Source organism: Mesoplodon densirostris, chromosome 6 (assembly GCF_025265405.1).
Source record: "Mesoplodon densirostris isolate mMesDen1 chromosome 6, mMesDen1 primary haplotype, whole genome shotgun sequence".
Lineage (NCBI taxonomy): Eukaryota > Metazoa > Chordata > Mammalia > Artiodactyla > Ziphiidae > Mesoplodon > Mesoplodon densirostris.
Genome location: NC_082666.1, coordinates 38941159 through 39053770, shown reverse-complemented (window position 1 = coordinate 39053770; position 112612 = coordinate 38941159). Strand labels below are relative to the sequence as shown.

The 112612-nt window shown below is 39.4% G+C and overlaps 2 protein-coding genes across 3 annotated transcripts; both read right to left on the bottom strand.

Moving 5' to 3' along the window:
• Positions 1 to 24474: 24474 nt before the first annotated feature.
• SLC35D2 (solute carrier family 35 member D2) lies at positions 24475 to 76663 on the bottom strand. 2 transcript variants are annotated; one of them, XM_060100733.1, is made up of 12 exons: positions 76459 to 76663; positions 60447 to 60480; positions 58412 to 58498; positions 51720 to 51787; positions 47014 to 47085; positions 45734 to 45802; positions 41244 to 41346; positions 39854 to 39946; positions 34453 to 34520; positions 26880 to 26958; positions 25824 to 25906; positions 24475 to 25097 (listed from the first exon to the last, which is right to left on the bottom strand). In XM_060100733.1, the coding sequence occupies exons 1-12, from the start codon at positions 76608 to 76610 to the stop codon at positions 24995 to 24997; spliced, it is 1011 nt and encodes a 336-aa protein (XP_059956716.1). In that variant the 5' UTR covers positions 76611 to 76663; the 3' UTR covers positions 24475 to 24994. The 2 variants fall into 2 exon arrangements, with proteins under 2 accessions (XP_059956716.1, XP_059956718.1); XM_060100735.1 differs by lacking the exon at positions 47014 to 47085.
• A 2517-nt stretch (positions 76664 to 79180) lies between these two features.
• On the bottom strand, positions 79181 to 107446 carry ZNF367 (zinc finger protein 367). Its single transcript, XM_060102238.1, has 5 exons — positions 106656 to 107446; positions 88766 to 88916; positions 85613 to 85732; positions 84150 to 84288; positions 79181 to 81414 (listed from the first exon to the last, which is right to left on the bottom strand). Exons 1-5 carry the CDS (start codon positions 107064 to 107066, stop codon positions 81192 to 81194), a joined length of 1044 nt encoding a protein of 347 aa, XP_059958221.1. The 5' UTR covers positions 107067 to 107446; the 3' UTR covers positions 79181 to 81191.
• Between the last annotated feature and the right edge of the window lie 5166 nt (positions 107447 to 112612).

Below are 112612 nucleotides of genomic sequence, written 5' to 3'. Positions count from 1 at the left end.
GAATACTCAAAGGCTGAAAAAGAGTATTTAGGAAACAAATGAACTTGGAAGGGAATTCCTGGAGCCAAGGCTGGGATTCAGACCTCACTGGAGAGAGTGTGGTTGCAGCCAACTGGTTGGTGATGAAGTTCTCTGGGTTGCCCAAGACAGAGCTGTTCACAGTCAGGAGGATAAGTCTGGTTAGCAGGGAACTGCTGCTTGGGACCAAAAATCCCCACTGGGAAGCTGACAAAACTTGCTGGAAAGCTATTGGGGGGTGGGGGTGGGGGTGGTTGCTGTTGAATTCCCTGGGGTGAGCCCTACTGGGGCTCAACTGGGAAAAACTGACTTTTATTTTTACCATATTGAGTCTTTCAACCTACAAACTAGCATATCTCTCCTTTTAGGTCTTCTTAATGTCTCTCAATAACTTTTATAATTTCCTTAAAAATTCTTGCTCTTATAGAAATTTATAATAAGAAAAATATCAAAAATATGCAAAAGTAGAGAGACTAATTTAATGAACCCTCACTTACCCATCGGTATAGGTAACTATGATGACAGTTAATAACAAAATTAACTATTATTTCTTGTCCATTTTTACTTTGTATATACCCATTTTCCCTACTCCCAAACCCCTATAATGGGAAGGACTCTTTAAAAGAATAACATAGGGGCTTCCCTGGTGGCACAGTGGTTGAGAATCTGCCTGCCAATGCAGGGGACATGGGTTCGAGCCCCGGTCTGGGAAGATCCCACATGCCGCGGAGCAACTAGGCCCGTGAGCCACAATTACTGAGCCTGTGCGTCTGGAGCCCGTGCTCCGCAACAAGAGAGGCTGCAATAGTGAGAGGCCCGCGCACCGCGATGAGGAGTGGCCCCCACTTGCCGCAACTAGAGAAAGCCCTCGCACAGAAACGAAGAGCCAACACAGTCATAAATAAATAAATAAAATTAAAAAAAAAGAATAACATAAAAATAATGCTGTTATTACAAACTAACAATTAGTAGTAATTCCATCAAATATACAGTCAGTATTTAAATTTCCCTGATTGTTACATACATATTTTTAAGTTGACTTTTGAATCATTTTTTTCTGAAAGGACTACACATTGCATTAAATTCATATGTCTCATAAGTGGTATAGGTTTTCTCTCCCACCCTTTAAAAAATGTTTACTATCATTTATTTGTTTAAGAAATTAAGTTGTTAATCTTATAGAATTTTCCACATTTTGAATTTGCTGATTGCATCTCCACGGTGTTGCTTAACATGTTCTTTTGTCCCCTATATTTCTTCTAAACTATTTAGATCTAGAGCAGAGGTCAGCAAACTTTCACTTTAAAGGGCCAGATAGTAAAGATTTTATTTTAGTCTTAGTGGGACATACGGTCTCTGTTGCAAAACAGACCCTGGCCATTGTAGTACAAAAGCAGCCATAAGTACTTAAATGACAACTCTACGGATAGGATGGACCTCAAGGGCATTAAGCTAAGTGAAGTAAGCCAGAGAAGAAAGATAAATACTATATGATCTCTCTTATATGTGGAGTCCTTTAAAAATGTGTGTGTGTGTGTGTGTATATGTGTATATATATATTCCACACACTAGGAAGCCGCTTCACTGGTGGAGATGGGGGTGGGCTGGAGGGAAGCTTCAGAGCCAAGGAGGACAGACAGCACAGCAACAGGGGTGCAGAGGGCAAAGCAGAGAGATTCCCGCACAGAGGATCAGTGCCGACCAGCACTCAGCAGCCTGAGAGGCTTGTCTGCTCATCCGCAGGGGTGGGTGGGGGCTGGGAGCTGAGGCTCGGGCTTCAGAGGTCAGATCCCAGGGAGAGGACTGGGGTTGGCTGCATGAACACAGCCTGAAGGGGGCTAGTGCACCACAGCTAGCTGGGAGGGAGCCTGGGAAAAATTCTGGACCTGCTGGAGAGGAAAGAGACCATTGTCTTGGGGTGCACGAAGAGAGGGGATTCCTACTCTGTGTGCCCACAGATGGCAGAGCACTGCCTAAGCGAGATCCAGAGATGGGTGCAAGCCGCAGCCACCATCTCAGACCACAGAGAAGGACATGGACCGTTAACACTGCTGTTGCTGCCACCAAGAATGCTGTGTGCAAGCGCAGGTCACTACCCACACCTCCCTGGGAAACTGTGCAGCCCGCCACTGCCAGGGTCCCATGATCCAGGGACAACTTCCCCAGGAGAAGTTGCACCTCAGGCTGTTGCAATGTCATGCTGGCCTCTGCCACCACAGGCTCCCCTGCATTCCAATTGTGACTACGGTACCCCTCCCTCTCCCCGGCCTGAGTGAGCAAAAGAGCCCTAATCAGCCACTGTTTTAACCCCCTCCTGTCTGGGTGGGGAACAGATGCCTGGGGGTGGCCTACATGCAGAGGTGAGGCCCAAACCAAAGCGGAACCATAGGAGCTGTGCGAACAAAGAAGAGAAAGGGAAAATTCTCCATGCAGCCTCGGGAGCAGTGGATTAAATCCTCGCAATCAACTTGATAAACCCTGTATCTATGGAATACCTGAAGAGACAACAGATGTTCCTAAAATTGAGGCAGTGGACTTTGGGAGCAACTGTAGACTTGCAATTTGCTTTCTGCGTCTGATATATTTTTGGTTTTATATTTATCTTAGTTTAGTTTTTAGTGCTTGTTATCATTGGTGGATTTGTTTATTGGTATGGTTGCTATTTTCCCATTAAAAAATTTTTTTTATTATTGTTATTCCTTTTTTCTCTTTTTTGAGTGTGTGTGTGTGTGTGTTTCTTAGTGTGATTTTTTCTGTTTAGGTTTGCTTTTACCATTTGTCCTAGGGTTCTGTCTGTTTGGGTTTTTTTCTTTGTTTAGTTTCTGTTATTGTTGTTTTTGTTTGATTTTCTTTTTATGAGTGTGTGTGTGTTTTTCTTTGTGTGATTTTGTCTGTTTAGTTTTGCTTTTACTATTTGTTTTGGGCTTCTATCTGTTCATTTTTTTTTCTTTTCTTCCTTTTCTTCCGAGCTGTGTGGCTGGCAAGGCCTTGGTGCTCCAGCCATGTGTCGGGCCTGCGCCTCTGAGGTGGGAGAGCCAAGTCCAGGACATTGGACCACCAGAAACCTCAGAGCCCCACGTAATATCACTTGGCGAGAGTCCTCCCAGAGATCTCCGTCTCAACACTAACACCCAGCTCCACACAATGGCCAGCAAGCTCCTGTGCTGGATGCCCCATGCCAAACAACTAGCAAGACAGGAACACAACCCCACCCATTAGCAGAGAGGCTGCTTAAAGTCATACTAAGTTCACAGACACCCCAAAACACACTACCGGATGCAGCCCTGCTGACCAACAGGACAAGAAACAGCCCCACCCCTCAGACCACAGGCACCAATCCCCTCCACCAGAAAGCCTACACAAGCCACTGAACCAACTTCACCCACTGCGAGCAGACACCATAAATAACGGGAACTACCAAGTTGCAGCCTATGAAAAGGAGAGCCCAAACACAATAAGTTACACAAAATGAGAAGACAGAGAAATATGCAGCAGATAAAGGAGCAAGGTACAAACCTAACAGACCAAAAAAATGAAGAGGAAAGAGGCAGTCTACCTGAAAAAGAATTCAGAGTAATGATAGTAAAGATGACCCAAATCTCAGAAATAGAACGGAGAAAATACAAGAACTGTTTAACAAGTACCTAGAAGACCTAAAGAGCAAACAAACAATGATGAGCAACACAATAAATGAAATTAAAAACACAATAGAAGGAATCAATAGCAGAATAACTGAGGCAGAAGAAAAGATAAGTGACCTGGAAGATAAAATAGTGTAAATAACTACCACAGAGCAGAATAAAGAAAAAAGAAAGAAAAGAATTGAGGACAGTCTCAGAGACCTCTGGGACGACATTAAATGCACCAACATTCGAATTATAGGGGTCCCAGAAGAAGAAGAGAAAGAGAAACAGCCTGAGAAAATATTTGAAGAGATTATAGTCAAAAACTTCTCTAACATGGGAAAGGAAATAACCACCCGAGTCCAGGAAGCACAAAGAGTCCCATACAGGATAAATCCAAGGAGAAACATGCCAGACACATATTACTCAAACTATCAAAAATTAATTAAAAAGAAAAACTATTAAAAGCAACAAGGGAAAAGCAACAAATAACATACAAGGGAATCCCCATAAAGTTAACAGCTGATCTTTCAGCAGAAACTCTGCAAGTCTCCTCTATTGACAATAGCCAGGACATGGAAGCAACCTAAGTGTCCATTGACAGATGAATGGATAAAGAAGATGTGACACATATATACAATGGAATATTACTCAGCCATAAAAAGGAACGAAATTGAGTTATTTGTAGTGAGGTGGATGGACCTAGTCTGTCATACAGAGTGAAGTAAGTCAGAAAGAGAAAAACAAATACCGTATGCTAACACATATAAATGGAATCAAAAAAAAAAGGTTCTGAAGAAACTAGGGGCAGGAAAAATAAATAAAGACATAGAATTAGAGAATGGACATGAGGACATGGGGAGGGGGAATGATAAGCTGGGACAAAGTGCGAAAGTGGCATAGACTTATATATACTACCAAGTGTGAAATAGATAGCTAGTGGGAAGCAGTCACAGAGCACAGGGAGATCAGCTCAGTGCTTTGTGACCAACTAGAGGGATGGATAGGGAGGGGGGGAGGGAGATGCAAGAGGGAGGACATATGGAGATATATGTATATGTACAGCTGATTCGATTTGTTATAAAGCAGAAACTAACACACCATTGCAAAGCAATTATACTCCAATAAAGATGTTAACAACAACAACAAAAGAGAAATTCTGCAAGCCTAAAGGGGGTGGCAGGACATAATTAAAGTGATGAAAGGGAATAAACTTCAACCAAGATTACTCTACCAAGCAAGGATCTCAATCAGATGTCACGGAGAAATTAAAATCTTTACAGACAAGCAAAAGTTAAGAGAATTCAGCACCAGCAAACCAGCTTTACAACAAATGCTAAAGGACCTTCTCTAGTCAGGAAACACAAGAGAAGTAAAAGACCTACAAAAACAAACCCAAAATAATTAAGAAAATGGTAAAAGGAACATACATATTGATAAGTGATAAATGTAAATGGATTAAATGCTCCAACCAAAAGACACAGACTGGCTTAATGGATACAAAAACAAGACCCATATATATGCTGTCTATAAGAGACCCACTTTAGACCTAGGGATACATACAGACTGCAAGTGAGGAGATGGAAAATGATACTCCATGCAAATGGAAATCAAAAGAAACTTGGAGTAGCAATAGTCATATCAGACAAAATAGACTTGAAAATAAAGACTATTACAAGAGACTAAGAAGGACACTACATAAGGATCAAGGGATCAATCCAAGAAGAAAATATAACAATTGTAAATATTTATGCACCAAATATAGGAGCACCTCAATACATAAGGCAAAGGCTAACAGCCATAAAAGGGGAAATCGACAGTAACACAATAATAGTAGGGGACTTTAACACCACACTTGCACCAATGGACAGATCATCCAAAATAAAAATAAATAAAGAAACACAAGCTTTAAATAACACATTAGACCAGATGGACTTAATTGACATTTATAGGACAGTCCATCCAAAAACAACAGAATACACTTTCTTCTCAAGTGCACATGGAACATTCTCCAGGATAGATCATATATTGGGTCACATATCAAGCCTCGGTAAATTTTAAAAAATTGAAATCATATCAAGTATCTTATCTGACCACAATGCTACGAGACTACATATCAATTACAGGAAAAAAAAAACCTGTACAAAACACAAACACATGGAAGCTAAACAAAATGCTACTAAATAACCAAGAGATCACTGAGGAAATCAAAGAGGAAATCAAAAAATACCTAGAAACAAATGACGATGAAAACCCGACGACCCAAAACCTATGGGATGCAGCAAAAGCAGTTCTAAGAGGGAAGGTTATAAAAATACAATCCTACCTCAAGAAACAAGAAAAATCTCAAATAATCAACCTAAACTTACAACTAAAGCAATTAGAGAAAGAAGAACAAAACAAACCCGAAGTTAGCAGAACAAATCATAAAGATCAGATGAGAAATAAATGAAAAAGAAGTGAAGGAAACAATAGCAAAGATCAATAAAACTAAAAGCCGGTTCTTTGAGAAGATAAACAAAATGGATAAACCATTAGCCAGACGCATCAAGAAAAAAAGGGAAAAGACTCAAATCAACAGAATTAGAAATGAAAAAGGAGAAGTAACAACTGACACTGCAGAAATACAAAGGATCATGAGAGATTACTACAAGCAAGTATATGCCAACAAAATAGACAACCTGGAAGAAATGGACACATTCTTAGAAAAGTACAACCTTCCAAGACTGAACCAGGAAGGAATAGAAAATATAAACAGACCAAGCACAAGCACTGAAATTGAAACTGTGATTAAAAATCTTCCAACAAACAAAAGCCCAGGACCGGATGGCTTCACAGGTGAATTCTATCAAACATTTAGAGAAGAGCTAACACCTCTTCTTATCAAACTCTTCCAAAATATAGCACAGGGGGGAACACTCCCAAACTCATTCTACGAGGCCACCATCACCCAATACCAAAACCAGACAAAGATGTCACAAAAAAAGAAACGTACAGGCCAATATCACTGATGAACATAGATGTAAAAATCCTCAACAAAATACTAGCAAACAGAATCCAACAGGACATTAAAAGGATCATACACTATGATCAATTTGGGTTTATCCCAGGAATGCAAGGATTCTTCAATATATGCAAAACAAGCAATGTGATACACCATATTAACAAACTGAAAGATAAAAACCATATGATGATCTCAACAGATGCAGAGAAAGCTTTCAACAAACTTCAACACCCATTTATGATAAAAACTCTCCAGGAAATGTGCATAGACGGAACCCACCTCAGCATAATAAAAGCCATATACGACAAACCCACAGCCAACATCATTCTCAATGGTGAAAAACTGAAAACATTTCCTCTAAGACCAGGAACAAGAAAAGGTTACCCACTCTCACCACTATTATTCAACATAGTTTTGGCAGTTTTAGCCATGGCAATCAGAGAAGAAAAAGAAATAAAAGGAATCCAAATCGGAAAAGAAGAAGTAAAGCTGTTACTGTTTGCAGATGACATGATACTATACATAGAGAATCCTAAAGATGCTACCAGAAAACTACTAGAGCTAATCAATGAATTTGGTAAAGTAGCAGGATACAAAATTAATGCACAGAAATCTCTTGCATTCGTACACACTAACTGCAAAAATCTGAAAGAGAAATTAAGGAAACACTCCCATTTACCATTGCAACAAAAAGAATAAAATATGTAGGAATAAACCTACCTAAGGAGACAAAAAACCTGTATGCAGAAAACTATAAGACCCTGGTAAAAGAAATTTAAAATGATACAAACAGATGGAGACATATACCATGTTCTTGGACTGGAAGAATGAACATTGACTATACTACCTAAAGCAATCTACAGATTCAATGCAATCCTTATCAAACTATCAATGGGATTTTTCACAGAACTAGAACAAAAAATTTCACAATTTGTATGGAAATACAAAAGACCCCAAATAGCCAAAGCAATCTTGAGAAAGAAAAATGGAGCTGGAGGCATCAGGCTCCCTGACTTCAGACTATACTGCAAAGCTACAGTAATCAAGGTGGTATGGTACTGGCACAAAAACAGAAATACAGATCAATGGAACAGGATAGAAATCCCAGAGATAAACCCACACACATATGGTCACCTTATTTTTGATAAAGGAGGCAAGAAGATACAATGCAGAAAAGACAGCCTCTTCAATAAGTGGTGCTGTGAAAACTGGACAGCTACATGTAAAAGAATGAAATTAGAACACTGCCTAACACTATACACAAAAATAAACTCAAAATGGTAAAAGACCTAAATGTAAGGCTATCAAACTCTTAGAGGAAAACAAAGGAAGAACACTCGATGACAAAATTCACAGTAAGATCCTTTTCGACCCACCTCCTAGAGAAATGGAAATAAAAACAAAAATAAACCAGTGGGAACTAATGAAACTTAAAAGCTTTTGCACAGCAAAGGAAACCATAAACAAGATGAAAAGGCAACCCTCAGAATGGGAGAAAATATTTGTAAATGAAGCAACTGACAAAGGATTAATCTCCAAAATTTACAAGCAGCTCATGCAGCTCAATATCAAAAAACAAATAACCCAATCCAAAAATGGGGAGAAGACCTAAATAGACATTTCTGTAAAGAAGATATACAGATTGCCAACAAACACATGAAAGGATGTTCAACATCACTAATCATTAGAGAGATGCAAATCAAAACTACAATGAGGTATCACCTCACACCGGTCAGAATGCCCATCATCAAAAAATCTACCAATAAATGCTGGAGAGGGTATGGAGAAAAAGGAACCATCCTGCACTGTTGGTGGGAATGTAAATTGATACAGGCACTATGGAGAACAGTATGGAGGTTCCTTAAAAAACTAAAAATAGAACTACCATAGGACCCAGCAATCCCACTGCTGGGCATATACCCTGAGAAAACCATAATTCAAAAAGAGACATATATCACAATGTTCATTGCAGCACTACTTACAATAGCCAGGACATGGAAGCAACCTAAGTAAGTGTCCATCAACAGATGAATGGATGAAGGAGATGTCACACATATATACAATGGAATATTACTCAGTCATAAAAAGAAATGAAATTGAGTTATTTGTAGTGAGGTGGATGGACCTAGAGTCTGTTCTACAGAGTGAAGTCAGAAAGAGAAAAACAAATACCATATGCTAACACATATATATGGAATCAAAGAAAATGGTTCTGATGAACCTAGGGTCAGGACAGGAATAAAGACACAGACGTAGAGAATGGAGTTGAGGACATGGGGGGCAGGGAGGGTAAGCTGGGACGAAGTGAGAGAGTAGCATTGACATATATACACTACCAAATGTAAAACAGATAGCTAGTGGGAAGTTGCTGCATAGCACAGGGAGATCAGCTCTGTGCTTTGTGACCACCTAGAGGGGTGGGATGGGGTGGTGGGATAGGGAGGGTGGGAGGGAGGAGCAAGAGGGAGGGGATATGGGGATATATGTATATGTATAGCTGATTCACTTTGTTATACAGCAGCAACAAACACAACATTGTAAAGCAATTATACTCCAATAAAGGTGTTAAATAAATAAATATTAATTAATTTTTGAAATGCAGATGACTAAACAGCATGGTCCCAATTGTTCTTTTAGATGTGATGAATAGAAGAAAAATGTTTATAAGAATGTGCACCAAAATGTTAATAATGTTTTTATACTGAGGTGGTGGGATTTATGAGCTCATTTTTTTTAAACTTGCATCTTTGTGCTTTTCTATATTTTTAAAATTTCCACAATGAACATGTATTACTTTTGTAACTGAAAATCATATATATGAATTAAAGTCCACCAAAACTTGAAGAACGGGTTAGATGATACCACTTTTATTAAAACTTTCCAGATCTTCCCATTGGCTGAATCAAGGCTCAGCTAGCAAAGATGCATTCCAAGCTCACTCACATGTTTGTTGCCAGATTAATTCCATCCCCACCATACACACACACACACACACAGCTGTTCCTTGACATGTGGGCCTCTTAATAAAACAGCTCAGAAAATGGCAGCTTGCTTCATCAGATCAAGCAAATGAGAAGAGTCAGAGAGATAGAGAAGCCACACTCTCTTGTAACCTAATCTTAGAAGGAACCACCCATTACTTTTGCTGTACTCTATACATGAGAAGCTAGCTCACATTCTAGGTGCAGCCCAAATTCAAAGGGAGGAGATTATACAAGGAAGTGAATATAAAGAGGCAGGCATTGTGATCCATTTCAGAAGCTACCCACCACATGTACATACTATATGATGCCATTTAGAGGCAAACCCAATCTTCAGTAAAATAAATCAGAACACTGGTTTCTTGGTAGATGTGCAGTGATTGATTGGTTAGGGTCATAAGGAACTTTTCCATGGGATGAGGATGTTCTATATTTTGATATGTGTGTTCATGGGAGTACAACTTTATCAAAGCTCATGTACAGTACACTTAAGGTCTGTGTAATTTATTGAATGTAAATTGTACCTCAGTTTAAACAAATTTTATCCTACAGTTTTTTTTTTAAAGGGTGGATAACTTAGCCTTCCATATTACCAGAAATGGAAGTATGTAGTAGTTCACTTGTGTGCTTGCTTTTAAACCAAAGTTCCCACCTTTTTTTGTGTGTGTGTGTGCTGTGCTGGGCCAGATCTTAGTTCCCCAACCAGGGATGGAACCCGTGCCCCTTGAAGTGGAAGTACAGAGTCCTAACCACTGGACCTCCAGGGAATTCCCCTACCTTTACTTTTCAACATCAAAAAATGTATTCAACTCCACTTAATAGATTGAGAAATTACCTGTCAATATCTGACTATGAATTCAGAAAAGATTTAAAATAAATTCATATTTCACTATTCACAAGAGTACCTCAATGTATTTGAAAATTAAATTCTTCAGTGTGGAGACCTGTTATTTTTTCCAGTCTGTTAGCTGTTTTCTTCCCACTGAAGAAATGCAACTGAATGTGTTATGTTATTATAGCAATAAACATTAACTTCAATGTAAAGCTTTTAAATACTTTTTTTGTCTTTTAAAATTTTTATAACACTTTTTATATTTTAAAAACAACTGTATAAGCTGGAAAGCCATCATAAATATACTTACGTCAGCAAATTTTTTTAATGTTTGATTTTTTTATTGAGGTATAATTGACATATAACATTATATTAGTTTCAGGTATACAACATAATGATTCAGTATTTGTACACATTGCAAAATAATCTATCACCATACATAAGTTACAAAATTTTCAAAAATTTTTTTCTTATGGTGAGATCTAGTCTCTTAGCAACTTTCAAATATGCAGTGCAGTATTATTAACTATAATCACCATGCTGTGCATTACATTTCCATAACTTATTTATTTTATAACTGGATGTTTTTATACCTTTTGATCCCGTTTCACCCACCCCCACCCCACCACCTTGACAACCACCAATATGTTGGCTGTAAATACATTATTTTTATAGTTCAATAAATGGTAACAAAAATTTTTTCTTGCCATACATGTCTAGCAACTCTACATAGTATGGAGATAAAACAGTTTGAGAACTAGCCCTCTAGAACTGGAATAAAAAACTCAAATGCCTACAGTCAAGGCAGAGAAGTAACAAATTAATGAAGTAGGCCAGACACCTTAATTCTTAATTCTTTCAACACAGGCACAGAGTAGGTATAATTTCTATTTCCACAAGTACAAACCTTGGCTCTCTTGATTCAGCTATCATTTTCCTCCTATCCTCTCAACTCTGTTTTAAGGAAACACACTACAAGCACACTGATGGAAGGCCAACATAGCCACACCGCTGGCGACACAGAGAATGGTGGAGAACATGGCAAAATTAAAACTGCCCCCTCGACCTCAGTGCCAGCTGAGTGTTGTCCTGTGGAAATTCTGGCCCAGCTGGCAAGTTGTGATTTCTTTCAACTGATGCTAGAAATCCAGTTTCTAATGTGAAATTTCTCAATTTTTATAAAAAATTTTACTTAAACAAACTCAAAAAATATTTTAACACTGCATAGACCTAAATAAAACATATCTCTAATCTCTAATTGCCCTTAGGACAATTTCCAGACACCTTAAACGGTTTTTATAGTTTTTTCTACTTTCTCTTGTCTCACCGGAGAGTGGGCCCACAGAGCATCTCATGCTGCTGTCCCACCTTTCCATAGACTTAACATCACGCTTCAGGTAAGCAGACTTTGAAGAACAAGGTTGAGTACTGTGACACAATTGATGAGGCACATCTCTGTTCTGAACTTTGAATGAAGAGGATGTGGCAGTGAAGTCTAGCTATCCTGTCCCATTGTCTCTCCCTTCCCTCCCTTTTCCTCCCTTTCCCCTCCCCTCTCCTCCCCTTCCTTTCCCTCTCCCTCTTTCTCCCTCTAGCTGCAGACAGTTGACCACACTGACTGGAGGATGATGCCTTCCCACCAGGTAGCAGATGTAAAAATTTCCCCAGGCTTACCTATACCCATCTAGGAGCAAGCCTCCGCTGGTACTAAGGCCAAAAATGGAACAACTTCTTGAGGAAACATATTAATCTGGAATTTTTTCTTTCTCTCTAAGGCAGGGGTCCTTACTTTTTTCAGTGCCATGAACTACAACAGCAGTCTAGGGATGGCTACAGCCTCCTTCTCCAAATAATGTTTTTAAATACATGAAATAAAATACATAAAATTGGGCTTCCCTGGTGGCACAGTGGTTGAGAGTCCGCCTGCAAATGCAGGGGACACGGGTTCGTGCCCCAGTCCGGGAAGATCCCACATGCTGCGGAGCGGCTAGGCCCATGAGCCATGGCCACTGAGCCTGCACGTCTGGAACCTGTGCTCCGCAACGGGAGAGGCCACAACAGTGAGAGGCCTGCGTACCGCAAAAAAAAAAAACAAAAAAAACCAAAAAAACCCATAAAATTATAAAGAAAACCAGTTACCATAAAAAGTTATTGCAATATTTTCTAAATATGATATACTAAAAATATTCTTCTTTATGAACATATTAAATAACAAGAACTAGTGGAGGCACTAATAACTACCAGAATACTGAGCAGCACATAAATGATTTTCTACAAAAACTATAAAGTGATATGAAAGTATTTCAATTTCTATTGATAACAAAGTCACACACACAGCCAGTATTACTGTGGTCTTGCCTACATTCAAATGAAAAGAAATGCTAAATTTTGGTTTGGGAAAATCAATATGTATTCTTTCCCCATCCAAGTTCACCAGCCCACTAAATTCTGTGAACCCCAGGTTATGAACCCTTGGTACTAAAAATATGGTCTGGGCCAAAAGTCTGGGGTAGTGCTTCTCAAATCACCTGGGTTAAAATGCAGATTCCTATTCAGTGTGTGCACCCTGATATTCTGCATTTGTAACAAGCCCCAGGTAATGTGATGTTCTGGTCCAGGTCACAATGCAGAGAAAAGGTTCTGAGACTTATCATGGGAGACCTCAACCTGGAGTGGAGGTGAGAGTCAGAGGCACACAGATGGTATTCCCTGACCGTGGGAGTCCCCAGAAATAGCTTGGGGTTTCTGGTTTCATCCTAAAGAGGCATGCTTTGTTTTACCATGTGCTTCAGTATTTAATGACAGAAAGAGAACTTGGACATTCTGAGTGCTGGATGCCCTCAGTTTCCCAAAACTACCACGGAGTAGCAGCTACTGGTCAGCTAAATCGCTGACCCTTGGCAAGTCCCAGCACTCAAAATGTATGCACAGGTACACATACCCATTCACAGAAAACAGAAATTACTCACAAGTCATAAAAATGACTCACCGAGACTGAAAAGTTGACGCGATGATGCAAAAGGAAAAATGTCACTAAAGTCTCTGAAAGTATTGACATATGTACCTTTGCCATTTTCCTGAGAGCACAGAAAATATATATAAATTAAAATAATATGTAATATATAAATATACAATAATAACAATATATAAAATATATAACTCTTCTCTAAACTAGGTTTCATTCTTTAGGCAAACTCAGCTGTCACAAAACTCCAGTGCCCCTGTACTTGTACTTATATATCTAATATATAGAAAAATATTAAAATAGCAAGAAAAAGTCCAAGTTAACAAATGTCACTGTTTTTAGCAATAAAATAGCCAGACGTAAGCAAAATATCAAGCACATTAAACTAAGTTTCTTTGCTCCATCCAGAATAGTTTCTATTTTTTTTTTTTGGTTTTTTTTTTTTTTTTTTGCGGTACGCGGGCCTCTCACTGTTGTGGCCTCTCCCTTGTGGAGCACAGGCTCCGGACGCGCAGGCTCAGCGGCCATGGCTCACGGGCCCAGCCGCTCCGCGGCATGTGGGATATTCCCGGACCGGGGCACAAACCCGCGTCCCCTGCATCGGCAAGGCGGACTCTCAACCACTGCACCACCAGGGAAGCCCATGTTTGTTTGTTTTTTTAAAGAAATCCAGAGACCTGGGGCACTGGGCTACATTTCTTCTTTAGCCTCCTTGGAACTCATGGATCCCTTTCGCACCACCTCTCTGCATCCAGCATTCTCAGCTAACCTTAATTCAAAAGCCAGATTGGCACTACCATCAACCTCCCACCATGGGAATCTGGTTCTGTAGAGGAAGAGCAGAAACTGCAAGTTTCAACCCAGCTGCAAGGACTGCTGGGCTGTTCTTAGGGTGCCCTCTGCTGGTCACATATGGAAGCAGAAGTCTTTCCACACTGGTAAAAAGAAAGGGTCATTTAAGGCCAAGTATTTGAGGTGACTGCAAAAGAAAAACATTTAAATAAGAACCCTATTCCAAGGCATTCTGGCTATTAAAACAAGACTGACCATATTAAGACTTTAGAAAAACACAAAAGCATCTTCCTTTAAGAATTCTAACAATGAAAATTAGAAAAAAAATTTTTGCAAGAAAGCAAGTCTTGTTTTTTTAATTTATTTATTTATTTATTTATTTATTTATTTATTTATTTATTTATTTTGCTGTGCTGGGTCTTAGCTGCGGCACGCGGGATCTTCGCTGAGGCATGAGGGGTCTTTAGTTGGGCACGCGGGTTCTAGTCCCTTGACCAGGGAATGAACCCGGGCCCCCTGCATTTGGAGTGTGGAGTCTTAACCACTGGACCACCAGGGAAGTCCCTGTTTTTGTTTTGTCACTGAAAAAAGTGAGTTGATGTTTACATTTTTCAAGTCTTACCACTTTTGGTCCCTGGGTTTCAGAAATGATGTTGATGATGCAAGAGAAGGTGGTTACACAGTTTGGGAGCCCCAAGGTAATACTCTAGAAACCTTTAAAAAGTAAACTGAGGGCTTCCCTGGTGGTTCAGTGGTTGAGAGTCTGCCTGCCGATGCAGGGGACACGGGTTTGTGCCCGGGTCCGGGAATATCCCACATGCCGTGGAGCGGCTGGGCCCGTGAGCCATGGCCGCTGAGCCTGCGCGTCCAGAGCCTGTGCTCCACAACAGAGAGGCCACAACAGTTAGAGGCCCGCGTACTGCAAAAACAAACAAACAAACAAAAAGTAAACTGAAACAGGGGGCAGAGTCAAGATGGCAGAGTAGGAGGACATGGAGTTTGTATCCCCTCACAGGCAGCCTTCTGAGGGAGCACCTACTGGGCACTTGTGGGATACTTCGGACACCTAAAGGGACGGGAGGAATCCCCACACAACCAGGTAGGACGTGGAAGGGAAGGAAGGGGGGGTAAGAAGGGTGGAGGCAGGATTGGACCAGTACCCCTGACAGGGGGACTGCGGGAGAAGAGATATTCCCACACTCAGAGAGGCCCACTCACAGTGATCAGCGGGGATGGAGAGGGACCTTTGAGGGATCATGGGATCAGAGGGGAAAGTGGCCAGGATCTCCCCTGCCTTCTTAGGCCCCAGCAAGCCTGCTGGGGTCCCAGGCCTGGGTGTCCCCAAAGCCCACTCCAGCCACATGGGTCCTGGGCCTGAGCCCCCCTTAAAGACCCCTCTGGCAGCACAGGTCCCAGGCCTGAGCCACATCCCCACCAAGGCCTCCTCTGGCTCTACAGGTCCAGGAGGGCCAAGCACTGCCCTCCTTCCAAGGCTCCTCCTGCTGTGCTGGCCCCTGCGGTCATGCCTGTGGAGGTCTGCACCCCAGCTGGCCCGCGCAGGCACATGTGCTCCAGGCCAGCTTCAGGAGCAGACGCTGGTGAAAGGTATGCGCACAGAGGTGGGGTTGACATGCCGGGTCCAGAGGCCTAACTAGGGGTCTTTGAGGGCCTACTGGGGTGGCGGGGGTTGGCTGTGCCTCACTGTAGGGGCAAGGACACTGAGAGCAGAGGTACCAGGGAATGTTTTTTTTCTTATTTTTTTATTCTTATCTTTTAAGTTTTTATTTTATTTTATATTTTGCTGTTGTGGTTCTGTTTTGCCTTATTGTTGTTATTTCATTTTCATTTCTATTTTTTCTAATATATTTTTTATTATTCTAACTTCATTTTTTATTCTTTGTTATCATTCTGCTCTTTTTTGTTTGTTGTTTTGTTGTTGTTGTTGTTTTTTGCTGTGCCACGCAGCTGGCAGGGTCTTGGCTCCCAGGCTGAGGGTTGGGCCTGAGCTCCTGTGGTGGGAGTACTGAGTCCAAGCCACTGGACTAACAGCTAATTTAAGGCCCCAGGGAATATTAATCAGTGTGAGGTCTCCCGGAGGTCCTCATCTCAGCACCAAGACCCAGCTCAACCCAACTGCCTGCAAATTCCAGTGCTGGACATCTCAGGCCAAACAACCAGCAAGACAGGAACACGGCCCCACTCATCAAAAAAAATGAAATGACAAAAAAAAAAGATGTTCTAGATGAAGGAGCAAGGTAAAAATCTACAAGACCAAATAAATGAAGAGGAAATAGGCAATCTACCTGAAAAAGAATTCAGAGTAATGATACTAAAGATGATCCAGAATCTCGGAAATAGAATGGAGGCACAGATCGAGAAGATACAAGAAATGTTTAACAAGGACCTAGAAGAACTAAAGAACAAACAATCAGTGATGAACAACACAATAACTGAAATGAAAAATACAATAGAAGGAATCAACAGCAGAATAACTGAGGCAGAAGAACGAATAACTGAGCTGGAAGATAGAATGGTGGAAATAACTGCCAAGGAGCAGAATAAAGAAAAAAGAATGAAAAGAAATGAGGAAGGTCTAAGAAACCTCTGGGACAATACTGAATGCACCAACATTCGAATTATAGGGGTCCCAGAAAAAGAAGAGAAAGAGAAAGGGTCTGAGAAAATATTTGAAAAGATTATAGTTGAAAACTTCCCTAACATGGGAAAGGAAATAACCACCCGAGTCCAGGGAGCACAAAGAGTCCCATACAGGTTAAACCAAAAGAGACACACACTGAGACACATATTAACCAAACTAACAAAAATTAAACTCTAAACTCAGAGAAAAAATATTAAAAGCAGCAAGGGAAAAGCAAAAAATAACATACAAGGGAATCCCCATAAGATAATGAGCTGACTTTTCAGCAGAAACTCTGCAGGCAAGGAGGGAGTGGCAGGATATATTTAGAGTGTTGAAAGGAAAAAACCTATAACCAAGATTACTCTACCCAGCAAGGATCTCATTCAGATTCGATGGAGAAATTAAAACCTTTACAGACAAGCAAAAGTTAAGAGAATTCAGCACCACCAAACCAGCTTTACAACAAATGCTAAAAGAACTTCTCTAGGTGGAAACACAAGAGAAGGAAAAGATCTACAAGAACAAACACAAAACAATTAAGAAAATGGTAATGGGAAAACACACATTGATAATTACCTTAAATGTGAACAGATTAAACACTCCAACCAAAAGGCACAGACTGGCTGAATGGATACAAAAACAAGATCCACATATATGCTGTCTACAAAAGACCGACCTCAGACCTAGGGACACATACAGACTGAAAGTGAGGGGATGGAAAAAGATATTCCATGCAAATGGAAATCAAAAGAACGGTGAAGTAGCAATACTCATATTAGATAAAATAGACTTTAAAATAAAGACTGTTACAAGACACAAGGAAGGACACTACATAATGATCAAGGGATCATTCCAAGAAGAAGATATAAGAATTATAAATATATATGCACCCAATACAGGAGCACCTCAATACATAAGGCAAATGCTAACAGCCATAAAAGGGAAAATCAACAGTAACACAATAATAGTAGGGGACTTTAACACCCCACTTTCACCAATGGACAGATTATTCAGACAGGAAATTAATAAGGAAACACAAGCTTTAAATGACACAATAGACCAGATAGACTTAACTGATACTTATAGGACATCCAAAAGCAGGAGAATGTACTTTCTTCTAAAGCACACATGGAACATTCTCTAGGATAGATCACATCTTGGGTCAAAACTCAAGCCTTGGTAAATTTAAGAATATTGAAATCATATCAAGCATCTTGTCCAACCACAACACTATGAGATTAGAAATCAATGACAGGTGTGGACCTCCCTGGTGGCGCAGTGGTTAAGAATCCACCTGCCAATGCAGGAGACATGGGTTCTATCCCTGGTCTGGGAAGATCCCACATGTCGCAGAGCAACTAAGCCCATGTGCCACAACTACTGAGCCTGTGCTCTAGAGTCTGCGAGCCACAACTACTGAGCCTGCAAGCCACAACTACTGAAGCCTGTGTGCCCTAGAGCCCATGCTCCACAACAAGAGAAGCTATCACAATGAGAAGCCCACGCACCACATCGAAGAGTAGCCCCAACTTGCCGCAACTAGAGAAGGCCTGCATGCAGCAGCAAAGATGCAACACACCAAAAATAAAAAATAAATAACTAAAAAAAAAGAGGAAAAAAACTGTAAAAAATACAAACACATAGAGGCTAAACAATACACTACTAAAAAACCAAGAGATCACTGAAGAAATCAAAAAGGAAATCAAAAATTACCTAGAAACAAATGACAATGAAAACACGAAGACCCAAAACCTATGGCATGCAGCAAAAGCAGTTTTAAGAGGGAAGTTTATAGCAATACAAGCCTATCTCAAGAAACAAGAAAAATCTCAAATAAACAATCTAACCTTACACCCAAAGGAATTAGAGAAAGAAGAACACACAAAACCCAGAGTTAGTGGAAGGAAAGTAATCATAAAGATCAGAGCAGAAATAAATGTAATAGAAACAAACAATAGCAAAGATCAATAAAACTAAAAGCTGGTTCTTTGAGAAGATAAACAAAATCGATAACCCATTAGCCAGATGCATCAGGAAAAAGAGGGAGAGGACTCAAATCAATAAAATTAGAAATGAAAAAGGAGAAGTTACAACAGACACCGCAGAAATACAAAGCATCCTAAGAGACTACTACAAGCAACTCTATGCCAATAAAATGGATAACCTGGAAGAAATGGACAAATTCTTAGAAAGGTATAACCTTCCAACACTGAACCAGGAAGAAATAGAAAATATGAACATACCAATCACAAGTAATGAAATTGAAACTGTGATGAAAAATCTTCCAACAAACAAAAGTCCAGGTCTAGATGGCTTCACAGGCAAATTCTATCAAACATTTAGAGAAGAGCTAACACCCATTCTTCTCAAACACTTCCAAAAAAGTGCATAGGAAGGAACACTCCCAACCTCATTCTACATGGCCACCATCACCCTGATAGCAAAACCAGAAAAAGATATCACAAAAAAAGAGAAAATTACAGACCAATATCACTGATGAACATACACAGAAAAATACTAGCAAACAGAATCCAACAACATGTTAAAAAGATCATACACCATGATCAGCTGGGATTCATCCCTGGGATGCAAGGATTCTTCAATACACGTGAATCAATCAGTGTGATACACCATATTAATAAGTTGAAGAGTAAAAACCATGTGATCCTCTCAATAGATGCAGAAAAAGCTTTTGACAAAATTCAACACCATTTATGATAAAAACTCTCCAGAAAGTAGGCATAGAGGGAAACTACCTCAACATAATAAAGGCCATATATGACAAACCACAGCAAACATCATTCTCAATGGTGAAAACCTGAAAGCATTTCCACTAAGGTCAGGAGCAAGACAAGGATGTCCACTCTCGCCAATATTTTTCAACATAGTTTTGGAAGTCCTAGCCATGGTAATCAGAGAAGAAAAATAAATAAAAGGAATCCAAATTGGAAAAGAAGCAAAACTGTCACTGTTCTCAGATGACATGATACTCTACATAGGAAATCCTAAGGATGCTACCAGAAAACTACTAGAGCTAATCAATGAATTTGGTAAAGTTGCAGGATACAAAGTTAATGCACAGAAATCTCTTGCATTCCTATACACTAACAACAAAAGATCAGAAAGAGAAATTAAGGACACAATTCCATTAACCATTGCAACAAAAAGAATAAAATACCTAGGAATAAAGCTACCTAAGGAAGCAAAAGACCTGTACTCAGAAAACTACAAAATACTGATGAAAGAAATCAAAGATGACACAAACAGATGGAGAGATATACCATGTTCTTGGATTGGAAGTATCAATTTTGTGAAAATGAGTACCCTACCCAAAGCAGTCTACAGATTCAGTGCAATCCCTATCAAATTACCAATGGCATTTTTCACAGAATTAGAACAAAAAATTTTACCATTTGTATGGAAACGCAAAAGATCCCAAACAGTCAAAGCTACCTTGAGAAAGAAAAACAGAGCTGGAGGAATATCAGGCTCTCTGACTTCAGACTATACTACAAAGCTACAGTGATCAAAATCCCTACAGTGGTAGTGACTTCCCTGGTGGCATAGGTTGAGAATCTTCCTGCCAATGCAGGGGACACGGGTGATCCCTGGTCCAGGAAGATCCCACATGCCATGGAGCAACTAAGCCCGTGCGCCACAACTACTGAGCCCGAGTGGTCATAACTATTGAAGCCTGTGTGTCTAGAGCCCATGCTCCACAACAAGAGAAGCTACCACAATGAGAAGCCCGTGCACCACAACAAAGAGTAACCCCCACTTGCTGCAACTAGAGAAAGCCCCCATGCAGCAACAAAGACCCAATTCAGCCAAAAATAAATAAATAAATAAATTTATAAAAAAAGAAAAGACAGTATGGTACTGGCACAAGAAGTATAGATCAATGGAACAGGATAGAAAGCCCAGAGATAAACCCACGTACCTATGGTCACCTAATCTATGACAAAGGAGGCAAGAAAATACAATGGAGAAAAGACAGCCTCTTCAATAAGTGGTGCTGGGAAAACTGGATAGCTACATGTAAAAGAATGAAATTAGAACACTACCTAACACCATACACAAAAATAAACTCAAAATGGATTTGAGGCCTAAATGTAAGACTGGACACTATATAAAACTCTTAGAGGAAAACACAGGAAGAACACTCAGTGACACAAATCACAGCAAGATCTTTTTTGACCCACCTACTAGAGTAATGAAAATAAAAACCAAAATAAACAAATGAGACCTAATGAAACTGAAAAGCTTTCACACAGCAAAGGAAACCATAAACAAGAGGAAAAGACAATACTCAGAATGGGAGAAAATATTTGCAAATGAAGCAACTGACAAGGGATTAATCTCCAGAATATACAAACAGCTCATGCAGCTCAATATGAAAAAAACAAACAACCCAATCAAGAAATGGGCAGAAGACCTAAATAGACATTTCACCAAAGAAGACACACAGTTGGCCAAGAGGCACATGAAAAGATGCTCAACGTCACTAATTATTAGAGAGATGCAAATCAAAACTATAATGAGGTATCTCCTCATACCAGTCAGAGTGGCCATCATCAAAAAATCTACAAACAGTAAATGCCGGAGAGGGTGTGGAGAAAAGGGAACCCTCTTGCACTGCTGGTGGGAATGTAAATTGATACAGACAGTATGGAGAACAGTAGGGAGGTTCCTTAAAAAACTAAAAATAGAACTACCATATGACCCAGCAATCCCCCTACTGGGTATATACCCTAAGAAAACCATAATTCAAGAAGACATATGCATCCCAATGTTCACTGGAGCACTATTTACAACAGCCAGGACTTGGAAGCAAGTGAAATATCCATCAACAGATGAATGGATAAAGAAGATATGTTACATATATACAATGGAATATTACTCAGCCATAAAAAGGAATGAAATTGGGTCATTTGTAGAGATGTGTATGGATCTAGAGACTGTCATACAGAGTGAAATAAGTCAGAAAGAAAAAACAAATATTGTATATTAATGCATATATGTGAAATCTAGAAAAATGGTACAGATGAACATATCAGCAAAGCAGAAATAGAGACACAGACGTAGAGAATAAACGTATAGATACCAAGGGGGGAAAGGAGGAGTGGGATGAATTGGGAGATTGGGAGTGACATATATACACTACTATGTATAAACTAGATAACTAATGAGAACCTGCTGTACAGCACAGGGAAATCTACTCAGTGCTCTGTGGTGACCTAATGGGAAGGAAATCCAAAAAAGAGGGGATATATGTATACATATGGCTGATTTACTTTGCTGTACAACAGAAACTAACACAACATTGTAAAGCAATTATACCCCAATTTAAAAATAAACTGAAAAAATAAAGAACTCCTACAACTCAACAACAAAAGAACAAACAACCCAATTCAAAAATGGGCAAAGGAGGGCTTCCCTGATGGCGCAGTGGTTGGGGGTCCGCCTGCCGGTGCGGGGGACGCAGGTTCGCGCCCCGGTCTGGGAGGATCCCGCGTGCCGCGGAGCGGCTGGGCCCGTGAGCCATGGCCGCTGGGCCTGCGCGTCCAGAGCCTGTGCTCCGTGGCGGGAGAGGCCGCAGGGGTGAGAGGCCCGCGTACCGCAAAAAAAAAAAAAAAAAAAAAAAAAAAAAAAAGGCAAAGGATTTGAATAGACATTTCTCCAAAGAATATGGACAAATGGCCAACAAGCACATGAGAAGATGCTCAACATCACTAACCATCAGTGAAATGTAAATCAAAACTATGACGAGATATCACTTCATACCCATTAGCACACCTACTACTACTACTACTACTACTACTACCAAAAAAAAAAGAAACAACAAGTGGTGAGGATGTGGAGAAATTGAAATCCCTGTGCACTGTTGGTGGGAATATAAAATGGTGTGGCTGTGGTTCATGTGTTATCGTGAAAAACAAACGATGGGGTTTGGAGAGCTTCCAGTTGATGAACACATTGATGTGCTGGGAGTGGGGCACACCTGGAGGAGTTGTGAAAGCTCCAAACCATTTCCCACATACCTTGTCCTATGCATTTCTTCCCTTTGGCTGTTCCTGAGTTGTATGCTTCATAATAAACAGGCAATAGAGAGTAAAGCACTTCCCCGAGTTCTGTGAGCCATTCTAGCAAATTATTAAACCCGAGGAAGGGGGTGTGGAGACCCCAGATTGATGGTCAGTTGGTCAGAAGCACCAGTCACAACCTGGGACTTGTGTTTGGCATCTGAAGTAGGGAGCAGTCTTGGGGAACTAAGCGCTTAACCTGCGGGGTCTGTGCTAACTCCGGGTAGAGTCTGCATTTAATTGTAGGACCCCTAGTTGGTGTCCAAAGAGTTGGAGAATTGCTTAATGTGAGGGAAAGATCCCACACATTTGGCATCAGAAGTGCTCTGTGTATAGAGGAAACAAGTTTCCTTCAACTATCCGAAAGAACTGAAAGCAGGGTCTCAAAGACATATTTGTGCACCCACGTTCATAGCAGGATTATACACAAACAGCCAAGAGGTAGAAGCAATCCAAATGTCCACTGACAGACGAATGGATAAACAAAATGTGGTATATCCATATGATGGAATATTATTTAGTCTTAAAAAGGCAAGAAATTTGGACACATGCTGCAACATGGATGAAACTTGATGATATTATCCTAAGCGAAATAAGCCAGCTACTGAAAGATAAATATTGTGTGATTCTACTTTTATGAGGTACCTACAGTAGTCACATTCATAGAGAAAGAAAGTAGAATGGTGGTTGCCAGGAGCTGGGGAAAGGGAGGAATGGGGAGTTATTGTTTAATGGGTATAGAGTTTCAGTTTTGCAACATGAAAAAGTTGTAGAGGTTGGCTACACAACAGTGTGCATATACTTAACACTACTGAACTGTACACTTAGAAATGGTTAGGATGGTAAATTTTATGTTATGTGTATTTTACAATTAAATTTTTTTTTAATTTTAAAGTAAATTGAAGCATGTCAACACAATCATTCCTTCATTTGCTGCCCTGTCCATCTGGCTCAGCTTCTCTAAACTTAGAAAGTCAGAGCTGGCAGGGATTTGGAGACATAGTTCCATTTTAAAGATTAAAAAATGGAGGCAACATTGGCAAGATGACCTGTGAAGGTCTTGGTAGGTTAGCAGTGAAGACAAGACTAGAAAGAAGAGCTCCTGACTGGCCACCTCCAGACTGGGGCCCTACCCTGCACCACGACCCCGATGGGGACAGTCCATTTCTTGGTGGAAATGATAATAACTCTCATCCAAACCGGGGATCCTTCCCACACACCACTGGTCTGGGGGGTCTGGCAAGCCCAGGAAAAAAATGTACCTTGGTTAAAGTCCATATGATCTGAATTTCAAAGCCCCTGAACAAACCTGGAAGCAGAAGAGGAGAGAAATATGACCAACTTAAATGTTGACAGGGCACACTGAGTATTGTTTTTTCCATTGAGTTATTTTGTAATTTTTCCCAACATGAGCCTTAAAAGGAATATTACCCTTCAAGGCAGACTGAATAAATGACCTACTGTTTTTCTGCCTGTCTACAATAATATCACAGTATGAGGTATGCATATAAATTATTTTTATTTTATTTTGATGACTGGGAAAAGATACCAACATATAAGATCAAATCAAAGCTAACAAATAACTCTACTGGCAGTTAAGTGGCTGATTTTATTCAAATAAAGACATGTCTGTTTAAACCAAAAAAATGTTCCCACTGGCACTTTGCTTTGGCTGGGACCTTTGAAATTAAGGCCAAGGTGCTGATAAGCACCCTCACAGCATCGGCCTTTTACCTCCTTTGAAGCACTCCCAGTACCTGGAACAGCACACAGATGTGTGGTCCACGCAAGTGCCTTGGAAACAATCCCTTTCACCAGTGGTTTATTTTGAGAAGATTCACTTTCAGCTGGTAAGGCTTTGCCCGGATACATTTCTCAGGGCTGATGATGGCTCCTCATGCAGCACATGATGTAGATTCTCTTTGCATTTTGCAGACATTCCTGTTGTGCCTTAACCAGGGGGGAGTGCCACAACCAAAACAGCTGGGAATATTCCCTCGTTCCCCCCAGTCTGCAAGCCAGTCTGCAAGCCAGTCTGCAATTCTGCCCCAGGTTCTAGCCCTTCAAATCTTGAGGGATGTTTTCTTCATCCGCAGGTTGTTTAGGTTTTAACTGGCTGTTTAAAGTTAAAAAGGAGTATCTCAAGCCCCCTGCCATGCTGAAAGGAGAATAAAAGAGAGTGAAAATAAATTCCATAGATGGTACAACCAACAGTTACTGACATCTTTATAAATACAGTCAACTTAATTTTTTTGATAACTTGGATGTTTGTTTCTTTTTCTTTATTTTATTGAAGTATAGGTGATTTACCATGCAGTCAGCTTAACTTGAAGGGAATTATTGAGCCCTCTGTTTTACTTCCTCAAATTTGTGTATTAATCGATGAGAATTAACCCTCTTATTTACAAATCTTTGGGGGCAGAAAAAGAGCAGATCAAGTTTAATAGAGAAACTTGGAGAAAAAATAAGCACTTGGTTATTACTTGAATAAACTATACATTATCCTAAAATGGTGTCCCATCTCTGAGACCCCAAAATGCCTTTCAAAAGTATCTTAGTCACTCCTCCCAATATCCTTAGCACATGGCACTTCAATGGAGCACAGATTTAGTGAGGCCCATGTACAAAAGGAAGACACACAACTTAAGGGCTTTTCTGAGAGGAGGAAATAGAAAATTAGATCTCAACCCTTTGAATTTTCATTACATGTCCCCATGGTCCACATGAAAGTGTATGTCATAAAAAGAGATGAACTGAATGATTTAAGTAAATTTTATCCTAGAAATTGTAAAGTCAAAACACCTCCTGCTCTTTCACTTATATTAATCAGGCTTTTAAAAATTCATATTTTACTAAAATGAGTTCATTTAAAAATCCCACTTACCAAATATTTAACCCTACAAAGTTTAATACAGAGAAAATGTAGTCTCCACCTACTAACATTCCAATGTAGGCAACGGATACGTTCTGCAGAAAAAGAGACGATTAATGATTTTAAAAGTAAAGGCTTTAGGGGGAAAACTCATATATATATATGACACCTGAAACTAAATATTTTAGTTACTTTTCAAAGAGACTCGCATATAGTAGGGGTTCATGGAATATTGAATAAGTGGATAAAAACCATTACATATGGCTTTATAAAGAAAATGAAATAAACTACAGCACCATAACCACAGAAACTGCATTATCCATACCCTCTTCCAGTTAATACATAGGAAAAAGATGTAAGAGTTGGGTTGTAATCAGCTTTCCAGATTTCATCTCTTTACCATCACTGGGTAGTGAATTTTAATCATATTAGTCCTAAACTTGAACAAACTAAGACATCTGATAAATTACAAGCAGTACTCTGTCCAGTGTATTCTCAGAGGCCCTTGGGCAGCCAACAGAGAAGTCTACTGTTGAAGCACTCACTCACGGTAGGAGTTCACATGAACAGAAACACAAAGCAACTGCAGAACAGAATTTAGAACACCTCCACCCTCCTATTCATTAGTGTGTGTTCAAATGCATGTACACACACGCAGCATACACACCAATCCCAGAGTTAATCACCTTATAATTGAGTATAGATCTAGACTGAAAACAGTTCTTCACAAGAATTCTTAGTCAGCAAGGTTCTCCCAGAAAACCAAACTGTAGATCACAAGGTATCTTAGCACAGAAATTTGGAATTTTTTCCAGCTATTTCACTTGGTTTTCCCAGACCATCCCTTCCCACCATTCTCAATTTAAGTCATAATTTGTCTCTTCCTTTTAAATTAGCAAGTCTTCCCTCTGTTTTGTGGATTAGACTAGAAGACGTAGGAGGGATTACCCAGGCACAGCTGAAAATATCACAAGCCTCCACTCTTACTACAGCACGGTAATAACAACAATAAAATCAAACAGTCAATTCCCCAATTTGGTTGTGCGTTTCAAGGCTTCAACCACTTACCTTGATGGCTCCAACCACTGCCGTCGTCAGGGCTGAATTGTAATAGCTGCACAAAAGTGTGGAGTACATCAACAGAAACCTGGGGCAAGGAAGAAAACACTTGAGTGTGCCTTACTGGTCTGGGTAATAAGCAGATTAAGAAGAGCCAGTAAGTGACCCACACAGGTATTTTAAACAAATAAAGAAAAACACACCATAAAGATTTAAAAATACCTACATCTTAAAACATCTCAATAATTCGACATTTTCAGGAAAATGGTCCAGTCGTGCATTAGCCAAACTTTCTACCTTAGATGTCCTTTTCATTTTGTCTGTGCATTTTCCATCAGTGTTTCCACAAAAAGGGGATAAGGACAATGAGATTTTTTAAATGATCTGAAATCTTTCCTTTAACAGATGTTACAACAGTGGGTTTCAATCCTCTCTGTGTATCAGAATCACCTGGTGCACTTTTAACACCATGATGCCCTGCAGAGGGTCTCCAACTGGTTTGAGGTGGGGACCCAGCCATATGCCATATCAAAGCTCTATGGATGATTCTAATGTGCAGCCTGTTCTGAGAACCACTGGTGTAAGCAGGGAAAACCAGCTGAATGATTGCTAGCTTTGGACAAAGAAGATTTAAATAATGGATTCCACATGCCAGTGGTACTCCTGTACCTTATTACTAAAGTTAATTTGACAGGCATTCAACACTGACCAGTATGTTGACACTTGTCAACAAAATGACTACAGAATCATGACCAAACACCAGATAAGAAAATATACATATACACAGGAATGTAGAATTCAATCAGAGGTAAAGAAATATATTCATTTCACTCAAGTAGTAATGAAAATTAGCTGTAACCTAGGTGGGGTGCAAAATTTCATCCACTGGAATCAGGTGATTAAATGTTGAAAGAGGTTACAATAAAAACTGGTTGAGAATGAAACTGGAAAGATACTGAGAGAGCATAACATGTTAGAAGGCATGAGCTTGGGAATTGTACTCTAAGAAAGGGCTCAGCCCCTAAGCATTAGGGAGACTCCCCCGGGGCAATTTAGCACCCAGTCGCAGGTCCAGGACCAAACTTCTGATTGTTAATAACAGAATCTAGATCACAAACACAGTAACCGTTTTTGTCCTGAGTATGTTCATTACCAGGGATGATAGAGAAAAATATTAGAGATAACGTACATCAAGCTTTTACATTAAGTTGAGGAATAAACTCAATTACAAACAAATTCTGTAATCTTCAAAATAATGTATGTCTTTGTTATTAAGGTAATTACAATAATTTGGCAAGTTAGAGAATCCAACATCTTGGTCTTTGTGGCTTGTATTTAAAATGTGCAATTGATATTAAATTTGCAATTTTCACTTGAATGGAATAAGAAAATCTAAGTCTGTACACAGTATTCAGATGTTTAAAAGAAGCTGATTTACCACATTGCCAAGTTTGGTTTATTAGATTTCAAAGAGTTGCTAGGCTTGTAAAGCAACCTGGCCCATCAGCTTCTCTAGGGCCTTATTAAGGCTTGGAATTGCTGGAAAAATCAGGTAAATTACATTTGTAAATCACATTTTAAATGTTTAATTTTTTTAATTCACTAAGTTGTAAACAAGACTGATTTACAGTAAATTATTTAGGAGATTTCAATCAGTTAAACTTGGGTTAACAAACCACTAATCGAATAATGAAAGTAAATATTCTTATGTTAATATAAAAATTACTAGCTTTATAAATAGAGCAAGAATATTTATAAATTGGCTTAAGAAAATCTAAGTTTTTAAAAAATTTTTACAATTTTAATAAATTCAACATTAATTTAGAGTCCCAGGGAACTATAAATAATCCAACTTATGCATAAAGTGAAAAGATTAAAAAACTCAACCTGGTGTTACTTGGTGCCTGCTCTGCTGGGCCTGGGTAGTAAGAGTATATAACCCACAGCATCTGCCCTGGAGGAGCTAAGAGTCTAATAAAATAACAGAGATCACAACTCCCAGGAGGGGCCCAACCCAATTTCCAGGACACAGAAAAGCTTCCTGCAGGCTTCCTAAACTGGAGTGCAGCCTTAAACCCAGGACAGTCATGAATGTCCTTTATGTCCTATTTTTGCTTAAAATTTCCTACTCCAGGGTTTCAATCATGCAATGTTTTCTTCATTCCACATTTTAGTGAAACCACCTTGGCCAATATCCATCTAGCATGAGTGTGGGCCACTAGGACACTCACCCACCAGCTGGGTTGAGCGAGGGGAGGAGTCCCTGTCTCCAGCCTCCTAGGGGAGTCTGAATTAGCGGCAGTCCTCCTAAGTGACAGATGGCATCTGATACAGGAACAGCCACTTTCTGCAGACAGAAAGGCTGCACTTCTTAGTATACCACCTGGGTGTCCCCAGAGAGGGTAACTATAAAATGACGAGGATCAAAGGAGTGTATTAAAACTTTTTCTAAGAAACATGATTTATTTCTATATGTAAATATGTACCTACACAGTCCTTTGGCTAAGACCAAGGTTCTGAATTAAAAGACCCTCCATTAACTCAGTGCAAAGGAAACCACTTTTAACACCAAAAATGTCAACCTCCACATGACAGTTTTGATTTTAGCATCTGTGAATTAATAAAATGTAAAGATATTTAAAAGCACTGCTCAGTAGATTTCTGCCATTACGTACTTATAAAATCGTACTTATCATCTGTGTACATTTGAAAAATAATGGCACATACAAAAGATACACATTTATTCAGACAACAGATACCAGCTGGTGTTTTGGCTTATAGGGCCCCAAGGGATGGAGGTGCCCATGTGAAAACCCCTGAACCAGAACCCTTGCTCAAAGGTTTCTTCCTGTTTCTGAAAAATAACACAAAAAATAACTGATTAACCCAAAGTTGGACGGCACACTCGTGGGAGTCACAAGCAGAACTCAAATGGCCTTGTTTACAACTTGTTGCTGGTTACCATTCCATGTACAAGCATACATAGAAATCCAACACGAATGTTCAAATAATAAAATGCTACTTTTACACTCCTTCCACCAACCACGATTGTACCCAAGCACATTACTCTCTTATTTCAGATTTCAAAGGAGTTCAAGTAATCTCATCTTGCCCATCTCTGGTAAAAACTCGCTCCTACCCCAGACCTCAGTAGTGTGCCAGGGAAGCCAAAGTCATGGGATAAGTATGATCTATTTTCCTGGAGCATCGATTTTACACTACAATTTGGTCTGTTGGGAAATGGTAGAAATATCTGCACTCTTTGAAGGTTCTGTCACTCCTGTGCCCAAGCAATCAGCAGAATCCTATTTTGTCTTGGACCCTACATCTTGGCAGGATCAGTGAATGTTCAAAGAATAGAACATTTTTTATGCTGTGAGTAGGGAAAATTGATACATTTGTGTTTCTATTAAGGAATATATTACTGCTTCAGTGAGATCAAAGAGGCTGCTACTAGGGCAGAAACAGATTAGGATAATTGCCTCCAGGGCTTAGGGGCTGGTGCCAGATGCTGGTGTGAATGAACCAGAACCTGTCACTTCTCGGCAAGATTAAAAAGAACAGCAGAGCTAGCTTTTTAAAATCTAGTTTGTCAACTTAAATTTCAGTCTTATTTTACCTCTACCTGCATTAAATTATCATGGCTCCCACAATCCAGTTTACCTGCCTGATGCAATTTCACTTCATCATATGATTTATTTACAAACTCTTGATTACAAATAGCATTTCTTAAAGCTGAATCATTCACCATAACTCAGAAGAAAAGTCTGCTCTTCTCACCATTCCACTGGCTTCTTAACATACAGTTTTAAAGTGTTATAATTTTTAAATTATATTTTCAACTCCGGATAGAGGGTTGGTGGTCAGAGAAAGCAAGTTTGAAATGCAAACTTGAAAGCAGTGAAAATAAGAAAGAAGCTGAGAGAGAGTTCTCTGGAGTCAAGGGTTGGAACGCGCACATGTTAGTCCTGAGGCTCCTTGAGCATGAACCGAAGAGAAGGGACGGCCAGTTCCAGTTGTTCTGAAAAGCAAGGATATGCTCAGAAGCTTACAATGGTTTCTATTACTGCAAAGAAGCAAGTGATCTGATCATAGTGTCCTCTGAGTGAGAAACTGTAAGAAAGCAGGATTCTGAAAAATGCACCATGCCAAAATGGAAGTTTCCTTCTAGAGCAGTTTCAGAATTAAAACTTGGTGGTTGAAGATGAAGTAGACGTAACAGAAGAAAAACTATTGAAGTCATGGGCTATAGGCAGAACCAAATCTGTCTGGGGTGAAAAAGGACAGCCAAACTGAACAGGCTGGACTCACGAAATAGAAATATTAACAACAACATAGTTAACACTTACTGAACATTTTCTATATGTCTACACTAAGTGTTCTTTACTCATTCAATCCACATAACCTTATAAATTAGCTACATTACCTCATTGTTCCCATTTTAAAGATAAGGAAATTGAGGCTCAGAGAGGGTAAATAACTTATCCAAGGACCCAGAGCTAAAAAGTGGCAAAGCCAGGATTCAAATCTAGGCCATCTGATTCCAGAGTACAGGCACCTTTTAGAATGATGCCATGATTTTAGTGTCCTCAAAAGACCCACTTAAAAAATTGAGACCTACCTAGTTTTTACCCTTAAAGTTGTAGAATCTGAAATATTAATGTTTTCATCATTTACTGATTTATTTTTAATTACTATGCCTTTATGACATTTTTACATGCAAAATGACTACTGATAAAATACTGATTAAGAACGTTTATAAAGAGAGTATTTGTTTTCTAGGAAGCACGTTATTAATTGGGAAAAAAAGGCATGTAGTTGTAGATAAATAGGGTCAAGATTCTGACAAAGAAGCCCCAGAAGTGCCAGCTCAGGCACTGCCCACCCCACCACTCACTGCAGACAGCTGACGTCAAAGGGTTTATTTCTTGGGACTTCCCTGGTGGCACAGTAGTTAAGAATCCGCCTGCCAATGCAGGGGGCATGGGTTCGAGCCCTGGTCCAGGAAGATCGCACATGCTGTGGAGCAACTAAGCCCATGCACCACAACTACTGAGCCTGCGTGCCACAACTACTGAGGCCCGCGCGCTCTAGAGCCTGCGTGCTGCAACTACTGAAACCCACATGCCTAGAGCCCGTGCTCTGCAACAAGAGAAGCTACCACAATGAGAAGCCCACACACCACAATGAAGAGTAGCTCCCACTCACCACAACTAGAGAAAGCCCACACACAGCAAAGAAGACCCAACGCAGCCAAAAATAAAAATTTTTTAAATTAAAAAAAAAAAAAAGGTTTACTTCTGGATTTCCTTCATGGAATGGCTAAATAGTAAAGTGCAAGTGAAAAAAAAAGACAAAACAAAACAAAAATATTATCAAGTTTATAATGACATGAGATAAAACTAAAACTTGGCTCTGCTGTTCACAGGTGAACATGGGCTTAGGCAAGGAAACGTGCTGGTCTGAGTTTGTGTGATATGGGTTGACTTTTTTTTAATTGTAATGGGGGGAAAAGGATGATTTCACAAAGGGTAACTCACAAACACAGCTTAGTAGATTTTTTTCAAAGTTATATGTTCTCAGTCAACAACTGGGAAAACTACAAATATCCTACTACACTTAGGCATCCAACAATGGCTGCCTAAGTACTGAGAGCACTCAGTCCTCACCCATTGCCAAACAACCAATGCCTGAAAGAACACATTATTTGAGAGACTGTTGGTTTTGAAAGAGGCACAAGAGCTTGCCTAATATCCCCCCTTTGGAAAAGGGAGAAACTGGGTACAGAGAGATAAGGGGATTTGAGCCAGGCAGGCATCAGAGCAGCAGACAATAGGTACAGGATCAGGGTGCTTCAGGGCAGAGGCCATTGCAAAACAGCACTGTCTGTAAACTGAGCCCTGGGTCAAACCCCAAGTGAGAAGGGACACTAGCCCACTGAGGCCAGACCCTCAAAAAGGCCAGAGTGGTCCAAGTCAGGGGCACACCTGGCTACCAACTAGACTAAAAACAATTTGTCCCTTCAGGAAAGTTTCTCAAGTTCCTATTTTCAGTCCACAGGACTGATTAAGATTAAATAATATGCTCACAAATCACAGGTCACCAAATACACAAGAAAGCAAACCATAATGACACTCACAAACTACATATTTAGTCAACCAACTACATATTTAGATTCTCAAGAACTGCAGATATTAGAATCATCAGATGCAGAATACAGAATAGTTACGTGTGTAATATTTAAAGAAATAAAAGGTACAGTCTCAAAGATGACCAACAAAAGAATGTTAAGAATGAACAGATAAGTTTGAAAACAAACTGTGGAACTTTTACAAATAAAGTATAAAATCGTTAAAATCAAAAACTCCAGCAGGGAGGGGCAAGATAGGGTAGGGGATTAAGAGGTACAAAGTATTATGTATAAAATAAGTAAGGTACAAGGATATACAGTACAACACAGGGAATATAACCAATATTTTATAATAACTCTAAATGGAATATAACCTTTAAAAACTGTGAATCATTATGTGGTATACCTGAAACACATAATAATGTACATCAGCTATACCTCAATAAAAAATAAATTTAAAAAAAACCTCCAAAAAACAGGTTAAACATTAAATCAGACACAGCTAAAGAGAGAATTACTGAACTTGAGGATATACATAAATATTTTTACTGATGTGATTACATTAACTGCAACTAAGATCAAGTTTAAGAATTGAAGAGTGTTGATCAAAGACTCATGAATTGTCTTAGTTCATTTACACACAATGAAAATTACAGTACTAGTAATGTAAAAAAATAAGGGGGAATTCATCTTTCTTCACAGGAAAAATCTTTTGACAAATAATTCCAAGACAGTCACTCAAAGACCCTTTCTTATGGGATAAGACACAGGTGCTTGTGTATACATGGAGCCCAGTCCAGGAAGGATACTCCAAAGACTTCAAAGCAGCAGTTGCTTCTGGAGAGGAAAACTGCAGTGCCACAAGGCAGAGAAGAAGGGAAGGTGGCTTATGTTCCCTATGCATCCTTTTGCAGCTTTTGGATTATTTACTAGTTGTATGTATTATCTATTCATGAAAAGGACTTTTCAAGTTTGGGGAACATATAAAAAGACAAACTGCATGGCCACTCAACAGGAAGCTATACCTAAGGAAAATTTTAAGAACAAAAGCCTAAAATTATTGGGCAATATAATGGCCTGGGCACCTCTCCTCAGAAAACACCCTGAATATAACAGGTACAACACTACAGAAAACGGTTATTTCCAAATATTTATGTGAGGTGAGAATCTTGGGAAACTTGGGACATTGTGACAAAGACAAAAAACACATTTGAATTTGATAGGGCAGCTGATTTTACTTCAAACTAACTTTCAGAAATCAATATGCAACATCATATTTTGGAGGTCACATTTAGCATGGGTCCCAATCCACTCCTCTTCTGCAGTGCTACTTTTCAGTAGAAGTTGGAGAAGCAAAAAGGGATTTTGACAGAGTAGACAGAATATATATTTTGATTTGACTTGTTAAGAGATACCATAGACCAAAGCTTCTTCTTATCTATGGCTTCTTACCCCAAAAAACAGGAAAGAAGAAACTGTATGATAAATAGAACATTCTTCCATTGGTTGAATTCAGTAGCCTATTATCAAAAAGAAAGAAAACTAATGGTTAGATTAATAATATTGGTTTTACCAGTGTGTACACTCTAGTACAAATTCCAGTTTCACAAACAGAAAATACAGTTTCAAAAATCCTGGGTAATACCAGCTGTGTGACATTGGGCTAATTATTTTTCCTCCCTGAAACCTCAGGCTCATTTTACAAATGGGGATTATTTTTTTTAAAAACTTCCTCAAAAGGTCAATGTGAGGATTTAATGAAATTGTTTAGAAACTTACAGGTGGCAAGAACAAAATGACAGCTATTATTGCTGTGGCTATCATTAAATCTTTACTAATTTGTAGTCATAAAATCAGCGTGGTGTTTTTAATAAATAATATTAAAAGAAAGTTTATTATAAATTTAATAATGTTGGCAAGACTAAGAAAACTTAAAGTTCATAAACTGTTTTCAAGAATTTGCACAAGAGGAAAAAAAAAAGGGAATTCCCTGGCGGTCCAGTGGTTAGGACACGGAGCTTTCACTTCCAGGGCCCGGTTCCATCCCTGGTTGGGGAACTAAGAGCAGCCAAAAAAAAAAAAAAAAGAATTTGCAAATGCTTAGGGAGTATCATGAACAAATAAACTATTGTTTGCTATTTACAAAGCAATCAAGTAATTGGGGTGGAGGAGCTGGTAGACAGAGAAGTTTAAGACAGCTTCTGCTCTTAGGTGAGAAAATAAAATTAACCCTTTTGAAAAGACAGGTAACAATAAAAAGGAGTATTTTATTCATGATTTGTCCCTTGCCTGCATCCAAAAATGACTTTATGGTGACTCAAGACTATATGTAAGTACATGCTGTATAACATGATTAAATATAAGTTCTATTCACTTTCTATTAAGCAATACTTTGTTAGCCAAGTTTTAGTAACTTTGTAGATTTAAAACTATTTAAATCTTTCTTAAGTTTATCGTTCAAATTTTTAAACCAATTAAAATGGAATTCTCTTCTCTGATTAGTACAACCTTGTTACACTTTACTGTCACTGTTTCATTAGTAACACTTTGACCACCTCTTATGAAAAAATACACATTAAATGTTGATAACTGCCAAACCTGGTTGATGGGTACATGGGATTTGTTATACTATTCTCTTTCCTTCTGAACAGGTTTGAAAGTTTTCATAATAAAACTTTTCTTTTTAACACTTACTTGTGAAATAAAAAATATAATAAATATAAATCTGTCTTACTGGCAAGCCCCAAGCTGATCAAAGGGTCATAAAACATCCAGGACAGTTTATACCAAGACAGTCAAAGATCAAAACCAAACAGAAACTTATGGAAAACATTCTGTGTCTGAAAAATTAAATAAGATTGTGAATAAGAGAAAAGCATATGCCCCAAACTTCAAACCAAAGGTAGGAAAACACTTATTTACTCAAAGAACTGGGAGTATTTATGAAAACAGTATACAAAAACTATATATTCTTGATACCACATAAACCACTGAGAGCTATGTAGTAATTTTCATAAAAATACTTGGATTCATTGCCAACCTAAATTTTGATAGATTTTAGTTTTATTTTGTTTCTTTAATAATGATGAGGCTGTGCTGGTGACATTTTAAAAAGTCATGTGGCATGACATTTATTTGAAAACACAGAAAATAATTAAAGATGAGTAACAATATTAAGTACTTTCTCATTTAGACTCACTATTGTTATGAAAATATGTTGCAGTGTGAGTCTTTTTCATTTTTCATTAATGTGTTTTTTAATCAGAAAAAAGTCCTATTATTTATCCCTATTCATCAACTGCAACACACTAAATGTACCTTGAACTTATTGCAATGATTCAAATAACTAAAGAAAGTTCACCCACTATTTTCCAGGGGCCTAATTTGTTAACAAGAGGAGCTGGCATTATTGACTTTGTCAATCACAGATAGAATCAAGGTGCTATTACCAGATCTGCTGACTGAGTTAAGTCGCTGACTGTGTAAGTCCAAGGTCCAAGAGTGAACCCCCAGTACAGTGAGTCACACACACGAGTCTTAACACAATCTCTGACCCCCTACAGTCAACCGGGAAAAATGACTCATCAAAGTACTCCATTAACAAGAGAAGTTAACCTTTCACTCGAATTCCTCAATTAACCTTCAATACAATCAAACCAAACTTGGCAAATAAAATGCAATTTTATATTGCAGACTAACACACCTAATTATGTAAGTTCACTACTTTTTTGTATTTGGTTCACAGTCTAAAATGGATTCAGCCATGGTTAAAAGTGACCAACTGGAAGAAATTCATAGTGATTCAATGAACACAGAGCAAAACAACATTAGTAGTGAAAATCTTACTACTTTTTCCTAAAGAGTTTTTTAAATTACTGATTACAGTGTTATCTCTTTTGGCATCTCTTATCATATAATAATTTTAAATTAGAGCCAAATTTTTAACTTTATGACTTTCGTATCTTTGTCATCTTATAGAAGGCCTTTTCTTACAGTCTCTTACAGAAAAAAAATATTTTTTTCTGATTATAATTTTTCTTATAAACTTTAAAATTAAATCTATATATTTAGCTCTGATCCATCTGGAATTTCAGTGAACAGTTATCATTGCTGGGGCTCTAAGGTAACTATAGTAACTTCTGTTTGAAATCTTAAGAGACTGATCAAATAGAAGAGGCTAGATGGGTAAATACTGAGATATTCCAGCATCGAAAGCCAGAATAGGAGCATAATATTCTCCTAGAACACCAGGATTGAATAAGTTAAGGTAAATGTTAGGCCTCTTATACTTTCTAAGCTATAAGTGATAGGTTATAGTTTTTATCATATGTGAAGGAAAGAAACAAACACTTTTCATATACTGATACAAATTTAAAAATTGAGGGGCTTCCCTGGTGGTGCAGTGGTTGGGAATCTGCCTGCCAGTGCAGGGGACACGGGTTCAAGCCCTGGTCCGGGAAGATCTCATATGCCGCGGAGCAACTAAGCCCGTGCACCACAACTACTGAGCCTGTGCTCTGCAGCCTGTAAGCCACAACTACTGAAGCCTGCGTACCACAGCTACTGAAGCCCATGAGCCAAAAGCCAGTGCTCCGCAACAAGAGAAGCCACAGCAATGAGAAGCCTGCACACTGCAAGGAAGAATAGCCCCCGCTCACTGCAACTAGAGAAAGCCTGTGCGCAGCAACGAAGACCCAACGCAGCCAAAAATAAATAAATAAATTTTTTTTTTTTAAATTGAGATTACAGTAGATGATGTGTTTCTAGAGCCAGACAGCCTCCTGGATCTATCACTAACTGTCCTTGGAAAGTTTTTTAAACACTGTGCCCTAGATTCCTTGTCTATAAAATGGAGATAATAATAGTACCTTCTCCTCAAGCTACTGTGGGAATGCAACGAGACAGTTCATGTAGAATCCTTCAAACAATGTCTGATAGAATAATTCCTCAATAATTATTAGCTATTTTTACTATTACTTGAGAAAGTGTAATAATTCTGCATGGTAATCATTACAAGCAGGTGGCAACTTCTGAAAGCACCATGCTATAAGTTTGTAAGTCAACGATTTAAATGTGGAAATACATATTCCTATTGAAATGCTGTTATAAATTATTAACATAATACACGTAGTCTATTTTCAAAAGGTACCTAAATTCAGTTTCTGGTCACTATGCCATTTATAACACTGTTCCCATAGGGAAATGTGCTTTTAGTTTCAATCAGGTGTTCTAAGAGTTCCTAGAAGTTTCTAGATTTCTATTTCTAGAAATAAATATATATATCTGAAAGGCTATAAAGTACCAGAACCTCAGAACAGATAAACTCCAGAGACTCAAAAGAAAAACTCATTTTTATGATAATGAAAAGAGACAAGCCGGTAGGACATTGAGGGCTCATAATTTCACCTTGTTTATGTAATGCTGCTGACACTAAATTGGTTTAATTGATGGTAGCTGAAAAATAAATAACGTGTTTTTTAGATATTCTGCCCTGTTCATCATTGCTAGAGGTATATGGGGTGCTTACCTTAACTTCCAATATTCTGAACTAACAGTGAGGCCCAGGTTCACACACTGAGACCCCTTTAATCAAAACTGGGGTTTCTTGGTAGTTTTCAATATAAACATATGGAAATGGATGTTTACCCCTGGGGACATTGCTGCTAAGCCGGTCAACCTTTCTCTTGTTCTGAGAAAGGAACTGTACAAGGGAGAAAGTATAGTTCTGAGAAAGAACAACAAGCCCTGACATTCACCCCAGGAGTCCCCGGAATCTGAAACCTTCTAAAGTCATTCAAACCCCTAAAAGGTGACAAATGGGATTGAGGCTCAACCTGTGTGCACCACACAACCATGCTGACTGTTCAATACAGAAATGCCGTCAACGTCTGCCGCTGGGGTGGGGGCAAAGGTGGGGGACTGTGAACCCCACCCCCAGCCCAGCAACAACAGGGTTCATGAAGGTTAATGACCAGCCCATGGTGTGGAGGGGGACGTCTGTGGGAGAGGCCAGAGGCCACACTAGACCAGGATTTTGCCCAGCACACATTGTTTCTCACATGAACTTAAAGTGGTTTGTCTGGCAACTTTCTGAGCCCGCACATTTCAAAGTAGCCATGCGGATGTTATGGGGTGAACATTCACTCTTCCTAAGAGATACCCACCCCACAACTGGGCCTCCCATCCTTATACTAATTTATCATTTTATTTGTCTCTGACAGGTGTACAGCAGATAAGGTGAACAGGGCAAATACCAAAAGAACAAAACCTTCTCAAAATTCAAACGTAGATCCTGGAATATTTAGAAGCAAATGCCATGATGTCTGGGATTTACTTTAAAATATTCCGGGGGGAAAAAAGTGAGAGCAGGTGAGGATAGATGAAATAAGAATGGTGAAATGCCAAAAAGTGTTGAAGCTGTGTGATAGGTACATGAGAGTTCATTAAATTATTCTCTCTATTTTGTGTGTATTTTTCCAAATGTCCATAACAAGGGTAATAAATAGGTAAATCCATTTTTTAAACTATCAAAATCCCCTTCAACGTTAACTAGCTTTCCCAGGATCCCCATGCCAACAAAGGGGAAAGTGAGACTCAAACTCAGATTTTTGTTGTTGTTTTGCAAAAAGCTTCAAGACCAGAGTTTTTTTGACTACTTCCTGCTACTCCCCACAGTTCTAAAGATAAATGCCAAAAAAGGGAAAGTGCCAAAGGTATTACTGGGGGTACCAAACATCTTGCTTTCCGAAATCCTAGTTACCTTTATACACTTTTTATTTCAGTAAGTACCACAGGTTAAATATTAAAATTTTAAACACTGCTAAGTAAGAATGAATGACTGTCATCAGCTCACCTGGCGAAGGTCTCCAGTAGAGACACTAATGATAAGAGTTGGGATAATCATGAAGCAGGCATTGTAGAAAAGCACTCCATATTTCCCTAACTCCTGCAAAAACCAAGAAAACTCCACTCAATTTTAGAAATATGAAGCATCAGATTTCCTGGAGCCATTTATTTTATTTTATTTTCCCCTGAAGCTAATTATACAACCATGTACTTATGCAGAGTTAGAACATGCATTCTGACCAGCTCTGTATTGGAATATTTTCAGCAAATTTCTGATGTAAAATGCTTCATTTCAAGTGTACTGTGATTTCCAAAAAAAAATTTGTTTTATCCAAAAAATGACAGATAAAATGGATGGAGATGGATGGACTCCGAGGTTCCATCCATCTCTAACATTCTAATTGTTCTTTTTTTAAAAGCATGTTATTCAAAATGGGAAATCTGGAACAAAGTAAACAGCATTAACAATATTAATATAAACAGAACCCCTTAAACACATCTGCTCTTTTTATTAAGGAACAGCAGGGTTAAAACACCAGGTATCTTGTTTTCTAATCTTGCATAAATTTAATTTTCTTTAGAGGCTACATCCACCACTTTCCATACAGGGTGACATACTGTGATTCTCAAAAGACAGCAAAACCAGTTTTGTAAAACTGCCACCATTAAAAAACAAATGGTAGTGCAGAAAAATACAGCGCAGATAAAAAAAACAGCTCATAGGAATACGCCTGTCCATCAGAGAGAACACCCTCACTCAACACAAAGAACTTGGAACAAAGAAACATATGCCTGGCCCATCCTCCAGAGCTTCCTGCATAGCTGGGGTGGGGGTGAGGGCTGGGAGCTCTGACCTAAGGGCAGCCACACCGAAGGAAAGCTCATCTGCCTACCCGCCCGTGACAGGACCTTATAAATTATCCATTCCAATCATCTCATTCCACAGATGAGGAAACTGAGGTTTGGAGAAGTGAAGGTTCCAGGTCACAATAACCAGTCAGCAGCAAAACTTGTATCTGTAACCCACATCTCCAGACTCTCAAACTACAGCTGCTTTCAGAATACTCCTGACTTCACATTGGTCACTGATGATGATGGTAAAAAAATCTTCTTCTAATTTTAATTTGCCTTTCAAAACAATCCCCTTTCTATATAGTATCCTGACTTTGCATCTAAAATAGTGCCCATTTTTCCCTTCCTACCTAATTTTCACCGAAACTTGGCAAGACAAGGAGTAACAAGAACCTATGCAGACAAGATAATTAAAAAGAAATTAGTCATCTGTAGATCATAACGTATAAATTAAATTACATGTCAGCTTTACAAGTTCATTTTTTCATGTAATTTCAGTGGCCAGATGACAAAGCCTAAAAGCTAAAGGAGTGAAGATCTGGTACCTTTGGGTCCATTTTCTGTTTGGTATAAACACCATTCGCTGCTGTGAAGATATCATTCAGGAATACAAATATATAGCCTTCCAAGTTAAAAGCAAGGTCAGAACTGGGAGGGAGAACACAGAGGAGTATGATTATTCAGAAACTCACAACTTGGCCTCAGACACTCTCTGTTTCATCTTTCCTAATCAAATCCATTTGTGATGCTAGCAACTACCTTTTCTCTGGCATATTTTCCCCCTGTATGGGGATGAATGGTTAATTCTTCTGCCCTGTTCCCAGACAAAAACAAAACCAGGCCTTCCGGAGGCTTAAACTTAATCACAACCGCTTAAAACCAGAGGGACATTAACCATCTTCCTTTGACTGCAAAGCCATTCTTTTGCTAACTGATAAATCGGCACGAGCCCTGCTTTTCTAAGAGGAGTGATTTGTTCAACCCACCTGTGGCTTTTCTTATTGTAGTAAATAGGGCCTTCCCCAGAGTACAGCCCTCTGGGGACAGCTGAGCAGTGACAGGGTAAAGGGGTCAAATGAGGAACTGACACCTCCATCTGGTCCCCAAACAGTCACATCATCCACTAGCACCCCCACTATCCTGCCCATCAAAAAGGCAAGGCAGGGATCCATTCCTTCTCTGCAACTCCTCTAAGGCCCCTTTCTTCCCATTCTTTGAAGCATCTTCTCTTCAATTTCCATTTTAAATAAATAACACTAGTATAAAAATGTTCGGGGGGAATATGGCAAAGGGAGGAGAGAGTGAACAACAGCTAATCCCAGATGTGATGCGTTCACCTGCACTTGACCTTGCAAACAGTACCACACCTATGTCCAAACTCTTAAGTATATATTGTCAAGAAGGTTTCCTTTACCCTCTTTGGGTCAGTTTCTGGGGGCCTGCGAATTTAACTGACAACAGACAGAATAACGGGGAAAAATATACAAACTGTTTTAAATATTTTACATGCACAGGAGTTCACAGAAAAGAAATGAAAATCAAAGAAGTGGTCAGACTCTGGGGCTTAGATAGATACCATTTTAACAAAAAAGAGGGTTTGGGTGTTAAGGAACAAATAAATTGTGGGAAAGGGACTAGGAAATATATAGGGGAAACTAGTGGAAGATAAGGGTTATTTTAATAAGGTTTGTTTATGCAGATTCATCTTGATGCTTACTCTCTGTCTCTGGTGATAAGAACTGCTTTTCTATTTCAAGTACAGGACCAAGGGACACCTTCACAAAGGCAAATTTATGGTCTACTTTTAGGCAGAAAAGGGAGGGCAGAGAACTCTTCCCACATCTGTTGATTCTAAATTGCCTTCAACTCAAAATAATGCTTATGCCAAAGTGGCATATATTGGAGTGGCATATCCTTATCCCCTTCAGTATCAAAATAAGATTATTTCTAACCAAAAAGAAGGAAATAGGCAAAAACTGCATCAAAATCTGAATGCAAATTAAACCAGATTTTGCTTGAGGCTTCCACTGGCATTATTTACCTACAAATATATTTGTGAGAATATAAATTAATTTTAGATCATCATAAATCATAATTATCTGGCTCAATCACAATAGAACCTCTGAAAATAAGGGTTTTCCAGATCTTTCCTACCCACATTCAGCTCAGTGTTAAGAAGAGTCTGCCATTCCCTAAGATGGCAAAGAGATGAATGAGCAAAAAAGTGAGGATTCCAGAGGAATGGAAAGGAAGTGTTACTCACTTCCTCAGAGAGCCTAAGGGGAATTCTTGGAGTTTTCAGGTCTCCTACTTGAGGGGGCCAGGAATTCCCAACATCATTTGTTTAGGTCAGTAGTGAAAGCACAGAAGTTTGATAAGAATTTACTTGTGTTATAAATGGGAGCAGATTCATGGTTAAGCCATGTGATTGTCATTTAGGGCTGTTCACAGACATTATATTTCAACTTTTGCTGGTCATGTGACTTGCTTTGGCAAATACAATGTAAGAAGAAGTAACACATCACCTCTGGGGAAAAGCTTGGAGAGCCAGCAGACAATTCCCCACATGCCTTCTTCTCTTCTGGATGAGCAAGGAAACCCCCTTTAAGGCAGAGGTTCCATCACCCTGGGTCCCTAAGTAGCTACAATGGGCAGAGTGCTCCCACAGCATTCACTGATGTTAGTATGTATCTGGAGTGTGAGTAGAATATATCTGGTATGTTAAACAACCACGATGTAGGGGCTATTTGTTACAGCTGCCTAAACTGGCTCAACTGTTACCTGCATCTGATGAGTTAATTTGAGTGAGAGCAGAGAAGGGTGCGGTTACAGCTGGGCTGCAGCTAAGAACTGTGCTTGTTACCCACAGGGATATTATCCATTCTGTGGGTGCTGAGGAAGGGGAAAGCCGAGAATTACTATTCCAAGCTGGCTCTTGGGTAAAAGTTAGATGTTTTGGGAAACACTATTTACCCTTTCAGCTCACTAGAGTATCACCTATGAGCTGAATTCCTACTAACTGCTTCTGGAGATGTGCTTTCATACACACAGAGTCTGAAGTTCCATTCCTCATCAAAGACTTACATTTTTATAAACCAATTTTTGTAAATGTCTTCAACTGGCTCTAAGTTAGTGGTTTTCACACTGAGCTCCAAGAAACCTAGAAGAGAGAGGAGGCCCAGGGGAGACCTCAGCCCTGTGGGAGGAAGGCACTTTCAACAGAGCACCTCCCTTTTTTAGCTACTTCACGCATATGTTTTGTTTGAACAAAAGTCCTCATGACCAAAACAGGCTCTAAGTGTGGCTGCTTAATGTCTGTACCAGCACCATATCAGGCATGAAACACAGCACTGAAACCAAACAGGCCAGCTTTAAGGGGGCTGAGCTCAGCCACAGCTAGAATTGGAGAAGAGGAAGTTACAGATAAAAATGCAAATAATAAACCCTGGTCTAGGCAAGGGACTAAATACATTTATAACAATAATAAACATCATTATTATTGCTAATATCTATCACCAGCTGGCATGCTATATTTTTAATCAATTTCTTTTGCTTATTATCTGTTTCCACCAACCTGAATGAAAGCTCCATGAAGGCAAGGATTGTTCTCGGTCTTGTTAACTGCTGGATTCCTCAGCACATAGAATGATGCCTGGCATATAGTAAATGCTTCAACATGTTTTTGTTGAATTTGGCCACGAACTAGTGTAAATCTTGGTTTATTATTATCTCATTTAATTCTCATAGTGATGCTATTAGGTGGATGATATTCTAATCTGCACTTCATAGTCAAAATAACTGGGGCACAGAGGTTAAATAGCTTGTTCTTGGTTATATAGCCAGTAAGTGAGGAGACTAGAATAAGGTTCTAGACATCCTGGCTCTGTAGCCCACACCTTATTTAATTTGCAATTAATGATCCAGAACTCTTTGTTTCTAAATGAGTTAATGAAACTAGTTTAACTGAAATCCCTCCAACTTTTTCTTTCTTCCTTTCATTCACATAGGTTTTTCTTTTCTATTACAGTCGTCCCTCCATATGCACGGGGGACTGGTTCCAGTACGCCACACTCCCACGCCCTCCACATGCAGGTACCCAAATCTACGGATGCTCAAGACCCTTATATAAAATGATGTGCAGCGTCTGCATATAACCTACATACAACCTCCCATATACTTTAAATCATCTCTAGATTACTTATAACACCTAATACAATGTAAATGCTATGTAAATAGTTGCCAGTGCACAGCAAATCCAAGTTTTCCTTTAGGGAATCTTCTGGAATTTAAAAAAAATATTTTTGATCCATGGTTGGTTGAATCCACAGATGCAGAAGCCTTGGACACACAGGGCCAAATGTAACATTTATACCTTATAAATGAGGAAACTGAGGCACAGAGAGGCTAAGAAATAGCTGACAGAAGTTAAGTTTCAAACCAAGGAAGGTAACTGCACACATGCTTTAACCACTATGCTATAAAAGGAGTCCGAGTGCCTGCTTTCAAATGTAAACTTGGAGTCCTATTCCTGGTCAGGTATATTAATGAATAAGATAGTAGTCATGCACTGGTATTGGCTCATGTCCCAAACATTTAATGAGCGTATTCCACCCTTGGAAATATTGACCAATAAGGCATCACAGGATGATAAAACAAATCAGCTTACAAGGGCTTTATAAATCTGTTATTCTTCTTAGTCAAATGCCTAAGAACTTTTCAAAATTCTTTGTAAAATTTTTATATTGAAGACAAACATTCAGTAATAAAAGTATACAGTTTACTCCTTTTTATGAAGAAAAGATGTATTAATACCTTATAATGCTCACTCTATATATTTCTCAGAAATGTTCTGGCCAACTTGGAACCCAGTTTGACTTTCACAGGAACACATGGGGATTCCACTAACGTCAACAGATTTGTCTCTTGGCTGCTCAATTCAACTGCAGCCAGATGGAAAATGAAAAATGAGGAGGGGGCCAGGCCTATTGTCAAAGGCACAAAGGAGTTATTGAGCAGAAATAGTCCAAAGTCTTACCCAGCTGCTATGAAAGCTCCAAGAATGATGGCAAAGACACTGACAATGATGTTCAAGGAATACTGTTTCCTGTAATAAATAAATAGCAGATGGATGGATAGGTAGGCAGACAGATGGATAGATGGATGGATAAGGAAAGGAGGAGGAGAGGAAAAAATATAGATTATATTTTTAAAATAAACTGCAGGGCTTCCCTGGTGGCGCAGTGGTTGAGAATCCGCCTGCCGATGCAGGGGACATGGGTTCGTGCCCCAGTCTGGGAAGATCCCACATGCCGCAGAGCGGCTAGGCCCGTGAGCCATGGCCACTGTGCGTCCGGAGCCTGTGCGTCCGGAGCCTGTGCTCCGCAACGGGAGAGGCCACAACAGTGAGAGGCCCGCGTACCGCAAAAAATGAATAAATAATTAAATAATTAAATAATTAAATAAATAAACTGCAAACAGACATTGTTAACAGTTTTATAGCTAATATCTAATGGACAATGCTTTATGTAAAAAGAGTACTAAAGGTAACTTAAATGGATTAGGAAATCAGACCAAATTTACTTTATTTCTTAAGTAGTTGTCTTAATCTAATTACAGATGTATTTCTCTGTTCTCACTAGAAAGACGCTGGGACAAAATGCAGAAGAGCTCCTGCTGGTGGGTCTAGTTGGTATATACTTTTATCAAGCATCCAAAGATTAAGATAAAATTCAATAGTAAAACTTAAAACAGTGGGCCATCATCCAAATTTCATCCTTAAATAATCTGCACAGCAAAATCAAGAATCACCTTTTTAGATGTCAGCCTGAGTATCTTTATGAGAAATTTTTAAACCAACATTATAAAAATTTATTTATTCTGATGTTACATCATAATTACTGCATCAGAATGAATTTCCCTGATTTTCTGCACTCTTATTCTATACTATATACGTGGACAACTTTTCCTCTACATTCCAAAATCAGCGTATATTCCATCTGGCTCAGGAAACAGATTTACATCTGTTTTGGGGTTCTTTGTCTTTTTTTTTTTTTAATAATTTTTGACCACACACACATTTTATTTATCTAATGTAAAATTATAATTGTTTTTAAAAAACACTCATTACATTCTTAGGGAATCATGGAAATAGGAGACTGCTTTTAAGTGAACAAACCATTTGCCCTTAAGTTGTTGCTACTAGCACTTCAAATCAACTATTTGAAAAGATGACTAGATGTTGAGAATTTGCTAGGTAAAAATAATGTGGAGTGTGGGGAGAGGACACCAGAGGAAAAGAAGAAAAACAAAAATCACCCGAGTATGATGGTTTCCAGGAGTAAAGTAAGTGGAATGGTAAATTTCCTGAGCACGGTGAACATCGGCAAGCTGTCAGGAAAAGATTCAAGTATAATATCATCAGACACCAAGTATTTTTTTAATGCCTTACATTTTTAATTAAGCCCATTAATTTTCCAAATTAAATATAAGGAATTAACCTTAATTATCACATATGTTACTAATAAATCATATTAAATAATAAAAAGAAATGAAGATTTAATAATTTCATGCCACTTTTACTTACTAAAAATTCAAAACATCATACTATCCAACTACTACAAAGTTTGTGCTAAAAGATTATATGCAATGTGAACCAATACAGCCTCTGACAAATCAAGTTGGGACTATGTATGGACAGTCATTAAAGGATCCTAACCTAGGACCTAATTACTTCTTTTTTTTTTTTTTAATTTATTTTTATTTATTTATTTTTGGCTGCGTTGGGTCCCCGCTGCTGCGCACAGGCTCTCTCTAGTTGTGGTGCATGAGCTTCTCATTGTGGTGGCTTCTCTCGTTGCGGAGCACAGGCTCTAGGCGTGCAGGCTTCAGTAGTTGTGGCACATGGGCTCAGTAGTTGTGGCCTACGGGCTCTAGAGTGCAGGCTCAGCAGTTGTGGCGCACGGGCTTACCCGCTCCACGGCATGTGGGATCTTCCCGGACCAGGGCTCGAACCCGTGTCCCCTGCATTGGCAGGCGGACTCCCAACCACTGCACCACCAGGGAAGCCCAGACCTAATTACTTCTTGCTGGGAAACTTACCCTAAGATAATAACCCAAAGGAAAGAAAAAAAAATCATGTGCACAAACATGTTCATTACAGTAATGTCTTTGGGAAAAACATCAGAAACAACCTGAATATCAAACAAGGCAATGATTAAATAAATTATGATAAATCCACTTGGGGGAACATTATACATTAATTCTATAATATAAAACTTTACCACTCTTGAAAAACGAATGTTAAATAAATCAAGGAGGTGACAAAACTATGTAGAGTCTACAACTGTAATAAAATACATTCTGTATATGGAAAAAGACTGAAAGTGAGTATTTAAAATAGTATGTTAGAGGATAAAATTATGGGTAATTTTTCTCTAAAACTTTATGTAATGAGGCCACATTCACTGCCTTTCAAAAATACTTATGAATCTTTCACCCACTCTCAAAACCCAGAGATTCCAGGACACAGCTCAATGCACAGCCACAGACTGCCAGGGCTGGAAAAACACACCTCCATCTGCTTCCAATGTGACCCTGAGAAGATGGTGACCAAAGAAAGGAAAGTCAGAACCACAGCGTTTAGGGGGTGGGGTGGGCAGCTCCTCCTGACCAGACCTTAGGAGGGGTTTCACACTACAACCAGAGAGCAGTGCAGAAAGAATTTTCAGGAACTTCACTTAAAAATGTCTTATGAGGGGCTTCCCTGGTGGCGCAGTGGTTGAGAGTCCGCCTGCCGATGCAGGGGACATGGGTTCATGCCCGGTCCGGGAAGATCCTACATGCCGTGGAGCGGCTGGTCCCATGAGCCATGGCCGCTGAGCCTGCGTGTCCGGAGCCTGTTCTCCGCAACGGGAGAGGCCACAACAGTGAGAGGCCCGCGTACCGCAAAAAAGAAAAAAAGAAAAAAGATGGTCAATATCATTAATCATCAGGGAAATGCAAATCAGAACCACAATAAGATACGACATCACAACCACTACGATAGCTATAATCAAAAAGATAGACAATAACAAATGTGGCAAGAATGTACAGAAATTGTAACCCTCGTACACTGCTGGTGGGAAAGTAAAATGGCACAGCCACTTTGGAAAACAGCTTGGCAGTTCCTCAAAATGTTAAACACAGAATGGCCATACCCCAGCAATCCTACTCCTAGGTATAGACCTAATCAATAGCAATTCTGTTCTTCCATTTCATCAGGCCAAAAACCATGAAGGCATCTTGGTCTTTCTTTTTCTCATACCCTACATATTATTCATCAGGATACTGTGTTAGCCCTTCCTTCTAAATATATCCAGCACCCAGACTATGGCCTCAACCTCACACTAAAAATAACCAGGGGATCCTTGGAGAAATGGTAGGAAAAGTCCAAATAAATCTGGGACATCATGTGCCAGGAAGCAAGGAAGTAATCAAAGACTACTGGGGCCCTAGAACATAGGAGTCAACTCAAAGAGGTTCCCACTGACCTGAGATGATATAATTTGAGCATCAAAAGAAGTATTTATATAATGAATTAAAACATTAAGTAAATGAAACAAATAGAATAATGGAACAGAATAGAGAATCCCGGAAATATACCCACACAAATATATTCAACTAATCTTTGACAAAGGAGCAAATACAATTCAATGGAGATAGACTAGCCTTTTCAACAAATGGTGCTCAAACAACTGGACATCTACACGTAAAAAAACCTGAATCTAGACACAGACCTTAAACCTTTCACAAAAATTAACTTCAAAATGGATCATACACCTAAATGTAAAACATAAACTTCTGGAAGATAATGTAGGAGAAAATCTAGATGGCCTTGGGTTTGGCAATGAGTTTTTAGATACAACACCAAAAGCACAATCTGTGAAAGAAAAAAATGATGGTGGAGCTTCATTAAAATTAAAACTTCTGCTCTGAAAGACAGTGTTAAGAGAATGAAAAGACAAGCCATAGACTGAGAGAAAATATTTGCAAAATGCATATCTCATGAGGGACTTGTTTCAAATAAATGAAAATGCATGAGTTAATAATGATGGTAAAAAACAAAACAAACAAAAAACAACAACTCACTATTGAAGGTGACAGGACACTAATTTATTACTCTGAACATTTATAAATAAAGCTTTATCCTGCCTTTCCTGTATGATATGGTGAATGAAAGTTTGTATTTATTGAGGAAGTTTAGACAATTAATGTAGAAGGGGTGATATAGTTAGAAAATCATCATTTTTCAATTTGAAATGAAATAATGGATCTAGACAATGATCATCAATAGAGGCTAAAACCATTAGATGAAAAATTGATGGGAAACATTCTAATGAAGGGACCAGACTGACCCCTTAAAATCATTAAAAGTGGAACTGATCAATTAAATATCATTAAAGGTGAGATAAAACATTATGTGTCCCATGAGGTGATGCAGTAGAAGGAACCCAACATCACCAATAAACCTATGTTGCCTGAAAAATTGAATCTGAATCTGATCAAGCCTCTAGGACCAACTACCAGTTTATGGAAAATAGGGGAGACAGAGAAACATACTACATAACACCACGTATAAGCAATCTTCCTTCCTTCCTCCTCAGTCTCACTTGCTGAAAGCCCCCACAGCACCCATGAAGCCTTCATCTTACCTCTTCTGTTATGCATGTAGAGAAATGTTGAAGAACACTTGTAATAAAGATGTTTGTAAGATCACTAAAACAAGAAGTCCTCATCTGTGAGGCAGAGACCCCCAGTGCAGCTGGGCAGCTATGAGGGTAACTGAAGGCATCCCCACACTGCAGGTGGGCTCAGAGACAGGGCAAGAGGATATGTGGCAACACAGCAATAGCACCTACCACAGGGAGTTTTAATACAAATTTAAGACAATTAAGGAAAATTGACTGTCCTAATCCCAGAAGGAAACAACAAAACAACTAAAATACGTAACTAAAAACAGTATTGGACATTTTGTTTTTCACAACAACCACAATCTGTCCTTTCCAAACAAGAGTGAAAGGCAACAGGCCTAATTTCACATTTCTCAGTTTTATACATACTTTCTCCTTCTGGTCTACCTCCTACCTGCCATTTTTCTTTTCTCCCTATACAAACAGGTTTCCTTCCATTACTGTCACCCTTTGGTCAGACTTTATTTTCCCATTATTCACATCTTTTTCATAAGGTTTGTCACCCTAATGTGTGTTCATTAGTCTACATATTTCACACCACGCTTTCCAATTTATAGGATGACTTGGTCTTTGTACATTTCTATTTTCATTTTTGCAGTGACTTTTAACAGAGTAGTCAAAGGACCATAAAATAAATGCAAATGCAGATTTCAGAAGTATATATCACATACTTGAAAATAACGTCTGTCATTTATTTCTCCTTGTACCAAGCCTGACCTACACCAAATCTGACAGAATATTCCTGCTTTTATAAAACTGTGATGAAACCAAAAGTTACACAGAACCATGTTCGTATAAATGAATCTTCCTGAATAAATCATACCTTCTCTAGCTTGATTTCTATAGATCTCACATTCTATCTTCAGACTTGAACATAAAGAAAAATATATCAGCTTTTTAACATTTCTAAAGCATTATCAAATTAAATTCAAAACTCTACCTTATTTTCTTTTTTTTTTTTTTTTTTGCGGTATGCGGGCCTCTCACTGTTGTGGCCTCTCCCGTTGCGGAGCACAGGCTCCGGATGCGCAGGCCCAGCGGCCATGGCTCACGGGCCCAGCTGCTCCGCGGCATATGGGATCCTCCCAGACCGGGGCACGAACCCGTATCCCCTGCATCGGCAGGCGGACTCTTAACCACTGCGCCACCAGGGAGGCCCTATTTTCTTAAAATATGGAATATTATTGTCTTCTATATGTAGCCCAAGCAATATCTTGAAAAATCAAAGCTGGTCTTTGTGACACTAAAAGCAAACAAATGAAGACTCCGATAAACCATTATCCTGCACTCTACCTTAATTTACTTGTGCTTGATAATCCACTTATGTGGTTTCCAACGTAGAGGAGAGGCAGAGGAAACAGCTTCAATAAAAAAAGAAAGAATATTTGGTTAGTACTCTAATAACATTTTCTTTCATATATAAAAATGGTGACATTCACTCCCCATCAGTAAGCAAATCATTCTGAGTTCCTTTCCTTGCAATGACTAAATTTTCCAGAATCCAGAACACATCATGAGTTTCTCCATGTGATCAAAAAATAGGTAGGAAGTGATATCCATAATCATGGTGGTGGTGTGGAGGCTGGATAGAAATGGAATTCTTGACCTTGCCCACATTAGTAGACTATTTCCCTAAAAGAAAGCTCTAAACAAGCACCTATCTTAGGTGGAGACCCCTAGCCAGGTTGGTGAGTTGAGGATGGGTGTTTATCGCTGATAAACTATATAAATATAGTTTATGAATGAGATTCAGAAGGCCATTGAAAAAGTATGCAAACTTCTGTTATCTATGCATATATGCACTTTTCTGGACAAAGGCAAAGGTCTATATCCCATTGATGTGTCACACAGTTGGTGACACTTTCAAAAAGTTGTGTATATGGGGCTTCCCTGGTAGTGCAGTGGTTGAGAGTCCGCCTGTTGATGCAGGGGACACGGGTTCATGCCCTGGTCCAGGAGGATCCCACGTGCCACAGAGCGGCTGGGCCCATGAGCCATGGCTGCTGGGCCTGCGCGTCTGGAGCCTGTGCTCCGCAAAGGGAGAGGCCACAATAGTGAGAGGCCCGTGTACCGCAAAAAAAAAAAAAAAAAAAAAAAAAAAAGTTGTGTATACTGGCCACATTACTTTGGAGTTACTTTATTTGTTTTAAAGGCCTAGAATAATTAAATATCTACCAAGGTTAAACAATGTAGCTTGTACTTGAATTAGGTTTACTGAGCTCTGAGCTCCTGAATTATTTTCTGATTGTTAAGAGAAATATTATTCAGAACACACTGAAAAAGAGACAAAATGTAACACCTAGTCTTCCATAAATAAAAAAAAATCCCTTCATAAGCTCATACGATAACTTTTAAGAACTTTTTAACTAATATAATACTCCATAGCTATCAAGATGACTCCAACATTTCTTTTTCCACTAAAAAGACACTAAGCGTGCAACTCAGATATCTTTTGAAAGATTTTTAAATACTATGTGTCATCTGCAAAAAAGTTACAGAATTTCTTTATTAGGAAATTTGCTCAAGAAACATAAGCAAGAAAATAGATCCAGGACCTTCCCTTTTATTCATCAACATTGTAAATGAAAATTGTTTGGGCCTGCCATATCAGTAAACAAAGGATGTTGCAGCCTGATGGCTTGATAGCCACTACAGCCCCCCTGAAAGTGAGCCCTGAGGGAACTCAGGATGGAGACAAACAGGCTGCCCACTGCCAACCCCTCAGTCACTGCAGTCACCCCCATGGTGCACCCTGAGGAGACTCAGGATGGAAAGGAAGAGGATACTGGTCCCAGATAGCTAAGGTCACATCAAAGGAATAATTTCAATGAGCCCAGACTCTTGCATCTTCCCATACATAGAAAAGCACTAAATTCATTAGCTTGAGATACTATCTGGCTTTCTTTAACTAACAATAATCTTTTGAAGTTCCAGCTACCTGGTCTTTTTTGCAAAAACTCCTGTATATGCTGGCCCTTCCCTCACCTCTTGGGAGCAGTCCCTCAGAGCCACCTGAGCTATCTGAGAGACTGCCTCCTGGGCTTAAGTCCTCATTTTGTCCACAAAATAAAACATAATTCTCAACTTTTACGTTGCACATTTTTTTTCAGTCAACAACATTCTGGTTAACAGTGTACAACTGACTCAACAATCACACAGCTGGTGATATTACAACTTTAGAGGTTCTTAGGTGTTGAAGAGAATCACTTGTCCCTATTTCCATATACAATTCAAAATAAAGACAGTACTGACTTCTAGTTTCTGCTAACCATGGGCTAAATTATTTGTGCTAATTCCCCTGCTGACTAATTAATGCATTAATTAATCAACTTTATAATTTGATAAGTTAGAGATGCCTGTTTTGAATTCCAGGGGAACACTAAAAGAACTGAAACAGAGGAGTTCCACTGTGCACAATTAAACACTTTAATTCACCAGTAAGATTTAACTAATTTAAATTTTAGGCACCTATGGGAATTCCCTGGCGGTCCAATGGTTAGGGCTCTGCACTTCCACTGCAAGGGGCATGGGTTCTATCTCTGGTCAAGAAACTAAGATCCCGAATGCCGCGAGGTGCAATCAAAAAAAAAAAAAATTTAGGCAGCTAATCATACAGCCTCAAAATACATAAAACAAAACAAAAAACCTGGCAGAAATGCCAAGAGAAATAGACAAATCCATAATCAGACACAATGGCTGTAGCAATATCTCTCTTCTCACATACTCTTAAAATGTGACTTTGACACTCCCTTCCATCCAGAGGTAGTGTCTATGTCCCTACAGCAAAAGGCAACTGGAACACAGAAAAAAGGCATCTCAAAAAAACCTACAGCAAACAATACACTTAATGGCAAAATATTAAAAGTTTCCCCTTTGAGATCAGACAAAAATGCCCAGTATTTCCATTTCTATCAACACTGCACTGTAGGTCCTGTGCTATACAGTAAGGCAAGTAAAAGAAATGAAAGTTAGAATGTTGCAGATACAAAGACAATATACAAAAGAAAGATAAAAATATGTAGCTGAGAAGTGGAATATGTCCTGCCATACCAGCAAACAGAGGATGTCACAGTCACCAGCCATTGCAGCCACACCTTTGCAGCCACAGCCTATGGTGAGCTGGTGAGCCCTGAGGAACTCAGGATATGAAAACACAGGATACTGGTCCCAGATAGCTGAGCTGCATATCAAAGGAATGATTTCAGTGAGCCCAGACTCTTGCATCTTCCCACATATAGAAAAGCTCTAAATTCCTTAAGTTGACATATCCGGTTTTCTTTAATTAACAATAATCCTTTGACGTTCAGACCACCTGCCCTTTGTTGCAAAACTCCTATATGTCCTGGGTCCTCACCTCACCTCCTCTGAGCAGTTCTCTCACAGTTACTTGAAATGCTGCCTCCCAGGCTTGAAGTACTAAAAAATTCCCGCCAAATAAAATATAACTCTCAACTTTTACATTGTGAATAATTTTTTAGTGGATATACTTCTAACTTTCCAAATAATCTGGGGGTTTTTTGGCCGTGCCACGCAGCATGCGGGATCTTAGTTCCCTGACCAGGGATCAAACCTGTGCCCCCTGCAATGGAAGTGTGGAGTCCTAACCGCTGGACTGCCAGGGAATTCCCCTGTTTTTAAAAGATACACGCAATAGCAAAAAAAAAAAAAAAAAAAAAAAGATGTACCTCAGAACAAATCTAATAAAAACTGTTAGAATTCTATAGAGAAAATTATAAAACTTTACTGAGGGCAGTTAAAGAAGGGGTATGTATACCATGTACATGGATTGAAAGATTCAATACTTTAAAGATGTCAATTCATTCCAAATTGCGTTAGAGCTTCAATGCAATTCCAGTCAAAATCCCAAAAGGTTATTTTTCATGAAACTTGACAACCTGCTTCTAATATTCACATAAAAATGTGAAGAACCAAGAACTTAGGAGGAAAGACTTGCTCTACCAGATAGCAAGACTTTGCATAAAGCAATAGTAATTACGACTGTGAGGTAATGGTGCAGAAACACAAATAGACAAATGAAAAAGCATGGAGAGCTTAGAAACATATGTGAACAATAGTACCATGATATAAGTGGCACAATATTAAGGATAAACTTTTCAGCTGAGTCTGTGACAAATGAAAAAATAAATGAAATTGTACACCATTACCTCACACCATGCACAAAAATCAACTCCAAGCAGATTAAAAACCTAACTCTGAAAAACAATATATCTTTTATCTAGAAAAATATCTTCATAACCTCAGAGTAGGGAAGAATTTCCTAAATAAGAAAAATAGTGATTAATTATTAAGGAAAAGACTGATAAAATTTAACTATTTTAAAAGTAAGATTCCTTTTCATGATAAGGAATACGTGATAAAGGAATACAAGATAAATACATAATAAAGAAAATAAAAAGATATGAAACAGAGCGGGGAAATATATTTGTAATGCTGTGTATGACTAAGAAGAGGACTATCATTAATATATTTTTTAAAACTCCTACACAAATCAGTAAGAAAAAGACACCAACCCAACAGAAAAATGGGCAAAAGTCTTGAACAAGTATTTCACAAAAGAGGATATCAAAATGGGCACTAAAAAATGAAAAGGCACTCAACCTCATTAATAAATAGGGAAATGCAAATAAAAGTCAAGAAGATGTCATTATGCACCCACCAGATCAGCACAATTTAAAATGACTGGTATACCAAGGATTGGCAAGAATGAGGAGCAATAGGGACCTTCATGCACTTTCGTCAGGAGTGGGAACTGGTACAACCACTTGGGGGAACAGTTTGCCATTATCTACTCAAGTTGACAATATGCTCACCCTAGGAGTCAGCAGTTTCACTTCTTGATAAGCTTCCCAAAAAACTCACGCACATGTGCTGTTTTGGACTGAACTGTATCTGCTCAAAATTCACATTTTGAACCCCTAGCCCCCAGGTGACTGCATGCGAAGATAGGGCCTTTAAGGCGGTAATTAAGGTTAAATGAGGTAATAAATGTGGGGTCCTAATCCAATAGGACTTGTGTCCTTATAAGAAGAGGAAGGGACACCAGGAGTGCATAGGCACAGAGTAAAGGCCACATGAGGTCACAGTGAGAAGGCAGCTGTCTATATGCCAAGGAGAGAACTCTCATCAGAAACCAACCCTGTTGGCACCTTGATCTTGGACTTCCAGCCTCCGGAAGTGTGAGAAAATAAATTTCTGTTAAGCCACCTAGTCTGTGGTATTTTGTTATGGGAGCCTTAGGTGACTAATACTTGTGCATCAAGATCCAACTATCAGTATGTTCAGAACAGTACTTTTTATTTTTCTAGGGCCCAAACTAGAAACAACCCCAATTACCGTAAACAGTAAAACAGATAAATAAATTGTAATATATTTATACAATGAAAATAAAATACAGCTACACACAACAATGTGGATGACTCTTACCAACATAATATTAAGTGAAAGAAGCAAGATACAAAAGAATATATAGAGTTTAATTCCCTTTATATAACATCCCCAAATAGGCAAACCTAAACTACAGAATTCAAGGATACATACAAATTTAGAAAACTTACAAAGAAAGCAAGAAAATTGTTACTACAAAAGTCAGAATAGTGGGTAAAGAAGGATTGTGTGATCCCATCTCATGACGTAGGTAATGATTACAAGGGTAATTATTCATTCAACTACACAGTCATGTATGATGCCTTTTTTCCTATGTCTAGATCATATTTCACAATTGTTCAAAGTATTTAAAAATTATATCATAAGCTAAGTGTAAGCAACCCCAACAATATTCTGATTTTTCTTTTGATGATTGGGTTAATATCTTTCCTATACTTCAATATTTTGTTTTTCTCTTTTTGTGGATGTCCCTGATTATTGATGCAGTAAGTATGTGCTTAGTCGACCTGATGAATAATCCAGAGCTAGATGCCAGTGTTTTTCCAGGCCTGAGAGACATGGCAGTGAACAAACCATGTGAGGTCCTCACTCTCAAGGAACTGCAGTCTGATTTAACCTCCCTAAATCCAAAAATGTCACCATGATCGATTTAATACCACCTGTCGTATGGGATTGCTCTAGGAATTAAATGTCTGGCCTCATGCATGTCACTCAGCAACTGTACAATAAAAGTTAGTTCCGGGGCTTCCCTGGTGGCGCAGTGGTTGAGAGTCTGCCTGCCGATGCAGGGGACACGGGTTCGTGCCCCGGTCCGGGAAGATCCCACATGCCGTGGAGCGGCTGGGCCCGTGAGCCATGGCCGCTGAGCCTGTGCGTCCGGAGCCTGTACTCCACAATGGGAGAGGCCACAACAGTGAGAGGCCCGCGTACCGCAAAAAAAATAAATAAATAAAAAAGTTAGTTCCATTCCACATTCCCAGGAAGGAATGGCAGGTCTCATGTTTCTAGTTCCACCGTGGAAAAAAAACTACGTATATCAAAATGTGTTTATTCATCATTCTACTCACAACTGTTATCAATCCAAGCTAAAAATGAAAATTTAAAACAGGGATCAACAAATTGGGAGGGCCCAAGAGATAAATCTAACCCATCTTTTATTTATGCAAATAAAGTTTTATTAGAACACAACTACACCGATTCATTTATATACGTATCATCTACAGCTGTTTTCATAGTACAGAGCTGAATAGCTGCAGCAGAGATGGTCTGGCCCACAAAGCCTAATTATTTGCTATCTGGTCGTTTACCAGATAAGCCTGCCAATTCCTGTTAGAAAGCTTTGCCATTTCAGAAGACACGTAGTATTTATTTAATATCCATTGCTAAGCACATACTTTTACTATTATTATGTTACATTAGTGGACCACTGAATGATATGAAATCTTTACTAAGAAGTTTCTACCCATTGCCAGCAGGAAGCACATGTGTACAGAAGCGGACCTGTACTCTTAAGATCAATTTGTAATTCTATAGCATTTCTACATCTTCCATCATAGCTATATGTACTTTCCATCACATACCTTAATAGGAATTTTCTTGTCAAAATCAGGGAAGTGAATTACTTTATTTAGCTTGGACACATATAGTATCATTATGGTAACTGCCATCTAAAGAAAAGGGGAGAGAAAAACTTCAGCAAAATATCTGGAAAGACTATTTGAGGTACAAACACATCATCAAAAGAAAAGAGATTCACCAAAAATATATATATATCTGAAAAGTCCATTTTCTAGGTTCCAAAAAAATTATCATTCCTTGAAATATTAAAATTGTTTTTCTTGCCACCATATAGATTGCACCAGAACTATAGGCAAAAAGTATAACATCAAATATAACATATATACGACATCTCAAGGGGATCAAGGAACAACAGTGGGAAAAAGGAACGGTGTCCCCAAAACTGACCAGAGTGACCACAGGCGGTGAGGCTGCTTGTTGATCCTGGACCATCCTTCCTATGTACTAAGCATATGGTCACCTTACCCCAGAAAGTAAGTGTGGGGATGAAAGGAAGGGGTAAGGGAGGCAAACTCCACACATAAACATATTTTGTAAAGTTTAATATTTCTATAACACAAAAGTCAAATTAAGAGCAAAACAAACTTTAAAAGGGATTTATTTTTCTCTCCAATCTAGCCGGTGTTGCAAAAACATCTCATTCAAATGCTATTAATCTGGATTACACCAGGTATATCAGAAATACTCCAGATTATTATTATAAAATAAAAAGTTTTAATATCATCTTTCTACACAAATTTTAGAACTTACTTTTCTCCACATTAGGATGCAAAAATTTAAGGTCTCCTTCAAAATGATTATCATGGATGCAAAAATTTAAGGTCTCCTTCAAAATGATTATCATCCTAAACCTTGAGCCTGAGTGTACAAACTTAATACTTATAATAGATTTATATAACTCAAGCCCACCCTGAATTATAATTGTAGTTTGTATATATGACTTACTTTATAATTCTTACAGAAATATACCAACACTTATTTAAAATATTCTACAATTCAGACTTTCTAAATTTGGTCTGCTGGCTTCTTCCCCCACAAACTGCAAATCATAAACGTTTTTACCTTAATTGAGTACAATCCAGTGAATTTATTTGCCTTGGGCATTACAAAGGGCACATTACCACATATTATTGATCTATTAAAGTACTTTTTAACATATTTTCACTCTGAACCATAAAGATATAAATTTTTTGACCTTAAGGAAAGATATTGTTTCCTCATGATTTTTTTCTCCCTAAAACGATGTGCAAAGAGTACCTTATTAGCAAAACATTTAACTAGAATAATGTTTAATCATATAAATTCCAGATTCACAATTTAAAATTTAGTTAACAGATACAATTTTTATAATTTTAAGTTTTTCTCCTTATAAACTAAAGGAAAATGAAAACAAAAAAACTTTGGTGCCTGTTACCATGTGCCTACTAGAAATCATCAGCATATGACCAAAAAAGTAAAAAAGCCACAAATTAATATTAATGGAAAATTTCAGAAACAGCCAAATGGGGTAAGTTTGAAAGTTTATCCAAGTTTATCCTTACACTTGAGAACAAACATCACAAACTTCAGGAAGGAAACTGTTTTGTTCGGCCCGTAGAGAGTTTTATGAAAATATGAATCTGCTGCCACCATTTACAAATTAGGGGGTTTGATGTAAAAATTAGATTTCCCTGATCCCTAGTGGGCCTCACCTCATCTCCCTAACCCTTTTCTTCTCAGGCACAGTGGCTTAAACTGTGCACACTCATCTGTTACCCAGCAGACCTTGGAGGCTTTCAGTCTGATGCCCCCTTGCTTTAGAGTAATTAAATTCTATTAAGGAAGTTAAAATTAGTTGTTTTTTCCTACAAATACAACTGTTCTTAAATTGTAAAATGAAATAAGATGTGTGTCAATACTTCATGTTGTTTCACCAAAAGTACCATGGTCCTCTGCCAGCTGAACAAATTCGTAAACCACAGTCTTAAACAAAAGCACTTAAAATTTCATCATGTGTACTGACAACTAATTAAGAGGGTAATTTTTTTTTTCACTTACCTGTCCAATTCCAAGAACAATTGGTGATGGGAAACTACAAAGAACATAGAATAACAAATAATATTAGCAACTGATAAAAAAAGTTGAAGACAATATACAACACATAATGATAGGAGTTATTAAAAAGTCTTAGACTTTTTTTTCAGTCTTAGTGAAATTGTCAAATTTGTTCACTTTTCATTTGTTCATTTCTTTTCCATTTTTTAAACTGATCATTGCTAAACTTGGCAACTTCTATTGCCCCTTGAGGCAGACTGTCATATTAACAAACAACACAATTGTATATGTAGAAAGCTAAAGTAATCTGGGGATAAATTACTAGAAATAATAAATAACTTTAGCAAGGTTACTGGATACAAGATGAACACACAAAAAAAATCATTTCTATGTCTATATATCATAAAAACACAAAGAACATAAAATTTTAAAGGTATTCATTTACAATAGCACCCAAAAAACATCAAATAACACTAACTGGATATTTTATGGTAGTAAGGAATCATTTTTACTTTTTTAGGCATGAAATAATATTGGGGTGGTAGTTTTTTTTTTTTAAACACATAAGTCCCTCTTATCTTTCAGAAATTCATATTGAAATGCATATGACATTTTAATACATTTAATACATTTTTAATTTGCTTCAAAATAATCTTGGGGGAGAGGTTGGGATTGAGAGGAGGAGTGATATAAATTTAACAAGGTTGTTGAAACTGGATGATGGCTACATGGAGATTCATTATACGGTTTTCCTTTTTTCAAAATAATATACCCAGGTACAAATCTAATAAAAGATTTCTAAGAAATGCCTCTACATAGAAAACTATAAATCAATATTTAAAAAATTAAAGAAGCCCTAAATAAATTTCATGGATTAGAATCAATATTGCAGTGAACCATTATCCACAAACTGACCTCTAAAATCAAATCTCTCTGTAAAAACACGAGCAGGTATTTTGTGGAAACTGACAAACTGATCCTAAGACTGAATGCAAAGGCAAAAAGCAAACATGATCCAAGATAATCCTGAAGAAAAACAAAGTTGGAAGAATGACTCTACGTGATGCCAGGATTCTTTTTTTTTTTTTTTTGGCTGCACCACACTGCATGCAGGGATCCTAGTTTCCTGAACAGGGACTGAACCTATGCCCCGCAGTGGAAGCACGGAGCCCTAACCACTGGACCACCAGGGAAGTCCCCAGGATTCATTTTAAAGTTACAATAAATGAGAGAGTGCGGTATTTGCACAATGATAGTCTAACAGGACAAAGCAAGAGAACACAGATGGGGACAGATACATAGCTTTATGGAAACCTGATTCATGACAAAGATGACCATGCAAGCAGTAGGGAAAAGATGGTCTTTTAACAAATGGCCCTAGGTAACTGGAATCAGAATCTTAACCCCTACCTCATACCATACTTAACAAGGTAGCCCATCACTTCACCGGGCTCACTCACTTTCCAGCCCTTCACTGGCTCCCAGTCATTCTCTCAGTCCACTAAAAAAGGGGGAATATCACCTAAAAAACCACCACCACCACCACCAACAACAACAACACCTCAGCCCTCAATCTGTATGTCAAAGGGAAACATACTTATTTCAGATAGGGTAAGAAAAGAATAAAGAACCAACCTACCTTATCAGAGAAAACTGAATGACTGGACAGCACCACTGTGAGAATAAAATGAACTCTAATGGATGCCAGATGTGCCACCCAGACACCCTCTTCTGGACTGAAGCACTCATGCCCCAGTTGCTCAAGAGCAACTTCAGCTGAAGAAAGCTGCCTTGCCAATAGCACCCCCACTCCCTGAGAGCAGCCTGTGTTCCAAGCCTGTGTGTCTATGCAGGGGTATAAAAGCCAGGGGCTTTCACCCCAATTCAAGACAACTCTGTAGAGCCCTTCCAGCTCCAGAGGGCCTGGGATCAGGCTTTGTTGTGATAAAGCACAGCCCAGCTTCTCGCTCTACCTAATCCTGCTTCCCTTATTCCCCAACAGGAGTGGGTCCCAAGAGCTCTGCCCAGTATACTTCCCCTGTATCTGAGAGTCTCCTTGCTTAGGAATACAACCTGCAACATGAAGCAAAATAATAAAACCACAACATAAACAAACAACAAAACAACAACAACAAAAGGCTTACAGAAGGAAGACAAAGAGATCAGCCTAGAAGAGAATATAACACAGAGAGAGAAGGCACCCTTTATAATTGCTTCCAGCTACGGAACACCTTAATAAGAAGATATCAATAAAACAAGAGCTCAAAATTGAGATAACAAAGCAATCAAGTGAGATGAAAAGGGAACCTACTGATCTAAGGAAAGCAACTGAGGATCAAAACAACATAACTGGGGGAGGACCTTCAAGATGGTGGAGGAATAAGACGTGGAGATCACCTTCCTCCCCACAAATACATCAAAAAATACATCTACATGTGGAACAACTCCTACAGAACACCTACTGAACACTGGCAGAAGACCTCAGACTTCCCAAAAGGCAAGAAAATCCCCACGCACCTGGGTAGGGCAAAAGAAAAAACAGAGACAAAAGAATAGGGACAGGACCTGCACCTCTGGAACGGAGCTGTGAAGGAGGAAAAGTTTCCACACACTAGGAAGCCCCTTCACTGGTGGGGACGGGAGGTGGCAGGGGGAAGCTTCGCAGCCACAGAGGAAAGTGCAGCAACAGGGATGCAGAGGGCAAAGAGGAGAGATTCCTGCACAGAGGATCATTGCCAACCAGCACTCACCAGCCTGAGAGGCTTGTCTGCTCACCTGCAGGGGCAGGTGGGGGCTGAGAGCTGAGGCTCAGGATTCAGAGGTCAGATCCCAGGTAGAGGACTGGGGTTGGCTGCGTGAACAAAACCTGAAGGGGGCCAGTGCACCACAGCTAGCCAGGAGGGAGTCAGGAAAAAGTCTGGACTTGCCTAAGAGACAAGAGACCATTGTTTCAGGGTATGGGAGGAGAGGGGATTCCTTCCCTGTCTGCCCACAGAGGGCAGAGCACGGCCTAAACAAGCTCCAGAGAAAGGCGCAAGCCACAGCTATCATTGTGGACACCTGAGACGGGCACGAAATGCTAACGCTGCTACTGCAGCCACCAAGAAGCCTGTGTGCAAGCACAGGTCACTATCCACACCTCCCCTCCCGGGAGCCTGTGCAGCCCGCCACTGCCAGAGTAGTTACAATGTCACGCTGTTACAATGTCAAGCCAGCCTCTGCCGCTGCAGGCTCACCCCACGTTCCGTACCCCTCCCTTCCCCCAACCTGAGTGAGCCAGAGGCCCCTAATCAGCCTCTCCTTTAACCCCCTCCTGTCTGAGAGAAGAAAAGACACCCTCAGATGACCTATATGCAGAGGCGGGGCCAAATCCAAAGCTGAACCCCAGGAGCTGTGAGAACAAAGAAGAGAAAGGGAAATCTCTCTCAGCAGCCTCAGGAGCAGCAGATTAAATCTCCATAATCGACTTGATGTACCCAGCATCTCTGGAATACCTGAATAGACAACGAATCATCCCAAAATTGAGGTGGTAGACTTTAGGAGCAACTGTACACTTGGGGTTTGCTGTATGTGAATGACTAATTTTTGATTTTTATGATTATCTTAATTTAGTTTTTAGTGCTTGTCATAATTGGTGGATTTGTTTATTGGTTTGGTTGCTCTCTTTCTTTTTTTATTACCTTTTTAATTTTAATAACTTTATTAATTTTATTTATTTTTTTCTTGCTTGCTTGCTTTTTTTTTTCTCCCTTTTCTTCTGAGCCATGTGGCTGACACTTGGTACTCCAGCCAGGTGTCAGGCCTGAGCCTCTGAGGTGGGAGAGCCAAGTTTAGGACATTGACCCACCAGAGATCTCCTGGCCCCACATAATATCAATGGGCGAGAGCTCTCCCAGAGATCTCCGTCTCAACGCAAAGACCCAGTTCCACTCAACAACTAGCAAGCTCCAGTGCTGGACACCCCATGCCAAACAACTAGCAAGACATGAACACAACCCCACCCATTAGCAGACAGGCTGCCTAAAATCATACTAAGTTCACAGATGCTCCAAAACACACCACTGGACGTGGTACTGCCCACCAGAAAGACAAGATCCAGCCTCATCCACCAGAACACAGGCACCAGTCCCCTCCACCAGGAAGCCTCAACAAGCCACTGAACCAACCTTACGCACTGGGGGCAGATGCCAAAAACTACAGGAACTATGAAACTGCAGGCTGCAAAAAGGAGACACCAAACGCAGTAAGTTAAGCAAAATGAGAAGACAGAGAAATACGCAGCAGATGAAGGACCGAAGTAAAAATCCACCAGACCAAACAAAGGAAGAGGAAATAGGCAATGTACCTGAAAAAGAATTCAGAGTAATGATAGTAAAGATGATCCAAAATCTTGGAAATAGAATGGGGAAAATACAAGACACGTTTAACAAGGACCTAGAAGAAGTAAAGAGCAAACAAACAATAATGAACAACACAATAAATGAAATTTAAAATACTCTAAAAGGAATCAATAGCACAATAAGTGAGGCAGAAGAACGGATAAGTGACCTGGAAGATAAAACAGTGGAAATAACTACCACAGAGCAGAATAAAGAAAAAAGAATGAAAAGAATTGAGGACAGTCTCAGAGACCACGGGGACAACATTAAACGCACCAACATTCAAATTATAGGGGTCCCAGAAGAAGAAGAGAGAAAGAAAGGGACTGAGAAAATACTTTGAAGAGATTATAGTTGAAAACTTCCCTAATATGGGAAAGGAAATAGTTAATCAAGTCCAGGAAGTTCAGAGTCCCATACAGGACAAATCCAAGGAGAAACATGCTAAGACACATATTAATCAAACTATCAAAAAATTAAATACAAAGAAAAATATTAAAATCAGCAAGGGCAAAGCAACAAACAACATACAAGGGAATCCCCAGAATGTTAACAGCTGATCTTTCAGCAGAAACTCTGCAAGCCAGAAGGGAGTGGCAGGACATATTTAAAGTGATGAAAGGGAAAAACCAACAATCAAGAGTACTCTACCCAGCAAGGATCTCATTCAGATTTAATGGAGAAATTAAAACCTTTACAGACAAGCAAAACCTAAGAGAATTCAGCACCACCAAACCAGGTCTACAACAAATGCTAAAGGAACTTCTCTAGGCAGGAAACACAAGAGAAGGAAAAGACCTACAAAAACAATTAAGAAAATGGTAATAGGAATATATATACTGATAATTACCTTAAATGTAAATGGATTAAATGCTCCAACCAAAAGACAAAGACCAGCTGAACGGATACAAAAACAAGATCCATATATATGCTGTCTACAAGAGACCCACTTCAGACCTAGGGACACATACAGACTGAAAGTGAGGGGATATAAAAAGATATTCCATGCAAATGGAAATCAGAAGAAAGCTGGAGTAGCAATTCTCACATCACACAAAATAGACTTTATAATAAAGACTGTTACAAGACACAATGAAGGACACTACATAATGATCAAGGGGTCAATCCAAGAGAAGAAATAACAATTGTAAATATTTATGCACCCAACATAGGAGCACCTCAATACATAAGGCAAATGCTAACAGCCATAAAAGGGGGAATCAACAGTAACACAATAATAGTAGGCGACTTTAACACCCCACTCTCACCAATGGACAGATCAACCAAAATGAAAATAAAAACGGAAACACAAGCTTTAAATGACACATTGGACCATATGGACTTAATTGATATTTATAGGACATTCCATCCAAAAACAACAGAATACACTTTCTTCTCAAGAGCACATGGAACATTCTCCAGGATAGATCATATCTTGGCTCACAAATCAAGTCTTGTTAAATTTAGGAAAATTGAAATCGTATCTAGTATCCTTTCCGACCACAACGCTGTGAGACTACATATCAATTACAGGAAAAAATCTGTAAAATATAAAAACACATGGAGGCTAACAATACACTACTAAATAACCAGGAGATCACTGAAGAAATCAAAGAGGAAATCAAAAAATACCTAGAAACAAGTGACAATGAAAACACGGTGACACAAAACCTATGGGATGCTGCAAAAGCAGTTCTAAGAGGGGAGTATATAGCAATACAATCCTACCTCAAGAGACAAGAAACATCTCAAATAAACAACCTAATCTTACACCTAAAGCAATTACAGAAAGAAGAACAAAAAAACCCCTAGGTTAGCAAAAGGAAAGAAAATGTAAAGATCAGATCAGAAATTAATGAAAAAGAAATGAAGGAAACAAGAGCAAAGATCAATGAAACTACAAGCTGGTTCTTCGAGAAGATAAAGAAAATTGATAAACCATTAGCCAGATTCATCAAGAACAAAAGGGAGAAGACTCAAATCAATAGAATTAGAAATGAAATAGGAGAAGTAACAACTGACACTGCAGAAATACAAAGGATCATGAGAGATTACTACAAGAAACTATATGCCAATAAAATGGAAAACCTGGAAGAAATGGACAAATTCTTAGAAAAGCATAACCTTCTGAGACTGAACCAGGAAGAAATAGTAAATATAAACAGACCAATCACAAGGATTGAAATTGAAACTGTGATTAAAAATCTTCCAACAAAAAAAAGCCCAGGACCAGAAGTCTTCAAAGGCAAATTCTATCAAACATTTAGAGAAGAGCTAACACCTATCCTTCTCAAACTCTTTCAAAATATAGCAGAGGGAGGAACACTCCCAAACTCATTCTACGAGGCCACCATTACGTTGATACCACAACCAGACAAAGATGTCACAAAGAAAGGAAACTACAGGCCAATATCACTGATGAACATGGATGCAAAAGTCCTCAACAAAATACTAGCAAACAGAATCCAACAGCACATTAAAAGGATGATCAAGTGGGGTTTATCCCAGGAATGCAAGGATTCTTCAACATACACAAATCAATCAATGTGATACATACCATAGTAACAAACTGAAGGTAAAAACCACATGATAATCTGAATAGATGCAGAAAAAGCTTTCGGCAAAATTCAGCACTGATTTATGATAAAAACCCTCCAGAAAGTAGGCATAGAGGGAACTTACCTCAACATAATAAAGGCCATATATGACAAACCCACAGCCAACATCATTCTCAATGGTGAAAAAGTGAAACCATTTCCTCTAAGATCAGGAACAAGACACGATTGCCCACTCTCACCACTCTTATTCAACATAGTTTTGGAAGTTTCAGCCACAGCAATCAGAGAAGAAAAAGAAATGAAAGGAATCCAAGTCAGAAAACAGGAAGCAAAGCTGTCACTGTTTGCAGATGACATGATATTATACGTAGAGAATCCTAAAGATGCTACCAGAAAACTACCTGAGCTAATCAATGAGCTTGGTAAAGTAGCAGGATACAAAATTAATGCACAGAAATCTCTTGCCTTCCTATACACTAATGATGAAAAATCTGAAAGAGAAATTAAGGAAACACTCCCATTCACCATTGCAACAAAAAGAATAAAATACCTAGGAATAAACCTACCTAGGGAGACAAAAGACCTGTATGCAGAAAACAGTAAGACACTGATGAAAGAAATTAAAGATGATACAAACAGATGGAGAGATATACCATGTTCTTGGATTGGAAGAATCAATATTGTGAAAATGACTATACTTCCAAAAGCAATCTACAGATTCAATGCAATCCCTATCAAACTACCAATGGCATTTTGCACAGAACTAGAACAAAAAACTTCATAATTTGTATGGAAACACAAAAGACCCCAAATAGCCTAAGTAATCTTGAGAAAGAAAAATGGAGATGGAGGAATCAGGCTCCTGGACCTCAGACTATACTATGAAGCTACAGTAATCAAGACAGTATGATACTGGCACAAAAAGAGAAATGTAGATCAGTGGAACAGGATAGAAAGCCCAGAGATAAACCAATGCACATATGGTCACCTTATCTTTGATAAAGGAGGCAAGACTATACAATGGAGAAAAGGCAGCCTCTTCAATAAGTGGTGCTGGGAAAACTGGACAGCTACTTATAAAAGAATGAAATTAGAACGCTCCCTAACACCCTACACAAGAATAAACTCAAAATGGATTAAAGACCTAAATGTAAGGCCAGACGCTATCAAACTCTTAGAGGAAAACATAGGCAGAACACTCTATGACATAAATCACAGCAAGATCCTATTTGACCCACCTCCTAGAGAAATGTAAATAAAAACAAAAATAAATGAATGGGACCTAATGAAACTTCAAAGCTTTTGCACAGCAATGAAACCATAAACAAGACAAAAAGACAACCCTCAGAATGGGAGAAAATATTTGCAAATGAAGCAACTGACAAAGGATTAGTCTTCAAAATATACAAGAAGCTCATTCAGCTCGATATAAAAAAAAAAAAAAAACCCAATCCATAAATGGGCAGAAGACATAAATAGACATTTCTCCAAAGAAGATATACAGATTGCCAACAAACACATGAAAGGATGCTCAACATCAGTAATCATTAGAGAAATGCAAATCAAAACTACAATGAGGTATCACCTCACACCAGTCAGAATGGCCATCATCAAAAAATCTACAAATAAATGCTGGAGCAGGTGTGGAGAAAAAGGAGTCCTCTTTCACTGTTGGTAGGAATGTAAATTCATACAGCCACTATGGAGAACAGTATGGAGGGTCCTTAAAAAACTAAAAATAGAACTACCATATGACCCAGCAATCCCACTACTGGACCTGTACCCCGAGAATTCCATAATTCAAAAAGAGTCATGTACCACAATGTTCATTGCAGCAGTATTTATTATAGCCAGGACATAGAAGCAACCTAAGTGTCCATCAACAGATGAATGGATAAAGAAGATGTGGCTCATATATACAATGGAATATTACTCAGCCATAAGAAGAAACGAAATTGAGTTATTTGTAGTGAGGTGGATGGACCTAGAGACTGTCATACAGAGTGCAGTAAGTCAGAAAGAGAAAAACGAATACTGTATGCTAACACATATATATGGAATCTTAAAAAAAAAAAAAGGTTCTGAAGCACCTAGGGGCAGGACAGGAATAAAGACGCAGATGTAGAGAATGGACTTGAGGACATGGGGAGGGGGATGGTTAAGCTAGGGCGAAGTGAGAGAGTGGCATGGACATATATACACTACGAAATGTAAAATAGATAGCTAGTGGGAAGCAGCTGCATAGCACAGGGAGATCAGGTCAGTGCTTTATGCCCACCTAGATGGGTGGGATAGGGAGCATGGGAGGGAGACACAAGAGGGAGGGGATATGGGGATATATGTATACATATAGCTGATTCACTTTTTTATACAGCAAAAACTAACATAACATTGTAAGGCAATTATACTCCAATAAAGATATAAAAAAACCCCACATAACTGCCACATGAACCATTTAGAAACAACACAGAACTAAATGGCCACTGCTTTAAACTGAATTACCAAGATGACGTAATCACAGTGAATGAGTAGGGAAAAGACCAACTCTCAAACATAAACAGATATAGAAGATAGATACCACCAGAGAGGGCTAATTGCTGTGCTGTTCTCTCAATAAAGAGAGAAAACGATTAAAAGATAAAAGGCAAATTTGTTTCCTTGACATGGGGAGAATAAGTAAACTCTCCAGATCTAAAAGCACACTTGTTGCAGAAAAAGCTGTTAAGAATATTCAACACGATTAATACAGCAGCCATGAACTCTCCATAAAAATACTACCATACAACAGAATCAACCAATTAGGAGTCAAATCAAAATAATGAACTCTGGAATGGAGACACTGTGATAAAAGGGTGCTGACTACTGTATCCATTTAATATAGAACAGATTCAAACTACTATGGGATTATAATTACACAACAGGATGCTACACTGTAAAAGAAGACATGGAGGGGAGGAAAGATGGGGAGAAGTATGCAAATGTCATCATTTATAGCAGAGAAGCCATATATACCATCAGAAATTGAAAAAATATATATTTGAAAGTCAACAATTCTTTTTGTTGAACTCTAATTTCTCTTTTCTCCATTCAATTCAGTTAAACTACATTTTATATGTACATGCAACTTCCAGTCCCCACCTTAAGTAAGCCTTCAAACACAGCCAGCATGACTAATGGTAGCACAATCCCTCATATGATGCAAGCTGAAGTTTACCGGGTCAGCTATAAAGTGGTCTTGCCAAAAAATGTTTAATCTGAATGTAATCAAGCCTTTAGATCTAACTTTCAGTTTAAAAAAGAGAGTAAGTTAAGTGAGACTTCAAAAAATAAACCAGACAGCCCATAGTATGGGACACTTTACAACACACCTGGCCCAGGCTTTTCAAATTCAGTATCAGGGGAAAGAGGTGGAACGGGGGACTTTTCTAGATTAAAATAAACTACAAAGATGTAACTGTATGTGTTGCATGAATTTTGATTGGATCTTGAGTCAAATGTTTAAAACAACCATAAAAAACATCTTGGGGATAATTGGAATGATTATAGACTTGGTATTAGATTATTTTAGGAAATTACTGTTAAATTTGTTAAGAACAAAAATGATACTATGTAGGAGAATATCCATATTTCAGGAGAGGCATGTTGAAATATCTGAGTGTAGTGTCATAATGTATGCAGCTTATATTCAATGGTTCAGGGGAAAATGCAAACATAGCAAAATGTTAATTACTGAACCTCAGTGGTATGTGTATAGGTATTCATTGTACTTTGCTTTCCACTTTTCTGTGTGCTTGAAACTTTTCATAATAAAAAGTGGTGGAGGGACTTGGGTGCTCCTCAAAAAATTAAATAATTAAATGAAACCCCCCCCCCTCCATTTCCCACTCCTTTTTGGATTAAAGAAAACAATTTATAAAGAAATGAGTAAACTAGTAGCATCTATAATATATACTTTATATAAAAAGTAATTCAGTCTATGAATCTTTCTCCAATCCATCCATCTATCTAAAAAGATGTCTGAAGTTATTGCCTGTCAATTATAGTAATTTTTAAAATTTTACTGTAATATTTTTCTTTTGTTTGAATTCTTTATAATGATCACACAGAATGACTTTTCTTTAAAAAAAATATTTCAAGGGCTTCCCTGGTGGCGCAGTGGTGGAGAGTCTGCCTGCCGGTGCAGGGGACGCGGGTTCGTGTCCCGGTCCGGGGGGATCCCGCATGCCACAGAGCAGCTAGGCCCGTGAGCCATGGCCGCTGAGCCTGCGCATCCGGGGCCTGTGCTCCGCAACGGGAGAGGCCACAGCAGTGAGAGGCCTGCGTACAGGGAAAAAAAAAAAAAAAATATATATATATATATATATATATATATTTCAAAATATTGATTCTAGGTAGTGGGAATATGCAATATTATTACTGTCTTCTTTGTACATTTCTGTATTTAAGTAACTCCCAATTTTAACGGAATTATTTTAGGACTGAATGCAAGGAAGTAAAGACAGTATGTGTGCAAAACTCTTTGAAGAGTCTGACTCTGAAAGGAACAGAGAAATGAGCAACCATATGAATCAAGGGAGGGTTATTTTTGCTTGAGAAACCTAAACATGTTTTAAGCCGGTAGAGAGAGGTTGCTGACGCAGAATAGAGGAGGATAATGAAAGGAGCCGGGAGAAGGGGACATCCAGAAGTGGGGAGCTGGACCTTCCACAGGAACAAGATGCTCCCTCCATCATAGCAGAAAGGGGACATCATCTGACAGTTTAAATTTCCTCAATGAAGTATCAGAGGAGAGTGGAGGATGGGGGTGTGGGAGGTTTCAGGGTAAAAGAGAAAGTGGGAAGGAGTCATTTCTGTGACAAGGAAAGCAATCCCCCAGAAGAAACTAGCAGGTGGTACTAGAGCCGGTTGAGGCTTGTGATCATCAATTCAACGTCAACCCAGCCAGCCCAAAAGTGTTTTTTCTCCCAAGACAGTCAGAGCTGCTCCATGCTGAAGGAAGGATGCAGAAGGTAGGCTGTGCAGGACAAGTACCAGCCAAGGCAGGAGCTGGAAAGGAGTCTCGTGGCTTCCAGCGCAGGGGCCTTCCTGCTGGACCAGGAGGGAAGAGATGCCTGAAGGGCAATGTGGCAGAAATGAGCTGGGTTGCAGCGCAGAGCGTGGACATCCTGCACAGGGACTGGAGTGGCTGGCAGGGTCACACTGAGCACACGGCCCTAGGAGTGACCACGGGATGTGGGACAAGGCAGGCTGTGATGGTTCAGCGTGTGTATCCCAAAGTCCTGAAGGCTTATGCAAGTCTGGGTGGAAAGGAATACCAGGACTCCCCTAAATGAGCCACAGAAGCTCAGGAGCCTCTTACAGAGAGGACAGAAAGTGAGTGCTGAGTCTGGACTCTCCACAGAGCAGGGGCAGTGGGAAGCTACGAGGACTCAACTCCACCTCCTGGCCACACCTAGGGTGTGACCAGGATCCAGCTCCTTTCCAGCGGCCAAATGGAACAGCATCTTTGGGAGAGAGCCGGTTTTCATCAGAGTAAGAGAAAATTAGGAGTTGTTTTTGTTCTTTAATATAGACTTCCAGCACCCACCACTGGAGACTTGGATTCAATAGCTTTAAAAAAAAAAAAAAAAAAAAACTCTCCAAGTGATTCACATTACCAAGCAAGTTTGGAAACCACTGTGTTAAATGATCCTAAAGACTTCGATTGCATAAAAGTAGACACACAGCAAATATGGAGCAAGTACTTGTTGAACTGAATACAACTAAGTTTATATTTTTTACTAAGCATCATTAGTAAATCTTCGCATGTCATAGAGAATAGTATTAAAATAGCAACACCAAAAAGCCACTCCAGGCTGCTGCACAACCCTCGTGAATGTGATTCCGAAGAACCGCTAGTGTCACCAAGTGGCCACAGATTCGTGCTTCTCCCTCTCACCCCAACAGGGTCTGACAGTCCAAGTCCTTCAAAGGCTCTCTCTGTCCAACCAGGTAAATTTAGCATCTCGACGACCTAAAACTAACAAATAACTAAGACCACCCACCAGTCTTGTACCCCAACCAGACACAATCTACTCAAACTGTAAGAGAAAAAAAATCCCCTGAGCTACATTCCCGTAATCCTGCAAATTAGGTGACTACCTACACAAAGGTCCTTCCTTCTATGCTACAACACAACATTCTGTCCTCAAACAGCTAATGTTTGGATCAGATTTCTATGGTTTATTGTTATAACCAAATCACCCCAACCCTCTTCCCCTCAAAAACGTGCTCCTAAACTATTTTGAGATGAGAGAATAAACAATGTTTTTTGAACAGGGCCCTCCAACTGAATATTACATTATGGAAACGTGAAATATTTGCTTATAAGGTTATAAGGGGCTTTGCTTTGCTGAGACAAAAACTCAATTTCCTCCTTCAATCATGGAACTCAAAATTTTAAAGATGAAAAGGCTAGAGCATGAGATGTCTCATATAAATTCTTTCTGCTCGGACACTATCCTTCACCTTCCAAGCACTTAACCAGTGTTTATTGGTCCTGCTTCCAACAAGAAGACACATGTTTTTGGAGGCACCGACTGCCGTGGTCAGTGAGCACACTACTTAGTCAAGAGCAGAAAACAGAGACTTATCTTCAAACTTCAACTGACATAACCGTCAACACTCCCCAAAAGCCTATAATAGCATTCTCTTGTTTTTTACGGTAGGTGTTTAAGTTTTCTTTTTCTTTCATTTGCTTGCATTGTATACTAAATGATCCATGTTTATGTATCTATTCATTCTAATTTCTTTGAGGGAGGGTTTCTGTTCCCCATGGACACCAGCAAGCATGCTGCAACACACTAATAGACCTTGTAAAGAATATCAATAGCCCTAGGAACACCAGAAAATATCCCAAATCCATCCCTTCCCTCCATATCCACTGCTACCCTCCACCCCAGTCCAAGCCACCACTTAAAATTAGCTAGAATATTACAATCGATTCCTGGCTCCAATACCATCAGTTTTTCACCCACCCAAGAGCCAAAGAAATCTTGTTAATCATACAAATGATGCCATGTCACTACCCATTCTAAAACCTTCCAAGGGACTTCCAATTGCATTTAGACTAAATTTAACTATTTATCATGGTCTCTCTACCTCCACCCTGGTCCCCCAAAATCTGCTCTCAACATAGCAGCTAGAGGGAGTTAGATCATGTTACTCCTTTGCTTGACACCTTCCAGAAGCTCCCTCAGAGCTTCCGCAGTGGCCACAAAGGCCCTACACAATCTAGAAATCCGTTACACTGGGACCCTATCTAGTACCATTCCCACCTAAACTCCTTACTCTTCCATGCTGGAATGTTCTTCCCCCATCTCCCTCACATTATTCATGCCTTGGCTCAACTGTCACCTCCTTAATGAGGCTTCACTGATCACGCTGAGACTGAAAACTCTTCCCCATGCCCACAGTCCCTAACTCCCTTTCCTTATTTTTTTTTCTCCTGACCACACAGCTGCATCTGACTTAATATAAATTCTACCAGTTTATTTACTGATCCACTAGAAGGCTCCGGGTATGCTCCAGGAATATGGATGGATGCTTCACGACGTATGGAATTTTGATCTGCTTTGTTCACTCTGTATCGCAAATGCCTAGAACAGTGCCCGGCATATAACAGGGGCTTAGTGAATATTATTGAATGAATGAATGAACTGATTCTGCCTTCCCCGCCTACCTTCTCCCACTTGCTCATTCTAGCCAGAATGACATTCTCTCTGTTCCTCCAGCAGGCGAAGCTCATGCCCACTTCAGCACATTTTCTTCTGTGTGTAATGCTGTAGCCCCAACCATTCCACCCCAGGCACTCTCATAGCATACCTGAAATCACCTTGCTTATTCATGAGCCCACCTGTTTATTTTCTGTCTCTAGAGCTGATATGGAATCTCCACAGCAGGAGCTTTGCGTTTTTCACAGCTGCTTCCCTGGTGCCAGTGATGGGCTTGGCACATAGTAGGTGCTTGGTAAATAACTGTTAGAGGTGGAACCAGCCAAGCTCATGTAGGTCTCAGCTTTTGCAAGTATAAAATAAAAAGAAGATACTCTGACGCTCTCTTTGGGCTGAAGATACTCTAAGGTCTCTTTGGGCTCTTTATAAAATTCTGATTTTTCATTCTTGCAGCACAGTATAGTTTACAAGGAGCCCTCACTTCTGACAGCTCGCACAGAGATCTGGGAGGTAATTCACAGAGTTGTAATTATCCAGCTTTTGCATCTGAAAAAACTGCCAACTCTGAGGCTGGCCCAAGAGGCACAGCTATTAAATGGTGGAGCTGGGTCTAAATTCACAACTCTTTCAATGCCAATACAACGAATGCAAAATTAAACAGGATTTTCTAGTCTTTACAAATAGGTTCAAGGAACTACAAATTTGCTGGTTTACTGCACATTCATCCAAAAAAGTATAGAATATGAATTTTTAATTGTTTTCCTCATTTTTCCATGAACATGCTGATAATCTGAGAATGAATGGTCAAACAATGCGAATAAACTTATCCATTCAGGACTTTTCTGATGGTTGAACATCTTGATTTGTATAAAGAACAGTCACATTTGAAGAACACACTCAGATCACTTGTTCCAGCTCACCGGTACTTGTGAAAGCACTGGGAGGTAGCTCTACAAGCACAGCTGCGAGGAAGGTCCTACAGCAGTAAGTGGCGGTGAGGTGTGCCCGCACTCACTGACAGTAGAATGACTTTGCTAGATTGTGGTTTGGTTTTCAGAACACTCTGAAGGTCCCGACCCTGTGAAAACGTGGTCCTTGTACCGAGCACACAGCCGCCCACACTGGCACGGGAGTCAGCAGTGAGGCTCCCCGCTCGCTGTTCCCGCCCGCCCGTTGACCAGGGCGCGGCCAAGGTGCACCGAGGGCAGAGGCAGCCCCGCCGCTCTCCCCCACCCGGGGACCTCGGGGGTCGGGGCAGCTCCCGCCGGACAGCGCGGCGCCGGAACGGGAAGGTCCCGGGGCAGGTCGCCGCGGAGCAGCCGGGGGCCCCCGCGGACCCCGCCCGGACCTCTGGCGCCCGCCTCACCGGTAGGTGGTCAGCAGCGCCTTGTTAACCAGCACGAGGAGGAAGGAGCAGGTCCCGTAGAAGAGTGCCGACAGTAGCTTGGCCACCCGGGAGGGCAGACGCGCGGAGGCGTGGTCCGTACCCGCGCCCTCGGCCTGGCGGCCTGCCGTCATGTCCCGCAGCCGCCAGTCTCGGCCGCACTCCGGCCCGCGCTGCCCCAGTTCCGTCCCCGCCCCCGGCCGGCGCGGGAGAGGGCGCGGCCGAAACAGGAAGGGCCACGGCGGGAACCCTGCAAGCCCGAGAGCCCTGCCGGGCGCCCCACGCTGCCGGCGCGGGAGGAGCGGGTTCGGCTGGAGTTCGTCCTCAAAAGCACCACTCTCAGTGTCTTAAAAGGAGAACAGAGACGGGTTTGGGAGAGTTTAAAGACCCTACTTTATACTCCAAACTGCTGCCTTGGTGAGAAACGTTAAGACTTAGGGTTTGTTTTGCTTTCTTTTTTCCCCAATATTTTTAACTGACAATTTACATACAATGAAATGCAGATTTTACGAGTCCACAGTCGATGTTTTGACAAATGTACACAACCGTGTAACCACCCAAGTCAAAACATAGAACATTTACATCACCCCAAAAAGTGCCCTTTGTGTCCCATTGGTCGACCCCCCCCCATTTCATTCTGTTTCCTATTACCCTAGGTTTGATTTGCCTTTTCGGAAAATTCATATAAATGAGCATTTACTCTTTCAAGGCTCTTTTCGCTTTTATTATTTTTGTGACTCACCCATGTTCGAGTCTTTTCATTGTTGAGTAGTACCACAATTTGTTTATCCATTCACTAGGTAGGTGGTGGGCATGTCTTGTTGTTTCCAGTTTAGGGCTATTACCAAAAAAATGCTTCCATGAACATTCGTGTACAAGATTTTGTGTGAACGTATATTTTCACTCATCTTCGGGAAATACGTAGGAGTGGAATGGCTAGGGGTATAGTGGGTGCAAAGTCTCCAGGCTTTTCTTGCCTCTGGGTGCTTTAAGGCAGGTTCTCCCCCTACCCATTTCTTTTCTACATGGGTGCATCTAAACATCGGGTTGTTGTTCATGTTAACTGAAGGAGGGCCTCCCAGAACTGCCTACTCTGACCAGTCTACCTGCTTTAGCATTTTTTCAATTAAATGTCCCATATTTTCATTCTAAATAATTAATTTTAAAAATCTGAAATTTCAACTTCTTAGAAAAGCTAAAGATTTCAAGTTAAATAGATATTTGAGCCTAATTATATCGATGCCATGCAATGGTTTTCTTTTGGAGTCACTGAACAACCAAAAACATTTTCAGTACTGATAAGAACTAAAGCAGAACTTCTGACAAATAACTAGCACTAAAAGAGCCAGAAAGGAAGAGTCTACATTACCCAAAACAGGAAAGGAACAAACACACATAAGACTGTTTAAAATAGAAAATAAATTCATATTCAAGTTGAACCCAAAAATCTGAACTTGGAAGTCATTTTGGTTAATTTCCTCAAAAAGATCAACTGTGTTTCCAGTGAGTCTCCAAATAAGTTTTGGCTGCAAAACAGTCACGCTCCCCCCCCCTACCCCACCCCACCCCACCCCACACACACATGCTGCACAGCATGCAGGATCTTAGCTCCCAGACCAGGGATCAACCAGAGCCCCCTGCATTGGAAGCTCAGAGTCTTAACCACTGGACCACCAGGGAAGTCTAAGACTATTTTAAAGTCACTTTTAAAGACAGCCTTAATCATATTTGCATTTAATTTGCTTCTATATACATACTTCCAGGAACTTAAGTCACTGTCAAAATCTCATCCTTACTTTGTTTAAACCACAACTCACACAAAAGAGTTGCTTGTGAAATTCTTTTGCACAAAGCCTGGACAGGCTGAACCTTGCCATTGCAAGTAAACAACTAAAGATCTACCAAAAATAACTAATAAAAAAATTAAATTTGCTTGACTCAGAGAAGTAATCAGGCCCTGAGTGGATTCTATGGATTTGACCCCAGATTCAACACATCCTGGATACAAGTGAAATGAAATCCCAGTTGCTGATTACCCTAATATAAAGCCTGGGATAGAGCTGGCAATAGTTTAATACTTTTTTACACCAGTATTTTTAACACTGTAATAATGAAACAGATGAGGAAGTTAAATGAATATCTATATTCTAAAAGGCCATAACTTTAAAGTAAGAAAAAGGAATCCACATGATGGTTCCAACTATGCTAAAATGATGCCTGGAATGAGACTGGAATGAAATATAAAATGCACCAAAATAATGATGGGAGAATGTATGGCTATAGTTGACATTTCTTTCCATCTTTAGATTTTTATATTATGGCTATTATATTTTTAAAAAGAAAAACAAATTATAAAGGGTTTAAGAATGAACATGTACTTTAAACTGTAAATTAAAATAAGTTTTTATTCAAAGCATCTTTTAAAATTACAGCATGTTTATTCTTATGCTGTTAACTCTGCCAAACTACAACTTAGCCATATGAAGCATAAAACACTTCAAAAATCTGAATGTAAACCACATTTTTAAAACAAAAAGCAGTGTTAACACACCTCAAATTTTAGATGCCAATGTATTTTGTCCAAGTATACAGCTTATATCAAAAAAGAACATTTTAAATATTTCTATAGTAAATAGTTGTAATAATTTCTTAAAACTTCCAATTATACAAATAAAAAGTTTGTGAATATAACTATTATAGTTGGCAAAAGCTGACAGGATAAACAAACAAAAACTCTTACTTTTGAAGGCCTTAAATTTTATTATCTGTGAACTGGCAAGTATTTGTATTTTTTAAATTCTTACTGCACTTCCTTCTTTAGGTAAATTCACCAAATTTTAAATTTCCCAAGACTGACGACGCTTTTTAAATTCACTTAAGTCATATTTGAGAGGAAAAATTCTAGAGAAAAATGTTGAAACCTAACCCAAGAAAATTCAGATACTATAGTCTCTCTTACTTGCTCATTAAGTGCTCCAAGTTAAAGTTCTATATACCGGATTACAAACAAAATTCTTAAACCATTACAAATATAAATTCTCTTATTACAAAAAAAAACAACACAATCCCTCAAGATTTGTAATTTACTGTACAGAGGAATTACATTTTTAAAGTATGTCCTCATCATACACATTATTTGTTACTATCATCTTTCATACTTTTGCTCCATTTCAAGACATTTACATACCTCCCCTTCCCCATGGCTACATATTTTAAACTATCTGTGTACTGCAACACGTTGGGATTTTGAGATAAAGAAGCCTACATTTTAGATAATGTTTAAACTACATCTGTAGGCTACTACTTCAATACAAAACAGAAACAAAAGGCGCTGAAGAGCCCATATTTCCCTCTCTTATTCTGAAGTTTACTCCAGTTAAGCAATCTATGAAATTACCATGCTATGATGTTATTTAGTTTCTGCTTAAAACAAGTTAAAATGGTGGAGGCTTATGCCTACATAAAGGAGGTGAACTACTCAGCTCTTGATTTTTCTATTCATGCTTCAGTACATAAAGTGGTGTTTAAAAACTTCATCTATTTTGGAAAAAATGATTTAAAACCACCACACAAGTTAACACACTTGCAGTTAAAACTATTCCAGAAGCCTACTTATTTGAGTCGCTAATATTTTCCGCAGTGTTTAACTGATAGCTAAATTTAGTGAACACAAAATAGCTTGGCATGTTATTCTGAAGTAAAGCAAGAAGGTGGCTTTATGCACTGAAAATATAAATAGGAGGCTTCCATTTGCTAATAATTCTAAACAAGCAGTACATTTAAATTTAGTGTTTGCTAACAAAGGATCTAAAACAGTTCACTACAAAACAACCCTGTAGATGTCCCTTTTATTAAAAAAATCCAACTGCCAAATCTCATGACAGGGCCCATAATATTTTTTAAAAAATACCAATTACCAAGTTACCTAGACTTTGCAAGATTAATCATTCAATTTCAGCAAATGAGAAACATGAAATGTGCAAAAGGTCCCAAGTTAACAAGCTAAGGGTGCCGAGTGCTTTCAAACCTAAATATCACAGTGAGTTGTAAAGCCTCAGAAAGATAGAATAAGACTGATTTTACTCCAATTTTGAAAATTCTGAACTGTTCATCTTACCAAGATCTTCAAATACCTATTTTCTTCCAAAGTCGGTAAGTTAGAAAGTCTTCCGAAATAGTCAGTTTTCCATTTCTCTAGTCTTATTAGGCACACTATTTTGCAATTTAAAAATATATATCTTACACACATCTTATACTTTCTTGCTTGTTTCAGTGTTTACAGTATTGTTAAACATACTAATATACATTGTTAAAAATGATCTTATAAATAATCTATTTAAACCTTCTTTGGCTACATGTACCATTCTTTTTTTTTTTTTCATACAAGTGTCTTATTCAGAAAGTGCTTCCTGTGAGAACTGCTTCCAATGAATGCATTAAACTTGCAAAATCTAGCTTCCCACAATATGTAGTTTTCTACCCTGTACTAGACGTCCCATATTTACAATATGTTAAACTTTACAAGGAATCCAATACCATATAAAAAAAGTGCAATTCTCTCTCACCCCATATTCTGGGGCAATGACATTCTTCATAAATTTCTACAGAATAGCAGCCTATGATAAGCAAATAAGGTGCTTAGCTTACGCCCAAGGATCTACTTTTTAAGTACGCTGGGCAGTACTTTTGTACAGTGGAAAGAGTCAGTGTTCTGGCTACTGGCGGAGCGGCGCTCCCGTCAAGTTTGCGAGCTCGATGAGAGCGAGGGCTCCGTGCAGGCGCTCCCGCTGCTCCTGCAGACGCCGCTGGGCACCGCTCTTCTCATCGTCCTCCTCGTCAGACTGAAGGTACTCCAGAGGGTCCTGCTGCTCCTGATCTGCCTTCTGAACCAGCTTTCCTTTCAAGGTGGGAGTACGCTGCTCTCGTGTTTCCCAGTACCTATATGAAATGCATCCGTATTACTTATACAGTATATATAACATTCTCAAATGTTCACTTTTCTTTAAAGAAAAAAAAAGGGGAGGTCTTTCCTACAGTATTATTTTGTGTTTCAGTTTATAAAGTTATAAAGGGATTTCACATACATTACATGTTTTTCCATAACAGAGGAAAAAATTCAAGTTCAAGAAGTTGAAGGACTTGCTCAGAATAACAAAATCAACAAGTGGCAGTTCTGGGTCTTATACTCAACTCTCTAGTCACGTGTTTTTGTCATTAAACTATAGCTGCCTTAAAGATCATATGTGAAATGGACTAGAATAAAATATAGAAACAGTAGAATAATCATTAGAAACCCATTTATTCTATCCACAGAGGAATGATGGCTGCTGACAGAGTTAACTATGAGAAAGTTTAAACCCACAAAATAGGACAAATGGATTAATATGTGTAACACATAGAGCTTACTCAAAAATTTAAGAGCACCATCATTTTCTATTATGTAGCCAACTGATAATTCACAAGAGAAAATACAAATGTTCCACCTTTTTTGATAACCAAAGAAAGGCATATTTAAATGACAGTACCATTACCTACAAAAATGTCCATTCAAAGACTTGTATATTCATGTTCATAGCAGCTTTATTTGTAATAGCCAAAAACAACATAAAGGCCCATCAAGAGGTGAATTAATAAATAAATGGAGGTGCATCCATATAACAGATTACTGCACAGCAATGAAAAGATATACTCAACAACATGATGACTCTCAAAATAATTATGCTGGTTGAAAGAAGCCAGACGAACAAGTACATACTATATGACTCCATTTGTATAAAACTCTAGAAAATGTGAACTAACTATAGTGACAGAAAGCAGATCAGTCAGTGTCCTTTGGGGTGGAGGAGGGCAGGGAGATGCAGGGACAACGGATTACAAAGAGACATGAGGAAGCCTGTGAAAGTGATGGGTAAGTTCACTATCTTGATTTTGGTGATGGTTTCACAGGTGTCTACATATGTCAAAACGCATCAGATTATACACTTTAAATATGTACAATTTATTGTGTGCCAATTATACCTCAATAAAGCTGTTTTTAAAATTACATACCAAAAAAAATACAATTACCAGATTTCAGGAAATCCAGACTACTCAAACTAGAAAAGTTTTGGAAATACTCAGAAGTATAAAAAGACAAATGCAGGGCTTCCCTGGTGGCGCAGTGGTTGAGAGTCCGCCTGCCGATGCAGGGGACGCAGGCTCGTGCCCCGGTCTGGGAGGATCCCACATGCCGCGGAGCGGCTGGGCCCGTGAGCCATGGCCGCTGAGCCTGCGCGTCCGGAGCCTGTGCTCCGCAACGGGAGAGGCCACAACAGTGAGAGGCCCGCGTACCGCAAAAAAAAAAAAAAAAAAAAAGACAAATGCAAACAGTTCAGTATGACTTGAAGGACAACTAAAAAAGGAAAATAGCAAAATAGCAAAATACCTTAGCAAGGTCAGCAAGGACTGGGTAATGAAGGGCTTTGAATGCTATAATAAAGGACTTAGACTTAATATTGAGCATCATATTAGCATTTTAGAAAGACTCCTCTGGCAGCAGCATGGAGAATGGATTGAGAAGACTGAAGTGGCTGAATTTGATAATTGTTAAGGAAGTAGAATCCATAGGTTGGTCACTGAGTAGATGGGAGAAAAAGAAGATAAACACAAGGATGACTAATAAGTTTCTGGCTTGGGCAAAATTAGATATAATGGGGCAGTGGGGGCCAGGCAGGAGGAAGAGGGAGGAAGGAAGTGATGCAGTACTCGGGACAAACATATTCCCTGCCCTTGTGGAGCTTACGATCCAGCAGGGAAGATAGCCACTGAACAAGTAAATGTGTGAAGGAGGTTTTGAGAGGGAAAATACAATGTGTTTTAAAAGCATCTATTAAGTGGATTTAACCTTGTTTGTTTTGGGGGTTAGTGGGCAGGTTAGGGAAGAACTTCCTGAAGTGGTGTTTAACCTGAGTAAGAAATGAAGAACGAGCAGAGTGGCTAAATGAAGAGGGAAGTGAGCACAAAGGCCTGGAAACAACAGCAATAGTGCTGTTGAGAGACAAGGAGCCCGGGTGGCTGGAGACAGCTGTGTTGCTAGAGGGAGGCAGAGCCACAGCAACACAATTAGGGATTCTAGACTTTATCCTCAGTACAGAGGAAGCCAGTGAAGCTGGGGAGCGGCAGTCAGCTGCTGCTGGTGTGTATGTGATAGATGACTCCTTAAATCAAAATATCCTTAGAGAAATGTTTTTATACTGGTCCCCTTGTTGCCATTAGAAAAAATTAAACTGGGTGCTTTTTGGAATTTTACTTTAGAATAACATCTAGTCTCTATCCCTCTAATAATCAACACGTAGCTAAAACCAATGTAAAGAAAATGAAGAGGGACTGCATTAATGACAAATGAAATAGAATACATAAAAAACATTCTTTTCAAATGGGGTAAACTCTTGCTTTTAAAATAAATTGTGGTCTGAGCACTCAGACTAATTAATATCATATAGTAGTTTTCTATCACACAGATCCAAATAAAACTCCTAACAATTCTGTGGTTTCAGGAAACAAAGTGCCATTTCAAGTTATTTTATAAAATGTGTAGAAAAGCAACTTATTTAAACTGAAAGAACTGTCAAAGTCCCCAACTTCAACCCCCACACTGGGCAGTGTTCTGCAGTAGACTCCAGAGAGAGCCTTACTTTGCCAACCACTCGGCGGCAGCCTGGTTGTCCACAGCCTGGGGCTTACTGAGAGCATCTGTGGGCTCCTCTCGCTTCAGCCTGGCATAAGGGTGCTTCGGACAGTGGCGGTTTGCATGGGTGAATCTGCTTAGGCAGCCTTCAAAACACAGAAGGAAACAGTTATCAGAATCTGGACATCCAGCGGACATGGAAAATGTTCAGTTTCTCTTGTATCCGAGAAAAATAAGTTAAGATGATGAAATTTATCATTCTATAACTTGAGGAGAAAAAAAAAATAACCCTAAGCTGATATTATCAATGCCACTGAGAGGAATGTGAAGACGGTTCTTTCACCTTGGTCATCACAATGTAAATGCATTCAACCCCACTGGAAAGTGATTTATTAGCACAAGTCATAAAAATGTTCAAAATCTCTGACCCAGGAATTTTATTCTTGGACTCTATCATAAAAAAACATCCCAAAGGTAAAAAAAAGTTTAAGTAGGAAAACATGCCCCTCATGTTTGTTGGTAACAAGCAAATTTAAAAAACAAATTAAATATTTAATAACTAACATTGAGGCAATCGTTCATATGCTAATGCATATATATGGAATCGAAAAAAAAAATGGTACTGATGAACTTAGTTGCAGGGCAGGAATAAAGATGTAGACATAAAGAATGGACTTGAGGACACGGGATGGGAGGGGAAAGCTGGGACGAAGTGAGAGTAGCATCAACATATGTATACTACTGAATGTAAAATAGTTAGCTAGTGGGAAGCAGCAGCATTGCACAGGGAGATCAGCTCAGTGCTTTGCGATGACCTAGAGGGGTGGGATAGGGAGGGTGGGAGGCAGGTTCAAGAGGGAGGGGATATGGGGCCATATGTTTACATATGGCTGATTCACTTTGGTGTACAACAGAAACTAACACAGTATTGTGAAGCAATTATACTCCAGTAAAGATCTATTTAAAAAAAAGAAAACCATGGAGCAACAGAACAAAACTGTACTGGATTTCAAATGTAACTGTGTAAAAATGTACATAAGAAAAACAGCTTAAGAAACTATGAAATTACCAACAGCAGCAGTGTTGAGCTGGTAAAATCCACCCCACCCCCGCTCCTCCTGTACTGAAAATTTCGACAATAATGTGCTTCTTTCAGTTTAACAGTTAAAAAGTTTAAAACCAAAGTAAAAGCCTACTCTAAAGGCTGTATTTACTTGTATAGATTTTTCTACAGCATACAACTGGATATAGCATTTTTAATTGCCCTTTAAGATTTTCACCTAAAAAGAATATTTAAAAATCAGTCATTTCCTGGAAATCGAGCATGGATCACAATTAACAAGGAAGGAAACTTATGAGGTTTGATTAAATCTTTATCAAAAATCTCACTTCCCCAAAATTCAAGCAAAAGATATTCTAACTTTTAACTCCCAACTAGCTATTCCATAAACTTAACTCCTAACACCATACCATTTTCTGAACAAACAAAAGGTTTTTCTCCGGTGTGAAGACGCTGATGGGTTTTGAGCTGTCCACTTTGAACGAAGGCTTTTCCACAGTCTGGATAGTCACACAGATAGGGTCTCTCACCTTAGTAGACAGATGGTATATATTATTTCTGAGACAATAAGGTGAGAAGGGGAAGGGGCAGGGAGAGAGAATCAACCTTTATATAAGTTACGACTGCAAACAACAATAAAACATGTCACAGCCTCTGCAGAGCTGCAAGTGGAAGTGCTAAGGGAACATTTAGATGATATGAAGCCATCTATCCACTTGGAAGCCCAATATTTTCTTTAGGCGTTGAGCTTTTAGGTACCCAGGTTCAAATCCTTAAAGTTATCATCTTCAACTTATTCCACATTTTCACCCCACAATCCAAATCACTAGCTCTTGCTGATTCTTTAACATGTCTGCCACTCCTGCCTTCCCACTGCCACCTCCCCTGGCCAGACTGGTAGCCCCTCCCACCTAGAATGAACCCTGGCAGGCCTCTAGTCTCTGACCTGCACAGCACTTCCAGAATAGCTGCCATGCAACTACCCTCTAAAATTACCCCAAACCCTACTATACTCCTTGAACAACTGAAAATTATCTGCTGACTTTTAAATGGTCCTCTAATACCTGCACTATAGCTACTAGGTTAGGGAGTGGGGTTTATCTTTACTTCCCTCTTGGAGATTCATTCCAGCCATGAGGCAGTTCCCCATCTTCTACTCCTTGAAATCCCTATCTTTTCTGCCCATTCAAATCTTCCCAATCCTGTAGTCTCAGTAAAACTCCTCCCTACCCCCCAACCCCCACCTCCAAATATTAAGCTACATATCCCTTCACTAACTTAGTGTCCTATGTTGTTTATGTATCATGGTACCCTCCTTATACAAAGATGCGTAACACCTTGTACTCCATTTCAATTCCTATATACAACACAGTGCTAGGCTAAAGAAGGTACTCAAAAAGGTTGTTTTTCAATCATAATTAAACTTATTATTCCTCGAATAAACATTCTTTGGTTAACAGTTATATACTGGTTCTTCCCATATGACTCAAAGAACAGTAATGAGTCTTCCCTAAATTTCTCATTATTTACAAATGTACTAAACGAATGTGACAGTTGGACACAAGTTAATAAACATAGGATAAAGTAAGACAAAAGCTTTTTACAAAGCATATACTATTAGAGCTTAACTACAGCATGGAGATCTTTGGCTCAGTTCCCTGGCATACAGTGTAGTAAGCCTGGAAGTACTGGGTGACACACAATGGGTTAGTGGTAGATCGGACTGGGACTCAGGCACCTTCTTATTATGCCACATGGTCTTGAATCTTGGCAACTGATTTCACACTAGCAACATGTACTCTACAGCTGTGTACCAGTTATTTGGGGTTATTTCAGACTAAGTAGATTGAAAAAATACAAAAATTCTCAAAATCAGATATTCATTCAGTAATAGTTTTACTGAATAATCTAAAGTCAAAACATCTTGGCCACTTAGTTTATAATGATTCAAAATTAAAATTTTACCCTTTTTCAGGGATTTAGCTAAGAAAACTGTATTCTAGCATACCATTAAAATATATCTTTTCGGGCTTCCCTGGTGGTGCAGTGGTTGAGAGTCCGCCTGCCGATGCAGGGGACACGGGTTTGTGCCCCGGTCCGGGAGGATCCCACATGCCGCGGAGCAGCTAGGCCCGTGAGCCATGGCCGCTGAGCCTGCACGTCCGGAGCCTGTGCTCCGCAACAGAAGAGGCCACAACGGTGAGAGGCCCGCGTACGGAAAAAAAAAAAAAAAAAAAAAAAAAAAAAAAAAAAAATATATATATATATATATATATATCTTTTCAAAAACAGAAAGAAAAAAGAAACAGGTGATGACCATAAACATAGTGGAACAAACAGGGGACTAAGGGTTAAAAGCCCAAGTTCTAGACCCATACTGACCAACAGAAATAGAATGAGAACCACTTATGGTAGCCACATTAACAAAGTAAAAAGAAACAGGTGAAATTAATTGATAATATACTTCATTTAATCCAATATATCTAAAATTCTATCATTTCAATTTGTAATCATTATCAAAAATTATTAAAGATATCATTTACTCTCTTTTTTTCATACTAAGTGTATTTTAAACATCCTGCTCATCTCAATTTAGACTAGCCACATTTCAAGTGCTCAACAGCCACATGTGCTACTATACTGGCCAGTGTAGTTCTAGACTTAAGGGTATGAGAAGCTGTAAGTCAGTGGTAATTGGGTGTTTTTGTGCCTCAGTTTCCTCATCTGTAAATTATTTGATATCACTATTAGAACCATATGGCTCCTTCTGGGTGGGACCAACTTTATCTATGGAAAGAACAAGGCCCTCTTTATATTATCTTTTTGCTCTCTATATGGTTTTTTTTTTTTTTGCGGTACGCGGGCCTCTCACTGTTGTAGCCTCTCCCGTTGCAGAGCACAGGCTCCGGACGCACAGGCTCAGCGGCCATGGCTCACGGGCCCAGCCGCTCCGCGGCATGTAGGATCTTCCCGGACCCGCGTCCCCTGCATCGGCAGGCGGACTCTCAACCACTGCGCCACCAGGGAAGCCCTCTATATGGTATTTTTATGGTATTTTAAATGCAAATATAACTTCTCTACACAAAAAAAGATGTATGATAGTCTTGGGATAGCTACCTACAATACACTTAATTCTGAAAAATTATACTTCACCTTAGATTTAATAGTTAGGTCAAATACCCTGAGGACTCTAGAAATTCTATTAAAAATTTGACTATAACTGATACAGGATTTGGCCTACAAATCAGTTTTAGCAATTATACAGACAACTTCAGGGCATATCAAGTAAAATTCGGGTGCATAGAAGGATAGAACCAAATTTAGTAATAACATTTCTGTGTCAACTACATTAATTACCATGATAACTTTGGAAATCACACGGTATCAATGTTCAGAAAACTATCCCTCCCCACCAAAAGAGAAGCTGACTACACAGTGCCTGTTTTTAAAACTTTACAATAAGGAAATGTAAGGTAACTAAAAATTAATTTATAGGCCCAAACATCAAATCAGCTTTCAGTTAAGTATCACTTTTGGCATTCTCTAAAATTTGCTCAACTTACCTGTATGAGTCCGTTTGTGAGCCTGGAGCGATTTCTCCCGTGGAAACACCCTATTACAGATGTTACAACGTATTCTGCTGGACGAATGCTCTCCTTCATTTATTAAATCCCGTACAGTATCTGCTCTGGGTCTACCACGTCGGATTCCATCCTGTTAACAATGTGCATAAACATTAAAATAATTTCTTGGACTCCACTCATTAAAACAAAATATCATAACACAGGCATACCTTACTTATTACGCTTCACTTATTTTTTCAATTTTTGAATTTTATTTATTTTTTTATACAGCAGGTCCTTATTAGTCATCAATTTTATACACATCAGTGTATACATGTTAATCCCAATCGCCCAATTCACCACACCACAAACCCACACCCCCCACCACTTTCCCCCATTGGTGTTCATACATTTGTTCTCTACATCTGTGTCTCAATTTCTGCGCTGCAAACCGGTTCATCTGTACCATTTTTCTAGGTTCCATATATAGGCATTAATATATGATATTTGTTTTTCTCTTTCTGACTTACTTCACTCTGTATGACAGTCTCTAGATCCATCCACATCTCTACAAATGACCCAATTTCGTTCCTTTTTATGGCTGAGTTATATTCCATTGTATATATGTACCACATCTTCTTTATCCATTCGTTTGTCAATGGGCATTTAGGTTGCTTCCATGATCTGGCTATTGTAAACAGTGCTGCAATGAACACTGGCATGCAAGTGTCTTTTTGAGTTATGTTTTTCTCTGGGTATATGCCCAGTAGTGGGATTACTGGATCATATGGTAATTCTGTTTTTAGTTTTTTAGGGAACGTCTATACTGTTCTCCATAGTGGCTGTATCAATTTACATTCCCAACAACAGTGCAAGAGGGTTCCCTTTTCTCCACATCCTCGCCAGCATTTGTTTGTAGATTTTCTGATGATGCCCATTCTAACTGGTGTGAGGTGATACCTCATTGTAGTTTTGATTTGCATTTCTCTAATAATTAGTGATGTTGTGCAGCTTTTCATGTGCTTCATGGCCATCTGTATGTCTTCTTTGGAGAAAGATCTATTTAGGTCTTCTGCCCATTTTCGGATTGGGTTGTTTGTTTTTTAATATTGAGCTGCATGAGCTGTTTATATATTTTGGAGATTAATCCTTTGTCCGTTGATACGTTTGCAAATATTTTCTCCCATTCTGAGGGTTGTCTTTTCGTCTTGTTTATGGTTTCCTTTGCTGTGCAAAAGCTTTGAAGTTTCATTAGGTCCCATTTGTTTATTTATTTATTTTTTTATTTCCATTACTCTAGGAGGTGGATCAAAAAAGATCTTGCTGTGGTTTATGTCAAAGAGTGTTCTTCCTATGTTTTTCTCTAAGAGTTTTATAGTGTCCGGTCTTATATTTAGGTCTCAAATCCATTTTGATTTATTTTTGTGTATGGTGTTAGGGAGTTTTCTAATTTTATTCTTTTAAATATAGCTGTCCAGTTTTCCCAGCACCACTTATTGAAGAGACTGTCTTTTCTCCATTGTATATTCTTGCTTCCTTTGTCATATATTAGTTGACCATAGGTGCGTGGGTTTATCTCTGGGCTTTCTATCTTGTTCCACTGATCTGTGTTTCTGGTTTTGTGCCAGTACCATATTGTCTTGATTACTGTAGCCTTCTACTATAGTCTGAAGTCAGGGAGTCTGATTCCTCCAGCTCCGTTATTTTCCCTCAAGACTACTTTGGCTATTTAGGGTCTTTTGTGTCTCCATACAAATTTTAAGATTTTTTGCTCTACTTCCAAAAAACATGTCATTGGTAATTTGATAGGGATTGCATTGAATCTGTACATTCCTTTGGGTAGTGTAGTCATTTTCACAATATTGATTCTTCCAATCCAAGAACATGGTATATCTCTCCATCTCTTGGTATCATCTTTAATTGCTTTCATCAATGTCTTATAGTTTTCTGCATACAGGTCTTTTGTCTCCCTAGGTAGGTCTATTCCTAGGTATTTTATTCTTTTTATTGCAGTGGTAAATGGGAGTGTTTCCTTAATTTCTCTTTCAGATTTTTCCTCATTAGTGTATAGGAATGCAAGAGATTTCAGTGCATTAATTTTGTATCCTGCAACTTTGCCAAATTCATTGATTAGCTCTAGTAGTTTTCTGGTGGCATCTTTAGGATTCTCTATGTATAGTATCATGTCATCGGCAAACAGTGACAGTTTTACTTCTTTTCCGATTTGTATTCCTTTTATTTCTTTTTCTTCTCTGATTTCCGTGGCTAGGAATTCCAAAACTATGTTGAATAATAGTGGTGAGAGTGGACATCCTTGTCTTCTTCCTGATCTTAGAGGAAATGCTTTCAGTTTTTCACCATTTAGAATGATGTTGGCTGTGGGTTTGTCATATATGGCCTTTATTATGTTGAGGTAGGTTCCCTCTATGCCCACTTTCTGGAGAGTTTTTACCATAAATGGGGCTCGAATTTTGTCAAAAGCTTTTTCTGGATCTATTGAGATGGTCATATGATTTTTCTTCTTCAATTTGTTAATATGGTGTATAACATTGATTGATTTACTTATATTGAAGAATCCTTGCATCCCTGGGATAAATTCCACTTGAACATGGTGTATGATCCTTTTAATGTGCTGTTGGATTCTGTTTGCTAGTATTTTGTTGAGGATTTTTGCATCTATGTTCATCAGTGATATTGGTCTGCAATTTTCTTTTTTTGTAGTATCTTTGTCTGATTTTGGTATCAGGGTGATGGTGGCCTCATAGAATGAGTTTGGATGTGTTCCTCCCTCTGCTATATTTTGGAAGAGTTTGAGAAGGATAGGTGTTAGCTCTTCTCTAAATGTTTGATAGAATTCACCTGTGAAGCCATCTGGTCCTGGACTTTTGTTTGTTGGAAGATTTTTCATCACAGTTTCAATTTCATTACTTGTGATTGGTATATTCATATTTTCTATTTCTTCCAGGTTCAGTCTTGGAAGGTTAAACCTTTCTAAGAATTTGTCCATTTCTCCCAGGGTGTCCATTTTATTGGCATAGAGTTGCTTGTAGTAGTCTCTTAGGATGCTTTGTATTTCGGCAGTGTCTGTTGTAACTTCTCCTTTTTCATTTCTAATTTTATTGACTTGAGTCCTCTCCTTCTTTTTCTTGATGAGTCTGGCTAATGGTTTATCAATTTTGTTTATCTTCTCAAAGTACCAGCTTTTAGTTTTATTGATCTTTGCTATTGTTTTCTTTGTTTCTATTTCATTTATTTCTGCTCTGATCTTTATGATTTCTTTCCTTCTGCTAACTTTGGGTTTTGTTTGTTCTTCTTTCTCTAGTTCCTTTAGGTGCAAGGTTAGATTGTTTATTTGAGATTTTTCTTGTTTCTTGAGGTAGGCTTGTATAGCTATAAACTTCCCTCTTAGAACTGCTTTTGCTGCATCCCATAGGTTTTGGATCATCGTGTTTTCATTGTCATTTGTCTCTAGGTATTTTTTGATTTCCTCTTTGATTTCTTCAGTGATCTCTTGGTTATTTAGTAACATATTGTTTAGCCTCCATATGTTTGTGTTTTTTACGTTTTTTTCCCTGTAATTGATTTCTAATCTCATAGCGCTCTGGTCAGAAAAGATGCTTGATATGCTTTCATTTTTCTTAAATTTACTGTGGCTTGATTTGTGACCCAAGATGTGATCTATCCTGTAGAATGTTCCATGCGCACTTGAGAAGAAAGTGTAATCTGCTGTTTTTGGATGGAATGTCCTATAAATAGCAGTTAAATCTATTGGGTCTATTGTGTCATTTAAAGCTTGTGTGTCCTTATTAATTTTCTGTCTGGATGATCTGTCCATTGGTGTAAATGAGGTGTTAAAGTCCCCCACTATTATTGTGTTACTGTCGATTTCGTATTTTAGAGCTGTTAGCAGTTGCCTTATGTATTGAGGTCCTCCTATGTTGGGTGGATATATATATATAATCATTATATCTTCTTCTTGGATTGATCCCTTGATCATTATGTAGTGTCCTTCCTTGTCTCTTGTAACATTCTTTATTTTAAAGTCTATTTTATCTGATATGAGTATTGCTACTCCAGCTTTCTTCTGATTTCCGTTCGCATGGAATATCTTTTTCCATCCCCTCACTTTCAGTCTGTATGTGTCCCTATGGAGCATTTAATCCATTCACGTTTAAGGTAATTATCAATATGTATGCTCCTGTGACCATTTTCTTAATTGTTTTGGGTTTGTTTTTGTAGGTCCTTTTCTTCTCTTGTGCTTCCCACTTAGAGAAGTTCCTTTAGCATTTGTTGTAGAGCTGGTTTGGTGGTGCTGAATTCTCTTAGATTTTGCTTGCCTGTAAACCTTGTGATTTCTCCATCGAATCTGAATGAGACCCTTGCCAGCTAGAGGAATCTTGGTTGTAGGTTCTTCCCTTTCATCACTTTAAGTATATCATGCCACTTCCTTCTGGCTTGTAGAATTTCTGCTGAGAAATCAGCTGTTAAACTTATGGGAGTTCCCTTGTATGTTATTTGTTGTTTTCCCCTTGCTGCTTTTAATAATTTTTCTTTGTCTTTAATTTTTGACAGTTTGATTACTATGTGTCTCGGCATGTTTCTCCTTGGGTTTATCCTGTATGGGACTCACTGCGCTTCCTGGACTTGGGTGGCTATTTCCTTTCCCATTTTAGGGAAATTTTCGACTATAACCTCTTCAAATATTTTCACTGGTCCTTTCTCTCTCTCTTCTCCTTCTGGGACCCCTATAATGCTAATGTTGTTGTGTTTAATGTTGTCCCAGAGGTCACTTAGGCTGTCTTCATTTCTTTTCATTCTTTTTTCTTTATTCTGTTCCGCAGCAGTGAATTACACCATTCTGTCTTCCAGGTCACTTATCCTTTCTTCTGCCTCAGTTATTCTGCTATTCATTCCTTTTTAGTGTAGTTTTCATTTCAGTTATTGTATTGTTCATCTCTGTTTGTTTGTTCTTTAATTCTTCTAGGTCTTTTTTAAACAGTTTTTGCATCTTCTCAATCTTTGCCTCCATTCTTTTTCCGAGGTCCCATATCATCTTCACTATCATTATTCTGAATTCTTTTCCTGGAAGGTTGCCTATCTCAACTTCATTTAGTTGGGGTTTTATCTTGTTCCTTTATCTGGTACATAGCCCTCTGCCTTTTCATCTTATCTATCTTTCTGTGAATGTGGTTTTTGTTTCACAGGCTGCAGGATTGTAGTTCTTCTTGCTTCTGCTGTCTGCCCTATGGTGGCTGAGCCTATCTAAGAGGCTTGTGCAAGTTCCCTGATGGGAGGGACTGGTGTTGGGTAGAGCTGACTCGTGCCCAGATAATCAAGTTCTTACTTCTTTCTGCTAGTGTTGGAGGGTCTCCTGCAGAGGCGGCGGGTGGCTGTAGCTCACCGTGGGGACAAGGACACTGGCAGCAGAAGTTCTGAGAAGTACTCCTTGGCAGGAGCCCTCCCAGAGTCTCTATTACGCTTCACTTTATTGCATTTTGCAAATACTGCGTTTTTTACAAATTGAAGGTTTGTGGCAACCCTGTGTTGTCAGATAGTGATTAGCATTTTTTAGAAAAATTTTTTAAAAGTGTATTTTAATTGAGGTAATTTTTAGACATAATGCTATTGCACACTTAAGAGACTACAGTATAGTGTAAACATAACTTTTTATTCACTGGGAAACAAAAGCTTGTGTGACTAGCAGTCTGGGACTGAACCCTCAATATCTCAAAGGTATAACTGTAAATAATTTTTTGAAACCTTTCTTGAGTGACATCAGTGAAATGGCAGAGTAGGTAGTTCCAAGTGCCCACCCCTCCAAAGATCACTAAGAAGTCGAGCAAAAACTGTTCAGGATCAGCTTTGTCACAACTCCAGAAAATGATGAGAAATTTACAGCAACTCAGAGAACAATGAATCAAGAAACAAGGAACGTAACACAGTAGGAAAGCTTTGCAGTAATTTTTACAACCCTTGCCCCACCCCTTCACTCAGTGGTGTTTGAAGATTACTGCCTTCATTCTTAGTGTAGGAATCTTGTCCCTGGTTCAAGAAAGAAGAGAGAAGACTTTACTCTGAAAGAATTTTGTTTGTCTGTTTTGCCCAGCCTGGGGGCTACCTGAAGGTCTGACACAAGATGCTTGTCTTTGTTTTGCTAACTTAGAACTCTCTCTGGGCAGAAAAGTGGCTACACAGAGGGCATCTCTCAAAAACCTTGTAAGGCCAATAACAACTTGCTGCCACCTGGGGGAAAAGATTTCAACTAAGGCACACAGACACACAAAAAGCCTGGGAGGAAAAGTTGGGGAGAGAATTTCCTCAGGAAATTAGGGCACTGTAAAGTGCCCACATATCCTAAAGACAGGAATTTAGGAAGCCACACACTTGCCTGCCCAGCGCAGGAAGCATACTCAGAAAAGACCTGAAGAGAACATAAGTTTTCACCTCTGGCTGATCTTTAGGCTCAGCACAAGCAAGAAATGAAGGCTAAGACAGACTTGTAAACAGTCTGGCTAAGTATAGCAGGAGAGCTACAGCACAGACCATTCTGGAAAGTTAGAAGGGTTTTTTTCCCCCCCTTTCTTTTCTTTTCTGTTTTTGTTTCTTGAGGGTTTTTCTTTTGGCATTCAAGATCTCTCTCAAAATATGAGCTGACTAAAGCTAAAGAAACAGACTTTAAAGAACAAACACAATAAAGAATAGAGTTTACAAAAACAGTTTAGAAAAGTCACCAAGCAACTACAAACCACAGCACACAACTAAAACAAACTCTGAGGAGAAAGGAGAATCTGATTTCCAGAGTTACTACTTTATAATATTCAAAACACCCAGTTTTCAACAAAATATTACAAAGCATGCAAAAAACAAAAATATTAACTCCAATACATAGGAGTTAATTTCTGCTATGAGGAAGCAGACATTGGAATTACTAGACAAAGATTTTAAACTGTCTTAAATATGCTGAAAGAGGTAATGGAAACCATGGACAAAGAACAAAAGAAAACCAGGAGAACACTGTTTCAACAAACTGAGAATGTTAAAAAAGAATCAAATTATTATTATTTTTTTTTTTTCTTGCAGTACACGGGCTTCTCACTTTTGTGGCCTCTCCCATTGCGGAGCACAGGCTCCGGACGTGCAGGCTCAGCGGCCATGGCTCACGGGCCCAACTGCTCCGCGGCATGTGGGATCTTCCCAGACCAGGGCATGAATCCGTGTCCCCTGCATCAGCAGGCGGACTCTCAACCAATGCGCCACCAGGGAAGCCCACAAATTATTATTATTATTTTCTTTTTTTTGCGTTACGCGGGCCTCTCACTGTTGTGTCCTCTCCCATTGCGGAGCACCGGCTCCAGACACGCAGGCTCAGCGGCCATGGCTTACGGGCCTAGCCGCTCCGTGGCATGTGGGATCTTCCCGGACCGGGGCACGAACCCATGTCCCCTGCATCGGCAGGCGGGCTCTAACCACTGTGCCACGAGGGAAGCCCCACAAATTATTTTTAAAAATAGAAATTCTGAAACTAAAAAATACAAAAACCAAAATGAAAAAAATTCACTAGAGTCTTAATGGCAGATTTGAACGGTCAGGAGGAAAGTAACAGCAAATTTAAAGGTAGGTCAACTGAAATTATCCAGTCTGAGGAACAGAAAGAGAAAAGAATGAACAGGGCCTATGATACCAGTAGGACATCAAGTGTCTTATGGGTCCATTTGGGCTGCTAAAACAAAATACTACAGACTGGGTAACTTATAAACAACCAAAGTTTATTTCCCACAGTTCTAGCAGTTGTAAAGTCCAAGATGAAGGTTCTGGCATGGTCAGGTTAGGGACTACTTCCTGGATCATAGCCAGTGCCTTCTTGCTGTGTCCTCACATGGCAAAAGGGGCAAGAGAGCTCTCCAGGGCCTCTTTCATAAAGGCACTAATTCTATTCATGAGGGCTCCACCCCCATGACCTAAGCACCTCCCAAAGACCTCCTAACACCACCATCTTCGGGGGTCAGGATCTCAACACACGAATTCTGGGGGACACCACAGCATCAAGCAAGCATACCCCCACACACATAATTGGAGATCCATAAGGCAAGAGAGACTAGGGCAGAAAGAATATTTGAAGAAATAATGGCATAAACACAAAGAGAGATATACATGGAGATATAATCAAACTATCAAAAGACAAAGACAAAGAGAGACTCTTGAAAGCAGCAAGAAAGAAGCAGTTTATCACACATACCAGTCCTCAGTAGGATTAACAGCTGATTTCTCAGGAGAAACTATGCAAATCAGTGGGATGACATGTTTAAAGTGCTGAAAGGAAAAAAAAAATCAAACAATAATCTTATATTCAACAGAACTATCACTCAAAAATGAAGAAATTAAGCATTCCCAGACAAACAAAAGCTAAGAGACTTCATTGCTAGACCTTTCCTACAATAAATCTAAAGGGAGTTAGTTCTTCAGGCAGAAATGAAAAGACACTAGACAATAACTCAAAGCCATACAAAGAAATAAACGACACCAGGTAACTACATAAGCCAGAAGTATTGCACTTTGGGCTTATAACTCTTCTTTTCTTTCCTATATAAAAGACAAATGCCAAGTGTATTAAAAAATAATAAATCTTTGTTAATGGGAACACAATATAAGATGTAATTATGACAACAATAACAAAAAGGGAGGGACAGAAATATATGGGAGCAGAACTTTTGTATACTATTGGTGCTAAGGTGATATTAATTCAAAAAAAAAAACAGAAAAGGAAACAAGAAAGAAAATGGTTCATTACAAAAAAATCAAACCCAAAAGAAGGCGGTAATCGAAGAATTGATAAACAAAATAGGTATAACACTATAGAAAACAAATAAAATGGGAGAAGTTCTTCCTTGTAAGTAATCACTTTAAATGTAAATAGATTAAATTCTGCAAACAAAAGGCAGAGATTGGCAGAATGGATTTTTTTTTTAATGAACCAACTATATGCTATCTACAAGAAACTCACTTTAGAGCCAAAAACATAAATAGGTTTAAAAGTGAAAGGATGGAAAAAGAGATAACAATTATAAACACATGCACACCTAACAACAGAGCTCCCAATATGTATGAAGCTAAAATTGGCAGAATTGAAAATAAAGACACAGCTCAAAAATAGCTGGAGACTTTCACTTTCAATTAATGGATAGGACAACTAGGTCAACAAAGATATAGAAGACTTGAACAACACTATAAACCAACTACACCTAACAGAATATGAAGAACATTCCACACAAAAACAGCAAAATATCCATTTTTTTCAAGTGCACGTGGAACGTTTCCCAAGATAGACCATATGTTGGGCCCAAAGCAAGAATCAATAAATTTTAAAAGATTGAAATCATCCAAAGCATCTTCTTTGACATACTTGGAATGAAACTATAAATCAATAACAGAAAGAAAACTGGAAAATTCACAAATAGGTGGAAATTAAACAACACTCTTAAACAGCCAATGGGTCAAAGAAGAAATCACACAGGAAATTAGAAAATACTTTGACACGAATGAAAATAAAAGCACTACACATCAAAATTTATGGGATACATTTCTAGGACTGGAAGGCTTAATATAAGATACCACTGCTACCCAAAGTGATATACAGACTTAGTGCAATCCCTATTAAAATCCCAAAGACCTTTTTTGCAGAAATGGAAAAAGCAATCCTCTACTCATGGAATTGCAAGAGGCTCCAAGTAGACAAAACAATATTTTAAAAGAACAAAGCATGACTCACACTTCCCTATTACAAAATTTACTGCAAAGCAATGGCAATTAAGACAGTGCAGTACTGGCATAAGGAAAGACATAGGCCAATGAAACAAAATGAGAATCAAGACATTAACCCTTATCCTATGGCCAACTGATTTTCAACAAGGGTGCCAGGAACATGCAATGAGGAAAGAATAGCTCTTCAACAAATAGCTCTGAGATAACTGGAATTCTACATGCAAAAGAATGAAATTGTACCTCACACAATATATAAGAAATTAACTCAAAATGCATCATACACCAAAATGTCAGAGCTGAAACTCTAAAACTCTTAAAAGAAAACAGGGATAAATATTCATGACCTTGGATTTGACAATGGATTCTTAGATGTGGCACCAAAAGCCTAAGCAACAAAAGAATAGATAAACTGGACTTAAAATTTAATGAAACATTTGTGTCAAAGGACATTATCAAGAAAGTGAAAAGACAACCTACAGAATGGGATACAATACTTGCAAATCATATGTCTGATAAGGTTTTAGTATCCAGAATATATAAAGAACCTTTACAACACAACAACAAAAACTCAAATAAAATATGGGTAAAGGACTTGAACAGACATATCTCCAAAGTAGTTGTATGTATGGGCAGCAAGCCCATGAAAAGATGCTCAACATCATTAGTCATTAGGGAAATGCAAATCAAAACTATAATTGAGGTCAATTATATCTCAGTAAAGCCTGAAGGGAAAAAAAAGTAAACACACACACACTCACAGTGAGATACGACTTCACACCAACTCAGTTATACTCAAAAAAAAAAAAAAAAAAAGACAGGAAAAAAGTAGAAATAGGTGTTTTTTTGTCAAGAATGTGCAGAAACTAGAAACTTCATATATTGCCGGTAGGAATGTAAAGTTTTAGCCACTGTGGAAAAGTTTGACAGTGTGATGCAATGTCATATACATATGTATATATACATATACAATGGACTGTTATTCAGCCATAGAAATGATACATGCTACAAGGTGGATGAACCTCAAAAACAGTATAGTAAGTAACAGAAGTCAGACACAAAAGGCCACATATTTTATGATTCCATGTAATAAAATGTCCAAAATAGGTAAAACCACAGACAGAAAACAGATTGGTGTTTTCCAGAGACTGCCTATAGAGGGGAAAAGGGAGTGACTACTTAATGAATACAGGACTTTCTTTTGGGGCGATGAAAATATTTTGGAACTTCATATAGGTGGTGGTTTCACAACATTGTGAATTACTAAATATCAGTGAATTATACTTCAAAATGGTTAATTTTATGCTATGTGAATTTCTGCTCAATTTTTTAAAAAAACTAACGAGCTCTGAACATACTATGGACTTTAGTTAATAATGTACCAATTTGGTTCGTTAATTGTAACAAATATATCATATTAATGCAAGATGTCAGCAATAGGGGAAACTGGATATGTGGTTGATGGGAACTCCCTGTAATGTCTTAACATTTCTACGTATGTAAAACTAATCTAAAATAAGCATATCCTTGAAGAAAAAAACTTTCTTTCCATGTAAGTTAAATTTTTACACATATAAGTTAAATGAAAAAAAAAAGAAAAATTAAAAAAAACCTACATCCCAACTGAAGATGTTTTTACTGCTGTCAATATAAAAACCTAAAGCCTTCCCAAAGCTTAAAAACATCAGCCTGGAACCTTGATAATAAGCCACAGCAAAATTCCCTTCAATCACTTTTCACCTTGAAAGAAAAGCTCAATCTCAACATGGATGAGTTATCTTATAGGATAAGTCATGTCTAAAAAATTCTTAGATATTAAAACCTATTTCTGCAACAGCCAAGAGGTGGAAGCAACCTAAATGTCCCCTGACAGATGAATGGATAAAGAAAATGTGATATATACAATGAAAAATTATTCAGCCTTAAAAAAGAAGGCAATTCTGCCATATGCTACAACATAGATGAATATTAAGGGCATTATCCTAAGTGAAATAAGGCAGTCACAAAAAGACAAATACTACATGATTCCACTTACATGCGTTATCTAAAATGGTCAAACTTAGAAACAGAAAGCAGAATAGTGGTTGCCAGGGGCCACAGAGAGGAAGAAAGGGGGAGCTCGAGATGGGTACAGTTTTGGTTTCGTAAGATGAAAAAGTTCTGGAGTTCTATTACAACAATGTTCATATAGTTAATACTTCAAAATGGTTAAGATGGTAAATTTTATGTTATGTGTTTTCCGCCACAAAAGTATAAAAAGAAAAAAAAATGTGAGGGGACATCCCCAGTGGTCCTGTGGTAAAGAATCTGCCTTCCAATGCAGAGCACGCGGGTTTGATCCCTGGTCAGGGAACTAAGATCCCACATGCTGGGGGGCAACTAAGCTGGCGCCACAACTATTGAGCTCACATGCCTCAACTAGAGAGCCTGCGTGCCTCAAACTACAGAGCCCACATGACCTGGAGCCCGCACGCCACAACTAGAGAGAGAAAAACCTGCAAGACACAACTAGAGAGAAGCCCGAGCACCGAAACCAAGAGACCACGTGCCTTAACGAAAAAAGATCCCACATGCCTCAACAAAGATCCCATGTGCCACAACTAAGACCCGATGCAGCCAAAATAATAATGATAATAAGGGAAAAGAATGTGAGAAAGCACTGTGGCAGATTATAATATTGTTAAAATATTCACTGCTCTTTCCGCACTGTGGGCCCCAATGAGGCCAACTTGGCCATATGACTTTGCTTTGACCAATAAAATGTGAATAGAAATCACATGTGTGACTTCTGAGCAAAAGCTCTAAAAGCCATCACAAGGTTCTACCATCTCTCTTTCCTCTCTGCCTTGAGACTCGCATGTCCCAGGTAGGGGATGTTCCTCCTGGGTCCCAGAATGAACAGGATGAAGAGCACACCTGCTGTTAACCCTCACAGGATACATAACACGAGTTTTGTTTAGGTTGAGATTGAGATTTCGAGGTTCATTCTGCAGCATGGTTTAGCCTAAGCTAACTGACTTAGGCACATTGTTAATAAATATTTGTTAATGGGATAAAGATCTCATCAATTCTCCACAATAATTGTATAAATTGTTGCTGGTTATGATCATATCATGAATAATTGTTTTAAATAGTTTTTAAAATGCAAAACAAACACAGCATCTATGATCCATAAAAATAGCAGATGATTTGTTCTGTTAAGAAAGAAATGGAACATGAAATAAGATTAATTAAAAACCTTAGTAATACAACTCCTCTGCCATGAAAGGATCATTTCCCTAATTTTTTTTTATACATTTAATGTATAGTATTGCAAAGTATAGGGTCAGTAATTCTCAACAAATCTTTGTTAATTAATTTATTTATTTTTTATTTTTGGCTGTGTTGGGTCTTCGTTTCGGTGCGAGGGCTTTCTCTAGTTGTGGCAAGCGGGGGCCACTCTTCATCGCGATGCGCGGGCCTCTCACTATCGCGGCCTCTCTTGTTGCCGAGCACAGGCTCCAGAAGCTCAGGCTCAGTAGCTGTGGCTCACGGGCCTAGTTGCTCCGCAGCATGTGGGATCCTCCCAGACCAGGGCTCGAACCCGTGTCCCCTGCATTGGCAGGCAGACTTTCAACCACTGTGCCACCAGGGAAGCCCCCTAATATTTTTTAAATACATAAAAACATATTGTTGACTCTATTACAATTTGAAATCACTGATTTAGTATCAAATACTATCTAGTATCAAAATTTTAAGATTATCCATTACTATTTTCTCTGTTTCTGGTTAAAAAAAAATTTTAACAAGCATGTTTAATAGTGGGGGAAGATTTTTTTTTTTAAGTTAACTATTTGGCTGCCTCCCAGTAACTCTAAGATCTTGTTTCATCTAGAACAAGAAAATGCAAATCATACTTGCATTTTCCAAGTGAGAAATAAAGAGCTGAAAAATGCAACATAATACAACATCCCAGCCATATACAGGTAAGACTTCACTAAGTGCATTCTTTCAACCAAGAAAATTAAACAAGGCAAGTAATCATCTAATACCCTAAATAAATGAATAAATAGCATATTTTAACCATATATACAAAAATAAGCAGTGTCACTTAAAGAGGACCTTTTTCATTTTAGCCTTAGCAATAAGAAAACCATGTATCTATGTACATTTTGACAATAACAGAGTTAACTCATCAGCCACTAAGTGTACCTGTAGCTTAAGAGAGAAATCTTGTCAAGACTGCTTGATGATTTGCAAAAAAAAAAAAAAAAAAAGTAAAGTTAAAAAAGAAACTCTTAGACATCCTATTGCTATTATATGGCAACTGCTGCAAAATAAGCTACTAGAAAGAAAAATGAATAAATCGCCAAAAATGTTTGCATACTTCAGCAGGTTTAATTTTTAAAACAATCTCCGTACCTCCAGAAGATAGTGATTTTGAAAGTGTTTTCTAAAATATTTCATGGTAAATATTTTGTTTTCAATGTCAATAACTTTAAAGTTATTTAATAAAATTGGAGTTATTTCTCAAGCCACTTAGAATAATGTACACATTTACCTAAGCTTTAGAAAAAGTTACGTTCAAACTTTATATTCATGTGATTACTAAAAAAACTAAAAGTCCTCAACACATTTTTGTACAAAGTAAAATTCAAATAAATTATACAGATACAATATGGAAGGAAAAGAAAAACAGTTATCAGAGGGAGGCATATGTACCTTCTCACTTTCATGAGAAAATGTAAATAGATCTTATTTCCCTTTTCGAATTCAGATTTAGATCCAAATTTCCTATGGCTCGCATATCTGCTTCCTAACTCTATCCCTCACCTTGACCTATCTGGACCACTTTCTAAGTCTTAATTTGCATCTATCTGTTGTACTGTGTGTATTCTCATGATGCATCTCAATCAAGATATAGGTAGTTATGAATAGTGTGTATTACTTCACAAGTCTACTTGCATCTTCTTTTTTTGGGGGGGGGGCCATGCTGCCTGGCAGAATGTTGTTGCCTGATCAGGGATCAAAACTATGCCCCCTACACTGGAAGCGCAGAGTCCTAACCACTGGACCACCACCAGGGAATTCCCTACTTGCATCTTCTTAATACTAAAAATAAATAAATAAACCCCTAAAGTCAACACACACATGATAAACACAGAAGCAATATCAGGTACAGATTAAGAGTAAGGGCTCTAAAAATTTCCAATCAGTTCTGCCACTTAAATGATGTTAACTTAATCTTGGGGACTTCTCTAATTCATCCTTTTTCATCAGGTAAACAAGGTAAATTAATTAAAGAATTCAAAACAATCAACACAAAGTCTGGTGGTTTGCTCTGCAAGGCAATAAATAACAAATGGTGGCTACTATGTTCACGTTAACATGTTAACATGACGTTATGTTTAAACATGGTGGTTATCAAAAACTTCTGTGTACTAATCAGCTGTTTGTAAGGTCATGTGCAGCCTAGATGTTTAAAGTGATTGGTGATAGAAAGGGGAAACAGGATAGGCAGCTGGCGGGTCCTGAAGGGTAAGTGGTATCTGAGGATGTGCAGAGAAGCCAAACTACACAGGTCCCAAAGTGGAGAAGTAACCTCATGAATGCAGTCCGAGTAAAGGGCACAAAATATGGAAGCTTGGAATATCATTTGGCAGATGAAAATTAGACCTTCTCCCTTCCTTCCCAGAATTCTACAACCTGGGAAGAGACAGTGCTAATATATAACTATATCCCAATAGTGCTAAACAATCTTGTGATGAGGGGCCAAAATAAGTTGGTAGAAGATGGACGTTCTCCTCATAGGCGGAGAGGCAGTGTTGGGCAGAAACAAACAAGAAAGCAAGCAAAAGCTGACACCAGGTGTGTAGGACTCAGATGTTAACACCTCCCATGGGAAAGGTGGCATCAAGAGACAGTAAATGAACACAAAAGTTGTTCTCAAACCCACAGCTGTTATTGCCTCTAACCCACATACTGAGAGAAGGGGGTAGAAGTTGGTGCCATGTTATTGGCACCAACTATATTACAAACTTGTCTTCCCAAAAAGTGAGCAGACTCAGCCAGCATGATTCACCTACGATGTATATGGAGATAAAAGAACTACGAGTACTTTAGAGAAGCAAAACAAAGTAAAGGAGGCTGGAACTCCCAATCTTTAGTCTAGAATGTACTGATCACAAATCAAACTAGGTAACTTCCTTAAATGAAAGTATATTCCAGAAGCCACAAAATACGGAGGCTTGAGGCTCCCCCTCAAGTTGCAGAAACTAAATGAATGAATTTTTGGAGCTGTATTTGGATTGCTTCATTGATAAAAGGACACGTTAAAATCAATTTGTTTACTAATTTATGGAACAGTTATGGTATGAAAGATGGTGAGGAGGCAAAAAAGTGAAATATATAACAGCCTTTTCACTTTTAAATGTTTTTCATAACTTGTGTTATGTTTTACTTCTGAAAAGAGGTAGACAAAGTGGAAATAAACTTCAAACCTACGCATTAAGAATGTTTTCTAAAAGGTTTATGTGAAGATAAAACTGTTTTAGCCCCCCCCCCCACAAAAGTATAGATTTCACTTATCTATTATAACATTAATCTTCTTGGATAATCCAAAATTAGATTCAGTTATAATTAAGAATAAAATAACAGATGCAAAATCTTCTATAAGTAACTTGTGCATATATGTCTTTATGTTGCTCAACCATATAACCTACTACATATATATTTTTTTAAGTACTAAACATGTAAATATGTTAACACGGAAAAATATCTAGGATACCCAGCCATCTTACTAAGGGCTACCTAGAGACAGCACACAGTGATAGTTCACTTCACAAACTCAGCACTAATCTAAATATTTCTACTGCTTCTTCTTTCAAATTTTTACTGAAGTGCAGCTTCAAGAGTTGAAGTGTGTCAAGGCATATAGCTGTATAAATTTATAGTTCTTTAATAACAATGCCATTAGTAACAAAGTGTATCAATTTCCTCAGGGCTCAACACAGTGTTTCAACATCTTTGCTACTGCGTGTAAAATGATGATAAAACCTGTTTCAATTTTTATAGTATTTGCCAATATAGACGTACTTATCAACAAGGTGATTTACTTGTTTTATCTTTAGCAAGCTGCTTATCTTATATAGCCACTTAACAAATAGAATCTGAATATTAACCTTATATTAGCACCATTCATTACACAAACACTTAACTGAGCACATTTATTCAGCATTTACAGAGTATAAGGTATTAAAGTCAAATAAGTCTACCAGAGAGAAATTGTCCCGGAGCTCCTGGAGCTTACAGTCTATAGAGGTAAGTATATGTCAGCAGAGAGGCACCTCCAACACATGCTTCAGGACTAGGAGCCACAAAAACTCAACTACAGTACCAGCGTTCCCGCTACCTAGCTGTGTACCTTGGGGAGCTCCCTTCACCAATGCCTCTAAGCCTCAATTGCCTGATCCGTAAATTGTAGGTTTGAATCCTTTCCAGCTCTAATACAGTCTGTGACTCCAAGTAATTCGAGGTTGGTGACAACAAGCGTCCCATTCCACTCCTTGAGCTCTCAGAACCTAGCAAAGTTGTACGCTGGATGCGTGAAAGACAGCGAGGGCTCAACTCCCGCTGGGGAAGATTCCCCTAAGTCCCTTCTTGTTCTTCGGCTATCTCTACAGGGCATCTTTAGCAGGGTCGGGGTATGTCCGGTGAGGCAGAAACTGCGCAACCCCTCCCCCCGCACCCAGAGGAACAGTTCAAGGCCTGCGGCCCTTCCCGCCCTCTCCCGCCAGAAAAGACTCAGCGGTGGGCCGAACGACTGGCAGAGCGGGTTGACCATCCCCCTCCGTGACAACAAGGCCACGCTCCCGCCTACTGCACCTGCTGGCCTGTGGCCTCCGGTCTGCTGGGCTTCCCCACCCACCGGGAGGTGTCACGTGACCGAAACCTAGCCCCGCCCCCGGGGGCAGTTTTTTGCCGCGCGGCAGTGACGTCAGCGTCCTGTCACCCGCCAACGCCACCGCCCCTGCCAGAGCGACCTCGCGTTTTAAACTCGGCCCCGCCCCGCCCGCCGCGTCTGCGGGCGCTGCCGGCTCCCGGGCCGCGCCGTTAACGAACTCCAAATGCCCCAAGCCCCGCCCGCGCCGCTTACCTTGAGGTGGCCGCTGTCCGGGCTGCTCGCTTCCTCCTCGTCCTCACCCCCTGAGGCGGCGGCGGCCGAGGCGGTGGGCGGGGGCGCGCCCCGGCCCCGAAGCCCTGGGTGCTCTGCGGCGGCGGCGGGCAAGGCAGCCGAGGCGGCGCCCCCGGCGGCTCCGGGGCTGAGCGTCACGTTGTGCGCGTTCTCGCCCCAGCGCCACGGGTACACCATGAAGTCACTGAAGCCGGGGCTGGTGGGAATAAGCGGTGGCGGCGGCTCCGGCTCCCCTCCGCCGCTGCATGTGGGCTTGATCGGGGTCGTCCTGATGACCGACACCAGCACCCGCTTCGGGGAGTCCTGGCAGAAGATGACGGGCGGCGGCTGCGGCGGGTTGTCAGCCATGGGCGCCTCCACACCCCGGATCATTGCCCGGCCCCGATCCGCAGCTCCGGCGGCCGTGGGCCGCACTCCCTGAGCCCGGGTCTGGCCCTTTGATCCGCTCGCCCGCGCTGCTCCGAGTCGCCGGCTCTCAGTCCCGCTGGCTCATGGCAGGCGGACGTTTCCTAGAACCCTCCTGCGCGGCAGCCAGCAAAGGAGCAGAGCTGCTCGGCCTGCACCAGGCTGCCAGGGCCGGACCCCAACCCTGGGTCAAGCCCGCCCTCCACTCTTTGTGCTCCCCAACGCAGGCTGCAGCGGCGGGAAGCAGCGGGCGCCTTGCCTTGCGATGACAGGAAAGCAGGACGCGCGGCGCCGAGCCCCCGAAAATAACCACCTGCCGCCGGGGTCCCTGCTCCAGTTTTTCCCGCGTTACATTTCGCGCCTGGGTGGAACCAATCACCGCGAGTCCCCTGCCCGCTGGCCGCAGCGACGAGTGACAGGACATGCGAGCCAATAGCTGTGCCTGGATTTCTTTCTAGCTAGAGTGGGGCGGAGCCGGACCTGCGCGCGGGTCCTTTCTGCCACGCTATTGGCCGCGGCTCTTGTATTTTTTTTCTGCCTGAAGAGCCAACAGCGTTCGAAACTCCGGGGGAGCGCGCGACGTCTGCACTTGCCCAGACACACCCTCCAGTAGCCCCGCCCCTGCCGTCCTTCCGCGCGGTTAGTCAGGGTTGGAGGCGCGCTGTGGGCGACAGGCAGGGGCGGGCGGTAAGAGAGTTGCTGATTGGAAAGTTATCAGAAAGGGGGCGGGCCAGGGGTGGTAGTTGGCCGACGGGGGCGCGCGTCTGCCGGCCCCACCCGCCTGTGGCTGTTGGGCTGTCGTTCCCGCGCGGCTGGGAATTTAAAGGGCTGGGGCCCGGGCTGCCCGCTGCCGTCCGTGGCTCCCGCCACCCGCTCTAGGGGGACCGAGGCCTTCTTACTGCAGTTTCTAGTAGACACCAAAAGGTGCGTCGTTTCTTACTGGTTCCCATCTGCCCAGCTGTTGGACTCGCTGTGAGTTGACCCTCTCCGCACCCCCTACTCGCCCCAAGGCTGAGGTGGGCATCAGTCCCAGCCTTCGCCTCCCCGGGCCTCGGTTTCCCGTCTGTGTAAAGTGGGATAGTTAAGGAAGTCGTCTCTGAGGTCCCTGTGTGCTGCTCGCGGCTCGGAGGGGACACGAACACAGGCGTGTGTCCATTCTTACCCCCGGGACGGATGCCCCAAAGACGCCAGAGGACTCCCCGCCCTCCCGCCGTGGTTCCTCACCCGTCCGGGGCCGGCCCTTCATCCCCCGTCTGGAGGGGCGTTGAGCTGTGGGTGCCCCGGAGGGTTCGGGTCATTCCCGGCTCTGCCCGCCCCCGCCTCAAGGACCCCACCCCGCACCAGAGGGATCCTGAACGACCGGAGTCCAAGTCTGACAGTCACTCACCGAGGGCCAGTGTGGGCTCGGAAGGGGATGGGGCAAAATGGGATGTCCAGCCTCGTATTCACTAGAATGTGAAAGAAGTGACTGTGTTTTGTTTTGTTCTTTGGTTTATTGCCAGGGCCGAGCCTGACTCATGGTAGACTTTCAATAAATATTTGTTGAATAAATGAGTGAATATTTGGTAGTTAAAGGTTAGGATTGGTAATTAGAACAGACCTGCATAATAGCTGAGTATTCTCTCTCCCCAACACACACACGCGCGCGCGCACACACACACACACCCCTATGCCACAAGTGTTTAAAAACAAGTTTAACTTATATGAACAACTTCTAAGATACATTTTTAAGTGATTAAAAGAAAAAATGGGGACTTCCCTGGTGGTCCAGTGGTTAAGACTCCTCACTCCCAATGTAGGGCGCCTGGGTTTGATCCCTGGTCAGGGAACTAGATCCCGCGTGCCGCAACTAAGACCCGGCGCAGACAATTTTTTTTTAATGGACTAGTATGATTTTATTCATCTTTTTTAAAAGGTGGAAAATAAACATACATTTTTGCTTTTAGATATGCAAAATACTAGCAAGATACACAAGAAACTGATACATAAGTTGACCCCAAGAAGGGGAATTATATGGCTGGGAAACAAATTGAAAGATTTCAAAAGATACAACATATAACTCTTTGTATCTTTTGAACCTTGAAACAAGTGAAAATATCTTTGCAATAAATAAACAAAATAGTATGTAGCTACCATCTCCTGGAGGCCTAGTATAATAATAGCATATATCTACTGATATACAATAATATGGTTGGATGCTTCACTTACATTCTACTGCTCTCAACAATTCTGTGAGGTAGTTATTACTATTCCCACTTTATAGATGAGGAAATTTCAGGCTTGTCCAAGGTCACCTAACTCGATAAAAATCTTTTGTAAGGATGGCTCTGAAAACTGCCTATGGAGTATACCCCTTAGAGTCTGCTGAACTAAAGGAGGAAGTGGCTGAAAAATGGGCACCCCACATTTCTGAGACCTCCTTCTCATGTTCTAGAAATTTCAGGTCTTAGAGGTTAAAACCAATTTGATATTTTAATAAATAGCTGATGTGGAAAGTTGAAAGTTCATTTCTCATTTTACTTAATTAATAAACACTCATTTTGTTTTTGTAATTTTATGCCAAATGACTGCCCCACATACTTGTGAGTCCATTAGAAGGAAACTATAATCCATCTATTTTATACTTGAAAAACACTGAAAAGAAAAAAGTGATATATCCATCTTGGACTCTCAAATTATGGGTTGAGTAAGATCCAACAGATTAAGCACCAATAGTTACTACTTAACATGCCCCAGAGTTCAAGATGAATCATTCAGAACCAAGACACTGACTTTCTGCTTCTAAAAATTACTCTTCATCAACAGTAAGCTGGCAACTCCACTTGCTCTCTGCCACAAGAGAATGAAAGACATGCCAGGAATGTATGAAGTGGGCAGAGGATGATTCTAGGAGCAGAGCTGAGGTCATGCAAGATCTGCTTGTTTGGCTCCATTTCCATGCAACTAGGAAGCTGTCTGAAGTGTGTGGATCATATTTCTGATGTCTTTGTTCTGCCCTAGGCAGAGTCAACATCCCAGAATACTAAAACCCATCTAAGGATACTTACTATATAATTACAGTAGTCTTTCCAGTGGTTAAAAATGTAGGCCTATTCTGATAAAGTTATATACCTCAAACTCTCTTTTTAAAATATATTTTAAAGTTTCAAGATACAATCTGAGTAAAAGAAAGCAAGATTTTTTTCACTTTGAAAACAATATCAACAAGCATTTGAAGCTGCTTGATTGCTACAAAATCTTCTGGTTAATGTGGGAGACTGAGCATAACATAAATCCTTTTAAGTGATTTGTCTTCACAGCTAAAAGTGCAGATAAAACAGCTTTGCAAATAAATGTACATGAAATGGGATAAAAATGCCTGATCACTTCTTTTGAGATGATTAACAGGAAGATATTTTACCATAAAAATTATCCAAAATAATTTTCTCAATGTTCTGTTTGGCAGAAGACTCAAACTTGAGTTCCAAGAAGTCTTTTTACGATGAAAGAAATCTAGGAGGAAATGGTTCCCCATAGTATTTCAGTGGGATTTTTAAGCTCTATCAACAGGAAAATATCTACATAGACCAGATATGTTTTTCATTCAAAAGAGCTTTCCCCAAAATATTTTCCAAAAACTTTGTGCAATGAGAGTTTCATCAAGTTAAGAGTATAAGGAAACATTTTTAACATTGATTTGCCTATCTACCATCACAAATGCCCAAATATCTCATTATGATGTTATTGCTAATTTTCTTAGAAATAGCTCTTTTGCTTTCAAATAGGCAATCTAACTTTGGCTGCAAGTAAGAGTAAGCCTGTCAGACCAGTTTAGAAAACAAAGACAGAATTATTAAAAGGAAACAGGGGTATCAAATGGACTTCAAAGTCAGGATTAGAACCTGAAACTGGTCTTCAGAGCCTTCTGGGGACACATGGTTTCTGGCCTCAGTTCCTCTATCTGTAGGTGTACTTCATTCTTTCCTCTCTGAAGACACGTTTCTTTGCTTTTCCGAGTAAATGGCTAAATATACACAACTATACACCAGCCTCTGAGTTGTTTATGCTGTATTCAAGCCACCAGAAGAAACAGATTGGCATTTGCAAAGCTCAACTTCAAATTATTAAGAGGTAGAATTTGATTGTCCAGCTTGGATCAGGTAGTGCAATCAGCAGGCACAATCCAGTAGTAAAGAGGTGGGCTGGGATCTTTATGATCTGAAGAACAGTTCTCAGAGAAGAGGGAGATGGCTTGTAGGTAGTACTAAAAATGCAAAAAGTACATCTTTTCCAATGAGATGTGTGTTTTCCATTTAACAGTAAATCATGAACGTGTATTATGTCATAAGTATTCTTTCTCAGTGATCTAAGTGGCATTGTATTTAGTTGCATGGGAGCACCATAGCTTCTTGAACTGTCCTCTATTTTTCAATTTGTTTTCTTAGTTTTCTGTTTTTAAAATCAGTGCTTTAATGACCATGCATATAGTTAAATCTTTGCCTGCATTCATGATAATTTTCTCAGGTTATATTTTTCTAAGTAGAATTGATAGGTCCAAAAGTTTGCAAAACTTTTAAGTCTTTTGATATGTATTAGAATATTATTTGATCTTATATATCCCATTTGATGGACCCTGAATTCAATGCACTTATGTCTTGTCTCTTTTTCATTTTCACCAGTAGCTTTCAAATTGCAGAGCATATCACAGAGGTTAAATTAATATTTGTTAATTGACTGACTAACTTCATAAGTGAATATGTGTGATGTGGTTGGGAAACACCACATTGAAGTATATGAAATTTGTTTAACACACATATAGTGATGACAATTGGTGATTATTTAGACTGACTATAAGTTCGAATTTGATTCTCAGAAATTCCAAGACTCTAAAAATACAATATTTTTAGTTTTTGCATTTACCCAGTTCATGTGGTTCATCGGGGAATAAAGTACCCAATGTGCCACACTGAATCATTATTACCCTGAAACATAGCAGGAAGCTATATGTTCCTCCTTTCTGTATTCAGAATGACCCTATGGCACTAGCTGACTATGTATGGTCCCCTTCTTTCTTCATAATAAAATCTCTATATTTTTGATGCATCATTGTACCTAGCTAAAATTCTACATCTACCATCCTCCCTTGAAACTAGATGTGTTCATTTTCAATTAGCTCTTAAGCAATGTTACTAGGTGGTATCTCAGGAAGCTTCTTTAGTCTTTTCACCCTACTTCTCTCTTCCAGCCTGAATTGTGAATGTGATGTCTAGAGATTTAGCAGCCATTTTGAAAAACTGAAGCTTAGTGTTAAGAATGGTAAAGCAGAAAAACAGAAGGAATCTGAGTCCTTGATGACTTGATGCAACAGCCATACCTGCCAAGATGGCCCAGTTCTGGATATCTTTTATGTGACAGAGAAATAAACTTTGGTCTTAAGTCATTCTTATTTCTGGAATCTGTCACTAATGGCCCAAAGCCATTCCTAACTGGTAGAGTACCTATATCCAAGCTGGATTTCAACAGAATGGCTCTAA

What these genes read in the sequence shown, in the direction of transcription:
- SLC35D2 (XM_060100733.1), bottom strand. Translation starts at nt 76,610, where the DNA reads ATGACGGCAGGCCGCCAGGCCGAGGGCGCGGGTACGGACCACGCCTCC. An exon ending in AACAGAAAATGGACCCAAAG is followed by an intron (nt 39,947 to 41,243) that starts GTACCAGATCTT and finishes TGGTTTTTGCAG; the next exon opens with GAGTTAGGGAAATATGGAGT. An exon ending in TTTGTAGGGTTAAATATTTG is followed by an intron (nt 25,098 to 25,823) that starts GTAAGTGGGATT and finishes TTCTCCTTTCAG; the next exon opens with CATGGCAGGGGGCTTGAGAT.
- ZNF367 (XM_060102238.1), bottom strand. Translation starts at nt 107,066, where the DNA reads ATGATCCGGGGTGTGGAGGCGCCCATGGCTGACAACCCGCCGCAGCCG. An exon ending in TCACAAACGGACTCATACAG is followed by an intron (nt 85,733 to 88,765) that starts GTAAGTTGAGCA and finishes CTGTCTACTAAG; the next exon opens with GTGAGAGACCCTATCTGTGT. An exon ending in TTTTGTTTGTTCAGAAAATG is followed by an intron (nt 84,289 to 85,612) that starts GTATGGTGTTAG and finishes TGTGTTTTGAAG; the next exon opens with GCTGCCTAAGCAGATTCACC.